At 42.6% G+C, this 139,167-nt stretch overlaps 33 protein-coding genes across 33 annotated transcripts in view; 16 read left to right on the top strand and 17 right to left on the bottom strand.

Moving 5' to 3' along the window:
- Window positions 1–3,996, bottom strand: part of EAF02_006072 (uncharacterized protein) — a gene marked incomplete at both ends in the record, with an annotated part of 5,666 nt that extends 1,670 nt beyond the window's left edge. Inside the window, one exon of the mRNA XM_038902120.1 lies at window positions 1–3,996. This exon is cut by the window's left edge and continues 1,564 nt beyond it. Within this exon, the coding sequence (XP_038758337.1) occupies window positions 1–3,996 (3,996 nt within the window).
- An 8,782-nt stretch (window positions 3,997–12,778) lies between these two features.
- EAF02_006071 (uncharacterized protein) lies at window positions 12,779–13,699 on the bottom strand (the record flags this gene model as incomplete). Its single annotated transcript, XM_038902119.1, has 2 exons — window positions 12,779–13,054; window positions 13,112–13,699. 2 exons carry the CDS (start codon window positions 13,697–13,699, stop codon window positions 12,779–12,781), a joined length of 864 nt encoding a protein of 287 aa, XP_038758336.1.
- Window positions 13,700–14,833: 1,134 nt separating this feature from the next.
- Window positions 14,834–15,649, top strand: EAF02_006070 (uncharacterized protein; the record flags this gene model as incomplete). The annotated part of the gene is made up of 2 exons (XM_038902118.1): window positions 14,834–15,089; window positions 15,138–15,649. The coding sequence occupies 2 exons, from the start codon at window positions 14,834–14,836 to the stop codon at window positions 15,647–15,649; spliced, it is 768 nt and encodes a 255-aa protein (XP_038758335.1).
- A 1,752-nt stretch (window positions 15,650–17,401) lies between these two features.
- On the top strand, window positions 17,402–18,821 carry EAF02_006069 (uncharacterized protein; the record flags this gene model as incomplete). Its single annotated transcript, XM_038902117.1, has 3 exons — window positions 17,402–18,084; window positions 18,143–18,508; window positions 18,614–18,821. 3 exons carry the CDS (start codon window positions 17,402–17,404, stop codon window positions 18,819–18,821), a joined length of 1,257 nt encoding a protein of 418 aa, XP_038758334.1.
- Window positions 18,822–20,062: 1,241 nt separating this feature from the next.
- Window positions 20,063–20,964, bottom strand: EAF02_006068 (uncharacterized protein; the record flags this gene model as incomplete). Its single annotated transcript, XM_038902116.1, has 3 exons — window positions 20,063–20,676; window positions 20,739–20,883; window positions 20,935–20,964. The coding sequence occupies 3 exons, from the start codon at window positions 20,962–20,964 to the stop codon at window positions 20,063–20,065; spliced, it is 789 nt and encodes a 262-aa protein (XP_038758333.1).
- Window positions 20,965–21,835: 871 nt separating this feature from the next.
- On the top strand, window positions 21,836–22,762 carry EAF02_006067 (uncharacterized protein; the record flags this gene model as incomplete). Its single annotated transcript, XM_038902115.1, has 3 exons — window positions 21,836–21,860; window positions 21,908–22,359; window positions 22,412–22,762. 3 exons carry the CDS (start codon window positions 21,836–21,838, stop codon window positions 22,760–22,762), a joined length of 828 nt encoding a protein of 275 aa, XP_038758332.1.
- A 57-nt stretch (window positions 22,763–22,819) lies between these two features.
- EAF02_006066 (uncharacterized protein) lies at window positions 22,820–23,731 on the bottom strand (the record flags this gene model as incomplete). The annotated part of the gene is made up of 1 exon (XM_038902114.1): window positions 22,820–23,731. One exon carries the CDS (start codon window positions 23,729–23,731, stop codon window positions 22,820–22,822), a length of 912 nt encoding a protein of 303 aa, XP_038758331.1.
- A 770-nt stretch (window positions 23,732–24,501) lies between these two features.
- On the bottom strand, window positions 24,502–25,026 carry EAF02_006065 (uncharacterized protein; the record flags this gene model as incomplete). Its single annotated transcript, XM_038902113.1, has 1 exon — window positions 24,502–25,026. The coding sequence occupies one exon, from the start codon at window positions 25,024–25,026 to the stop codon at window positions 24,502–24,504; it is 525 nt and encodes a 174-aa protein (XP_038758330.1).
- Window positions 25,027–28,962: 3,936 nt separating this feature from the next.
- On the bottom strand, window positions 28,963–29,947 carry EAF02_006064 (uncharacterized protein; the record flags this gene model as incomplete). Its single annotated transcript, XM_038902112.1, has 2 exons — window positions 28,963–29,726; window positions 29,779–29,947. 2 exons carry the CDS (start codon window positions 29,945–29,947, stop codon window positions 28,963–28,965), a joined length of 933 nt encoding a protein of 310 aa, XP_038758329.1.
- Window positions 29,948–32,362: 2,415 nt separating this feature from the next.
- On the bottom strand, window positions 32,363–33,181 carry EAF02_006063 (uncharacterized protein; the record flags this gene model as incomplete). Its single annotated transcript, XM_038902111.1, has 4 exons — window positions 32,363–32,425; window positions 32,510–32,622; window positions 32,704–32,854; window positions 32,912–33,181. The coding sequence occupies 4 exons, from the start codon at window positions 33,179–33,181 to the stop codon at window positions 32,363–32,365; spliced, it is 597 nt and encodes a 198-aa protein (XP_038758328.1).
- Window positions 33,182–34,523: 1,342 nt separating this feature from the next.
- Window positions 34,524–37,245, top strand: EAF02_006062 (uncharacterized protein). Its single transcript, XM_038902110.1, has 4 exons — window positions 34,524–35,143; window positions 35,200–36,273; window positions 36,415–36,981; window positions 37,037–37,245. Exons 1-3 carry the CDS (start codon window positions 34,981–34,983, stop codon window positions 36,873–36,875), a joined length of 1,698 nt encoding a protein of 565 aa, XP_038758327.1. The 5' UTR covers window positions 34,524–34,980; the 3' UTR covers window positions 36,876–36,981; window positions 37,037–37,245.
- Window positions 37,246–39,920: 2,675 nt separating this feature from the next.
- EAF02_006061 (uncharacterized protein) lies at window positions 39,921–41,342 on the bottom strand. The gene is made up of 3 exons (XM_038902109.1): window positions 41,185–41,342; window positions 40,708–41,069; window positions 39,921–40,635 (listed from the first exon to the last, which is right to left on the bottom strand). Exons 1-3 carry the CDS (start codon window positions 41,207–41,209, stop codon window positions 40,012–40,014), a joined length of 1,011 nt encoding a protein of 336 aa, XP_038758326.1. The 5' UTR covers window positions 41,210–41,342; the 3' UTR covers window positions 39,921–40,011.
- Window positions 41,343–43,052: 1,710 nt separating this feature from the next.
- EAF02_006060 (uncharacterized protein) lies at window positions 43,053–44,012 on the bottom strand (the record flags this gene model as incomplete). The annotated part of the gene is made up of 3 exons (XM_038902108.1): window positions 43,053–43,586; window positions 43,657–43,762; window positions 43,870–44,012. The coding sequence occupies 3 exons, from the start codon at window positions 44,010–44,012 to the stop codon at window positions 43,053–43,055; spliced, it is 783 nt and encodes a 260-aa protein (XP_038758325.1).
- Window positions 44,013–44,625: 613 nt separating this feature from the next.
- Window positions 44,626–46,187, top strand: EAF02_006059 (uncharacterized protein; the record flags this gene model as incomplete). Its single annotated transcript, XM_038902107.1, has 6 exons — window positions 44,626–44,742; window positions 44,785–44,802; window positions 44,869–44,878; window positions 44,934–44,984; window positions 45,035–46,032; window positions 46,086–46,187. The coding sequence occupies 6 exons, from the start codon at window positions 44,626–44,628 to the stop codon at window positions 46,185–46,187; spliced, it is 1,296 nt and encodes a 431-aa protein (XP_038758324.1).
- A 350-nt stretch (window positions 46,188–46,537) lies between these two features.
- On the bottom strand, window positions 46,538–47,627 carry EAF02_006058 (uncharacterized protein; the record flags this gene model as incomplete). The annotated part of the gene is made up of 2 exons (XM_038902106.1): window positions 46,538–47,428; window positions 47,484–47,627. 2 exons carry the CDS (start codon window positions 47,625–47,627, stop codon window positions 46,538–46,540), a joined length of 1,035 nt encoding a protein of 344 aa, XP_038758323.1.
- A 3,522-nt stretch (window positions 47,628–51,149) lies between these two features.
- Window positions 51,150–52,070, top strand: EAF02_006057 (uncharacterized protein; the record flags this gene model as incomplete). Its single annotated transcript, XM_038902105.1, has 2 exons — window positions 51,150–51,250; window positions 51,302–52,070. 2 exons carry the CDS (start codon window positions 51,150–51,152, stop codon window positions 52,068–52,070), a joined length of 870 nt encoding a protein of 289 aa, XP_038758322.1.
- A 509-nt stretch (window positions 52,071–52,579) lies between these two features.
- On the top strand, window positions 52,580–54,694 carry EAF02_006056 (uncharacterized protein; the record flags this gene model as incomplete). Its single annotated transcript, XM_038902104.1, has 1 exon — window positions 52,580–54,694. One exon carries the CDS (start codon window positions 52,580–52,582, stop codon window positions 54,692–54,694), a length of 2,115 nt encoding a protein of 704 aa, XP_038758321.1.
- A 1,268-nt stretch (window positions 54,695–55,962) lies between these two features.
- Window positions 55,963–57,438, top strand: EAF02_006055 (uncharacterized protein; the record flags this gene model as incomplete). The annotated part of the gene is made up of 1 exon (XM_038902103.1): window positions 55,963–57,438. One exon carries the CDS (start codon window positions 55,963–55,965, stop codon window positions 57,436–57,438), a length of 1,476 nt encoding a protein of 491 aa, XP_038758320.1.
- A 3,192-nt stretch (window positions 57,439–60,630) lies between these two features.
- On the bottom strand, window positions 60,631–62,239 carry EAF02_006054 (uncharacterized protein; the record flags this gene model as incomplete). Its single annotated transcript, XM_038902102.1, has 5 exons — window positions 60,631–60,642; window positions 60,696–61,583; window positions 61,639–61,835; window positions 61,893–62,093; window positions 62,188–62,239. The coding sequence occupies 5 exons, from the start codon at window positions 62,237–62,239 to the stop codon at window positions 60,631–60,633; spliced, it is 1,350 nt and encodes a 449-aa protein (XP_038758319.1).
- A 3,162-nt stretch (window positions 62,240–65,401) lies between these two features.
- Window positions 65,402–67,639, top strand: EAF02_006053 (uncharacterized protein; the record flags this gene model as incomplete). Its single annotated transcript, XM_038902101.1, has 1 exon — window positions 65,402–67,639. One exon carries the CDS (start codon window positions 65,402–65,404, stop codon window positions 67,637–67,639), a length of 2,238 nt encoding a protein of 745 aa, XP_038758318.1.
- Window positions 67,640–67,838: 199 nt separating this feature from the next.
- On the bottom strand, window positions 67,839–69,896 carry EAF02_006052 (uncharacterized protein; the record flags this gene model as incomplete). Its single annotated transcript, XM_038902100.1, has 1 exon — window positions 67,839–69,896. The coding sequence occupies one exon, from the start codon at window positions 69,894–69,896 to the stop codon at window positions 67,839–67,841; it is 2,058 nt and encodes a 685-aa protein (XP_038758317.1).
- A 941-nt stretch (window positions 69,897–70,837) lies between these two features.
- EAF02_006051 (uncharacterized protein) lies at window positions 70,838–75,200 on the top strand (the record flags this gene model as incomplete). Its single annotated transcript, XM_038902099.1, has 4 exons — window positions 70,838–71,149; window positions 71,215–71,284; window positions 71,339–74,680; window positions 74,737–75,200. The coding sequence occupies 4 exons, from the start codon at window positions 70,838–70,840 to the stop codon at window positions 75,198–75,200; spliced, it is 4,188 nt and encodes a 1,395-aa protein (XP_038758316.1).
- Window positions 75,201–81,439: 6,239 nt separating this feature from the next.
- EAF02_006050 (uncharacterized protein) lies at window positions 81,440–83,088 on the top strand (the record flags this gene model as incomplete). The annotated part of the gene is made up of 5 exons (XM_038902098.1): window positions 81,440–81,568; window positions 81,696–81,765; window positions 81,818–81,966; window positions 82,032–83,028; window positions 83,084–83,088. 5 exons carry the CDS (start codon window positions 81,440–81,442, stop codon window positions 83,086–83,088), a joined length of 1,350 nt encoding a protein of 449 aa, XP_038758315.1.
- Window positions 83,089–85,274: 2,186 nt separating this feature from the next.
- EAF02_006049 (uncharacterized protein) lies at window positions 85,275–86,779 on the bottom strand. Its single transcript, XM_038902097.1, has 3 exons — window positions 86,483–86,779; window positions 86,064–86,369; window positions 85,275–85,904 (listed from the first exon to the last, which is right to left on the bottom strand). The coding sequence occupies exons 1-3, from the start codon at window positions 86,699–86,701 to the stop codon at window positions 85,755–85,757; spliced, it is 675 nt and encodes a 224-aa protein (XP_038758314.1). The 5' UTR covers window positions 86,702–86,779; the 3' UTR covers window positions 85,275–85,754.
- A 327-nt stretch (window positions 86,780–87,106) lies between these two features.
- On the top strand, window positions 87,107–88,935 carry EAF02_006048 (uncharacterized protein; the record flags this gene model as incomplete). The annotated part of the gene is made up of 3 exons (XM_038902096.1): window positions 87,107–87,332; window positions 87,385–88,056; window positions 88,103–88,935. 3 exons carry the CDS (start codon window positions 87,107–87,109, stop codon window positions 88,933–88,935), a joined length of 1,731 nt encoding a protein of 576 aa, XP_038758313.1.
- A 2,388-nt stretch (window positions 88,936–91,323) lies between these two features.
- On the top strand, window positions 91,324–91,989 carry EAF02_006047 (uncharacterized protein; the record flags this gene model as incomplete). Its single annotated transcript, XM_038902095.1, has 1 exon — window positions 91,324–91,989. One exon carries the CDS (start codon window positions 91,324–91,326, stop codon window positions 91,987–91,989), a length of 666 nt encoding a protein of 221 aa, XP_038758312.1.
- Window positions 91,990–94,447: 2,458 nt separating this feature from the next.
- EAF02_006046 (uncharacterized protein) lies at window positions 94,448–98,515 on the top strand (the record flags this gene model as incomplete). Its single annotated transcript, XM_038902094.1, has 4 exons — window positions 94,448–94,484; window positions 94,547–96,868; window positions 97,042–97,720; window positions 97,762–98,515. The coding sequence occupies 4 exons, from the start codon at window positions 94,448–94,450 to the stop codon at window positions 98,513–98,515; spliced, it is 3,792 nt and encodes a 1,263-aa protein (XP_038758311.1).
- Window positions 98,516–100,460: 1,945 nt separating this feature from the next.
- Window positions 100,461–105,625, bottom strand: EAF02_006045 (uncharacterized protein). Its single transcript, XM_038902093.1, has 4 exons — window positions 105,131–105,625; window positions 103,222–105,059; window positions 102,114–103,158; window positions 100,461–102,063 (listed from the first exon to the last, which is right to left on the bottom strand). The coding sequence occupies exons 3-4, from the start codon at window positions 103,138–103,140 to the stop codon at window positions 100,829–100,831; spliced, it is 2,262 nt and encodes a 753-aa protein (XP_038758310.1). The 5' UTR covers window positions 103,141–103,158; window positions 103,222–105,059; window positions 105,131–105,625; the 3' UTR covers window positions 100,461–100,828.
- Window positions 105,626–115,465: 9,840 nt separating this feature from the next.
- EAF02_006044 (uncharacterized protein) lies at window positions 115,466–117,495 on the bottom strand. Its single transcript, XM_038902092.1, has 3 exons — window positions 117,300–117,495; window positions 117,027–117,241; window positions 115,466–116,961 (listed from the first exon to the last, which is right to left on the bottom strand). Exon 3 carries the CDS (start codon window positions 116,649–116,651, stop codon window positions 116,013–116,015), a length of 639 nt encoding a protein of 212 aa, XP_038758309.1. The 5' UTR covers window positions 116,652–116,961; window positions 117,027–117,241; window positions 117,300–117,495; the 3' UTR covers window positions 115,466–116,012.
- A 9,493-nt stretch (window positions 117,496–126,988) lies between these two features.
- On the top strand, window positions 126,989–128,008 carry EAF02_006043 (uncharacterized protein; the record flags this gene model as incomplete). Its single annotated transcript, XM_038902091.1, has 1 exon — window positions 126,989–128,008. One exon carries the CDS (start codon window positions 126,989–126,991, stop codon window positions 128,006–128,008), a length of 1,020 nt encoding a protein of 339 aa, XP_038758308.1.
- Window positions 128,009–129,573: 1,565 nt separating this feature from the next.
- Window positions 129,574–132,330, bottom strand: EAF02_006042 (uncharacterized protein; the record flags this gene model as incomplete). The annotated part of the gene is made up of 2 exons (XM_038902090.1): window positions 129,574–131,940; window positions 131,989–132,330. 2 exons carry the CDS (start codon window positions 132,328–132,330, stop codon window positions 129,574–129,576), a joined length of 2,709 nt encoding a protein of 902 aa, XP_038758307.1.
- A 245-nt stretch (window positions 132,331–132,575) lies between these two features.
- On the top strand, window positions 132,576–134,786 carry EAF02_006041 (uncharacterized protein). The gene is made up of 4 exons (XM_038902089.1): window positions 132,576–132,974; window positions 133,029–133,099; window positions 133,166–133,293; window positions 133,346–134,786. Exons 1-4 carry the CDS (start codon window positions 132,680–132,682, stop codon window positions 134,187–134,189), a joined length of 1,338 nt encoding a protein of 445 aa, XP_038758306.1. The 5' UTR covers window positions 132,576–132,679; the 3' UTR covers window positions 134,190–134,786.
- Window positions 134,787–137,110: 2,324 nt separating this feature from the next.
- On the bottom strand, window positions 137,111–138,173 carry EAF02_006040 (uncharacterized protein; the record flags this gene model as incomplete). The annotated part of the gene is made up of 2 exons (XM_038902088.1): window positions 137,111–138,111; window positions 138,164–138,173. The coding sequence occupies 2 exons, from the start codon at window positions 138,171–138,173 to the stop codon at window positions 137,111–137,113; spliced, it is 1,011 nt and encodes a 336-aa protein (XP_038758305.1).
- Between the last annotated feature and the right edge of the window lie 994 nt (window positions 138,174–139,167).

Genomic DNA, 139,167 nt, shown 5'->3' with positions numbered 1-139,167 from the left:
TGGTAGAGGTCGTGGCCCATTGATGACTTTTTGAACCGACTTTTCGGTGTTACCTTGTACTTCCGTGATAATGACATCTTCAGTATCGGCAAGCAATCTCTTCATATCCTCAAAAGAATTTCTCATCTCAGCAGCAGCTCGAACAAGAGTGACAAGAATTTCTGTATCGCGTGCGCTACGTTGAGCATCACGAACAGTGAGATGATCCATCAAAGCAACGATATCCTTGGATTGGATGCGATCAATACCGTTGCCAGTTGAACTATCATATAATGGAGATCCCATTCCTTGCGACATACCACTGAGATGTCGAGAGTGACCAGGATGGAATTGGTCACCGCTCAATGCATCTGTTGCATTTCCGAGTTCATGATCCATGAAGTCCACTCCCTTTCCTTTATTGACATGTTGTTCTGGAGTCTGACCGCCCGCAGAACGAGCATTGGGAGCTGATGAGATGTATCCCTCATCCTTGTGTAAGCCGTTTGGACTACCAGCATAGAGCTTCTCATTGTATGCTCGATTAGCATTTTGGAAACCCGCTTGATTCAAAAGTTCTCGATCAAGGCCGGTACCATTACCAAGAGCAGCAATTGGACTCGTATCTTCATATGGATTTGTAATGAGGGTATCACGCTTTCTTTCTCCAGAAGTTCTTCCCCACTCATCCTCATGCTCACCACTGACCTCTCTGCTGTGGCCAGCCAAAGCAGCAGAAACTCCTGCGCCAGTAGCGGCATCAATCAATGCAGCTTCTGCTTCATGAAGAGCAGATGCAGAGTCAGAGCTCTGTGTTCGCTTAGCTTGTGGTGGAGTAACTTGATTCGGCCAGTGATCACGACTTCCTTGTTGTGTACCGCCAATTGGCCCTTGAATGATGGATGGGTTTGTTGTAACTTCTGATGCATCATCGCCATAACCAATCTCAGGCATTGGGTCATGCATATCTGGAAGACCACTTGCAGACATCTTAGGTTGATCAGTCATTTGGCTGATCTCGCTAAGGTTGTCAATACTGTGGCGAGGAGAAGAAAGTTTCTGGCCATCTGATGTACGATCCTTGAAAGACTTCTGTAATGGCGCTCCAGTGTCTTCTTTGCGTTCCTCATACTTGAGATTATCTGCATCATTATTGTTGCTCATTCGTTCACGGGCCTTGGCCAATAGTGCTGCAGCTGCAGCTCCCAGCGCGCCAGCTCCAAGCTTCTCCTTGGTATTTGACTTGGACATCTCAACCTTTCTTCCATTCTCATCGATATCGTACTCCTTATCATACTTCGTAGGGCTCTGTGACTTGGCGGGGCTGTCGCCACGGCTTGTAAAGTTTCTTTCAGAATCATCGTCGAAAGAATCGTATGAAGCCTTGCGATTAACTTGGCTACTGCTTCCGGGGTATGAGTTAGTAGCGGTGGTGACTTCAGAAGCATTAACCAATGAAGCCACATGCGATTCGACTCCGATAGGTGTATTGACGAAATTTGGTTTCCCACCAACACCTTGAATATTCTGACCAGTTGAGACATCTCGAGTATCAAAGCTATCGTCGGTAAAGTTGGTCAATCGCTTGTTTTCAAGGCTCAATTCCGAGTCAAAATCGCGATTTCGGTCATTCTCCTGATGCTGTTCTTCCCAGTATTGAACATCCCCATCTTGGGTAAGCTCTGAATCGGACAGTCCACCGGTTCGAACTTCCGAAAAGTCATGACGATTGTGAATATTATCAGAGGACTCAAGTGACTTCATGGACTGGTTGTGCTGAGCAGTCTTTGCCAATGAGGAGTATGACGCGGTGCTCTGAGTCAATCTGGAGTCTCGCTGATCTTGAAGTGGCCCGTCTTCGTTTTCGGTATAGCCTGAGACACTCTGGATTGGACTCAGACCACGTCTTTCATGGCCGTAAGGAACGTATCTGAGTGGAGGAGGTACTTCCTGGGTGTTTTGGTAATAAGGATGTTGTGGCTCGGCCTCAAGAAGTTCTGAATCTTCATCGTCGGGGGTATCTTGTTCATTGTGATGATGAATTGCTGCCAAACCAGCACCAGCGGCAGCACCAGCAAGACCAGCTTTAACTGTATTGGAGTGACCTCCGTTGTGTTCCTCTGAAACCATTGAATCGTCGAGATCGGGATCGTAGAATTCCCGCATGGGTACTTTTCTTCCATTTTCATCCAATTCATATTCCTGTTCACGTAGCTGCTGTTCGCTGTTTTGACTGTGAAGACTGAGATTTCCACGAGAAAAGTTGGAATGCTGAGTACCCAAGCCGTGCTGCAGATTGACCGGTGTTCGATTTGGTGTTCGAGAAGCTGGCGAAGTGACGTCTTTTCGGGCAGTGACCTCTTGAACAGGCGTCACACGCTGTGAGCTAGCGGAGTGAGGTCTTTCAGACTCGGCTGATAAGATCGAGGTTCTGGTAATATCGGAGGCATTGATCGCGCTCATTAGTGGCATAGGAGGCGCCAGACTAAGACTATCTCTCTCTTCTGTAGGTGAAAGCTCACCCCCTAAGCTGTTGCCACGACTGTGATTTTTTCTCCTGCGTCGTCGTTCTTTCTTTTCATCCATCACCGATTCTTGTGATTGATGTTTCTGTAGAGCAGCTGCTGTCAAGGCACCAACCCCGGCGCCTAACGCAGCGGTTTCGAGACCTCGACTCTTCTTCTTTTTCACCTTTTCATTATGCACAACAGTTTCTTCCGATTCGCCTCGGTCGAAACTTCGTGGTGAGTCCGAATCCCTCACCTGGTCTCTTCGACTCTTCCCCGAAATCACCTCTCCATCATTAAGTGTCACCTTTGGCCCTCCTGATATGCTGGATATACCACTTCCGACGGAACTTCGACGCTCTGTACGCTTACTTGACTCTCTCTTCAATGCTGATAATTCGGGTAAGATCAGACGACGGATGGCATCTTCAACAGTCTCCAGCAACTTGGGATTGTTGATGGAAGAATTTTTGGAAGCTCCAGATCGAACGGAAAGTCTGTCAGAATTGCGACTGATTTGGGAATCTAGAAGACCCGAATCGGCGCCGGACATTAAAGATTCTTCGGCTTGGCTTCGACTTGATCTTCTTCGTGGTGACTTGATCCCTTCTGTAAGCTTCTCACCACTAACACTTCGACTTCGACTTCTTCGTTGTTTTCTTCGGTGTTCTGATCTATCACCTCGAACCTTTGACATGGCTTTTTGTGCCACAATTCGTTCTCTACTAAGACTTCGGCTTCTTCGACGCGATGGCGTTCTTGATTTCTCCGATACAGCACTAGGAGCCAGGCCGCTAGCCGCTTCAGCAACCAAAGGTTCGTCTCTTGTCAAACTTCGGCTACGTCTTCGCTCGGGAGATCTGGTATGTCCATCGAGGAAACTATCGGCAGGCATTGATGATATTTCTGAAGCATTATACAAAACACTCTTCGATCCTAACTCTGTGGGTATCAGCGGACTTCCATGTCTCATTATCTCAACTTCGATCGGTCTCCCACCACTCCTGGAAGTGACGTTGGATTCTTCAGTCATAGATCTAAAGGAGCTCATGCTGGCTTCGTCTTCTGGCGCAGATTTGTGATTTTCCTTGTTGACGTCCGATAAGGAGATGCGCTGGGTATATGATGGCCTTCGAGAACCTTTTCTGGATTCCGTAATCTGAATGTGGTCGTGAGCTGACTTGCTTCGGTGTTTCGATGATGGTGTAACTTTGACACGAACCGATGGCCTTCGACTTCTATCTTCTTTCCCACCTTCAAAATACTCAATCAACAATGAAGTTTGAGACTTGTTGTTTGATAAACTACTTAAACTATCGTGCTTCTTCTTCTTTCGGGTAGCGATGGTGACTGGAGCACCGTCATCAGGTATTGTGTATGCACTCTTCTCCGTTACTCTTGACCCAAGTTCCGTCGTCTCGTTTTCGTTCTCGGCGTCACTATCCGCAGTACTTGTTTCCGTTGGCGCAGGTAGAGGGGGAGCTCTTGATTTCCTCGATTCGACACCCATTATGATAACTCCTCACAATTCGAATAGACGAACGGAGGGATGCATCAGCGGTAAGTATGGAATGGGGGGTATCGAGTGGTTTGTGTAATGTACAAGAAATGCCGGTAAGAAAATTGGAGAAAAAAAGATGAATCGAGTTATCCTTTCGAATGCTGGTAACGAATGCTTGGTCCTCAGCCCCCAAGGATGCAGCTGAGGCTTTTCCCTTTTGCAGTTGTGACCCGAATTAAGAGGTAAAAAGAAGGGGGGAAAAAGAGAGAATGCGAAGATTGAAGCGCCCAAGAAACCAATAAACCCTCTGCGGGATATTATTGAGGCACCGAGGAGGATAATTAAGAGTTGATTTGAAGCTCTATTATTATGGAGATAATTGGGGGTTGATCTTTTCGAAATAGGCTGGATGGAAGGGAAGTTGTGCGTTGGCGATTTTTGTTTATGCAGCTTGGATTGTTTGATACGTTCTGATCCAATGAAAAATTAGTTGTCAGCGATTAAATTTGGGTATGAAGGATTTCTCTTAACCAATTGAAAGTTGAAGCTGTCACAGTCGTACTCTGGACTTTTGATGATTGATCAATTCTATCGGGATGTTTACCATGAATTGATGGGATGGATAGATGGTAGTTGTGTATGGTACAAGCTGAAGACAGATAGATTGGTAGGTATCTTCGGAAGACCAGGCCAAGGTAGGTCGTAGGTATCCTGGGATGGTTCAAATATAAGGCCAAGGGGAGAGATGTGTTTGAGATATTTTGATTGCGATTGCGATTGCGATTGCGATTGTGATTGTGATTGTGATTGTGATTGTGATTGCGAATGCGACCGAGTACGTATTGGAATTCGAGGAGTGAGGAAGAAGGGATTCCGAGGTCGAAAGTGATGGGTAGGTAAGGTGTAAGGGAAAGAGAGGCAGGAAGGGAAGGGTTACAAGAGTTACAAGAGGTACCCAAGTTTACGAGTCCATGATGATTTTTTATTCCTCCTAGGTTACCGCCTTTCTCTTCTCTCTATCGAAGGGGTACCTAGGTATATATCGAAGCTACGACCTGGAACGTATTTTTCTTGATAGAGCTTTGACATTTCTTACTAGAAGTTTGTAGTAATTCGATGAATAAATACAATTAATTGGGTAGGTATGGATCCCCGTGAATAGCCACAATACAATCACAATCATCACAATCACAATATCATAATAACTTTAGAAATTCACTCAACCCAAAGCAGTGAGAAACGGTGCCCAAAGGCATATCATTTGGCTCGTGTTGAAGCGGATGAAGCTTCTTTGATCGTCATTTTATACTTCCGTCTCTACTTAGTCGACAGTTTATTACTATACCTAGATACTCCTAGGTATTTCACTAGCTATTCCCACCAAACCATAACTCTCAATTCAACCCCTTCAATCCCTTCAATCTCTTCAAACTAAACCAAAATGATCCCAAATGAAATCTTCAAACGCTATCACAACCCTATCACAACCCTATCACAACCCTATCACAACATCAATTACCTCAAACCTTCCAATGGCATACAAGCATCATATATCGGGTTGTGACAAGACTCTCTCGCCACCTCGATACAATCCATACAGTCCATACAGTCCAATCCAGTCAGCACATCCAATGCAAGAATCCGAGGAAGTACAAAAACATAGTTTCCTACCTCAAAATATTACCCCAAACTCCCATGAAAATGAGGGGCACAATCAATAAACATATCAAATACTTCACACAGACTATCGACCCCAACCAAGTAATAAGTAGCTAGCACGGTGGTATTCCCAACCCCCAAAATTTCCCATGACAGATTCACAGCCATCGACATTATTCCAAGGCATGCACATGTTACATACTCCGTAGTCGATAGCTAGCTCCCTAATCATTTCATCGTACAGAGTACTCCATCCAAAATCAAGTTCAATTTCACGATTAACACCATCCCTCTTCTCCTAAAACAAACCTCAACCTCCATAAACCCAAGAAATCCTCCCATTCTAATTGGTTACACTCATATGTCAATCAAAGACATGGATGACGGACCGTTGACCGTTTCAAGGATGGTAGCGTTGGATGTCTAGGTATCTCATCGTAGCGGCTGATAAGTGTTCGGACTTCACTTGTCAGAATGTCAAGGAAGCAAGCTGTAAGTCTGAAAAGTCTGAATTTAGTAATTTAGTAAGGGTACAAAGTATTGGTTTCTGGGACAACGGGGTTTGTTTGTGAAGGAGTGAGGTGTGATGAATGAAATGGCTGGGAATATTAGAAGTACCGGTAACTATTGGGATTACTAGGTATGATTGATGTTTATTTAATGATATACTCCGTATACCTAGTACTATCTTTATAAACTAATAGATGTTATACTGCAATACTCGAGATATCTGAGATTAGCTAGCTAGCTAGGTAGATAGGTACCTAGTAGATAGGTAGGTATATAAAAGCAGATCAAACATTTCGCAACTGGGACAGGATGCACCATACCTATCTACGAGGTAGTATCTAGATAATTACAGTTAAGGGGTTCGTTCGTTCGTTTTCATCAATAGAGTACAAAATACCTCTTCTCATTAGATAGTTATATAATCCATCTCTCTATAAATCCATAACCACAACCACAGAATCACAAACCCAAACCCAATCAAAATTCCATGAAGCTATTCCCGTTTCCACTTTCCTTCCCCCTTTTTTCCTCCCTTCTTTCCATCCGTCCATTTACTAGTATTCATCATTCATCATACATCTCTATCTACCTACCTACCTACCCTGTATTACTGTAATTCCTATTATGAGGAGTTTATATCTCATTGCATCATATCACATCGTATCGTATCACATCGTATCGTATCACATCGTATCGTATCGTATCTTATCGCATCTCATCGCATCACATCGTATCTCATCTCATCGCATCGCATCTCATCTCATCTCATTATATCTCATCTCATATCATATAAACCACTAAAGATAGATACTAAAGATAAATAAACCACATCATCTACAAAGTACGAGTGATTTCCTCGGAGAATATATAAATTAAGATTACATTACATTACATCATTTATACAGATATCTGAAACTTTATCTTTGGTTTAGTCGATTGAGCTTTCTTTCGAGCTTTTCGTTCCTTCTTTCTTGTATTGTATTGTTTTGGGGTGAGGTGAGGGATGAGGTGTTTGGAATTGGAGATTGGAGATTGGAGATTGGAGATTGGGGGTAGTTGTGGTTATCTGGGAGTGAGTATATAAGTTAAGTATTGAGTTAGAGTTTAGGAGCACTGAGGGGATTGGGAATAGATACTCTGTAGATAGGTATTCAATGGTGGGATCTTGGATTCTGGGGAGTTTTGGATGGGATGGGGAAGTGTGATTGATGGGCTGGCTGAAGGGTAGTGATGGAAAGTAGGTACTCATATGTAAGTGTACTTGAGTAAGAAGATACCTTGGTGATGGATGGTATTATGGAATAAGAGGATTTACATGTTTCGAAGGTGTGCGCTCTTGGTTTTCTAGGTTTGTATCATGTTCTTTTGGTTTTGGATATCTCTTCTCTGTTTTAAGTGTATTCCCTGGGCTGTTTTATTACAGATATATCTTCGGATTGTCACTGTCAGAGGAGGTGTAGCGCGTTGAATTTCTTGTTTCTGAACCATGGTCAGTGGCTATAAATACACAGGAAGCTGGAGGCCATTTCAAAGTTCCTCAACCCCAAACCAAGCAAATATCATAATTGGAGTATGGCGTTCAGCACTCTTGTGATTTCTAGCTTCCAAGTTACCCTTCTATTTACGGATGGTATAGTAGCCATCGAGAAATAGTCATCATTATATTTCATACGAGGCCACGAGTAGCCTCTAGCCTGCTGTTATAAAAACACTATCATCATCGTTATTGTTGAGTCCTATCACTATCTTTTGCGTCGTCGATATAAGTGTAACGATTTCATTATGATGTTCGTTTTCGACCGCTACATAGGAATTCTACCATCATTGTGAATACCTAGGTAGAGATACTCATATTCATCATCATCGAAGTCCCCAAAATTCACACAAACAGATCCGAGACTCCAACGTCTATCCAGATGATAACTTTCACGATTCGCACAAGTGTGACATTACGCACCTGAAACGAGTTCAAGCTCTCTCATCTATGTTTGTCCCCTTTTCGATAGTCTCTCTGGGACTTTATACTATCCCCTGATCCCAAATATCGAGCATTGAAACTTGGGGATCGGGCAGGGGAAGCTCTACATATCCAGATTCAATATTCTTGTAGAAAGAAGATTACATATCAATTACAAATTAATACAATCCAATCCTTGAGTCAAGGGTTATAGGATATGTATCTCTCTTGAAAAATGACACATTGATATCATCTCCTTTAACCATCTCTTGCTTTTCATTTTGCCAATTAGGTTCCGTTTTATTTATACAAGAGATGTTGGTAATGTACACAACAAAAACGACAATACGAAGAACGATCTCGAGAATGGCGATAAACAGAAACAGTAAGTATTGCGAGAGCAATAACTCCCTCAAATCCATAACCCACAAAGCAAACGCTCATCTGAAGGTGTGATAATCATACAATTAATGCGCAGATATTGTGATATATATGACTACCACAACTCCTGTAATCCTGTATCAAGCCCCCCATACAACATGACATCTCTCTTCCATCAAAGGAAAAGGTACGTCGTTATATACTCTTCCCGAAGCCCAGAATATCCTAGTAAATCCCCTCATCTCCCAAAAACTCATCCCACAGAAAAAAATTACTCCAGCCGTTGCGAGGTAATACCAGCTCACATATCAGATGTGGAACTAGCAATCCATCCATCTCGTACCTATAAGAATCAAATCTCATCTCCGATCTGATTTCTTGACATGCGGGATGTGAAGCAAGAGACAAAGTGTGATTAGGTTGTTTTTTTCTTCTTCGATTCTACGATACCGTCGTCTCGGCGAATTTGGAAAGTGATGTGAAGATTTGAGTTGGGTTTGTGTTGTTTTCATGTTTTCACTATCTTTTCTTTCTTGTTCTAGGTGGATCGGATGACTTTGATTGTCATTTTTATCTGCAAAGTGAATTTCACTGTGAGAAATTGTAGATTGGTTGATCGATTGATCGACGATGTATGCGAATACGGGTAATTCTTGATGAGAACATATATAATGAGGCTGTGGTTGTAGTAATATTTTTCAAAGTCTATACATGCCCGCAGGTCATTTGAGGGTGTTGGTGGCTGAATACTCACTGGTCTGATAGGTTACATTTATTTGATAATTTGTTTTTATAGGGTTAAAGTTTTTGGAAGACGAGGAGATTATATATCGCTTCACTGGCTATGGTTGTGGAATAGAAAGGAATACATGTTCATCTAAATCATCAATATTCGTATCATTTTATTCATCATACACTCTCATTAATCATAACTATAAAACCACCCTCTGAATTCTCGATAATCTTCTCTCCAAATATCACAAGACAAAAAAAATGCTATCTTAGGCTCTCTCATCTCCATCCTCATCCTTCGTGTACCCTTATTCTGGGGATTGCGGGAATATGAATGGGGAATGGAGAATAATCTTGGTCATCAGGGATACGAAGCGCAAGATACTGAGCGAACAGATATAATTTTTGCTGTTGAGGGATTCGAAATTTTGATGATATATATTAGGTATATATTAATCAATACATTAACAAACAACAACACCAGCAATAAACACATCGAAAATCTCTATATAAACTCCCCTCCTCCGCACACATTAACAACTCTAGTTCCTGAACTTCGCATTAACCTAGTTGTCGAAAACCCCCTCTTGCGTGTTTAAATTGAGTATTCTGTCTTCGTACAGATTTGGCTTTATCGGTGGTTTATATATTTGTATATCTTCAAGTGCTGGAGAATGATGAATCACGGTTTTATACCTTTGTGATTAATCAGAGATGCGTGGAAGTTGGATGTGCTTATATAAGGAGTTTTATGTATAGGTATGTGGAAATGAATCGATTTTGAAATATAAAAGTACTTTGTTAGTTGGATTTTTTTAATAAAGTTATTTTGTTAGAATCCCTAAGACATCGATGACAAGGTGCTCGTGAACGTTTGTCTGTGTTATAGATATGTGAATTTATCATGGAAACCCATTTAAATTACAGATCGGCAATATCTACATGGTGTATATATTGTAGACTCACGCTCAAGACTGGACGAACTACAAAATGACAGCAAGAATCGCGATTCTCCAAACAACGACAAGTTAGACGACAGTGATGAGTCCACCAGGTTTCTTTTCGTCAAAGATGGAAGCGGAGATTGTGGGGGATGTGCAGTTTGTAGTGGGATGTATGATCATAGTATGGTGTGTGAAGTTTTCTGTGCTAAGTTTCTAGTTCGCTATGGGCGCAATGATGAGGTGTTTGTTGTTTGATGGGGTGTGGGTGCTAGGGTAGTGAAGTGATTTTTATATAGCCCTAGAATACTTTTTTGAATACCTACTAAACACTTGTTCTATCTTTCCCAGCCTGTAGATTTCTATAAGAAGACCAAAGAGTATGCTTTAACACGATAACCACAGTTCGATAGCATTGTTGCAAAAGGATGAAACGGTTTGTCAGCCGAGAAAACATATCATTCAAAGACTTCAAGCAGACGTGTTTTGAGAAGTGGAAGGAGGGGGGTGATATGGAATATGGTTGTGGAAGATTCGACATTAGACGTCGAGGATCAAGTGATGATAACTACCTAATAATAGTTGATAGCAAAATATCTAATACTCGACGAAAAGTATGTGATTAACTAAGTGGATAAGAATAATTATGTTAGATACCAAAAGATGAGATAGAGAAAAGATGGATGAGCATTCTTCGAGTGAAGGCCTCAGAGGAGATTCCTTGGGGTGGGTCTTTCATCTTGATTTATTGGCTTATTGATTGGGAGAAAATGAACTGGATGAGTGATTTATATAGGGAACATTACTTTTTTTGAGAATAGTTTCAGGGAGCGGAATGACTCAGACGATCAGTTTTGTATTATGAAGCTTTCGATTGTTATAATGTAAGGATGCAATTTTCTTTGCGAATGTGCATGTAGATAGCAGGACCTGGAAAAGTAAAGTTCTCTATCATCAATAAATAACAAATAAACACACGCGAGGAAAGCTGAGATGGGAGCAGAATAGCATGCAGTGGTACAAAACTTGAGCCCGGGATACGATCGAGTGGTTAATGACTGAATAGATTCAAAGGGTGGAGTGAAAAGCAGGATTCTATAGGTATAGAATAACGACAGCAAAATAAAGATATGTAATAGTGACTCTATATAAATAGCAGCCCCTCTCAAATAGACGACAAAAATTGAATACAGCAGTGACAATCAAATTCACAATACTAAATGATCTCCATGAGCTCTCCAGAAATTGTAAGGAAGACAACTTGTCAGCAATTCCATATATCGTATCATATGAAACATACGACTGACATCCTGTAGAACCTCGTTAGGTGGGTTTAATGTTGTTTAAAGTGAAGCGAAAAGAAGGGTCCAAAGGTGGGTTTATATACCTTCTCTAACTATGGAATGTGTATGCTGAGATACAAAGTGAGGTCAAGTAAGCACACACGAATCCAAGAGATCAAAGAACATAGCGAGTGATCTCGATTTCGCTTAAAAAGGAACGAATTGTCGTTTATATAACGACCCTTGGATACACTCACCTTTAGGTATAGTTAAAAAGACACGGGTAGAGAACCCATATGTTCGGCATGGCTGGTCACGATATTTCTAACTTCTAAGGCTCACGTGGCCAAGGAAACTGCTGCACTGCACAAATATTGGTAGCTGAAGAGGTTCGTGGAGGAATGCATTACTAGTCGAGATATCTAAATCGACAGCGCTAGAGATTCACTGAACAGTCATAAAAGTGTAGTGATGGCATGAAATCTCGAAAGCAAGAACGGTAGCAAAAACGACAAAAAGAGGGGAAACAGAGGGAAAACAGACCACATTATGAATGAAAGAATATGGTTTCTGGCTACCTTTACTTTTGAATCCACTCTTTCCCCTAGAACAGTTTTGTACGCTCTTCACTTGAGCAACTTGCCGATTTGATGTACGAGTTGATGTAAATAGATGTCGGTATATATAATAGACTGTTGATGCTGGTTTTACTTAGTTTTCGCTTAGTGATTTCTCGTTAGTTGAGTTAAACTAATTGGGTAGTCACGGGTTTGAATCGATGCTAGTTGCAGCTTTGTTCATTCGAGTTCGATATGTAAATTCACTTCATGACTTCAGAAATGGCAATAAAAAAGATAACATGCGTTCTTCACGTATGAAGGTTATGGAAAGCAATCTATCGAAGTTTGATGTTCTGGAGCTTCTATTTAGGGGCTTCATCTAAGTAGGGGCTTGGCCAATATCAGGTTTGTACCATTCACAGAGCGGGACTATCCGCGGCAAACCGAGTCTACCGAGCCAACTTCTTCCCATTTCAACCTGCCATCGAGGCCCAAATCGTTTCATAACCCAAAGAACTGAGAACGCGCTGATCTATCCAATAATGGCTAGAATCGTAAATAGCTACCCGTCTCCAATGGCTTGCAGCAAAGGTTGCGCAATCACTGATCCGACACAGCTTAAAATTGTCCGCACAAATATACTTACTGCTACATCACACGAACTTCGTTTGGGGAGAAACTCCGTGAGCCTATTTTTGCATGAGTTGAAAACTCTCAAAATGATTTATTGACGTCATGAAGGGGATATACTAATATCAGGGGGACTATCTAATGAACTCTCTTCTCCGCAGTCCACCCAAACCTTAAAAGACCAGTAGGATAAATAGCAGCAGTAAGTAGAACATTTTCTCTCATGCGATCTTCCGGTCGGAGAATAAGTTTTCCAGATCCATCTAATCGACCTGCAGCACAAACTTCTCCATGCATGATAGCATCCGACCATTTTCCTCCCACAAAACCTGCAAAAATATAGCCCAGTGAGCCCGGGATATATGTCAGCTCGACTGTTACCCCAGAGAAATTATATGGCTCCCCGAATGTCTTCTGTATGGAAATGTTCAATATGTATCAAGATCTAAAGGCTATGCTACCGATGTAGACTGTGATCGAGACGGCTGGAAATTGAAGATAGCCCAATATCTTTAGTTGATCAGTTAATAAATTTTTTAAAATGACTACCACTCTTTTTATTCTATGTTGAATGGATGGCGAAGTCGGTAAGGGAGCAAAGTTAGGTCGATGAGATGTAATTTTCCCACCAGCGAGTTCCTCGACAACCAGGGCTCGTCTTGCGAGTGTCTCAGGAAGGCAAAATAACAGCAGAATCAATATTAACTCTCCATAGATAGTCTGAAACCATTGGGTACTTCTCCAGCCCCATTTTTCCGCTACTTCTCCAGCAATAATCGGAGCTAGAAACGGCCCAAGCATAGGACTCAGGAAGAATATCCCCGTCGCACGACCGCGCTTTTTTGGCTCCCAAATATCCGCAATAGTGCCTGCACCGATAGCTAAAACAGAGGCGGCTGTGCCCCCTCCTAAAACTCTAATTACGATCAGCATTGTCATTGAAGTAGATATTGTGGTAATAGCACTCCATAATGTGAAAAATGCGAAAGATGCCAGGTATATTGTCCGGCGGCCAAATAGTCCCGAAAAGGCAGACCACCAGAGTGGAAATATCGACATCACTAGAAGATACATAACCACAGTAAGATTGGTGAGTGTTTAAAAGCATGGAAATCTTCCGATAGTTCAGTGAGTGCAACTGCGCAGAGAGTCAGCACTTTTAGCAGCATAAAATGTGGCAATCGAGTGATAGGGAAGACATAAAGACTCACGAAAGAATATAGCACTTCCTAGAGGTGCCACAGCACCTGCCACCGCAACAATGAATGTTATTAACCATTTAGTACCATTTTAATAGCTTTGTGGATGTTTGACTTCTGGTATAATAGTCAATAGCCCAAGTAGTCCTCGCCGTTTTGATCGTGGTACTACCATTGCCGTAGGGGGATGCTCCAACGCCGGGCTCAATCCTTCGCTCGGAGTAATTTCTGGACGCACAGAAGCTGGACTGGTAGACTGGTTCAAAGATTCAAACTCCTCGTTCGACTCTACATCTTGGGTAGCTGTGGTTTTTGGATCGTGAATCTCTTGAGGGAGTGCTCTGTTGACCTCTGCCTCTCCTCATCTACCATCATTCTGTTGTACACAACACAGACCAAGAACATGCAGTTAAAGTAAAGCTTCTGTTTAGAATTGTATAATGGAGACAATTTTGGTAGATATCTGAATGTGAATACAGATTTTTGTCGAGAAAAAATATGCGAGTGATGAAGAATAAACAAAAAGGAGCAGATAGAACGAGCTCAAAGGGCCAGAGAAAAAAACTTATTCCATGCGTCTGTACGTCAATGAACCGTCAGCTTCGAAGGCCTCGATGGGGACGGGGTAACTCCATGCCGCGAAGCAAATATACCGATAAGTTTGAAGCTTACGAAACTCGGAGACCCTTCCGTTGACAATTATTCTAATTTCGGAAGCTCCGATGATGTCGTCGGGCTCGAGCCCGGAAGCTATTCCAACGTTATCTACCTAGGTAATCTCAACTCGGAAGATCATCCGTCGCCCTCCAGTTTTTCCGTCTCGGTCTTCGAGTTTAGCTCAAAAGAACCGGAGGTAATGTGCTCCTTTGATATAAGAAGCACTCTTCAGTAGTCTGTAAAAAGTTTTCTTAACTCACTATAACACACCATCTCCAAATCTTCATCATATCAACTTCTCAAACTTTCTGCAATATTGTATTCATCAGTTCAAGATATGGAGAACGTTCTTATTATCGGAGCCACTGGAAACATCGGTGTCGCAGCAGTACTTGGAGCCCTGCAATCTAAGCGGCATGTGCTTGCAATGGTGAGGAATCAGGCCTCTGCAGAAAAATTATTCAAACATGTGGGAACAAAGAACGGCATCACAACAGTCGAGGCCGACATCATGTCGGAAGGAGGAGTGCAAACTGTGGTGGACCAAGTCCGGGCTGGGAAACTGCCAGGTTTTCAACACGTTTACTCTGCTGGTAAGACCATAATATGCCTGATTTGTTCTTTCCTAATTCTTAATGAAGCTGGAAGTGCATACGGTGCAACGCCTTTGACTGAACTAACCCTCAAGGAATTGCGTCAAATCATGAGTGTCAACTTTGAATCCAACTTTTGTAAGATCTCTATAGCTGTAGTAGCAGCTTTGATATACCCACTAACTTCCATAGTCGCTTATCGTGCAACCATCCCATGTCTGCTGGAGCAAAAGAAAGCAACTAGCTTCACACTCTGCACCGGAGCACAGGGTGACATTGGGGCTCGCGCGGCAACAGCTATCTCACAAGGTCCCCTCTTCTCGATGGCAAATGTGGCCTGCCGTGACAGTACTGATTCGAGCGTTCGCTTCAACGAAGTGTATCTTAATTGTCGGGTTGAAGTTGATTCATCGGCCGCTCAAACGGGAGCAATGAAATCGTCGGATTTTGCTCGTGCTTATACGGAACTGCTTTCCAGACCGGAAATCAAGAGTTCTCGCATAATTGTATCCACGCATGATGATCTGAAGGATTTGAAGCACAAGAAGAAGATTGTTTAGTGTAACCTCTAGGGGTCACTAGATCTATAAAGCATGAATTGGTTGGATGCGAGTTCTCCGACAAGTGTTGCATGTGAAAGATTTCTGTTCGAAAACAATGGGGGAAGAATGCAAATCTTGTCGTTTAGGCGTGAATTCGGGCTATCTTTGAGCCGTCTTGCTTCCGGTTGCTTTAATAAGCTTCGGATCGCTTCCGTGATTTGGTGCTGGGTACCGTGTTTTTAATACCGAGAGTTAGATACACCGCGAGATTGAAAATACTATATCCATCATAAACTTGAGATACAGCATCAAAGACACTTCACTGGACATCACACTTGACTTTTCAATTCTATAGCCTAACAAGAGCTCCAGCAGGAATTTTCGTCACGTGGGGACAGAGCGCTCCTGCTTCATTCCATCCTGTTGCCCATCACCTCCATTGTACAACTAGGCAAGCGTTCAACCGAACCGAACCTTTAACACTATTTAATCAGAATTTTCAGTGAAGATATGGATACTCGAGCACCAAAAAGGCAGAAGGTGACAACGGCTTGTGATCCCTGCCGAGGCCGGAAGGTAGCAGCAGCTCCAATGTAGATTATAGCGACATTTACTAAATTCCGTTGACAGGTCAAATGTGATGGTGTTGGTATCAACTTGGTTGATAAGTGTAAAGTACTTTAGTCTTATTATGGTTGTATTCGTTCTTAATCATTATTATCTATGGGAAGCTAGTAATTAATATAGTAGAAGTGCTAGCGCTAGTGCATACGCTAGTGCAATACAGTGCCCTCTTTAGATCACATGATCGATATCCCGACAGATGGTCATCAACCAGGTATTACCCACCAACTAAGTATTAAGTTTTCAACGTCACTTGTATGTGCTAATCATTCCATTCTCATAGTGTGCGGACCATGCGAGAAAAGGTCAAAGTTAGTTTCCTGCACTTGGGCCACGGACTTTTCACGTGCTCCAGCATCCGCAGATTATATCAGACGCCTCGAAGATCAAATCAAACTGCTGGAAGCACGTAACAGTCAAGATTGCCAGATCTCACCCAGCAATAACCAAAGTTCAAATAGTGCTTCTAGTACTTCAGAAGACTTATCAGCAGAGACCATAAGTAGTCATGGAGCTACGACTTCAGCTTCACCTGCATCTGCAACATGGCTTTCTACAGTTGCGTGGGAGGGATACCCGTCAATGAATACGCCGGAAATGAGCACCAATCAATGGCAGTCTAATTTGGCTCCCACAATCAGCCCGGGACTAGTTCCTTCATTTCAAGAGCTCTCAAAAAGCATTGATACTATCTGCACCTCTAGCATTCGTCCCATACATAGTATTGTAGTGGATCATGATCACGGGACCGATGTTATTGAGAACACTTTTGCGAAAAGTTTTATGCAAGAAGTGGAGAAATTAGTCGCAGAGAAAATCAGTGAAGCATCACCATCTGCATCAAACGTTCTTGGCTTTGGTCCTAATACTTCCCCATCCCCAGTATCATCTTATGAATCACGACAGAGGGATCCGAAACACATTTTACCAACTCGGGAGCAAGCCGATAGCCTACTCACATCATATTTTTAGAATGTTCATATTTTATATCCAATTTTGGATAAATTAGAGTTCCGAGAAGAGTATGAGAGAATTTGGAGCTGTGATAACTACAAATCTGATCAAGGGTCGTTGATTTGTCTAATCAACTCGGTATTCGCTATCAGCAGCCGCCAAACGAGAACAACAGTTTCAAACCATAAGAATATGGCTGCCATCTTTTGCAGAAGAGCACAAGGATTCCTCGACATTCAAGAGTGTTCAGTCCGTTTAGTTCAGTCATATCTTCTCTTGGCGTTATATTTTCAAAGCATGGGCGAATCTCGTATGTGCTGGTTATATGTTGGGAACGCAATACGCACAGCTCAGATGCTTGAACTTCACTTACCTGAAACAAGCGAACGAATAGCCAAAAGTCAAGCTAGAAACTCGCTTCGTAAAGCTTGGCATAGTTGTGTTCTTATGGATAGAGAAGTTTCAATGTTATATGGTCGACCATCTATGATCGATCCACAAGCTGCTACTGCTATCCCGCTCCCCTTAATTGCGGAGGATGATAATTACCAACCGAGACACAATGAAGAGAACACCATAGAAACGCGACAAACTTATATTTCTGATTTCTTTAAGTCCTGTCTAGGACTTTACGACATCTTGTACGCCGTACTCCTCGATTTACGACATAGCAAATCTGACAGAAATCTGAAGAAAGGGCGTTCCACTTCCGAGAACATCTCATCTGCTGGGACAAGCGCTGCAATTTTCAATCTACAGGAAAGACATTCAGATTGGGAACGAGACAATCCTGAACATCTCAGGATTGAGCAGCATCCCACCTACCACGATCTAAATGCTGAGTTAATCCGTCAAGCAGTAGTTCTTCACCAAAGGTATGAATACAAATACATACAAAAGTAACCTATGGGATGAGGCTAACAGCATTTCAAGACATCTCCACATTCAATTATTGTTGTTGACGCCCGTTCTTCAACAACTCATTCGCACCGAATTTCCAAATAAAGCAGAACGTATCCGTCTTGGAAGTTTACTCTCTCATCGAATCTCTCTCCAATATGCAATTGTATGTGTCAAAATCGCCCAAGAAGCTATCGATACTATACACCTTCGCGAGACTTCAGGTTCGAATGAGATCTCTCCATGGTGGTGCAATGTAATATTCTTGTACAAGTCTGCAACAGTATTGATCGCAGGAGGTCTCTGCCCTTCTATTGTGGCTGAAATATCAGAAACCGCAATACATGAAAGTTTCTCCAAAGCCACTGCAATTCTCAGACAATACACTACTTTCACCTCGTCAGTCCTCCGTCTAGTCACCATATTAGATATCCTATTCCAGATCGTGCCTCGAAAATTCTCTCGTCTGAAGAAAGCTTCTTAACGGGTTGAAGCCGAGGCCAGGCCACCTACCCCCGATGACGATAACAGCGCGGCAACATTCCAGTACTGGTATCCGATAAAACCAATCCGTCATGCCGCATCTGCTCACCAAGATACTGTGCTTCCTAGCCCCGAAAATAGTGGTTCATCTCAGATTCTCACGGATTTGGACCGGCGTTTTGACACGGTCGATTTTACATGGCTTACTAAGATGCCTTTTGATACTTGAGGAAGCCTTGGTATTCGAGTTGACAAAATAATTGTGTCGGAATCGAAAAATCATAATAGAATAATGGATGCTTAGATGCATAGCCGCTCGAAGACTGGGAGCCGACCAATCGATCTTAGATAGATGTGCCTTCTCACCAATAGTTACAAAAAGATGTTTTCATATGCCTTGAAGAAAAACAAGCTGCACAGCCGTGAAGTATTGATACCTATCCTCAATCCCAGAATAAAGATCGATGAACGTGTCTCAATTCTTTTGATAGCCTCTGCCCAAGCACATCAACATATGATCGTTGTCCACACATATTTCTTCTCAAATTTTTCATATATATATATTAGCAGTTGTTATTCCACATGATCATGTATCTCTTATATCATCTGATTTTTCTCATGCTCCGAATTACTCCTGGCACCAATGTAAGAGTTCTGGAACCTACTCACCGCACCCCATATGGTTTTGTGACAAAATCCCTACAAAAATAGCGTTTTCCCATCCAAATTAGAAAAATTAATAGCGTTTTCAATTTGAAAGATTTTATTTCGAAAACTGAATTATATATAAATCATATTATAAATTAATTAAAAAAATGAATAGTTTATTCTTTAATATTTTTGTTAAGAAATTATATAAGTTTGAAATTGAAAAAAATCGATTTTTTTTAACTTGTAACGCTTTTCCCATACAAAATAAGCGATTTTTTCGAAATTTTTATGAATTTTGTCTTTTATACCTTATAACTTTATGAATAAATTAGCTATTTTTTAAAATAATTTGAGTAAATATAAATCACTCTATAGTTTTATTAATTATTTTATACAAATATATAACAATTAAACAAGAATTTTAAAAGTTGAATAATTGATGGTTTTAGCGGGGAAAACAATATATATGCGGTAAGTAGGTTCCAGAACTCTTACAACGCACAGTATAATGGATTTCTATGGATTTTGGCATTAGCTCTCGGTGTAATATGGAGGTTTATTATACCTACCTACCTACTAGATACGCAGATCTTCTCATTCACTCGAATAATTGAGAACTTTCCGATGTATATCTGCATTGTTCAGAACTTGACTGTGCACAATAACGATGCTCAAAATTTCAACCTACCACACGAGACGAGAACACGCGGTATAGTATTTCTTCCCATCAGACGAAAATATGCTAATATTCCTAACATAGCGTGATATGTTTCAAAACGTAAAATGTAAAATGATATATTTCCCCCACCCCACAAAAATCTACAACTTACTCCCCACCAGACTCCCTCCATCCAACGGGATCGTCGCCCCATTAACATAACTCCCCGCCTTACTAGCCAAGAACAAACAAGCACCTGCGACATCCTCCTTACTTCCAATCCTCCCCAGCGGAATCCCACTCACAATCTCATTTTTGAAATTCTTGAGCGTAGCTGCCATCATTTTACTTTCGAATGGTCCACATGCAAGTACATTACTTGTGATATTTCTCTTCCCTAGATGATTCGCGAGAACTCTGCTTAATTGATGCAATCCTGCTTTACTTGCGGAATATGAAAAGGTTTCGAGAGAGGGGACGCGAATTCCATCTACGGAGCCGATATTGATGATACGTGCTGGATCTTCTGGGGTAGAAGCTGCTTCCATAAGAGGAGTAAGTGCTTGAGTAAGAGTAAAGACTCTTGTGAGATTCAGAGTCAAAACTCTCGTCCACGCCGCATCAGGGAATTCCGCATAAGGAGCTCCCCAATTACTTCCCGAGTTATTGACTAAGATATGTAATTTCGATTCTTTCTTTTGCAATTCATCGACCATGCGTTTGCAATCTTCGAGTTTGTAAAAGTCGGCTGGGATGGCGTGTGCGGATCCTTTGCCTGTGGGAAAGAAGAATTAGCTTGGTTGTGTCGCACGAATGGAGAGATGTCGAAGTGCCCACCTAGCGCATTCAATTCTGTGCAGGCTTCTTCGCAGGCTTTGGCATCGCGGGATGAGATGTAGACTTTGGCTCCGTTTGTGACGAAGCCTTCGGATATCATTCGTCCGATTCCCTTTGCGCCGCCGGTAACAAGAACGACTTTGTCCTATTGGGTTTGTGAGTTTATGGATTAGTGATGGAGAGTTTGGTCGATTACCTTGACGTTGAAGAGATTTGCGGCATCCATGATTGTTAAAAGATTATGAAGTGTTATCTTGCGAAGAATAAGGAAAGGAATGATTTGAAGTTGGTGATCAAGGAGGTCGAGAGGAACCACATCTTTTATCGTGCCGAGGTTTCGACGGAAATGACGGAAAGCTTTGGTGTGGCGTAAGGGTGGGTGTTGTTTTCTATGCTAGGTAAACTACCTAGGTACGCTTATATGGTAGCTACCTAGGTAATTATAATAGTATGGGGAATGCCCATGGAGCGAGTAATTGTGATTCTGATTTGGAGCCTGCAAAAAATCATTGTGACGACGGTTTTACGGATATTTGTGTATGGCGCCAGGGTAATGCTTTTTCTACACTATATCAGATCATACACGGTTATGTGGTGGGTTACCTGCAATACGAAGGTATGAGAGTGATTATGATTATGAATTGGAACAACTATAGGGCCTTGAAAGAGTGAGAGGGGCCATAAGGAGTTTCTTCTTCGTATTTGCACTCCCATTCCCAGACACACATGGTCTAAAACAAATGTGCGCAATACGAAACCTCAAGTAAACGGTATCTGGGGTTAAGGCTTGTCTGAGCCTCGGCTTGACTGAGAACCGGGGTAAGCTCAGCTTAGGTACCCGGGCGTGGACCTACTCATTAGCACCACAATTGCCACAGATGCCCCACCACAGTTACATAAGGTCCCCGGGGCCACGGGTAACCTTGGAAGGTCATGCGTTTTTGTTATTATCTTTTTACACAAGTTATTGAAACATCTGAACAACAGGAAAACTCATCCACGATTTACACTTCGCAATTTCTGCGTAGAAAAGACTGAAACAAGACTATATCATCAGAATCAAGTAAGGAAGAAGATTCAAAGAAAGAGTAACAAACATGGCATCAGAACTCAGTTTATCCGGTTCGTCAAGCTTCCATGAAAAATTTGAAATGGTACTAAACAATCAGAAACACGCGCTCTCCTCAAAGCCCAATTCGAAGGTCAAGATCCAGCTCAGCACGGCGAGAGATGGGATCAGCTCTGGAAAGACAATGTGATTCCATGGGACAACGAATCGCCCAATCCAGCACTGATTGACATCTTAAATGAGCGGGAAGATCTAGCTTCGAAGAAAGCTGATGGTTCGAGAAAGAAAGCCTTGGTAGCAGGATGTGGAAAGGGTTATGATGTATTGCTATTAAGTGCTATGGGTTATGATGCTTATGGGCTGGATATTTCCGAGACAGGTTTGCAGGGGGCTAAGGACACCGAAAAGGAGAAAGATGGGAAAGGTCTGTATGAACCGAAAGATGGAATCGAGAAAGGAAATGTTACGTGGATAGCCGGAGACTTCTTCAAGGATGATTTCTTGACAGTCGTCAAAGGAGAGAAAAGCTTTGATTTGATCTATGATTACACGGTATGTGATTCTTTGAGTCTATTATTGTCTAGAATACTAAATCTTGAGAAAGTTTGGTTGTGCATTACCTCCGAGTCTAAGGCCTGCATGGTCTAAACGATATCATGAGCTTCTATCTCCAGAAGGAAGACTTATCTGTCTTGAATTTCCCACTACTAAATCTCCATCGATTGGGGGACCGCCATGGGCTATGCCTCCAAGAATTTATGAAGGTCATTTGCCTCGTCCAGGTGAAGTATTGCCATATAATGAGGAGGACTGTGAGTTAGAAGTTGAGAAACTTGGCCTACCACACAAGAATGGCCTTCGACGTATTGCACACTTTCATCCCAAAAGAACCAACAGGGGTGGATATGATGCAGATGGCAAGATAAATGATTGGGTCAGTGTTTGGTCGCACTAGCTAGAGTCCCGCCTATGATTAGAATATGAACTCAAGTGCTCCTTAGTTACGGTGTTTTTATGGTGCTCTCCGAAGGGAATTATAGTGTTCGCCCAATCCGAATCCGTGTCGATAGTATGCCAGATGAATCGTCTCGGGTTTGTCTGTTCCAGGCTCAATCTTCTGGGCAGCTCCGTTCTGTAAAACACAAATCTCAACGTTATATGTCTTTGCGAGAGCAAGAAGTTCCAAATGACCACCCCATTCCGCAGTATCTCTAATCTTGTGAATATAATTCTCGAGAGGTTCGTCTAGAAAAGGAACAAAATCATCTGGGTGTCCTTCGATATATGTTGCGGCTGCTTTGCGGACCACTTTGTAGCGCTGATCGTCCTTCAATCCTTCTGCTTCGGCTCCAAGAGGTATTCCGGCTTGTGATAGTTGATCAGCTATGGCAGAGAAGAGGCAATGTCCATCTGGTCTGATTTGTTTCTCCTGTAAATTTCTCGAGGCGAATTCCTCCTGCATTCGTTTCCTCTCAACTTCTTTTTCATCGGGCATATTCGCGGCTTCTTTCTTAGCTTCCTCTACAGCAGCTTCTTGTTCTGCTGCTCTTCGTGCAAGCCTTTCTTTCTGCCGATTGCGTTTTTTGGGCTGTCCTGACTCAGATTGTGTTGTTTCCGCAATTGTGGATTTCTCCAAAGAGTCGGTAATATTGTTGACACCATTTACGTCAGTCGCATTCGCAGAAGCTTCCGAAGCTTCCTCGTCAAGCTCTGGAACATCATCGATATCCGGAACAGTATCACCATCCAACGATGCTATCTCTTGAGCTTGCCGTTCCTTCAATTGTCGTTCCAGTTCCTCACATTCGTTATTTACGCCTTTGCGAGTCTTCTTCGATGCGCCTTTCTTCTTTTGTGTTATACGTCCTTGCAGATCTTTTTGCTCCTTACGATGTCGACTTTGCATATCTTCGAAGCTCTCCATCTTTATTTCGTATTTTAATTTTTTGTGGCAGATGTTGTGTTGTGGTGGAATGAGGGGTAGATCTTAATGATTATCGAGACTGGCTCGTTGAGCCTACGAGACACACCCACCCACCACTTTTCAGCTAGGATATCAAAAAATTACGATTTGACACGGCCGGGAATAAAGTCCAGAAAGTGCTCTTATTCCCGATCGCTGTAAATTTTAACAAATTTGTCCCCAAAACGAGAGGTGTAAGCTTAAAAAGTGAACAATTTTTCAGATGTGCAACAAAACAAAGTTTGGTCAATTTCTCACGTGATGACGGATTTGATTGGTGGAAAGAGCGATGACGTAGGGCTACCATCAATTCGGTCCATTTGATCAGAAATCACCGCCAAATGAAAACAGTCCCACACAATGATTTTTGTTTATTTACCTTTGCACTGTACATTCACTTCATTATTCAAGCTACTTGCAAGGCGGGTCGTCACTTTGTTCATTTCGATATTTTGGAAGCAATTGAGGTATTGAACTGCAAGGGGATACTTGCACCAAACGTTTCCGCCCGTTTCGTACCTATACAAGTAACTCATGCTGCAGCAAGTCTTATACCACCACATCTCACCACTTTGAACCGAAGTACATGTTTAATTCTGATACTGACACCTCGGAGAGTACCTCGCCACAATAATTGCATGTAGCTTACATAGAAACAAATCCACGACTTCCAAGCTTCCACGGAACTTGATCAAACCAGACGTCTGTCACCTATCCAATCCAAAGTCATCCTACGCACTTGAAACTTCCATGAAACCTTCCGTCGCACCCTCACCGCCGATGGCAACGGCAAAAAGAGTAGCCCCTTCTGTCTTACTCACGTTTTTCCAAGCATGCCATCCCGCCCGTTGAATAACCACATCTCCCTTTTTGAAAATCTTCTTCTCTCCACTATTCACCGCGTACTCCACTTCTCCCTCCGCTACATGTACATAGTCAAGCGTACGCGTACGATGCATGAACCCCTCGGCTCCATCAGGATTAGGGTCGAGGTGCAAAAATGCGGCTGCGCTGCCACCAGCTGAGGGAAAGAAGGGTATTTTCTCTTCCTTGATGATTTCCTGGTGTGCTTTGAGGTCGGTGTCATTGGTAAGTGAGGGTGTAGAGGCTGCAGAGTAGGCGTATCTCAATGTCGTGCCGGGATGCTTCGAAGTTGTTACAAATGAGGTGGAATCAACAAAGGTGGTAGTTTTCCCATCAGGAGAATTGGTGGTAATGTAACATTTGTTATCAAAATTTGGGGTGTAAGAAGACATATTGAGCCGATCTTCCATGAACTGTTTGAATTTGAGATATCCAGAAAAAAAACTGAGATTTAATGGGATGTTATTTCGATGTCGTGGGCTTATGAGTAGACAGGTGGGAGCCGGTGGTCATATATGTACAACAATCAATGATCTGATGTAAGATCTTACTATGCTTGACCTAGTCGATAAATTTGTGAGCCTCTCAATGTAATGATTGGTGGATTTTAATGCTAAACCCGAAGATATATTGCTATTAACATTGTTGAACGCTGAGAGATTTGTACTTTCAGTATTGATTGGATTGCCGGTAATGTGTCCATTTTGCTTCGTGTTCTGGTTGTGGGGATCGTTGTCAGTCAGAAGCACACACCTGCATTACTTTGGCCAATCGACAAAGCTTTAGAGGGGTTTCGATATCCACAGCCAAAGGCATGGAGAATTAAGGAGATCAGCCTCTCGTGATTGTATGACAGCGTCTCTTGAACAGAAATAGGTTTCTAGAAAGAGCAAACAAAAATGCCATCTGAAACACGAAAAACCCAGTCAAGAGAGCCACGACAGCTTATCCGAGCCACTCAATGTTAATTCGTGACTGGTAATGAACGAACTCACTGAAGATTGACCAGTGCGGGGTAAACAATCACCACTCTTGCACTCTCATTGTTGAATCAATTCAGTGACAACCATGAATTCTTCAATCCCCCGAACGACACGGAAATCCTGAAAGAAGTAAAAACCCTCAATACTATTGGCAGAACGGTCTACACCAATGAAAGTTGTAGGCTTCGCAGGATTTCGAACAGGTAACTAATTTGTGCCTCGTGTCTCACTGTTCTGTCTCATGAATCTTTGTACACACACTCACTAGTGTATAAATTGAGGAGGTGGGCATGGGCTGTGCCCATAACAATGTGCGAAAGAAGGGAAGGTAGCTATAAGCTCAGTTGGTTGTCGAATCAGTATTCATAGCAATCCTCGGGTGCACCTTTGAAGGTTGTATTCTAGCTCGAATGAAGATATAGATGGAGTTGAGAATGATATGCGTGTCTTGCTTAATCAGCATTGAATCGTGACACCACTACAAAAGCATTTGTCAGACCTTGACCAGGTGCAAAGATTCTCTATATTTTCATCTCGATTTTCAAATCGTCACGATTAATGAGAGCTAAGGTATGACTTTAAGAGGTACGCTATGCAGTCCATAGTCAGATGTGCCAGGCATAATAACAAGTCAATGAGAGAGTGGTGGAATAGCTGCCCTTGACAGATGACTTCATTCTATCAGTGCAATGTCATATGTTTCAAAAGGTGGCAGCTCCTACACCCGATGACTGCTTCGATTGATCGGTGATAGCTGAAATATGATATATGCGTCTAATGCCTTCATAGATACCACCGGAGCTATGCTCTGACAAAGTTGTCTGTGGCACGACTTCCGGCTAATGGATCCGTCTTCGAAGCCGTCAAAAAGGTTAGAACTTGTTTAATCTCTGACAGAGAGGATCACACATAAATTTTATCTCATATGTCAACTCGTATTTTGATTTGGAACTGCTACATTGGCTCTTCCAGGATCATACCTCCGATCAACATGGTCGACTTCTATTACTTTTTTGGAAAATCTTGTTGGAGTCTGCTTGTTGGAGTCTGCTTGTTGGAGTCTGCTTGTTGGAGTCTGCTTGTTGGAGTCTGCTTGTTGGAGACTTATCCACCTATTGGTCTTTTTTCCGTTGAAGATTGGCTGCACCATCCAAAAAAGTTTATCCATTGTTATATTTTGAGTGGGCGCAGGTACTGGTACATTTTGATGTGGTCATCATAATGGCACTGCATGTTTCTTCTGCACTTTGACCCGGCTTGTAGTCCGTTTCTATCAAAATCCGAAAAACAATTTCAACAGAGGCTGGACTGCCGTCGTTTGACGGAGATCACAAAGTCAGTTGAAGTTGAACAAGTCCATAGTAGCGATTTGAATTCGATGGTGCTGAACAGTGAAGGCCACGCCATGGGGACAGAAATTAGGAGTAGCTTGGTTCATTCTTGCGAAAATCTCAAACATTAGATGATTCTAGAGAACGGTTCTAGATAATAGTGATTACGCTGTACATAATCTGTAAAGTCATCGTAGTATTCTTCGTGGAGTTGCCATGTGGGAGGAATTGAGATCTAGTTTAACATGTAGAAGGGCTTGCAAATTTCCAATTGTACAGTTTACTAATGTTCTCTAACAACTTGAGAAAAGCACATCACTACGAATTGGACTTTTGACAAGGCAGCTTATGTTACAGATCATTCTCTATTCCATCGTATTTATTATCTTATTATCCAAAACTTCTCATGACGTCATCTCATCTTCCCGTGAAAGCTTCCAACGGGTACAGTTCGCGCGGCATAGTCTCTGCTCACTTTCTTCCTACATGTATCTCTCCTTCATGCCTTAACTATTGAGATTTCTTTTTCCTCTCTAATTTAATTATCACTTGTGCGATCCCAAAGCTCACAATGGCAGCCGTAGAATTTCTCTCTAACTCTAAGACTACCACCCTCCCTTTCGGCACAAGTTACGCCTAGGTTTCCATTGCTCAAGCTGTTTCTCTCGTGTCAACCATTCTTTCTCTCCATGGCTTTCCGTCTACGTCCTATGATTGGCCTTATCAAATCCCCTAGTTCGCTTCTAAAGGTCATGGTATCATTGCAACCGACCTACTAAGCTATGGCGGTACTGATAAACCTGACACGCTAGAGCCTTGAATCTTCAAGGCCATAACTGCAGATATTGCTGAACTAACTACTCAATCATAAGAACATTGAGAAAGTTGATGCGGTAGGCCATGATTTTGGCAGCCTTTCTTATCGCAAGTGATCAATTATCATCCTACCAGATTTCTTTCAAGTACCTTTCTGGCAGCTCCATATGCACCACCAGCAACGCCCTTTGATTTGGACCTGGTAAGACAAGTAACAGAGCAAGGATTAGGTTTAGAAAGGTTTGGATATATGCGATTTTTCTTTGAAGAGGATTCTTGGGAAATGACGGATGAACATGTATGTGCAGTGCAATCTTTACTTTTGTCTTGAGTTCACGGTCTTGGGAGTTCACAATTACGGACGCTGATAAAACCAAGTCCGAAAGTTTCGTCTCCCTCATGCATAGCTCCGAGGAAGATACTGCCAAGAGATTTTACCCCCTTGGTGCCCTCCTTGCCTCTTTGAAAGAGAACCACAAAGCTCCACCCCCAACTTGGCAAACGCCCCTCTATGTCTCCACTCGTTCTCAGATATTCTCAGGTTCTAGCTTCCGTGGCCCGACAAATTGGTACTGTTGTCGTTATGGACATGGTCTAGGTATCCAGGAGAAAAAAGAGGATAAACTTGACTCCCAGATTCCTTGCCGTGCACTTTTCATTGGGCAGATTCATAAGAGCATTGTGAGGATGGAGAGTGTATCTAAGCGTATGGAGTTTTTTGCGAAAGATTTGATTACAAAGGAGGTGGATACTACGGGACGTTGGGTCCAGTTTGAAGCGAAGGATCAGATTAATGGCTTTTTGGAAGAGTTCTTTGAGGGGAGATTGATATGAGGAGGTGGCTGGAGATGATTGAAATATATACCGTTATAGAGTGAGAATTGAAAGCGAGTCTGAGAATGATTGTATCAAAAATCGAAAATCGAGATTTGTTTTATTTTTGTGTTTTGTGTTTTGTGTTTTGTGTTTTGTGTTTTGTGTGTTCTGTTGATTGTTTCTATTCTATGCCTATTTCTCCACCTTTTAACAAATGAAATTCATGATGATGCATGTTATAAATGATTGTTGTGAGGTTCTCTTTCCAATTCCCCCTCTTCCATGATCCAGTGTCTGTAATACCCAAACTCCAAAATAAATTCACCAATCCATGTCCAAAAAAAACCCCCAACTCTCTCCTCAAGTTTACCCCTTTCACTCCCTAGACCTCCATCATACCATCCCGACTCAATCCCTTTCCCTGCCAAACCTTCATTCCCGCAAAGTAAGGACGGGAAGTATCAGCTCCGTCACTGGCGTAGAAGGTTTCGAATGCAGCGATCTCACTGGGATGAATATAGTGAAAGAGCAACATCATGTTAAGCATCAATGCTCCGTCGAAGATAATCAGGAATACCTCGTTACTTCGAATGTGTCCAGTGGTACCAGTCAAGTTCTCCACCAAGCGGATCAAAGATCGAATGGCAATAAGAGCAGAAGCGATGTACATAGCCACGAGATGCCTCTTGTATGGGATACCATTACGAGGGGACTTTGGTTCCACGGTTGCAGAAAGGCGCTCTGTGGGGTTTTGCGAAATGTTGTATTGGAATTTCGCAGCTGTGAAGACGAAGACGGCAAGGAAGACTAATTGTTCGCCTAACCCCATCATGACAAGTCTGTTACCGAGTCTGATCCAACTGACGGGCAAATTAGTCATGAGACGAAAGATGGAACCGACGATGAGGATGATAACGGAGAAGCAATCGAAGAAGAGGAAGATCTTTTGGAATCTACTTAGGCAGATTGGAGATTGTGATTCGCCGCCGACGGCCTTGACGAGATGCTCATAGTACATGTAGACTGCTGCGGCCATGATGGTTGGAGATACGAGAATACAGGCGTATTGAATGCCGAAAGGAATAACTGAGAAAGTTGGTGATTCGAAATGTGAAATTAAGCGGCATGCATAACCGATTGCTTCGACTTTGATAGATGTCAGCACAGTAGCTTCACTCTGGGGTATTTAGTGACTTACGTAAACCTCCAACTGCAATGGGGATGAAGAACTTGGTCTTTGATCGCGAAATTTGATATGTGTGTAGAAGTGTTGACTGGACAAAAATCGCTGCGAACATAGCTGCAACTGCCATGCTTGGTACATAGCAGTAGTATGCACATGATTCCAAGGTCGTTGTAGTCACCATGATTGCGGTTATTATTGCGATTGAAGTATGAATCTGGGGAAGTGGAGAAAGATTTGAAAGTTACAATGAGGAATTAGATATCAGATGGATAGTATAGTATGATAAGATGTGTTGTGAAGATGTATTTCCTCGAGAGAAGACCCCTCATCTATATAGCTACACATAGAATCCATCATGATAGCAGTCGCACATTATGTTGGCATTTCGAAAAGACCGTCTTATGTCGAAACACAACAACATTTCCTGGCGTCCCATATCTAGAATCAAAATAGCACATCTTGGCACAGCAAAGGAAAATTTAAGGATATCTTGAACCAATCAAATCGCCTCGCATAACGCATAGCGAAGTGTAACAGGGGATTTCAGAGTAGTGCTTAGCTTCAACAGCCCATTGTGGGGTCTTCCAGAACCCCGAATACGTAAATGCGAAAGTTTAAATTCAATTAGCGTGTACCGCAGCGATCCTCTAAAGATTTTCTCAAGTTTCATAGGGCTTAATGGAATTCGATCGACAGCTGTCAATTTGAAACTCCGATCTATAACCTCCGACTTTCATCTTATCATAGATATATTCCTGTCGATGATCAAGTGGCTTGGTGATATTGATGAAATGAGGGGAAATAAATTTTGCAAACCTGGCAATATGTGGACAGGACGGTAAAAAGGAGTAGGTACACGGAGCTTGCCAGACTTCTGGTGCAGAGTTTCGTCAAGCATTGGTTACAAGGAGATGAGCCTGTAGTACAGAATAAATGAACAATCCTCAACGCTCCCAGATATATGGCTAGTGGATCTACCCCGTAGTCTGCCTTCAAATTTGCTTGTTAGGATTCAAGACTTTTCGCCAAAAACAGAGACCCAGTCCTAAGTCCCCACGACGATCTAAGCTGAGGGCACCCGGTGAGCTTATCTTTGCTGCGCTCCCTTTTCGTGGGCTTCTATTCTTCCGTGCCATGGCAGCAAGGACTCATCAAACACATAATTGATCCACTGCTTGTTATCAATACTTTTGTACATCTATATACGAGAACTGCGGGTGGCTTATTTTGTGGGGTCTACTTAATCTCGACGTCTCAAATGTTCGAATTCAAGACGGCCATTTGGAACTTCTTCTTCGTCTTCCCAGCCTGGGATAACCCTACAGATTTGCATGCGATTCCTCGGATCGAGAATCAAACCTTTATGTAGCAGCAGGCGCTCCTATCATATCAGAGGTGATGGCAATTCAGCACGAAACGAATGGTTATGGTTGATCTCATAATACCCTGTTGATCTTTCGCTCGATATCTGCGGTGAGATAGAAGCCTCTACCAGACAGTCTTAATAAAATGTTGCAATGGACAATGCATATTCATCAACACCTTGATTGAGAGTTGGTTGTTTCGTCCAAGTTATGGTGACCGTCAGTCAAAGCCAAGAGTTTGATGGTCAGTCAAGGCTGCATCATATAGTATTCATGAACCAATTACTCATATGTTTTAATTGGTCCCTTCAGTTTCTCGATTTGTCATGAAGTTTCAGGATTATAGGTGTGCCATTCTCATTCCAACTACAGAGCTAACAACTGATATTTTGGAAGCTGCTTAGAAAATTTGCCTCTCAAGCAAAGCGGATCGTCGCTACCTCGTCCTTCGCCTCGATTGTAGATCTGCGCCAGGGGTTTAAATCTACTCACATATACAGCGAGAAGGATTGGGATTTCACTACTTAATACGTTGCAGCAAACCCCCGAACACCAATCGAATTGTGTATCGAAAGCTTTTGCTAAAAAGGGTAGCATGAGATGGGATGTGCGGAAGAAAACAAGCCCAGCTTCAGTCTGTCTACTATCTGGCCCCTTATTTTATACGGACCCAATTTGCAGATTGTCACATCGCTTGACAATCGTAAGGTTTCTTCGGCGGATATTCATCGCTTCTTCGATGGGTTGGAGTATGTTGTCCAAGATGCCAATTTCTTTGACTGCACTTATATCCTTCACGATCGAAATTCTCTAGATCACATTCCACGTGGCGTATGCGTCAAGATGGTAGGATCCAATGCTATTGTCTTATTTCCAGTCCATAACGCGCTAGCTATCCTCGTACTAGCTAATTCCCTAGAGCTAAACATCAATTTCTGTTTGCAAAGTGTGCAACACTAGCAACGGCAGATTTCTCCATGGTTGCTAAGAATTCATGAAAACAAACTTGATAGGTTGATCTGACCGTCCTATTGGCCGAGTTTCATAACAGGAAATTTTACCTCACTTCTGCTCTCCTTCGCCAACATCTGATCGACCTGCCAGGGTGTCTGTGGCTTTCCTTCTTCAAATACTCCACCAATTGGCCTACAATTGATATAAAAATGAAACGATCCCAATTCATGCAGCAGCCTATTCCATTCTCCACTTGCGTTTTTCTTTTTCAGGCTGATTCACAATTTCATGAGAGTTCTGAATCCATGTTTTTCATAGAGACTGCGGCCGTTGTCTGATGCCTGAGATTCGCAGAGGACTCAGTATGTTCTGGGGAGCTTTCTAAGACATAACGGGAAGCAAGAGAGAATAACAAACGTCCTTACCTCGATGAATCCTTCCAATCCTAACTTATCTGCCATATTGGTGCCCCAGTCCATGAGAAGTGTGCCGATACCTTTTCCTCTGTACTTTGGATGTACTGAAGTTTGATTCAGAGCTACACAAGAATGGTTGGATTACGACAATTCCAACAAGGCGACGCAGAATAGAGAGCAAAATTATGGAGAGATCGGCTTACCTATATGAGGTCTATTCATCCATTGTTGCCGAGGTGTATAACACTGTCTCACAAACTCAATTGCGAAATTCCTACCTTCTCCTTCCGGCCACCAAGTTGCAACTATCTTGGGGAGCTCTTTGGGCCATGGCGTCTCTGTAAATATGAGCCACTAAATTTATCTAACATCAGCATAATAAGCGTATCAATGAATAGGAGGAGAAATTACCTGAGAAGCACCGATTACTGCACCATTACTCTGGTCGACCACATAAATCCAATGGCTAACACCCTCCTTGTATGCCAAATGAGTATTCCATGCTCTCTCCTTGTCGGCCAAGACAGCCGCCTCGTGATCTTGAGCTGTGGGACCATGTACTGGATGGAAAAGTTGGAAAGACGATATGTAGGGTTCGCGCCAGGCAACCCAAGCTAAACCGACAATTGCGTCTGATTCGGCGCGAGTCGTGACTTCGTGTAGTGTGTATGTTGGGGACATCTTGCATACCAGGAGATTCTGTTTTGCAAAACCAGAAATAATGAGGAAAGGCCTTGCTCTGTCCTTGGGAAACATGATTTCTGGGGGTACATATATAGTAATATGACTTTTGTCTTATGAGGCACCAACAAGATAAAAGATCACTCTGATCAATCAAGATCAGCAACCGAATCAATATTCGAACAGTGTTATCTTGTTGGGCCTATTTAGAGGTTAGTCTTGGTGCGGGGAAGACTATTTCCGGCTTACGATTATGCATGCATGTTGGTGGCCCGGTACGTAGCCTAGTACGTAGTCCATATCGCAATATGGCCCTCGAACTTCCACTCAAATCATGAGTAAATTACTAACCATCGGGACTGTTCTGCGAAATTTATAGGCTAATCATCGTTCAGAGTCTTGTGTCTCTGCATCCTGGCAAAGGCAGTATTAGACAATGCTTCGGAAAGTTCAATTGAGTTCTACTCGTGAGGGTTTATAGTCCTTCCGAAGACCTATTTTCATAACTGTGATTCTCATAGTTCTTATTAAGATTAAGAACAACTCTCACTCAGCGGATGTGATCAAGAATGCCGAAAAATATTACAAAAAACATTATGCTATCGCGCTTCAATTGATAGACCTCCGGAGAAGGGGAAGTACAGTCGCGCATCAAGATAGTAGAAAATACCATCTAGAGAATAATTACATGGCCGGTGCCATGCCAAGATCCTCTACCGCGAAAGGAAAGAGGGGCACCGCCATAAGGCTACGGTCGCAGATCTGAAATGCACGACACAACGAACCTTCGACGGGACCACAACTCTAACAATAATATCGCATCAAGCGGTGTTAGCTCATATTAGATGTATTCAATCGAAGCACATTTTGAGGGCATCAAAGCAGTGGGGTTGTCCCAATTCCAGCAAATACGGTAACCCCAACTCTTAAGCAGATCGCTGCTGACCGTTTGACTTGACCATCCAATCCAGATCGGATTTTCTTTCTGGCTCGGCAAAACGGCAAGAATTGTCTCTCCATATTGCTGTATTTCCTTGAGTCAACAATAAACTAGCGCCGAACTCTTCTTCACTTCATTCTTCACTGCGCAAGCATCAGGGCGAAAGCTCTCTACGGAGAGAAGTCAGACGTTGACTTACGGACTTACCGAGTATCTGGCTGTATTGATTGAAACGACGAGTAAAAATTCAGACCCCGCATTCTCTTGAATCATGGCTCTTCGCTGTCGTAATTCTAGTCGTTGTAGCTCCATTGATAGATTGTCGCCGCACTCACCGCTATACCCCGCCAGAAAGGTAATCCTTAGATCGGACGGCATGGATTTTCAAAACAAAAGATGAACCCCACAAAGGCATATCATTCTAGCATCATGTTTCAAGACGAACGAATCAACTAGAGTGATTCCGTTTTCGCTGCATGATTCTGGGACGTATCGCGTTTCAGACACAGCCGCACTCGACAAAACACAGAATGGCTACTCACACACCCCAGTATCACAGCTTATCATTGCCGATCTTGATATCGTACAAGCATATAATTATGCAGGGAGAGTTCTTCAAGAGGGCGCATTGTTTCGAAACTACACAGCTATCAGCCCTCTCGCTTTGCCCTACGAGCTGCATGGAACTTAGTTCAAAGTACATACATAGACGGTGGCGATTAATTACAAGTTTAGGCTCAAAATCGATGCGGGTCATCCAGCATCTCATTGTTTACTTATATAGGGCCAGCATAATGTTTATATATGGCTATTTCTCACTACAGAATACACGATTCAGATTCTGAACACGCTAGCCGCTATGAATATGTTACCATTGATGGGTAACCAGGAGAATACGTTGAACAATTGGGCTTCAAATAACCTGGGCAGGCCTCGGGATAGCTCCATGGTCTTTTTAATGAGGGAGACAGGTCTACAGCAAGAACAAATAGATCACTGGTGGACCATTCAAGAGAATACTCGTAAGCAAAATATCTTTTCATCTAGCACGGAAGAAGTTTCTCATAGTTGATTTTAGGTCCCAATATAACAATTACGTCTGGAGAAGTAGGCCTGTTTTCTGAGATTGACGCGTGTGGTTCTGAAAGCCGCAATTCCAAACGTGCACACCTCGACTTTTCAGACTCGACACCCATTTTATTGGGCAACAACATACAAGACTTCGATGCAGCTTTTTCCGGTTTTGATGATTGGTCTCCTCTCGAACAATCATGTTATGATTTGCATGGACCCTCCTCCACGGATCTGATGAATTTTCACCCCCACGGAAATTGGTGCGATCAGTCGACGGAGCATAGTCTCCTTCACTCAGATACTATGAAATCCTCCGATACCGATTCAGTATCGTCGATATCATCAGGTTATGAGAGTAAGCGCACTTCAAACAGATCATCCGGACGTACTTGGGGCACTACATCAACGCTTTTCTCAGTAGACGAAGCCCAGGAGACAGGCCCAACTAACGCACCTCAGAGTTTCCCGTATCATCAGACCACACAACCAGCAATTTTGGCTTCGATTACAGATTTTCAACACAAATTAGCTGGTGATCTCGATACAAGCGAGTTCACTACTCAACACTACAGCTTAGAATCTAGCCCTCAACCACCTACAAGCTTGAGACGCAAATCAAACACCAATCTCAATTCTAAGAAACTACCAAATGTACCTCAGAAGCTTTTGAGATATAGCTGTACTATCTGCCGGCAATCATTTGAACGTAAAGGTGCTAAGGGTGACTGGAAAAGGCACGAACAGACAAAGTGCGAGCAACAGAAACTGTGGTACTGTATGTCTGAAGAGCCCACTTTTCAAGCACATAATATTTGGTATTGCATGTTATGCAATCATGCTGATGGAAATCGCAATGAGATGATTGGCCATCTAATTAAGGAACACCGATTTCAAAATTGCTGGAGTAAACCTTTGTCTAAAAGGAGCCATCCCAGGAAGGACAAGTTAAGGGATCATTTGAAGAAACATCATGCTTTATCGGAAGGATCCAATGGTTGGGAAGCATGGCATCAAGATTTGCCGGAAAAAAAGGCTTGGGGCTGCGGCTTCTGTGGTGGTTGCTTTTTCACTTGGGATGGTAAGTCACATGTTCATCTCCATCTTCAATAGTGTTTTTCTTTCAATTCTTTTTTTAGTTCGTGTGGAATTAACATGGTTGACGATACGGATTTCAAACAATTTGGGCTCATGAAAACCGATTTTTACTAACCTCAAACAGCAAGACTTGACCATATTGCCGAGCACTACGAAAAGCAAGGTCTTGATGTATCAGAATGGTCATTGACGAATGTAATCAAAGGCTTGCTCAAACAACCTAGAGAATGGGATATATTGACTGCTTGGAACACAATCGTTGGTCACAATGAAAATTCCTGTACATGGTCAGATGATAACGCTCTGATGTTGCAGCGCAAGCTAGAGTATCGCGACGGCACACCACAGAGTCTGGCCGAAGAGGCGAGAAGATTGGCTAAAATATCTCCTCACAACTCCGTGCCGCAGACTTGGCCCCTCTATGAATCTCGTGCAATAAGACTAACACGAGATTTGTTGACTGAGCCTCCGAGAAAAAATCCTTTAAACAGGCACGGCGGCGTCTTTTATGGGGAACCTTCTTGGGCACATGTTAAGCACGCAGATTTCGGAATGCAAGGTGATAATTATGGTGGATATATTTAATGGTCGAGTAATCTAAATTAATCTGAATGATAGAGACGTACGCAGAAGCAATGGTATGTGGGAGCTGGCTATCCACATCCTAGAGTTTTTTGATTCATCAGTCGATGTTCGTATGAGAACTCTAGCGTCTTTCAGGAATTCACAACTGATAATGAGCGTAGCCTGGTGCTGAGCGCTATAGATGAATTCATCATTTGCTCAGATATTCAAGTAACCTGGACGGTAAAAGAATGGAGCCAACGGAGAGAGGTTTCGGGCTGGAGAAGACAATAATGTCGATGCGGTAATTGAAAGTCTCCCGAGTTCAGGTTTCCGGCGGGGCTGGTGGTGGTTAATATAAATTTAAAGTTCATACATCAAAGCAGACTTCAGGAAAGTTCTTAATCATAACAATAATATACTTTCTTTCATTGCTTCATCCAAGACGCAAAAATCGAATTATGTCAGTGAGTTCTTTCAATTATGGCTTCAATCAGACAGAGAGAATGAGAGAATGAGAGAATGAGAGAAGTGATGTGAGATTGTGAAAAATTGGAGAAATTCAGTATCAGCAGCTCTGTCGCATACAATTTTTATTGTCAAAATCTTGCAACACACGTCGATGATGCATTCTCCCAGGAACCTCTACTGATTTGTGATGGCCATCTGAGTAGAGCTCTACTTTCGTTCCCATCCAGGATTGAGGCAGCTCTGATATTGGTTCCTACCAACTTCATGTCCAGACCTGGAAGCGAGTGGTGAATGTTACTATCACAATATATGAGAGAGCATCACAAACAATCTGATAATGCTGGATAAAATCTGGAAAAAATACCAGAGTGTCTCCAGAACGAGAGAAAGAGAGGACTGAGATCACTGCTTTGCATTATAAACCTCTATGTTCAGCCCTCGAAGTCGGATCCTCCTGGAGAAGAATCTCGCCTAGAGAATGAACAATTGTGAAATTGGGCATGACGTAATGAGCAGATGAAGACAATCGCTTTCTAAGCCATTCCGCATGATTTTTGCTTTCACTGAGTACTAATCAAGTCAAACGTCGATACTTGAGTACACAACACGGGAAATTTGACCATAATTTCACCTTAGCGGGGTGGCATGATTTATTTATATATATTCTGTTATGAGTGTTTGGAGTGATATTGCAGATCCTACTGTATGTTTTTGAATAGAGAAGATGAGGAAACTAGATTCTGCGCGGGATACTGGTTCGTTCAGAACATGGGCTTATCGAGTTTGGAGAATTTGCGAGAAGGCTGGTCTGTTTATCAAGATACTGAAGGTTGATTTAGTGAACTCATGATTGAGACGGAAGTTTCGAAGAATGGCTGGATCAATATCCGAGTCTATGATGGAAAAGATAATGATAGGGTCTTCGTGTGTGAAAATCAAACTCTCTTTGCTGTTCCGGAAAATGGTGATGCTTGTCAACCGGAATACTGTATACGCCGTATCCAAAACCATGGGTGGTCGAGCAACGCGGTTGGTTCTTAAAACTATACAATGGCAGATGCACTAGGTTTCCAAAGTAACGGAATAGCTAATTGGATGCCAGGTGCGGCATTTCGAAAGGCATGCGATGAACATAGTCTAGCATTTTGAATGATTGAATCCCAGGATTAAAAACTTCGTGGTACTGCAATTCGGATTGCTGTAAGCCTTGCATGTGAAAGAAATGAACATTGAAAATAGGAAGTTTTGAGAAGGATGCATGCTGTCTCCATGGTGTTTGATGAGAAGGAGAATTCTATGGGGTTGGAAACATGCATTGATCCTGTGATGCATCAGCACGATTATACATCGCAGCTTGGAGCTGCTACTCAGACTTTACCTCCCAAAGTTGTATTATGAAAAAGCCATCTTTGTTGAGTTTTGTGCCCCAATCTGCTGTTCACTGGCTGGAATATTATTATCTGAACAGGTAGGTATTCATGGTTATCCAGAGAGATCAATCTAATTGCAAAGCTTTTTAATTTTGTAGAAGCAAACGCAGTACTAGCTATTCGTCTTTCATATTTGAAGAACCAAGCTGTTTTAGAACAGACTTTAATACTAACCCTTGTTGTGAGTGGAGTGTAGCTACTATGAAAAGTAGGCAAAGAAATTTGGAACAGGCCAGCTGGCTCTAGCAACAGCGAAGACAAAGTGTTTCAGTGTTTCCCTGGATATAAATATCAACTCAGTCTGTACTCGTCAAGAACAAACTTTGATTATATACCGTGTCTTTTATCCCATCAATGCCCTTACTGCTACAGTTCGCGCCACGGAACTGAATAACCGGACCCAATCTATCTGTCTATTATTATCACACTGAAAAGTATTATGACTTTCTATCTTCCACAAGGGCAAGGTATCTTGCCATACTGGCTACTCTTCGTGAGTTTTCTTTTCCGTTCTGATACCCTCAACTCTACAATCCAAGAATTTCCAAAAGCGGGAGCAATAACTCTTCCACCCCATCCATTACCCCCAGACTAACACCCACAGAACGCCATTATGAGTTTCTACAACTCCGCCCAATGTTTTCTCTCCCTCCCCGCCACCCGAAAACTATTTTTTGGCCCACATTCCACCATTCCCTCTTCCTCTTCCCCTAAAACCACCTCCCCATCTTCTCACGAAGCAACCGCCCTCTTTGCCCGCACCTTCGGCTGCTACACTCTTGTGAGCGGTATGCTCCGTTTGATAACAGCATATAATCTTTCCTCTCCTGAACTGTATTTCCTTACTTTATGGGCTTATGTGGTGATAGCAGGCTTCTGGGGAATGGAATGGTTGTATTTCGGGACTGTGGCTTTTGGACCTGCGTTATGCGCGAGTATTGTTATAGATGGAGGGGGGGTTGTTATGATGTTGTGGGGATGGGGTAAGTATTAGGGGTTGAGATTTCGAGAGCAGAGAATGTGATGTGAAGGGGAGAAAGCTTATTTTTACGACTTACGATTGTATGTGTTAACGTTTCAAGAAATGGAACTATCTACTGGTGCAAAAGTCATATCATGTGCTTATAATCAGATGAGTCTACAGGTCTATATTTGGTACACCGATGTCATCTCCACTCTCAAAACTAATAATACATAGAATATGTTTTTGATCGCCTAATAGTTAGAGCGCTAGTATACACTGCATTTCATTCCCTCTAAGAAATTGTACAGATGATCTTCCCCTTACTGGTGTTTTTCTCCATCTCCTTGTGGGCCTCAACCACCTTTTCCCAAGGGAAGACCTTGTCCACAAAAATCTTGAATGTACCATCCTCAAATTTAGGAAGGTATTCTTCCAACTTATCTCTCAATTTGCCCTGATAATCCACATCTCTACTCCTCAACGTACTTCCTTCAAATCTAACTCTCTTGAATATGAACGCACCCATATCAACACCACTTGGTAATTTCGTACCACTCATTACTCCCAAAAGCACAACTCTCGCGTCTTTTGCTGCTACATCCAGATCTCCCTGGAAATAGTTTGCTCCTACGAAATCAACAATAATATCAACACCCTTGCCATCTGTAGCGGCGGTAATTTCCTTGGCCCAATCTTGTGTTTTGTAGTTGAAGCCTGCTGTGGCTCCTAATGTGTTAACGCAGAAATCGATTTTTTCTTGTGATCCTGCTGTTACATAGATAGCTGATGCGCCGGAGTTCTTCGCGAGTTGAATACCGGCGATGGAGACGGATGATGCGCCTGCGTGCCAGAGAATGGATTTTCCTTGAGAAAATTCGCCCACGAGATACATAGCTTGAGTAGCTGTTATCCATGTCTATTTTGATTTTGTCAACTCAATCCGTGAATCATATCTAGATGGGTGTAGATGTAACGGGTATTATCATACCTCAGGTATACCAGCTGCCTCTTCCCAGCTCAGATGGTCCGGTTTCTTTAAAAGCATATGCGTGCTCACAGCAAGGTATTCCGCATATGCACCTCCATACGCCAAGCCAAAAACCTCATCTCCAACACTAAAACCCTCTTTAATATCTGTGCCTAAACTTTCAATCGTACCAGAAAATTCCACACCGAGAGTTTTGGGAGCTTGTGGTGGAACAGGATAGAGGCCTTCACGTTGGAGAAGATCCATGCGGTTAAGACCAAAAGCTTTGACTTTGACGATAGCTTCGCCCGATTGAGCGGTAGGCTTGGGAGTCGAATCATTTATGAAAAGGGCATCAGCATGGCCTTTGCCATCTTTGATATCTGAGGAGTTATGTTAGCTAATAGTGCTCTCACTGGTGCGCAATTGCGTGTAGCTGGTGGAAACGCCAAGAATAAGAGCTTCAGTTTCCAGCGCATTGAATTAAAAAGTACATACCAACTGCTCGCATAGTTTCAGGCATTGTGCGATTTAAATAACTGGGGATATATTCTGGAATGAGAACAAAATTGTCTTGGAGGAAGATCAATGCCAAGGGGCATTTTGATGTTTATATTGTGATGCGGTGGGGCCGCCCAATGACGATAGCGGGGTAGCTAAAATTCCTGCTTACAAAACATGACGAAAAGTACCCGAAATTCAGTATTTGTACCGGTAATTATTGGTGCAAAGCCTTTCGGATATTTAAGTCCGATTTGAGTTCGCGCATCCCCTTTTCTTTTTAGGTAGACAAAGACTCTAGCAGTACAAGTTCTCTCTTTGTGTGTCAAACATAAGGATCATATATATGGTTCATTGATACCTAGCATCCAAGGGTAGAAGACGGCTCATAGATGCATCCCTTGGTGGTTTCGAGAATATGTCCTCGCGTAGTACATTCTTATATCAATACCTCCATAGTATTCGCACATCATATCCTCTACAACGAGCCTCGAGATCAGAGATCCTTCAACACATCAAGTAGAGTATAGGTAGATAGTTTCTGTTCTAATTTCCATTACACCCAAACAATTTTACAATCCCCTCAAACAAACCAGCCTCATCATTTATTTGTGGTTGTAATATACCGGTATGTATCTAGGGAAAAGGGGTTAGATTAGGAGCTCCTCCGTGCGATTGATGTTGAAATTAGGTGCTCACTATTAACTATGAGTATTGACCTTGGAAGTTGGGTCGAGATGACTGTTCTTCTTCGACCAATTCGCGTATCATGATGCATTGAAACAATCGGTAGAAGCTAGTGCCTCTTGATGTGCTTGCTTGTCTACATTGAGTTTGACAAGTAAATTTTTTGCATGTAATGGTATCCAGCAAAAGGACTAGCATTCTGGAAGAATAACAAGTAGTAATGAAATCCAAAATGGGGCGGAGAATACGAGAGCGTGATATAAGATGGCCAATATGCACGACTAAGTTGTTATGAGATGCTCGAAAGTGGCAGCGTTGCCATTGTCTTCCTTAGGAAGAGGCGTAATATATTCATTGGTTTCACGCGTTTTAAGGATCACAATGAGGTATGGATGGAATTATATTTGGGTTTAAGAGAATGTGTTTTAATTATGAAATGACTGACTTACCTTTACTCGGACTCGCCTCTCCCACTAGAGAGATAGAATTTGTAGAAAAAGCGCCCTGAAAGATTCAATCGTTCGGTAAACGAGTACCAAACTGTAACTTGGCCCACTTGAACACCGTCGTTACATTGTCGGCGCTTGTGAGACAAAACTTCCTCACGAGCGGTGCATCTCTCAAACTTACGTTTTCGGTTTCGTTAAAAAAGTGTCTCCGATGTTCATACGCTTGAGTCGAGCGGCAAGCTCATTGACCTCATGGGTCTGCTGGTCTTGAATTGTTGCTTCTATATAGTTTGACATATTGGTGCAGGCGTTATTGTTGTAAAGATTTGAATGTTGTGATTTGAATGGGGAAGAAAAAAAAGATATCAAGAAGGATGAATAGAGTTTTATACTTAAATTTTGTAACATGTTCACAGCTGAGTCGGTGAGGAAAACAATGCACTGATTCTCAGTGCTAGCATACCCTTTGTTATGTATTAAAGAAACCTTCAGATGTTTTGAATTGTTCCCTATTTCCTTTGTCGTATCTATCTTTGTTAAGGGTAGACTACAGCATTAAGCTTTTCTGTCTTCAGCTATTCCATTGTTCGGGGACACCAACGAAACAATAGCCCCACTAGTTCGAGTTGAAATTTCTGACTTAGGTCCATGGAGGGTATCCAAACGTGCGAATGCTGATCACATCGCCATTAAACCTACAACTACCTCAATTGACTACCTCCCGGCTTTTCAGTCTTTTTTTGCAAATGAAGGCAAAAATTCCATAACTGTAGCCACGGCCCACTTGAGAGTCGTGGTCATATCAATGTCCAAACCTTCATCCTGGCATTTCAGACCTAGCTCACTAACCACATCTTCTTTTAATTTTCCCTCGACGTCATCACCTTCAAACATCCATTTGTGATCTTCGACATAATTTGGCCATACAATCTTATCGACGTATCCTGGTGGATCTTCCCAGAATCCCTCGAGAGTTACATAGCCACTACGAGCCTCCCTTCGACCTTTTGCCTTTTCATAACTAACACGTAGGAAAAGTTTTAGGTCGATCTGGGATTGAAGTGCGGCCAAGGATTTGGAATAGAGAAGAAACCCATCAAAGATGCAAAGACGAATGGGAGAATCTGTGTCTGATAAGATTCCATGTCCTGGCTGCCCAGGCTGAGTCCATGTCTTAACTTCAGATTTCAATGCCTCGATATCTTCATCCGACACGGGACATTCTCCTATAGAATTTTTGTCTTCTTTGGAATCGAGATTAGGCTATGAAGAGTGAGGAGTCGTTCTGCAAGATTCGCAACTATCAAAACACAGATAAGAAATAATGACTGACAGGAAATGTGCCTTCTTTGCGTATATGCTCAAGAGACTTGACCATTTCTGGTATATCCAAAGCTTCCGCGCAGTCCCAATCTACTAGATCATGCTTCTTAGGAAGTCTGGTTATTATTAGTAGGGGGTACATTGAAAAGTACTTCGTAAATCAGACACTAGGTCGCAAAACTGGAAACATATCAAAAGCTATACAGGCAAAATCCAAACTCACTCTTCTTCGGGTCTATAGAAGTCATCTTCGTGAAGAACGAAAGTATGTGGAAAGATATCACGGAGAAGTCGACTAAGTGTTGTCTTACCACTAGATGAACACCCACTAATGCCAAGTACCACTGCTTTCTTGTAATCTTTCATTGTGAGAAGTCAACGGTTCCTATGTCCAAGCTGGACTATCGTCAACTGTTGCTGTCGATCTCGAGATTGCTTCTCAAGCTGAGGCCGTTGAAGGAGGGGTTTGAATATTGGGTACCTAATCATAGTCAGCACCGTTTATTTTGTCTCGACGCTGTGACCAATTCGATAACGAATTTTTCCGATATCACATCATGTTTTTGTGGATCAATGTCTTGACTGCCTCTACATGTACAGAAGTGATCCGTGAATGCGAAATATTCCCTCAAAAGCTGTATGTAACGGTGATATAAATGCATATGAAAGTGCTGAAATATGGGCCTGAGTACATTACCGTCCATTGCCAATAAATTATATCTTCAAAATTTATTCTTATTCGTGCGCATCTTCAATTACAAGACAATCCGAACTTGTGCCAGTCCGCTCAATCCCCAGACACCCATGCACACGCCAATCGGAAGCTTGTGGGTAGTTTCTGGGGCAGCTGTTCTCAAGACGAAAGTATTTGCTTGGCCTCGCCTGTTTCTTCAAGCAACCTTGCTGTCAGATTCATTTAATTGAATTAATATTCCCTCTTTTGCCCAAACATCCTTCTTCCCAATTGTCAACCTTCAAGATGCTTTCTCCCTTCAGATTAGCCAGCAGGCACGCCATTACCCGTGGTGTTGCTTCCAGAAGTAGCATTGCCATCAGACAAGCTTCCACATGGGCAGATGTTCCTCAAGGTCCTCCAGTACGTATTTCTTGTCAATGGCACTACTTTAGACACTTTTAGGCTAATTCAACACAGGATGTAAGTTATTGAATCTTTTAATTCGATAGAGGGGTAGTTTTCTAATTGTGCGATCGTTTGTGACAGGCCATCTTAGGTATGAGTCAACAATGGGATTATTTGTTTGATCTGAAAATCTAACAACATTACAGGTATTACTGAGGCCTTCAAGGCAGATAGTTTCAAAGAGAAGATCAACTTAGGTTTGCAGCACCGAACTACTTTCAATTTAATCCCACTAACTTTATTCTAGGTGTCGGCGCATACAGAGATGATGCAGGCCAACCTTATGTCCTCCCATCCGTCCGAACCGCAGAAGACAAGGTCGTACAAGCAAAGCTCAACAAAGAATATGCGGGTATTACTGGTGTTCCAGATTTCACCAAGGCAGCTGCTGTTCTTGCATACGGTGGGGGATCGAGTGCCCTTGATCGTTTAGTCATTACACAATCCATCTCTGGAACTGGAGCTCTCCGAATTGGAGGTGCTTTCCTCCAACGATTCTACCCTGGCGCAAAGAAGATCTACATTCCAACTCCATCGTGGGCAAACCACGCTGCAGTATTCAAGGATTCGGGTCTCGAGGTTGAGAAATATAGATACTATAACAAGGACACAATCGGCCTCGATTTTGAGGGCATGATTGCAGACATCAAGGCTGCACCAAAGGGAAGCGCTTTCTTGCTCCACGCATGTGCGCACAACCCCACTGGTGTCGACCCAACTGTCGAGCAATGGAAGGAGATTAGCGATGCTGTCAAGGCTGGTGGACACTATGCTTTCTTCGACATGGCCTACCAAGGATTCGCCTCTGGTGATACCGACAAGGACGCTTTCCCCATCCGTCACTTCATTGAGCAAGGCCACAACCCATGTCTTGCCCAGTCTTTCGCCAAGAACATGGGATTGTACGGTGAGCGTGTTGGTGCATTCTCCATTGTCTGCGCCGATGCCGCCGAGAAGAAGCGTGTTGATTCACAAATCAAGATTCTTGTCCGCCCTCTTTACTCCAACCCTCCCGTTCACGGTGCCCGTATTGCTTCTACCATCCTCAACGACAAGGCTTTGAACAAGCAATGGCTTGCTGAGGTCAAGGGAATGGCTGATCGTATCATCACCATGAGAGCTTTATTGAAGAAGGAACTCGAGAACTTGGGCTCAAAGCACGACTGGTCTCACATCACTAGTCAAATTGGCATGTTCGCATACACTGGTTTGACCCCTGAGCAAATGGATAAATTGGCTACTGAAGTAAGTTTTTTTCCGGACTGATATAGTAGAAGAAGCGCTAATCATAAACTTAGCACTCTGTATATGCTACCAAGGATGGTAGAATTTCTGTTGCAGGTATCACTTCAGCAAACGTCAAGAGATTGGCTGCTGCTATCCATGCTGTCAAGCCATAGATCGGTTATATAATTTTAATCCCAAAATCTAATATAGCACGGCGTGGTGGAAATAGCGTCAAGATTCTAGAGCCTAGTCCAGAAGAATAGATAAATGTAACATATACCATTGAAAGAAATAAAAAGTCTTCCCTCCATGAATTGTTATTGAATTCAATTAAATTGATCAAAGTATTACCATTCATTGCATCGCCAATAGAAATATCGTGTCTTTCAGTTCTCTCAATGCAACACCAACTCTCCTCTGATCTTTTCAAGCCGTAAGTTCATCCATCTTTCCGTCTGATCATCAAAATCGTAAAATCATAAATCATCCAATCCTTCTCTTTCTCTATCACTGATCCACGCGATCAACTTCCCCTCAACCTCTCCACATCCCTTTTCACCTCCTGCAGCTCTTCCCTAAGTTCTCCGTATACCCTCGCAATCTCCCTCATCTGCCTCTCCTTCCTCTCATCTTCTCTTCCTACTCCATATCCCCACAAATCCCTTTCTTTCAATTTCCCCCTCTCCTTCAGCCTCTCCCTACCCCCACGCAATTCCCGCATATAATTTTGCAAAGCTTCGGTTGTCCGTTCGTCGTAGATGATTTTTTCTCCTTGTACATACTTGAGTTGCAGTTCGTGAGAAATAGTCTGGGACTGGAGGGAGAGAAGAGAGATTTTGGAAATAGTGTGTCGGGTAATGGGGCCGTGTTTTGAACGCTCGAGAAGCTGAATTATGAGGGCTGTGGCGCGGTGGTATAACGTTAGGAGCTGCGTGGTGGTGTTGGTTAAAGTTGTGCGGGCGAGAGCGAGAGAATGGGATTGCGTGAGCAGAGTGGATTGCAGAGTCAAGACGCTAGGGAGGAGATTGGGGATTTGGCGGTGCAAGAAAGAAGCGTTTGTTGTCGGGGAAAGGATTCGCGAAAGGGAGAGGGCGGTGTTGTGGAGGTTGGTGCTGAGGAGTGCGCTCAGTTGTGGAAGGTGGTTTGGGAGGGAATGGTATGTCGGTGTGGATTCTACGAGGGTAATATCGCGTTTGGAGAGAGAGCTTGAGGGAAGAGAGAGCTTTGCTGTGAGGAGAATAACTAGTTCAATGAGTTCATCTGGTAATTCGGCAGCCTTTCTTGGGGGTGCGGGTTGAGAAGTTCGCGTTCGAGGTTTCGCGGGGATAGGAGGCGGTGGTGAAAGATCCAGGGACGACAGAGAAGATACTAGGATCTGCGATTTTGCGGCTTCTATTCTAGCAGTTTTGAGTGCCTAAGAGTGTATGTTAGTAACTGTACAGACTAGTCGAGTGAGGGGGGAAAGCTACCCCAGAGACTGCATCCCGCTCTTTCTGAGCTGGATGATTTTTAGTAGAACCATTAGGATTTAAAATATTGGTTGAAAGGTTTTTGTACAACTCTGCAAACTTAGGGTTACTCTGAAGAATGGACTCTTCGACAGGAGGCAGCATGTCGCCGTTGATGTTAGAACTGGTTATTGAGTTGTGCCAGATTTGCCAACACCACACTCCAAAAGTTTTGTAGCAAATCTAGCCAAAATTAAATTTCTCAAACTTGGGAAGAGTAAAGATTTCGTTGCAGATTCCGAATCAGGGAGATTTCAGGATCTCGAAATCGATTGTCTTGGGAAATCTGGAAAAATGGCTGTTGATGTCTACGAGGGTGCGTTTTGGGCAGTTGTCAATTTATTTCGACAAGGATGATGGGGATTGCTCATTTCTGACGAGGCTAATGTGGATCTAATTGGGTTAGATCATTAACCCCCATCACCTCGCTCTTGCCCAATTTTTGGTTCTGTCATATTTGGTATCAGACGATTGCGAACTTGTCAACATCAATCATGCAAACGCTAACAAGATATTTTCTGGGCCTGAGATACACAGTTCTACTCCCAGTTCAATGCGTCAATGCAATTTACCTGCTGTTATATTCCGTTCTCAATTAGTAAATTCAAACTCTGTCAAGTTTTTCTTTGCCCCTCCTGTTTGCTTACTTCAGTCCAAATTTGATCTGAAATCAACCCAATTCGGTCCAAACTTTATTGTTCAAGCAGCTGTCCGTCCCCTTGAATTCGGTACGTTCGGAGGTTATCAATAATGAATGATTCTTTCTAGCCAAACTTTTTCAAGCCTGAGGAAATCCCATTTCCTTGCTCGTCCTTGCGTCCAAGCTTCGTGGTATGGTGTATGAAGCAATCGTCGGCTTCATGAGTAATAACGTCTAGCTCCTTCTACTCTATAGGATATCCCTATCTCGAAAGACCACTCGCTGCACGAAGTAATTACTATCGCAGGGAGTACCAAAAGTTCTGGTTGAGCTCTTTCAATTTCACTTCAACTTGCAAACAAATCAGACATGAAGCTCAGAGATTGTTTCACAGACAGAACGAGCTCAGATTCGAAAGCCTCCACCATTCAACATGGTGTGGGCCAGGATGTATTAAAGGCACTTTCGTACGAGGGTATCATGCCGGCAGTCATTCACCTGGGATTGACACTGGTTGAGTCAAATTGTATTGAATTATGATGAGTGTCCGGGTGTGGCTCTTGTTTGAAGATTGACCGGGCTTCAATCTCAGGAGTACCACACAGAAGTCATTAATATGTGGATCGAAACTACAGAGAATCATCTAGTTGATTTCGTTGAAATCAACATCCGAATGTCCGGATAGATGGCAATATCTCTGGAGAGCCCTTGTCATGCAGAGACTCATGGGTCGTCATGAACCAGACGTCAAAGAGATTGGTACAGCAAAACCTCTCTATAAGGATACCGGTTTTTGTAGTCTTTTTTAAGGATATATAGAGGTATCCTTGTATAGAGGTTCCGCTTAATCCCGATATAGTAGTAATTTTCTTCCGATTAGTCCCGATCGGGTCATTTCCGTGACATATTTTAGGTTTCAATTGAACCTATCTAAACTCTCCATATAATATTATATAATAGTTCAAATCCTGATGATCTTATTGGCCCAACAAGGATACATGTGATCCTGGGACCAAGAAATATAAGGATATCCTAATAAAGGGGTTTCAAGGATATACGCCTTTTTAAGCCCTGAAAATTTTTGGCACTGAAAATTTTTGGGACCGAAAAATATATCCTTATAAAGAGGTTATCCTTATAGGGGGGATCCTTATAGAGAGGTTTTGCTGTATGACAAGAATTTCTGACAAGGTCGGTCCCTACTTTGCGCTATTGAAAACCTTAACCAGTTGGAATTACCATGGACATTGAAATAAGTTCTAATGACTGGGATAATCTCATAGTTTTGAAGGGTTTTAATGCTTTGGAGTCCATGAATACTTCTCTGTATGGCAGCATCGTAATATTACCTAAAATGGTACTTAGGTAATCATCCCAGGAAATTGCTCCCTTAAAGCACTAGCTTTCTAACATCAACATATATCAAAATCCAAAACTGTGTCTACAAACTCAAAGGAACAGCTCGGTGTGAGTCAAGGCGAGCAATGTTCTACCTATTGAAATCTCGACTTTCTATCACATCAGGGTCTCAGCAAATCTCCTCCAAACAGAATTGATTGGGTATTTTTCATATTTTCCCTTGATGCTTCATCAACTAATTTGCTACGGAGAAGAGTTTGTCCGGGGGGAGTTTTCCCGTCATACTGTTTCACTCGTCGTGACTCAACAAATCAGGGACTCAATCAAATTAGTCTGTTTTATCCTATGAGTTGTTCTTATATGTCTCGCTATTGCTCGGATCTATAAGACGCACACATCACTTCCAGTAAATCGTACATATTTTTATATCAGGTATCTTTCTATGCTACTCTCTAGGGTTCCTCTTACTTAGTATTGAATTGCCGGTTACTGCCGAGGTAATTTATCGAATGCCATGGAATCTTCAGAAACACTTCAAAACAGGATACATGAAAAAGTCAAAGTCAAAGAGCTTTCCTTACGTGCGATCGTTCGCACGTATGGAGTTTTTTGACGCCGTAACGCCTCCACAACATGAAAATTGCACACATGATTCAAATCTTCATCTCCAGATCGATATAACAGGTCCTTGGAGGTTCAGCCGCACAGCGGATCTAAGGAAACGCCACAACGAATATGGGTTTTCGCCGGAACCTTGGAAATGTGAGAGACTCTTAGATGCCATGGACATCTTAACAACATCCAAAAGACAGTAGAATCTGCACACAGAGAACAATGTTTACGTGCATAGAAGCGGCCATAAAGTTTCTATCTTGACTTCCTTGCTTATTTCAACGACAATCATAAGCTTTTCAGGGATTATAAGGCAGCAACTTGATTTAATTAGTCGTCTCAGACGATCCCATCTTTAATGGGGAGTTTGAAGGAATGAGATGCTAGTGCAAGCCTTCTTGAACCACTTTTCTACACAAGCCTCAAATATATAAGGTTATTTTTCAGCAAAGATGGCTATACGTAGGAAAATAAACAGGCCGGAATTGACCAATGCGTAGCATCTCTCTCTACACATTGTTTTGGTGAGGGTGCACGTATCATTACACAGTGGTCAATTCCGGTCTGTTTTTTCTCCTACGTATAGGATGGGCTGCTGAACTTGCGAGTTCGGACTTTTCAAAGATCTGAATCCTTCCGACCATCAATTTCCACAAAATACTTATTGAAGTTAGTGCTTCTAGATTGATTGGCCTGTTCGTATACCATTTGGATTTCAAAACGGCGGTGGTGTTGCTGGGATTGGGGTGATCTTTTGCAGTTGATGGCTGTCTGTGCTGTACGAGTACGTGAATAATGTGGATCCCATAAGCATAGCTTGGGGTAGACTACAAATATACTTTTTTGGAGTAGAGTTTATTCATTTTATTTTCTGTATATCTATTGATGTACGCATAGTATTTAGATAGAGTTCTACGTATGTTTTTGAGGTTTGCATCTTCGATTCATCTAAACTTGTTTAGAATTTTCCTGTGACTCGTATTCTTTCCCTAGTTATATACCAACATCTGGCAAAAATGAGCTTCGATACCAAAGTTCCCCAAGGACTATTAGGTAGCGAGATCAAGAGAAAAATGGTCGCCTCTCCAAATTTAGATGAGAAGCCATCTATAGCATAGTAAGTCTCCTAGTTCTCATGATTAAAAGATCTAGACTAACATTCACAAAGTAATTCCCCAGACTACGACCCAACCCAGGCACCACCGTATCTGATGGATCCCTATTCCCAAGAAGTAGATTCCCAAGACAACATATCCATCAACCAAACACTCACCTCTACCCCCTCGTTTCCAATCACCAAACTCGTCATTCCCACCAGAACAGATTCTTTGGCCTCCGGCTTTCCTTTCCATCAACGTCTCTACGATTACCGTGTTTCTCATGATGAATGGCATCTCTTCACACACGAAATTGTCAAAGCAGCTAGTCTCACTATACAAGAGGACTGGGTAGCATGGACCGCCGGTATTTCTACCGGTGTATTGAGTACCGGAATCCTCGTCTTCGGTGGTCCTTTTGCAGGGTATTACACCGGAAGATCGGTTCATAGAAAGAAAGTAGTTGAAAAAGTCAAAGATGGATTAATGCATGAAGGGAGCTTGAGAGCTACGCTGCATAAATGGAATGATCAATCGTTTAGAGGTAAGGGTTTTCAGGCGTGGTTAGAACTACCCTCTGTTAAGGGCGAGGTCAATGGAGAGAATGATCAGGAAGAGTCGAATAAAAAGTGTAGTAAGAAGGAGAAGAACTTGAAGAAGAAGGAACAGAGAAGATTTAGGATTATAATTATCCCTAACGATGCGCCGATGGGTATGTTAATGAGTAGCCAAGAGTCGACTTGGAGTTTGGGGAATGTGCAGTCGAATCAAAGGAGTGGGATTGCGGAAGCGCCTGATACTGAACAGAGACAGCCAGCGGTCGCGGAACTTCCATCATAATGGGTGAATCTCAAGAGTTGTTTTGCTAATTTCTGGCCTTCGGGGGGTCGAAGGCGTGGTAATGTCCCATATTCACTTTTGGTGTGGTGCAAGGAGGCCGGAAAAGCAGAATCTTGCATAGTGGGTGAATTTTATGAGGTGTATTACTCATTTGTGGCTTTGAGAAGCCAGTGGTGTAATAAATTGGTTCGTTATTTACTGTAATTGTGGTACAACAAGCAATTTCATATTCGGTTTTAAAGTTATCAACTCACTCCACAATTCATCTGCATCAACCGTTAGCGCTCCTTCCCCGCGATCAACTTCTTTCCTTCTTTGGACTTGATTTACCCCCTCGAACTTTTATCCTTATATACAGTCGTTAAGACTCCACATTCGAAAATATTCCCTCTCCTCTACAACAACTTCTATACAGCAACTCTCAAGCTCCTCAACTTTGATAGCATCTTACTCTCGGATTCAAACTTCGAGTTCTTACCACCTATCTTAAACATACCACATGCGGCATCATGGCTTCCAAGAAGGATACACTCTATCCCAAAATCTCTGGTAAGCCCAAAAACTTACTTCTGGAATTCTCAAAGTACCAGAGAACCTCGAAGACTCGACGTACTGGGAGTATTCCTGTCACCGGAACAGTAAAACTTCATGGAACTCATGGAGACATTCGCATCACAGCAGACGACACTATTTATGTACAGACTCGAAACTCGGATGTTCTTACACCGGCTCTCGACAGCTTGAAATTCCTTGATTTCATCCAGCCAGCTCGAACAGAAATCCTTGCCCTGAAAAGGCAGTTCCATGCTCGTTTCATGAAGCTGAACCCCAAAGCCAAGATTAACGATGACCATCCTCTCATCATCGCTGGCGAGTGGATCGGCCCAAAGATCCAGAAAGACGTCGCATTCAGTGCATTGCCAGACCGATATTTCGTCATCATTTCCGTTTCCATCAACAACGAATGGCAGCCGGATGAACCATATTCAGACATCGAAAACGAGTCTATCAACATTGTAAACATTTCTCGGGGAGGATTTTACCACGAAACCATCGAACTGAAGAATCCGGAACCAACATTCGCAAAGATGCAAGCTCTGGCCGATGAGGTGGAGAAAGAGTGTCCTTTTGCGAAGACTTTTGGCCTCATTGGCCTTGGTGAAGGCATCGTCTGGAAACCTGCTGCGCCTCTTTGCCATGATGCAAAATATTGGCTCAAGTTAAAGGGTCCAATTTCCATGGGGATTGTAGAGGCTGGGCCGGCCGCTCGCATGCCGCAGCGAAGCAGTTTTATCGTTCCGGTGTTTGCGACTCCAACCCCCTCTCCTGCAGCAGCGAAGAGAGCTATACCAGATCGAAAGATAAGTAACGCGACATCGCAACGAAATATCGTTGGTACACCGATATATTCAGCGTCACCTTTCTCAATTGCAGCGAGTAGAGCTTCCAGCAAGCCACCGGGCATCCCACTTTCTTTAGAAGGTTTGAGTCCGAAAGAATTTTCATCGCTGCCAGCTCCGCCTTCTATTGCCTTAAGCAAAACACTTAATTGGACCGTGGGCACAACGATGCCACCCGAAGGTTCTAACTTGAGGGAATATACAATGGCATCTACATCTATACCACTGAGGATTGAGAATACTGCAGACGAAAGTTCGGGAGATTCCAGATTTGATGAAAATGGTACTTCATCGCCTTCGTTGCCTAGAAATGTCAGCGACGTGTCATCAGAACTTCAAGGCTCTAGGCCAGGGTCATTATTAGCGGAAAAGACTGAGGAGAGCGAATCGCAAAGTCCAGGAACAGTCAGAAACGTTACACGCATGCCAATAGAATCGAAGAATGTTACTTCCATTTCGCCAGAGAACGCAAGACTTCTCGAGACCCTCAAATCGGCGCCGGTAACACCTGAAATGTTCCAACAGGTCAGATCAGAGATCATGAGCCTTTTCCAAATGAGTAGCCCTGAGAAATTACCAATTGTGTCCGAGAAGGAAGTTGAGCATACGCCGGAAGTTTCCAAGTCTGATGAGAGCGTAATCTCTTCTCCTGTTGCCCCCAAAGAAACCGCTTGTGAACCATCAGACGAAGGGGACCAAGAAGAAGGCGGATGGCCTATGCCATCATTCAGGAAGAAAACCCACAAGAAACAGTCCGAGAACACTGGTCTCGTTCCTCTGATCACAGCCACCGAGGTAGTCGAAGCCATCGAATCAGAGCATGTGCAGCTGGGTCCTGTGCCATTGAACGTTGGAGATGACAATAAAGAGTCCTCTGAAACTACCAAACAGGCTTGCCCACCACTGATTCTCATGAAGATCGAGGGACCGGAGGTAATAGCGACCAGAAACTTCGCGAACGAAGTAATTTGGGAGAGAAGATTGGAGCAAGGATGGCAATATCTCATTGAGAAGGGAGAACGTACCGAGAGACAAAATGCAGAAAAGTTTTTGAATTGGTTGTGGGAAGACGTGGAGGTAGAGGAGGAAATGGAGATCGAGGAGCTTGAACTCAATGTTGCTCTCTTGAAGAAAGAGATTTTTAAAATAGGCAGAGATTGGTACTTCGAGCATTTGGCCTTCGAGGAGCAGAATGAGAACTGGGGGGTTGGAGCAGCGCGCTAAATATTAAGAAACTTGAATCTCTAGCATAATACCGGGTGGAACTTATTTATGAGCGTAATATAGAAATCTACATTCTTGCATACCTACATTCGACTTTCTGATGCTCTTTATGTCTTTTGGTAAGATTGTGCATGTATGACCACTATTACGATGTTCAAAATGTAAAAAAAGACAATTAGCACTAATGCTCGGGTTCGAGGGCCTCTTTGTGGACGATTGTCTCCCAGATAGACACTATCCACTAATCTGTGACACAATCGTTCACTAGATTAGTTTGACACTAGCCGTTGCTTAATATCATACATGTGCATACCAGGTGCATCTTCAGATGGTAACACCATCTTCAACGACCAGAGTCAAAGTCCTGCCATCAGTCTGGCATAATTATATAAGTTGGGTTTCACGATACTATCACTGATAGTGTGGTCCCTCAATTTTATCTGCCATGCAATCGAATTGATTGGAGCCAAGTAACAAATTCAGTTCCTGCTGAAGTGTGGTAGGTTGTACACGTGACTTTGAGGTCTTGAAATATTTTTGTTGCATGTCTTAAAAAGTTGCAAAGTTGCGCAGTTCATCGTTGATTTTAGCTTCAAAATTTATAAAAAATACATCGGCTGGGAATAGGAACACTTTGGGGAATTATTTCCGGAGTCCTGATGTCCGTGTTGTGAGGATAATTGGTCTGTGCTCAATATCAATTCTCCTCCTTTCCTTGAACTGTCTTCATCGGATCATTTTCGACTTTGAAATCTTCAATTGATAGATGATATGCTAAAATTACTGTTATTCGACCTCGAGGGTTGTATGTGGAATTCACGTTACAAGCGTAATCGATATAGTGTTGATTCTACTATGGAATTTTACTTGGCGTCCTCCACGACGAACGCGTTGCTACGACTATGGCACCATATATACGAAATTTTCAGCTGGCAAGTTCTTCGGTCTGAGATAAAAATACGATACAGATATGGTCGACAACCCTTGAGGAACTCAAAGAATAACGCTCGAATTCTTTATGGTTGTGGTAATTAGTGTCTACCCATGTATTGTTATTTCTCTCCTCATTAATGACTTCTGTTCCCTTTCTTTATTCCTAGCTAGGACCGCAAACGGTCTTCTTTCAATACTTGTTCGTGAACTTTCATAACCTCGTCCTTGAAAGAACTCAATCTGATACAATTTCAAGCGGAAATTAAGGACCCTGTTACTCAAGCTTCTCATATGTACGATTCGCAATAAGACATTTGTGCCAAATCCCTTCCAAGATGGCTGGTCTTCAAAATCAATTCAAGGTCGTTTCGACCACCGAGTATTTAGGCACCACAGTTGAGGTCCTCGAAGGAGATATGTTAAGATATCCGGTCGATGTGATTGTCAATGCTGCGAATGTTAGGTTGAGGAGGGGAGGTGGTATTGATGGAGCGATTCATGCCGCAGCTGGTCAAGAACTTCAAGCTGAAATGAACAAGCTATTTCCGCATCCAGGACAAGTGGGTGAAGCTTATGGAACGACCTCTTCTTTCAATATCAGATCTTGCAGATATATTATTCACGCTATTGGTCCGAATTGGAATATAGTAAACCAGCGAGACGGAAAACTTTTGTTGAACGCTTTTCGGAAGAGTCTAGACCTTGCTATGGCTAACAAGTTGAGGTCCATTGCATTTCCAGGAATCTCGATGGGCATTTTTGCAATGCCAAAAGATTTAGCAGGGTTAATGATAATGACCGCCATTAGAACATGGATCAAGGAGCACCCGGGAGAAATGGATCGCATTAGTATACTGCTACTTGGGTATTCACAAAACGATATAGTAGAGACGCAGTTGCACGAAATTACTCGATATATCCCAGACACGGGTTCTAATCTGGATAAGTTGGTACCCGCAGCTTTCAGAAAAAAGCCTCATGTTACTACAGCACCAGCACCTCTTCCAATCCCGATAACCACTGGGCTTCTACCTGACACGACAATTCCCAGCCCTTCCTCTGAAGGTTCGGGTCTAGTTGGGACTCCAGATCCTAATACTGACCAATCTCCTTCACCAGCACCTCCTCCTTCATCAACACCTCTACCTTCACCAACGCCTCCTCCTTCACCAACACCTCCTCCATTACCACCACCTGGACCTTCTCCACCTGGCCCCCCTCCACCTGGAGGCCCAGTTGTACCTCCCCCAAGACCCGAAGGCGCGCGTGCTGAGACTCCAAGCGATTCCGAAGATGAACCACCCAACTATCTCCTCAATTTCTATGAACCACTATCACGCATGTGGATGGGAAGCGATCGTTATTACGCTTTGTTAGAAGCGGGAATTGATCCCCAAACCTTCTACGAAGGAATGATCATTCCTGATCCCGAAGAAGATCCCAATGTAGATCCCCTTATTGGCGAAGAAAGAGATTTCTGGAGGGAATATAACACCGAGAGACTCCGTCGAGGAAAAGAAATTAGTCAAGCTTTAGGATTACCACTGACGGCTGCAGAAACGGCGGATGATGATGCCGGGGCCTTGAAAACTGCTAAGGAGAAAAGTATATCTGATACACAAGAACTTATGAGAACAAAAACAGCAGTTCGCGATGAAATAATTATAAATGAGGGGACAACTAATTGTACTGCTCTTACAGAACGTGGATTCCCATGTCTTTTTCGTGGCTATACTGCGATATGGCGCAAGCATAATGTCCCGGATCGGTGTACTTTACATCAGGATCTGGAGAAATTCCCGCGTGCTTGAAAGAAGAGTCAAAGTTTTAGGGCTATTGGATTTGTGGTCAGAGGATAGGTGTCTATTCATAGCTTGGATTTAGCCATTTGTTTGGATAGACGATTAGTTATCTTGGTCTCAAATCAGATGTTGTGTCGTTTCCTTTCTTACCTTCCTCAATCTCCGACAGGAGAAGATGAATTGTAATTTTAAGAATCAAGTTAGATAGTGTTTCTGCGAGGCCAAAATCTTAAATATCTGCAACAACAATTAAGATCACGAGAGCGCAGATATTATCTGGAATCCCTAAGACCCAAACCATAACATATCGAGTGATGCAGAATAGTAAGGAATACAAAAATCAAGAGCATAAATATATTTCCACGTTATTTAGTAAAGCCAACTTCTTACGTGTATGAATGACTATCCTATGGAATCCCAAAGACTATTCCCTCCAGGTGCAGTAACTTGCTATCCTGAATCTATTATGTAAGTTCATGTTAAATTGTAGATACTTAGCAGACACACACTGTAAAGTGAAGAATTCAAATAAAAACCATCATGACTACTAAGTAAGAGTTATCGAACATACTCACCGCACACCGTGATATTTTGTGACATAATCCCTGCAAAACTTATATTTTTTTATAGAAACTAAAATATTATATAATTAATTCAATTATTGATATTCAATTATAAGAACTTTATAATAAATAATTCTAATCGTTATATATATATATATATAAAAATTCTTAATTTATTTTTTAAATATTTTTGTTGAAAAGTTATATAAACTTTTAGTTAAGAAGACTTAGAATTTTTAACTTGTAATACTTTTTCTATACAAAATCAACAAATTTTTCAAACTTTTTCGAATTTTCAATTTTAACTTTTTAAAAATACTATTATAAAAATATTTAAAAATAAATAATTTTTTTTTTGAATAATTTAAATAATTCTAAATCTTTCTATAATACTATATTCAATTTTATCTTATATATTTATAAATAAACCAGAATATAAAAAGCTAAATAATCATATATTTTAGTCGGAAGAGCATTACATGTACGGTGAGTAGGTTCCAGAAACTCTTATATCAAACTCCGCATATCCCCATTTTCCTCGTAATTACCAAATCCCCAAACCCAAACTATCCATCACACATAAACCCACATACGCAGACGGAATGTCACTCTCCCTCTCTCACAGAACCATCTCCCTCCCCATCCCCTCCCACCCAAACTAAATCTCGTACCTGCAGGTACAAAGCCGCATGTACCCCACTGCAACCAACCACAACCCCCTCGCTTAAATTTCCTCGCGCAAAACCTTGGAACTCCACTCCACAATCACAACGGTAACGGCCAAGCCCACCCCACCCACCGACCAAACACCCCACTCAGCACACCCATCAAGCTCATCAAAAAATTTTCTCCCCGACGGATTCACCTGCTGCATCCGCGGACCCTTCTCCATCTTCATGCATGCATGCTCTGTGGCATCCACATGTCGTTCATTTATTTTACTTTCTAGATCTCGATCGCTCATGCGGGTTTGACACTATGACAGTCGGTCTTTGTTGAGAGGCGTATTGGGTCTTTTTGAATCCGCTGGTGGTTTTCTCTTCTCTTGTTCGCGCGTCTGTTCGTATACGTATATGTCTGTGTGACATTGTATGTCCGATATATATGCATTACAAAATCATAAGTGGGAGAGAAAGAAAAAACATCTCCGGTGTAATGCCGACGGTTTGTGAGGGAGGTTTTGGAGTTGTCGATATCGAGGAAGTTCTTGGAACTTGGAAGAAAGGGGATGTTTTCATATTCTACACTATTTTCTGTATCTCATTATGTTCTCTCTTACCACCCTTTCCTCCTTTCTTCTAACGTATTATATCTACTATGCACCTTCAAAGAAAGTTCACAATCCTCCATTCCATCATCTCCCCTAAAGTTCAAACAATATCCAAAACCCGAAAGAGAAAAAAATCTCTTCATCCCCAACAAGGGGGGAAAGAATCAAGATACTATATACGAACCACACACACACTGCACTACTCCACTCCACTCCACACAACAGCAATAACTAACTACACCAGCACTAACCCTTTCCTCCACAGTTTCCATGAACAACAAACTCCATCATGAATCATAGAAACAGACGTCCCATCCATTTCATTGTATAAGCTAAATACCTCGTTTCCCTATCCGCCCCACTCCCTACCCCCCTTTTCGAGAACCCCTACCGAAAATTCTTCTCTCCAACATCCCCTCTCCCCTTAGGCCCTAGTATTCTCAAAAGCGCACCAACGGTGACCAACTAACCAAGCATTCAACACGCCTTCAAAAACACAAAGATTCTTCTCCTTTTCTACAATATCATGGAAAAACGGAAGCGAACCATGTGATTGACATCATCTGATCTAGCATTGTATGTAGTGCAAACCTAGGTATACTTGATAAGTGACATGACCTATGACGCAATAGTATCGAAATAACATGACATGATACAAAAGTGCAACTTGACGTGACTGGGACTTTTATATTGTCTTCACGTGAACATATACTCTGTACGCAAGGCAGAACATCTAGCCAAGAGAACTTTGAATCAACATCTTTCATTCAATTGTATTATACTAGCCTACCTCCATCATGTTAAATGCCACGGCGCGCGACTGCCACATTCAACATTACCTAAATACACCGGTACAAAAGCACACATACCAACAACTCCCTTGACTTCAACCAACAAACTCCACTCCACATCGATCCACCCAACTCAACTCCATCAAACCCGTCAGAAAATGCACCAATCCTCATCCCCAGTTCCATTGTTTCTTCTCAAACCATTGAATCCATCCACACATTCGGCAGTTGCGTACTCCCAATATTCCCGCACTTCTATATGTTGAAATGCAATTCTAAATTGTTAGGTCGTCAAAGTACGACCATGAACCCGTTTAAGAGTCCCATTAATTGCCCGATCAAATCTCGTAGTCTAGCACGTGCCTCCCATACTAAACACCAAAATGCCAAACGAATCAACCGCCAAATTACGCCCGCTATAGACAGAGTAAAGCAAATAGCACAAGAAACACATAGGAAAAAACTAAAATCGAGAGACAAATAACTCGTAAAGCAATGGTACTAGTATGTACGATACCTTGATGATATGAGCCAATTTGTCTCCACTACGTTGAGCGCTCGCCATCCTCGATAGTGTCTACCGGCGGGTCTTGAGTAGTTCGTTAGCTAGAGATCTTAATGAGAGGCTTAGTTCCCAATTACCATAATCAAGAGCACAATACTCCCAATCAACAAAATAGCAGTTGTAATAAGCACAACTCCTCGGTGCACCCAACCAAGCCTTTCATTGCGACATGCCATGCAAATTAATCCACCGGCAGCCAGAGCAAATCCTAACAAGGCACCCGTGAGTGCACCCAAGTCAACTTCCGTCCTTAATTTATGTCGACCTGTTGCAAGAAGAAGTGTGGATGCAGCTTCAGATAGTATTGAAAAGAAAAAGCAAGCAATCATTGTGAATAACAAAGTTTGTTCTTGGAATCGACTCAATCGCTGATCCGCCACGCTGGGAAATGTTGCATAATGAGCAACATATCCATTCGGAAAATCCGCCGAGGAGGCATACGCTTCGTCTTCGACATCGGTTATCGAACCATTGGCTGTTCCGCTTGGACTTTGTTGAAAGTATCCCCTATCTCGATTTTCCAATAGTGGCTCACGTTCCCGATTTTTTGTTGAACCGGGAGGTATAAACCAACCCCTAACTTTTCCCATTCCTTGTTTTGTTCGTCGAATCGCACTTGCTACAACTTCTGCGCCAGGGAACGTCATTTCCGCATTAAGATCCGTATATATATAGTATGGCTCGTCCTGATCGACATCACTCCCGTTGTCGTATTCGTTCCAATATGTTTGTCGAGGCGGCGATCGCTGTAGTGTTTGTGATGGGGCACGGCCGAGACTGTCTCTCCTCGAACCCATACTAGGAGTAGACGGCCCGCTCGTCATTGGCGTAGAAGCACGGATAAGCGTGATGAGATCGTTATATTGAGAATGTAAGGAACTGAAATCTTGTCTCGTGAAGCTTTTTGGATTGCCCAATACCTCAACTTCGAATCGTTCCTTGAGTGTTCGAGATCCGGTCCATTTCTAACGACATCAAATAAGTTTTTGGATTATTGAATTCACATGTAATCGACCATACCGTATATTTCTTCAATAACTTGTAGAATGCGACACGCTGGGCTTCAACAAATCGATCCAATCTCGCAAGATCATCCCCGCAACTCTCAATCTGCATGTTATACTTGGAAAACTTGTTCATCCGCTTCCTCGTCATCTGCCCAGTGGAGCTTTCTGCACATCTTGCAAGTAATCGCAGGACAATAGTCGATAGATATTCTGTTGTTCAATTATTAGCATTGACTGGTAACAGTCTCAAATTGACCCTCTACATACGAAGTCTGCGACCAATCTCCTCACTCTTGCTCTTAACAAACAGTTCGACCCGATCGTGTTGGTTTGATAACTCTGTAAAGAATTCATTCTCGAATGCGACCAAAGAAGTATCGACATGACCCGGAATAGTGATCGATTTTCCAGAATCTCTTGTGGTATTGTGCTTTATCGAATTCTTCAATTCATCATAATCAAGGTTATCTAATCGCAGAGCGAGAAAGCTGTGTGTTAGTACAGATCTGCGGCATGATATTTTCGCTATCACACCAATAAAACGAGAATGTTTCACACTCACATGGCGCCCATTGTGGCACGGAGTCCGACTGGAATTGTTGACCGTACTTCATTCCCACAATGTACTCGTCTTGGAAAGTTACTCAAGCAATTGTTTCCCTTTTATAAGGTAATGGGATTCGAGGTGTTTAGGATTCCTTTGTTCCTGACCAACTTTCATGTGCGGGTAATAGCGGTCCTGGTGGAGAAAGTTGGAAATTCAACACGCAATAATATCCGCAATTGCAAAGGAAAGATACGAAGTACAATTATTAATGTACAGGAGAGTGGATACGAGGATCTAGACCAAAGCTGTGCAAAATCCGCTTGAAACCTGATGCGTCGGTTATCTTTGGGAAGAAAACCGAAACGAATATCGTAAAAAAAAAAACGAGAAATGATAAGCTTTATGATGTTGACAGTGCCAAGGGTCCCGGGGAAAGCTTAATGCAGTAACTGGAGCAAGCAGCGTAGGTCAAGCAAGTCCTGCTTCACAAGATATATATATATATATATTTATATATATATATGGTGTAAGTTGTATGGAAGCAGGCGAGTGAGTGTAAGTTGGAGCTGATAATTCTTTCTTTCAATAACTTTGAGACATTGATCATTTAGAATGAGCTTAAGGTACGGATCAGACGATATCTTCTAGTGTTCACTGCCACCAATACGGATAGGGCAGCAACGATAGCAAAGATAGCAGCGATAAACTAGAGTTTGAGGGCAATGGGTGACTTTTATGGTGTGAAATACTGTAATGTAGAACTGTAGAATACGAATCTTTCATGGAAAATTGTATTTAGAATCAAGAATTTGAATTTGTTAAAAATCATCAGCCGGACGTCCGCGGAGTGTTTTCCCCTGCTCAAATGAGTTTCCTCTCTTGTCCTTTCGTTATCCTTTCCTTTCCTTACTTCTCTACAAGAAGGGTGGCTCGGTGAATGTCTGATGTCTTCATATCAGCGATAGCATGCATATGCACATGGAAGGTCTACGGACTATGTACTCTATGTACCCGCAGGGTTGGTGTCAATTCTGTTCGTTGATTGGTGCGCAGATATCCAACGAATTAAACTCCAAGATGCAGCTGTGATTATTATCTCCCACTGTACGCCCCCGAGGCCCCGTATCGTTCTACATCTACCGTACCGCTGCACCGAAAGCAGGGCTCAATGGTATCCAATGCCGTGTTACTTCCTAGGTAGGTATGAATGGTGGTGTGATTGAAATGAAAGCACTACGAAGTACCGAAAAGAAATATTCCTTGCAAGTGAAGAAGAAAAATTTGTTATTATTATTTTTATTTTCACGCAACCTTGTTATCAATGACCAATGAGCTTGTCAAGTTGACAGGAAGTGTATTTTACGATTGCAATAGTTTGGCCGGTTGGTCTAGATGTTCAGCGGGAAAGTCAATCACGATACTAGAGGCATTTGATACATGAAATGTCAAGATAGACAATTGGTTTTAGATCCTGCACACCTGCAATAGCGTCGCGATCAATAGTGCACAACGAATATTACCTACCTAATGAGTACGGAGTCGGTATCTATAGATGGATCATCGTTGGATCAATGATGTTGGATGCGAATGATTGGATACGAGATAAAAGTAACTTTAGTTGGAAAATTACCGATTATCTCAGAATTCTTAGATCTCAGATCTATCCTACCGCCGTTCGTTCCTCATTATCCGGATACCTACGGAGTAGGAATTCGAACCATCAACTCTTCCCATCTCATCATAGAAACAGATCGTACAAAGTGTTATCAGATTTTACTATAGTAATTGGCTTCCCAATACTTAACAAAATCCACCCAGCATTGAAACAAGGGAGTATGGATGACATAGATTCGATGTTATTGGTAGACATTCATCCGTATATACTAGGTATGCAATGCACTTGTTTTCAATTTAGCCAGTGGCCCCGAGTCATAAGCGAGCACGCCTTTTAGGAAATATATATCTGGATTTGATGATATGCTGTTGGCTCATTTTCATTATATTGAAGTGGATTTCTTACAACAGGAAACTTGTGCGAATGCTACATGCCATCTTTAGTACAAGTTCCGCGCCCCCGGTATATCTAGGTGTCTACTCTTTCTAGATTGACCCCCAGGAAGACTCTGGCAATGTCTTCTCGTGTGCTCAATTACGAAATGTCGTCCGACTATCAAGATGCTATTTAACCGGCCGACCCCCTCATTTTCAGCAAATTCGATCGCCCCTCAATATGTTGTGATTTCACCTCGAGTCGTGAAACTAGAAAATTAGAATAAGATACCAAAGTGGGTGATAATTGGAGACGGCGACGTGACCTTCCTCTCTTACCCACAGAGGATTCGGCCACCGGTCATAAGAAGAGGAGTGGATATGAAATCACAAAACACATCAAGTCATACGGTTGACAATTCTCATGAGAAGCAACATCTAGAGGTTGTTCTTAACGCATAGAACCCCCACACCTTTCAAGATTTTGAGATTTTCACATGAAACATATTCTTTTGGTCGACATGCATGTTCAATGTTTGAAGGCTTCGTCTGAAATCCGCCGTCAATGTTGTACAATGGGTCCGTCTAGAAGCAGTAATAGTGCACGCGAGTGGGTTTCAACCCCTTCAGCGTCGTGCCATGATATTGCACTAAAATGCTAATTATGTGCTACCTGCTTTCATCAACACAACCGTTGTGTTACGGTCGTACATAGTCAGCCATTTATCGAGATGAACAATATGGATTATCCGATTTCGCATGCAACGTCAGGCACGATAAATCGGGTAACGAAGTGCGGAAGGTGTTAACTAGGAACAATATATGCAGGTTATTGTACACTTTCCAGCTGATGGAACTGCAGCAAATGGGCCAGAAATGCAGCAGAAATGGAGCAGAAATGCAAATTATGAAATGATTAACTACCGTCAAGAAGAGAGCTTCTGAGAATGCATTGAGCCTTGTAAATCAACTTTGACATTGGAATATCCACCTCTATTAATCACTTGATCGGAGAGATGTATGGGCGAGAATGATATTTCTGCTTTGGCAACATGAAGCTCAAATATATGTCGAGGAAGAAGGAAGGTCCCCCGGCCCGGCCATGTCTAGCAGATGGCAATGAAGTACTGGATGATTAACGAGGTTCACGTGACTGTTATCGGATTTGTGGAAAATACGCTAGTCTTATCGTTAAAAAAACTTCAAAAATGTCAAACAGTAAAGACTGAGGGAGCCAACGATGGAGACAGCAGGCAGTATTACCTCCTCGACGACATCAACTTCCCACACTATGACTGCCTCCCCGCCCAGCAAAGCCTCCGCCGCTAAGCTTAATCAAAACGGCACAAATGGATCAAGCTCAATTGAGGATTTAATAGCTGCGCTTGCCTCGACCAATCGTCATACTTTTATTGCGCCTTCATCGAAAATACTCAATACCAGTTCGGATTTTTCAAAGGAGACATTGGACAGCCTTGCAGGGAAAATAGGAGATGAGCAAGCTACAAGACTGAAAGAGCAGAGGAAAAAGAGAAAGAGGGGCGATAGGGATGAAGCTGAAGAAGAAGTGTTGAAGATTAGAAAAATACATACCCAAGGTTTTGAGGCTCAGCAAGTTTTCGAACAGGCCAAGAGAGTTGTTGATGCACTGAAAGGAGAGGTGGCAAGAGGTCTCGAAGAGCTCGGAATTGGCGGAGATGAGAGTGAAGAAAGTGAAGACGCTGGAGAGGAGGGGTCCGATATGATGAATTTTGATGAGGATGGATTCGCAATTGGTTCAGATGTCGAAGGCGAGGAAGGCGATGAGGACCTCCAAGAAATGGAAGAGGAATTTCACACGGACTCGGAGGACGAAAACGACGGCCAAGATGACGGGGAGGCTTTCCAAGGGTTCGGAGAGGAAGATGACGAAGAAGACGAAGAGGAGGATGAGGAGGACGAAGCTGGAGTATTTGTCGAGGATCCAAATAAACTCAACGACGGTTTCTTCTCAATCGACGAGTTCAATAAACAAACCGAATTTCTCGAAAGGCAGGATGCCTCAGCAGATCCTTATACTGGAGAAGCAAGTGACGAAGAGGATATTGACTGGGGCACCGATCCAATGTCTATGCCAATCAAATCAGATAAAGGATCCAAACGTGCGAAAGCTATGGATGTTTCGGACGGAGAGGATGACGAAGAAGAGGATGGGCCAACATTTGGCAACATGGATTTGAATGCACCTGAAGGAGATAGTGACGACGATAATGATATGGATTTGGATGAAGCTGCTGATGTAGCCGATGACAACACAAATGACATTCTCTACAAAGATTTCTTCGAACCTCCGCCAAGAAAAATCGGCAAAGGAGAACGACAAGCAAACTACCTTGAAAGACAAGCTAAAAAGGCAGCTAAAAAAGCACCTGAAGAAGATGAAGCTGCTATGGAACGAGCTATGGCTGACGTCCGACGCGATCTATTTGACGACGAAGACGACGCCAACTCGGAAGATGCACTCTCAGATCTCGACCCCGGAGACCCTAAATCTCGTCGTTCAGCCCACGAACGTCGCCAAGCCAAAATCGGCGAAGAAATCCGTCGTCTCGAAGCCGCATCCGTCGCAAAACGTGACTGGACACTAGCAGGAGAAGCAAAGGCTCTCGATCGACCCATGAACTCCCTCTTGGAAGAAGACCTCGATTTCGAACGTACCGGCAAACCCGTACCCGTCATCACAGCCGAAGTGAGCGAAAGCATCGAAGAACTCATCAAGAGACGTATTCTCGCCCAAGAATTCGACGAAGTCATTCGTCGTCGTCCTGATTCGCTAACCCCTGCCAATACCCGCCGCGGCCTCTTCGAACTCGACGATTCGAAAAACCAACAGAGTCTCGCGGAAATCTACGAGGAGGAACATATCAAAAGCACAAATCCAGATACTTACGTCAGCGCCACGGACGAAAAACTCCAGGCCCAAGAAAAAGAAGTCGAGAACCTCTGGAAGGATATCTGTGCTAAACTCGACGCTCTCAGTTCCTGGCACTACAAACCCAAACCCGCAGCACCGAGTCTCACCGTCGTGGGCGACGTCGCTACAATCAGTATGGAAGATGCTCAGCCGTCTACAGCTTCTGGTATCGCGGGAGCGGAATCGAGATTGGCGCCTCAGGAGATCTATAAGGCTGGACAGGTGGTCGAGGGCATGAAGAAAGATAATAAAGAAATTACACGAGGTGGCGCACCCGTTGCGCGAGAGGAGATGAGCAGAGAGGAGAAATTGAGGAGGAGGAGGAGGGAGAAGGAGAGGATTAAGAAGATGGGCGAGGGTGAGAAGGTGCTGAGTAAGAAGGCGAAGGAGAAGAAGGATGTGGTGGGTGAGTTGAAGAGGGGTGGTGTCAAGGTTATTGGAAAGAGAGGTGAGATGAGGGATGTAGATGGGAAGAAAATTATGGCAAATGAGGTTGTTACTGGTGGTGGTGGGTTTAAGTTGTAGATCTAAGTTAGTGTGTGTGACACATACAGCAAGTGTGTTGGGGATGTAATATTGATGACTTTGTAGTTGAATATCAGACAAATCGCGATTGTCACTAAAAACATAAGACGAACATACTGTATCGTAAAAAGTATTGCATGTGTCAGATGTGCAACTGAAATGATTTCGCTTTAAAAAGATATATATAAGTTTTCTATATCTACCGCTTCGCCATTCCATTCCCCAACTTCTCCATCTCCTCCAACTGCTTCCCTTCCAAACCCGCAGGTCTCTCAAGCTCCACATAACCTCCCATCTTCACGTCACCCCGTACTTCTCTCATAACCACATTACTATCTCCAATCACCTCTCCCCCAATATTTCTTTCCCATCCCCTCGCTTCCACACTTAATGGTCTCCACCAAGCCTCTTCCTCCCCCTGTCCACCCCTAGCATGCCACCTCCCGCCACACATTTCCCACAACCTACTCGCCGCTCTCTTATACGCAAACCTCTCATCCTCTCCTGTGAAGCTTTCCGTCCTCGCAAAATCCACTCCTCTCCTCCTCCCAATCTCATTTCCCGCTCCGGGAACTGGTCCGAAATCCGCATCTTCATCGGGGTCATACCCCGTTTTAACACTAGGAGTATCGGTATACGTAGAAACATTTGGTCGAAAGGGAGATGTTTGATCCTGGTATATTTCAGCGAGGGTTTCGGGGTATACTGCATCTTGAGGATTTTCGGATTCGGATTCGGAATCCGAGGAAGGTGACAGCTTTGTTTCGGGGAAGAATAGAGTATCAGGGCCAGTGGCGGCGCGAATTATGAGTTTACATCGAGCTTCATAAAGAGCGTCGAGGAGGGTGATAAGGCGTCTTGCTTCATTCTTTTGAAGCAGGGTTAAAATTGGCACATCATCGATGATGAATGTGTGGAAAGTGGAGGCCATAGTTATATAGTCTGCGGGACCAAAAGCACCTCCACAGAGAGTGGGAAAGTCCCAGTAGGTTATACCGTTAAGATGACGGGCGACGGGAACTGTGCGTCCGTAAACTAAGAGTGTGGTTGATTGCCATGGAATTGGATCTGGAGAGGACGGGAAAGCTGATTTTACCACTTTCTCCCACGTATCATCACTATCTGAAGCGAGAAGATACTTTTTGGGAGTATTGGCTTTTAAGATCTTCTCGGTGGTACTGTCATCATCTTTTTCATGAATACTTTGCTCATATCCAAGTCCAAGATTGCCGGGTGAAAGCTTTTCAAGTCCTGTAAACCCTTCTATCATTTCCTCTCTCATTATCTCAGACATCTTCGCTGCTTCATCGTCCACATCCTCGATTTCTCTTCGCCTCCAATCTCTTCCACCCTTTCCCATATCCCAAATTTCACACCTGGCTTTCAGAACTCCAACAAATCCCGAAAACTCATTCCCACTAGAAAACATGTCGAGTTTCTGTGGCTTAGCTAAGCCTAGCCAATTCTTCACGAGTCCTCCCCTACCAGGCACGGCATAATCCATACCACTGGCTTTTTCGAGCTCTTCTGGCATACGATTTGAGGATGCAATGAGTACACCACCTAATTGGAAGAATGGTGTCAAAAGATTGCTCAATATTTTACTCGCAGCTCGGTCTGGTAACTGAAACTCGTCAAGAAAGAGTATAGGTGACTTTTCAATCATATCCTTCGCTAGCCAAAGTAGAGAGTAGTCTTCAGAATCTAAATTTCCATGCTTGGAACGAGACTGTCTCAATTGTTCCAGACGTGAAAAGGTTTCTAGCATGAATGTATTGAAATGCCATCTCCTTTTCTTGTTGTTCGGTAGACTATCGGCTAGCATATCCAATAACATTGACTTTCCAGTCCCAACTTCACCATGAAGTAGTATACCCTGCGGAGAATCCAAATTCATTGCTGCTTCATGACTCGTAAGAACTCTGGTCATAGCAAGTGTATCTTGCCGTTCTTTCCTTCTGAAAAGATGGGCAAATAGTGGATTGTTCCTCAAAGGATGACCAGGTACTGCTACCGTCCGACCGTCTTCATTATTTTGGCCATCATTGACGGCCTGACTGATTGCTTTGAGTCGAGCTGCATATTCCGATTGAGGTTTATAATCCTTCAACCGCAGATATAGTTTTTGCAAATGTAGAGCTATGCGATGTTGAGCTGGGTCGGGGTCAATTACTTTAGTCGCCAACAGGGCACGATACAATATGAGAGGATTGGTTATGGTTAGCCCTGTAGATTGAGGGAGGTTTGTTGGTGGCATTTGGAACTTTCATGGTCGAGATGAAAGCAAATGGATGGATCTCCATGATAAAATGATGAGGGGTGGAAAATGCAAGCGTCATCGCCGGCATTAAATCGGACGTCGCTTTCTTAGCCTTGCCTCTGTGGCTGGAGTGTGGCTTTGTACCTGTACGTGCGCCTCAGCCTTGTAGCCTTGCATACCTACAATTATTTTCGCGTCCCTATTGCATGTTTCTGTTGAGATGGATCTTTGGTCAATGAATAGTATATCGTTGAATGAGATCAGATATTCGACGGTGGAGATAGCAGTCTGTCCTTGAGGACTATCTGGCAGTATTGGAAGAGGAAATTCGAAAGATAGACAGTCACAATTGGATAAGCTCAAGATGCTAATGCCGCACAAAATCAGATTCTCTGTCTGTGACGTCTGCAGGTGTCTGCAGTGGTTTGCTGACGACGTGCTTTTGTCTCACTGTCACTAGTCCATTGGGAAACAAATATATTTAAAGGCATGCGCATAAATGGTGAAGAATACTGAATTCAATTGACCCAAATGATTGTCGAATATTTATCTATTGAATCTGTTTCTCGTCCAATTCTTTCCAGAAGACATCAGAACACAGCTGGAGCTTCTCATTGCTGCTGGCCTGGCACAAATAGCAAAAAGTTACGCCTGAGCCTTGAGGTGTGGTCAGAGCTCAAGGATTAAAACGCGTGCTTCCAAGGTTTCCACCGGTCGCCTTTATTTTCTTTTGGTACCTGTAGCCGTATTCAATTGATTTTTGATTTTGGATCCATCCATATCCATGATTGATTGATTTATTTTATAAGAAGCTTTGAAAACAAAACAAACACTAACGAGCCACGATCAATCACTTTCCACGAGTTATGCCAACAACATCATCGATCTTTCTTATACTATAACCTCAATCACTTAATTCTCATCGGCATATTCAAGAAATGTTTTCGCCCACAGTCAACGCTGGCGCTCCAGCTCCAGTAAGGAGTAGCAGGAGACGTCCACGCCCTCATTCGAATGAGAATTCAATAGCACAGCCAAAAAGCAAGAGAGTTAGAAGCTCATACGATGATCAGACTTTTGCGCCAAATGGTACACCCGAAATAGAGGAAGCAAAAGTCAACAAAGTAGCTACGTTGACGAGGCGCGAAAGTCCTAAGGAGGTACCAAGTCAAAGACGAGAGATTGTTGTACGAGGAAAGAAGTCGAAAGGAACGGATAGGACTGGGAAAGGAGATGGCAGTGTAGTTCTTGTGAGTTGTTCAATCTCGCATTGTATTGCGACTTTTGGAGACTGTTGACTTACACTTTCGGGCAGACCAAAAATGATACCTATACAGTTAGCAAATTGCCAGCGCTCCCAGATCAAATTCGCGCAGATATCACAGGTAGTTACAACTCTTTCAGTGATCTATAAGTTCATCACTAAATCTATGCTATAGCTCGTCAGCACGGCGCAATATATTCAGATAGCGGTTATGCACTTGCTCTCACCCATTCCCATGCATTCGTCTGGCCCTACGCTATCAACATCCCTTCCCCCGAAACATTTACATTCGCGTTACCTTATAGCCATAAGCATATAACCGACCCTCTTCCTCTTGGTTCGCTGGTCTCGCCCTCTGCGTCATCCTCGGAGCCTGGTCTTGTCGTTGTTATACCTACTGGTAAAATCACATATTGGGAGTCTATTGCAAGCGCCGCTACACTTGATCTTATTAAATTAAAAAGCAATGGAGTCGGATCAACTATACCAGGAATGCTTTCCGGAGAAACCGTTGTGCAACTTTTGAATGCGGAAACAGCCGGATTTGTTCTGGCATTCAGTACTGGGCGATTGGCCTATCTACGAGTCAGGGATGGACATGGAAGACCCGAAGTATCTGTTCAATTCTTGAGAGGATCAAGCGGACCATTGGCAGGAGGTCTTTTTGGTAGTATTAGAAATGTACTGTCTAGTACAGCATGGCGTGGAGACATTGCCGCCGTTCGCGCAGGACCACAGGAGCATGTGGGAGATCGAAATGTGGTTGTCGCAACAGGAAAGGGGAGAATACAACTTTGGAACCTTCAAAGGGATGGGCAGAATGCTCTTCAGGGGGAAGCTGAAGGACGGGAAGCAATTGTTCTGGAAATGAAAAAGGCAGAGCCTATCCTATTCGACCTCTCGATAGAAACCTTCGAAGTTCTTGATTTCACTTTTATGCCACAAACACCAGAGGATCGCGAAAATGAAGGAGATCGCTTACTTTTGTTAACATCCCTCTCCAATCGATACACCAGTCACTACACTCTTGTTGATGTTGTACTTAGGCGGGATCAATTGATTGTAGAAGATGTTCGACTGCTTAAATCTTATACCACACCAGTCAACAAAAATGCGATTTCAAAAGCTCGAATTTATCTACCAAGTCCTGCGCTGGTAGCATATGTTGTCTTTGACCGTGCTGTCGTTGTTGTTTCAAGGGCAAAACAAGTTGAATCGCCCGACTCCCAGCTTCGCTCTGAAAATCACACACTTTCGCCATCATTCGAAGATGTGGTAGATTTCAGGGAGGACACCAATGTTGAGATTGTCGGATCCGGCATGGAAGAACCCCAAAATACTCCACATGGAATTGAGGAAGCAAAATCGTTCAAATACAAAGCAAAGAACCCAGCTGCTGTTCTTCTCGTTCGTGGTGGGGGTGTGATTCGTGTGGCAGCTACCGACGTTGATAAACTCGCATCCAACAAAGGACAGCAAGTCACTGCAAAAAGCAAGCTGGAACAAGCAGTGTTTTTTGGTACAATGGCACAAAATCCTTTAAGCTTCGCAGGAAGATCAGAATTTCAGTTCCCTCCGGAAGAAGTTGGAGCTGCAGCTCTGGAATTGAGTTTAGAGATCGTGGCATCTAGGACTCCTTTTATTCCCTCGGTGTCTGCGTCTCTCGAACAACATCTTAAGAGACGAGCAACAGCTCTCCATGATCTTGCTAAGCATCTCAAAGCTACTGGCGTAGAAATTGATAGGCTCACACGATGGAAGCTACTTTGGGATGCAGAGAGAATGTCGGCGGCAACAATTATCTGGCAGCGGTATGACGCTCTTGTTCGAGAATTACCAGACGACCAAAAGCGTGGGCTTCTCGCCGATCTCGTAGATCACATTCATGAAAATCTCAAGACTGAGCCTGTTGCTGAAAGAGGCGAAGTCGATCGCGTTCGACATTTCTTTATTCATGATGTTTTTAGATTGGAATTGGCGGTACCATGGGCATTCCAGATGCTCAAGTACGCCTGGACGAATGGCCAAGCTCCTGCTTCAGTGATGGAGACGCTCAGCCAATCCAACGATGTAATGATTAGCGCATTGGAGGGTGCGTTTGACTTTCGAATGAATAATTTGAGGCTGTATGGATTACAATCGGAAACAATTTCACATGGGGTATTAGAAGAAGGCTACGAGGGACTTCCGGAGTTTTGGACCTCGACTTTTTACATTGCAGAGAATATTCGAAAGCAAACAGACCTTGTCTCTACGCTATTTGGAGATTTCTGGAATAAACCGGTTGCAGAGGACAGCCCCGATCCTGCAACCCTCGAGAAAATTCGACTGGAGCATCCTAATCTTATCGACGTTGCCATCCGATCCAATTTGGAGAGGATACGTTGGGTATCGGCTCAAGACTCACCACAACTTCAAATGCAGGCAGAAGGACTCCAAACACTACAGTTCGATGCCACAGATAAACAGTTACAGCGCCTTGCAGATACCTTCAGTCTCCCCGATGAAGCAATGAACTTGGCGGAAAAATACGAAATTCTACAAACCTTGGCAACTGTGCTGATGTATGAGGTCGGTATTTGTGCCGATAGGCTTCGTATTCCGGGCATTGACGAAGAAGACTATGGAAATCTCAAAAAGCGAGAGCAAGACCTCCGTGATCGGATGGACAAGTCTTTTGCAAACTTCGGTGCGAGTTGGGCTGCCGCTCTATATGAATATTACATTGGCACAGGAGAAATACAACAGATGCTCAATGATTATCAAAATCAGCGAGCATTCCTCACTGCTTTTCTACGCGATAAACCAGAGTATGCTAAGATCGGTTGGATTCATGAGATCACTCGAGAGAGGGATTATGATGAGGCCGCGAGAATGCTTCTTGAACTTGGATTAGATCGAGAGCGTGATGTCTGGAGCAAAAAGGTCGAACTTAGTATCGGCAAGCTTTCACGCATGGCAGGTCGCAATTATAGTCAGGCCAACGGAATCCTGATTCCTGACGGAGGTGAATCAGAACTTGTCAGAGCAAATCAAGAGCTTGGATTGCTCAAAATTCAAGATCTGATTTACAAGTATATATATCCCACCATCAGCACAGCCATCGATGATAACGCGGAAGTCCAACTTGCTTTAGAAACTCATGGCAACAAGAGTCTGAAACAACAATTTTCTTTTATGAACCTTCTTGAAAGTAGCATCACTCATCTGGTCAAGCATGAAACAATGGATGCATTCTGTTTGGTTGATTTACTTACCCTCATGGGTGATAATTTCAGAGCCATGGAACAAGATGACTTCAGCATGAGTAGATTTTATTGGGCACTTGAAGCTATTCGTTTAGGTGTCACAAACAAGGAAGAGAAGTTGCTTATGCAGCGTGTTATTTGGAGACGATGTCTCTTAAGAGATGACTGGGCTGCGATGAATAATACAGAGGCTAAAGACGATCAATTTGTAGAAGATCAGTTAAAGACAACAGCTTTGTATTGGACACTCAAAGCCTGCTTCAAGAATCGTAAGTACCATCATTTGACATCACATTGAATTGCAAACTAATAATATTTTCAATAGGTATCTTCGAAAAGGATCTCACTATCAGGTCATTAACTCCTGAAGAAGTCCTTGGTGCATGCACAGAAGAGCTAGAGCAACGCTGGTCTCGAATTGACGCCAGTATGCGCGAACGCATGATGCAAGACTATCAAATGGAAGACGATGTATTAACACAATATATCGACACGGCTAGAATAGATAAGTGGCATCAACAAGCAGCAGAACTTGCCAAACAGGATTTTAGAGACGAAGTTGGAGCGGAAACGTCAGCTGGATCAGTCATGGATAGAGAGGCGGCTAGGACTCTAGAAGAATTGGAGAGAAGTATAGCAGATAATGAAAAGGGGAAGGCAGAAGGAATGCTCTTGTCGAAACCAAGACATAGGGCGAAGATAGGATATGATGGAAGAGGGAGTGCGAGTGGGAGTCGGAGTGGAAGTGGACGACCGGGAAGCTTTAGAAGCTCACTTAAGTTGTATTGAGGATATTGAGGAATAGAGGAGAAATGGGTGAATGATATGTTGGCGTTATTTTTGTAAGATTCCATTGACAAAGATGATGAAGATATTTATTTTATTAGGGTAGTGCAGTAGGGTTGATTTAGCACTGGTTTTTTCTTTTCACTTGTGCGAAGTGGATTGATTAATTGATTGATTAATTGATTGTGTGGAGTTTTATTGATGGGGAGGGATGGGGAGGGGAGGGAGAGGGGGAGGGAGGGGGTTTAATTCTTTTTGAGCAAAATTTAAAGTAAAATTGTATGGATGAAGAATTGGATGGTTGGATGGATGGATCGATAGATCGATGAAATAAATGGATAGCTTGATCTAACTACCTACCTACCTGACTTCGATAACAAAGTGATGCTCTAATCGTTTGATCGATTGGAAGAATTGGAATTAGAATTAGAAATGGGTTGGATTTGGATTTATATTTTATATCGTATCGTATCGTATCGTATATATGGAGTATAGATGGAGTGTGTATGGAGCATGTATCGCATCGTATCGTATCTTGGATACGGAGAGGAGTATCTATATATGTACTAGGTATGTATGACGCTTAATCATCAATCATTAATCATTAATCAATCAAGCTATGATATCGGGGATTGTATTTTAAAGTGTATATTCTGTTTGTAGTTACGAGGTTCGTACGGAAAATGGATGGAGAGATGGAGAGATAGATGACTTGAGGATGCATTATGGATCGTGAAGATTTGAATGAATGGATGGATGGATGAATGAATAATAAGTACGAAGGTACGAGTATGGTTATGTGGTTATGGAATAAGTTATATTACACCGCTTTTGTTTTGCCACTAATAGAATCATTCTGCCTAGGTACCCAAAGTGATCCTGGAGCCTGGCCTGGCTAGCGAAGGCGGTGTTGTAATGTAATTATTCCATATGATGAGGATGTATACCTTCGTAGCTGGAGGGGGGTTTCTTTTCAGGGGTGGGACTTTTTTGAAGGTGGAAAGTTGGGAGGGGAAAGTTGAGAGGGGAAAGTTGAGAGGGGAAAGTTGAGAGGGGAAAGTTGAGAGGGGGGAATTGAATTGGGTGGAGGGTGGAGGGTGGAGGGTGGTGGACTTGGTTGACTCGGGAGATTTGGGAGATTTGGGAGATTTGGGAAACTAACGGGATGGGGGGTACTTGGTGTGGAAAGGAAAGGAGATTGGGGAGAGGGGGAGAGGGGATGGGATGGGATGAGGGGAGAGGAAAGGGGAGAATAGATTTGGATGGATTTTGAGGAGTAGAGATAGATATAGATGTAGATATAGATGATGGGGATTGAGGGAGAGGTAGGTATAAGTAAATCTTTTATAGATATGAGGAATATGAGATATGAGATATGAGATGGGGATAATAAGTTGATAAGTAATGAATTATAGATTAGAGAATTTTGATATCTATGTGTATATACTCCTGTATATATGTATGTATGTATGTATGTGTATATATGAATTGGGTTTGTGTATGAGAAAGTTTGGGGAATGCGGGATGGGGATTGAGGGATGGGAGAGATGGGAAGGAAATGGGAGAAATGGAGGGATGGGGATTGAGGGAGGGAGGAGGGGGAGGGTTATCGGAGGGATGGGAGAGATGGGAGGAATGGGAGAAATGGGAGGGATGGGAGAGATGGGAGGGATGGGAGAGATGGGAGATATTGGCGAAAATGGCGAAAATGGAGATGTTGAATACAAATACGGAGATGGATGTATGGAAAGCTGCATAGAGTTATGTACAATTGTAACTGAGATGGGATGAATAGGATAGGATAGGATAGGATGAATAGGATGGTATAAAATGAAGTGTGAGGAGGTGAGGTAGACTCACTCACTCACTCACTCACTCTATCTTCTGTATACTATAATATAATTGGTTTCTATTTCCACAAATATCTATCTATCTACGGTATCTACTTAAGTTAGTATTAGTATTTATTTACAGAGGACTGGGCTAGTTATGTACGTAGGGACTTTGTTGGTAGGTATTATCGTAGGTATCTAGTACGGAATATCGTACTAGGTAGATAGATAGATCCATTGGTCTAATAATACTCGTAAAAAGGTACCGGTATCCGGCTTGGGAGGGAGTTGGTGGGATTCCACCAATGAATGGAGAGGGAGAGAGAGAGGAAGAGAGAGAGGGTTGTTAGGGATGGGATGGATGGGAGTGATTTGAATAGTGAATTCTTTACCTAACTTGAGGGTTTTATGATGTCGAATTGAGTGAGTAAGAAATGAGTAAGTAATGAAGAGATACTTACGATACCTATTTACATATACCTACCGACCTATAATTATAGAATTTCGATATTACATATTACTTATCGAATACAAACGATGAGTGAAAATCAATCAAGAAAATAACGATAATAATAACAATTACTCAAGAGTATTTAACATTTCCTTCTCTTCTCTTCTCTTCTCTCCTCTGCTTTGACTCTTTTTCTTACCTACCTCGCGACCTCGAGAAAAAGCCGGACACCCACCCCGCAAAAATAAAAGAGAATCTAGAAATAATCTTTTTCAAAATTCAATATAAATTTCTCCACATTTTATATTATTCTGAAAACTGAAGCTTTAGAATCTTTCTTTGATAAATTATTAAGGTATATAATTTCAATCAAAAAGTTGAATCTGTTGTTTTGATATTGAATTTTGATTAAGGTGTAGAATTTTGGTGGACGGCTTTTTCTCGAGGTCGCGAGCCTACCTGACCTACTAGGTACCTAGTAGGTCCTTATTATTCATCACTCAATCAATCAATCTTATCTTAGTCTCCCGAAAAGAAGAAGAAGAAGAAAAGAAAAGAGAAGAGAAGAGAAAAAAAAATATGCCCCTTTTGACATGAGTCAAAGAATAGAGAAGAGATCCGATGCGGAGACTAGGTAGGTAGGTAGGTGGTTATGAATGAGATGTGCAATGAAAAGAGTTGGATTGGATGGATGGATATATACATGTATATACTAGATAGATATGTACAAACATAAATACATTATACATCATCAGATCATTCGAGGCTATGTATATTGTACAAAGTAGGATGTATCATACACCGTATATATATGCAGCCTTGTTCTTGATATAAATATACCTACCTAGTAGATACGAGTAGGTACCGACCTATTGACACACCTACCGACATAACTTTGCCCCTTTTTATGGTTTGGAGATGGGTTGGCCGGTTGGTCGGTTGGTCGGTTGGTCGGGTAGGGTTGATAAGGTTGTGTACTCCGTATGTACCTGGCGGACGGATGACCTTGACCATTTGACCTTGTGATTTTGGATCTCTTGACCTGCATGCATGCAACCTCCAGAACAAGCTGCAGTGAGGTTTTTTTTTTAACCGTATGGTTTTGCATTACGTGGGAGATGTATTTTTAATGTTTGATTGTCGAGGTCTAATAACATTTTATTTGTTGGTTAGGTATCATGAGATACCTACTGAATATATATAGGTATGTATATATATACTCGGAGTTTATGATTATGATTCTTTTAGCAGCAAGCTTTAATGCGAAAGTTCGGACTTACTTTTGTGCTTTGAATCTTTGAATACCTAGGTAGGTACCTGTGGATGGGATGGAGTGTAGGAGGGACGTGCGGATGGAAGTATAATTAAGGATAAAAGATGTAATTATCTAGTGGGTATGTGCTTGAGTACCTACTGTATTGTATTGTATTGTATTGTATGTATGTATTAGGAGAAGAATTTGATGGTGAGATCTTTCCTGTATGTATCTTGTATGTATCTTCCAAGGTTGTATGTATGATGAAGGAGAAGCTTTGAGCATGGGCTTGTAGGTGTAGGGAAGTAAGTAAGGAAAGCTAGAATGTACCCAAAATACATTCCGAGTATCATGGTGACTAGGGAGGTATATGTTTATGTATGATATAAGGTATAAGGAGTATCTAGATCACTCATTCATTCATTCCTTTCTTTGATTGGAAATGAAACCCGGTCGGTTACTTTTGAATGGATGGATGGATGAATGTTATGATGACGGGTTTATTTTGGAATGAGATTATACTCTATTTTGTGGGAAATGATAAAAGTTTTCCTTTGCGTGAATCTAGGTATTGAATTGTCTGTTTATTTGGTGTAGGGTTTGTATGGTTGATGGTGTGGTGTGGTTGGATCTCATTTTGTTCATTTTGTTCATTTTGTTCATTCTGTTATTACATTCGGAGGTGAGTGTTGAATAGGGATACTGTACTAGGCAGTTAGTAGTTATGATATAGCTAGGTATAAGGTGTACTGGGCTGGGCTGGGGACTGGGACTGTATAGCTAGGTACCTTCCTAGGTAGCTAACTACTAGGTATAGGTAGATGGAAAGGTATACCGGTATCTGCTTTTTATTAATTAATTGTTACTTGGGAGACTTCATATTCACAATCCTCCTATCTATCGCTACGTGCGTACCTTCAGATCCAATTCATCAGTTGTACTGTTGGACCGACTTGACTTACTTATTCAATGAAACTCCCTCTGTGCTGTCGATAAATCATTGTCTCTTGATAGATACCTCGTAGGTATATTTGTATAAAATTGTACTCGAGTATAATTACAAAGTCATAGACAACCTGGAATCAACTCAAATTACGAGAGAGAATGAGAGGTGGTTGGTTTGATTTACCTACCTTTACCATCTACCTCGTACCGTATCCTCTTTTTTCTTCTTTTCTTCTTCTTCGAGTCAACAATCCATCTTCAAGTTAAGGCGGGATCGGACCTTGCTCTTGTCTTTGCTTTCTTCAATCCAATCCAGTACTCAAATTCCAAGCGGCTGGCTGGATTACTATTTCCCTTGGGCCCTTTCTTGGGAGATCGATCAATGTTGACATTAATTTATGAGAGAAATATAGATGAAATGAAAGAAAGGAAAAGTAATCATTGTTGTTTTCAAACAGCGATTGTAGCGATTGTATTCATTTTATTGGGAATTAATGAATGCCTACCCAGGTACTTGTTAAATAGATACCTAGGTAAATGAATTTAATAGTATTGTATACCAAATTATACCTGATTACACCTTCCAAATAAAGCCTTTAATAAGCTCTTTTTTCGCTTCTCATTTCATTTTATACCTATTTATTTAGATATCTATTCACCCATCTAAATACCTATCCTATTCTATCCTATATCTCTTCGATTATACAAAGTATCTAATTACTACCTAGATACCTAGTTTCCCTTCCCCTTCCTTACCTTTTTCTACCTGCCCTTCCGTTCCCTCAGTCAACTCTACCTTTCCTTATCTCTAGTCTCTTATTACATTGCATTTACATTATACGTCTATGTGTAAATCGTTCATCTATTTACATGAAATCTACATTGTACATCTACATTATACATCTACATCTACATCGATCCCCATTACAAAATCAAAATCAATGGAATAGATTAAAACCCTACATCGACGACTACATCGACAACTACATCTTATTATTCATGTGAGTACCAACCGGTGCATTCAAATCATTAATTATACACTTCCCTCTCTCTTATCCTTCATCCTCCTCCTCCTCCCCCCAAACATGTCCCTAAACTCCCTTCAGCCTAAGCCCCAAACTTTACCAACAACTTTTTGCAGTGAATCCACCCCATCCAACCCCATCCACTCAATTCCCCATCCATTCATCCATCCATCCACCGCCTTCGCAGCCTGCGACCAAAAACCCAAACCCCAAAACCTTACTACTCACCCATTCACTTAACCACTCACCTCTCACCTCTCACCTCTCACCTCTCACCTCTCACCTCTCACCTCTCACATCCCAAAACCCTTCTTTCCTAATCTCATCCATTCACAATCCCTCCCAACCCAAACCAAACCCATCCTAAAAATAATCACAAAAAATAAAAGAGAAAATATCATCTTTGGGGACAATATCTTTGGGGATTGCATTGAATGTCCCCTTTTGTGGCAGTAACAAAAAATTACTCTTCTTCAACTGGGCTAATACGATAAATCCATCCGCCTACAGTCATCGCGTTCATTTCCCACCCTTCCCCCCCCCCAAAAAGCATCGCTCTCTCTCTCTCGACCTTAATTTGTTGATCTTCAATCCTACTTCCTGGTAAAAAGGCAACAATTCATTTAGCCTATCAATTTTACTTTAACTTTCAATTCCGATCATCGAATTCCAACGGCCTATTTCTACATCCTTCAACTTCTTGAGCTCAATCGAGAGCTCCTAATACAATTACGATGGCTTCATCATCGTCTAACGTCGTCGGCGTGCATTATCGCGTAGGGAAGAAAATCGGAGAGGGCTCTTTCGGTGTCATCTTTGAGGGAACAAATTTACTCAATAATCAACAAGTGGCTATCAAATTCGTACGTTCTTCCTCATCGTCGTCGCCATCAATTTCATCCTTTCATCTGCGAAGATGCATTGATCGACATAAAAGGGGGAAAGGTGCTTCAAATGGCTTTTGTTTACTGACAATGTTATCATGAATAGGAGCCTCGAAAGAGTGACGCTCCACAATTGCGAGATGAGTATCGAACTTATAAGATTCTTGTTGGCTGCCGTGAGTACATCAATCACGATATTCTCGAGGTCGAGATACTAATTCAATGTAGCTGGTATTCCTAATGTTTATTACTTTGGTCAAGAAGGCCTTCACAACATCCTTGTCATCGATCTCCTTGGTCCATCGTTGGAGGATTTATTCGATCACTGCAATAGAAGATTCTCAACCAAGACGGTGGTTATGGTAGCAAAGCAAATGGTTCGTTTCCTTCTTCCGAACTGCAAAAGGCTGAGTAACTTCGCATGTACTAATTCCAAACACAGCTTTCAAGGGTACAAACAATTCACGAGAAGAACTTGATCTATCGGGACATCAAACCCGACAACTTCTTAATTGGCCGACCGAATACGAAAGCCGCAAATGTGATCCACGTTGTCGACTTTGGAATGGCCAAACAATACCGGGATCCCAAGACCAAGCAACACATTCCTTACCGGGAGCGAAAGTCATTGTCGGGTACTGCAAGATATATGAGTATCAACACACATCTGGGAAGGGAACAATCAAGACGAGACGATCTAGAAGCTTTGGGTCATGTTTTCATGTATTTCTTACGAGGTGGTTTACCATGGCAAGGATTGAAGGCTGCTACCAACAAGCAAAAGTACGAGAAGATTGGTGAGAAGAAGCAAACGACCGCGATCAAGGATCTTTGTGATGGTTTCCCCGAGGAGTTCAACCAATACTTGAGCTATGTGAGGAACTTGGGTTTCGAGGATACACCAGATTACGATTACTTGCGGGATCTCTTCACTCAGGCTTTGAAGAACAGTGGTGAAGTTGAAGATGGAGAGTATGATTGGATGAAGTTGAACAATGGCAAGGGATGGGAAGCTATGAAGCAACATCCATCTCAACACATGCTACACCAACCAAATGCTGTCCCAGGGGCCTCGCAAAGAGAACTACATGGAACAACTCGAGGAGGGAACACAACACCAGGTCACCTCACTGCCGCCCGTTTAAACGCCGCACAACCCCCGCCACCGTCTCCGATAAAACCAGGGATGGGCAAGTCTCGCGACCGGCAAAACGCCCCAAGTGCGTTAGCCCCGAAACGCAACAGCGGAGTGGCGGGGGGCCTTCAGGATGCATCTACACCAGCAGGCTCAACTCAAGCCCAATTCCAGAACAGCTCAAACAATCTACCTCAAAGGATGAGCGCGGCCCAACAATCACCACTGAACACCAACGGGAGAGGACCATCAGAACAGCCACAACCAACGGCAATGCAAAAGATCATGAAAGCTCTGTGCTGCGGTTAGTATGCGTCTGTATTTTCTCTGCAAAATCAAAAATTCTAACATGTGACTAGGTTGAGCACTTGTCCATAATTCATTTTTCACTTTAAAGAACTTTTTACGCCTCGACTCTTTCACTTTCCATGCCGTCTTCATATTGAATGTCGGTTATAATGAACACCTCAATTTACAAATCGTTTCAAATAAGATCATGTACCGGAGTTGCATCAGTTTGACCGCCAAGTCGTTTCTTAAAAAGCCTCATCTTTGCTTTTGTGGTTACATACACCTTTTCCACGACTTTGAAGCTGGGTTTGAAACACGAAACTACATCATAAACAAAATACCTTCGATTGGCATTTGGAATTTGGCATCTGGCATTTGGGACTTCTTCAGCGAAGCACTTTCAAGACTAATAATTGTTTTTCTTACATTTTCCCTCTCCGTCTAACACCTCTATCTCACTTACCCATCCAAAATATTATTCTTTGGCATCACATGTTCCCACTTTTCTCGTCGAATCACATCATGGCTCTCCTACGTACCAAGAAACGCTGGTCTTTAATTCAATATTCCCAAGAAAAAGAAGTTTGGAATGGGTAGTGGGGAACACTTTTTACGATGTATAGCTTTTTGACCCGTTCTCTTTATTTTTCCATCTTACTTCTTTGGAGCGAGCGGAGTGTTACGTCTTTTTTTTTTCAGTGACACTGTAGCAATGGCGAATTGGGAGTGTGGTGTGTATTCGTTTTTTTCCTGCTTGTCTGCGTGTTGTGGTGAGAGGGTTGCTACATTAGATGCATATGGGGAAGTTGATGGGGTGGACTGAGAGATGTGATGGGAGGAGATTCCTTTTCTTGTATGTTCTGATGGATGGAATGGATGGGCTGCATGTCATATCACTCTTTTCATCTTATTTCAGTGGCAACGAATGAGAGAAAAATGTGTATGTGGAAAGAAAAGTAATGGGGTCTGTTTTTTTTCTTCTCTTCTTTTTTTTCTGAACCGTGCGAAACAAAAGGGGTGGAATCTCATATCAGCATCAGGCAAATCAATCAATCAATCAATCAATCAATCGAATCAAATCAAATCACAATTAAAACAGAGAGATGGGTTAGCAGAGTAGATGGAGCAAAAATGATAATTTAATGGAAGTTGTTGATAATGGGATTTTGGATCTTTTGGTGTATAGATTTTGTAGATTTGTAGATGAAGGTGTGAATGTAATGTAATGTTGTATGTGTGTATGTGTGTATGCTATGTTATATATATATATGTGTGTGTGCTATAATGGATGGGTACTAGGTAGATAGTAAATAGATAGTAAATAGTAGATAAATAGATATTATATACTAGGTAGTCAGCTAACTAACTACCCAACCCCTTTTTCTTTTTCTTTTCCTTTTCCTTGTCTTGTCTTGTCTTGTATTATACTAGGTAGGTAGGTAGGTAGGTAGGGAGGTATAACGATATAATCTATCTATCTATTCGTGAGGTGAAGAGGTGAGGTGAAGAGGTGAGGTGAAGAGGTGAGGTGAAGAGGTGAGGTGAAGAGGTGAGGTGAAGAGGGGAGGTGAAGAGGGGAGGTGAGGTGGAGAGGTGAGGTGAGGTGAAGAGGGGAGGGTGTTTATTTTTATATATATGTATATATATATCTATGGTTTTTTGATGATGGATAGATTGATAATAGGTAGATTGATAATAAATAGATTGATAATAGGTAGATTGACTGGTAGGTAAATAATAAGGGCATAGTAAATAAATAGTAAGTGAAATATTAGATAATAAATAGATAATAAATAGATAATAAATAGATAATAAATAGATAATAAATCGATAATAAATAGATAATAAATAGATAATAAATAGATAATAAATAGATATAATAGAGATATAAATAGATATAAATAGATATAAATAGATATAAATAGATATAAATAGATATAAATAGATATAAATAGATATAAATAGATATAAATAGATATAAATAAATAGAAATAAATATATAGATATTTAGAGTTAAAGAGATATAGATACTTGAATACTTAAATAAATGAATACTTAAATAGATAAATACTTAGATCTATAGAGATATAATATAGATATCTATTTAGTAATGTAGTAATCTAGCAATCCAGTAATCTAGCGATTTAAAAATTTGAAGAATTATCAAACCTCAAGAAGATGTGATTTTTAGAGATTGATTTTCAAGGAGATAGGTAGATAAATGAGTAGATAGGTAGCTTGAGGGTAGGTATGTTCTTTGGTATTGATATTGGTATGGCTGTTAGTGTTAATGTTTCCTGACTAGTTACCTACCTACCTAGCTACATGTACGATCTTACCATGCATGCATGATCATATAAGGAAAGCTTATGACGTGTTGTGAGTTCTTTTGGGGTCTGGGGGATTATGGTTTGAGAGGAGAACAAAAAGCAGAAAGGATAGGAGAAGGAAGGAAGGAAAGTTTCATGTAATTCTTTAAATGCGTAGCAGTGCGTTGCAGCACAGTCCTCATCTCATCCCGCCTCATCTCATTTTGGGTCGAATCAAGCAACTACACTAACATACATACATAGTAGGCAACATAATGAGAGAAAATCGTCAGTCTCTTCTTCATTAATCCACTTTCTCCTCTCCATTCTCCTCTTCTCATCGCTTTCTCTGTTCCTCTCTATATTCTTCCCCCTTCTCTCCCACAAATGACAATTGATGAATCGAAACATAACCACAGAAAAAGGACATCTAAGTCAATTTCTGCTTGATGAAGAAGGATCGCAGATGCGAAAGTTGCCATGCGCAAGTGATTCCCAAAACGGCGAGTTGGATTAGTGTCCAGCGGACGACACGCGCGTTGGTAGATTCGGATTGGTCGCGGAATTCGGCTTCACGTTCCTGGGAGGGGGTCAGTTTGGGGGTTTGAAGATTGGGGATTTGGAATTGGGGGTTTGAGGTTGGAATCGGGGAAGGAGAGGATGAACTTTGGGGTTACATGGAAATGAGGAAGAGCATAGTAGATGAATGTATAAAGGACAAATAAACATCAGCACCTACCCGTTGGAAAACCTGTTCCCTTCTAATATCCTGCAATCTGCCATTCAAATCCTTAACCTTTTGCACAATATCATTGATTTTTCCCTTATCGTCACTTTCAATTTGACTCGTCTCTCCAATTGCCATATCGAGAGTCAATTTGATACCGCCATTTGAATGTAATGCGCTGAGCCAATTGCTAGAGCCAGAGGTGGAGGAGGGAGTAAAGCAGATTTTGTGGTCGCCAGAATCGGCGGCTGTGAAGGTGAAACGACCAGAAGATGAACCGGTTTGGAAGACCACTCTGTGGTCGTTATCGAAGACTTCCTAATGGGGAGAGGTTAGTAGGTTGTTGGTATACTTAGGTAGGATGTGTAGACATAGAGTATAGATGGGATTTGAGGAGATTGGGCCAAGGGGGGAGAGGAGTAAATACATACATCTACAGAAATAAAAATGTTTAATCCATCATGTTTACTCCATTGTCTTGTGTTTTCATCGTATTCCTCGGCGGTATAATGACCTACTACCAATGTATCTTTGGGTAATTCCTCGAAGAAACATTTGGGTGCTGAGCCGTCGATATAAAAGTAGAGGGATTGAACTGGGGCAAGGAGGACGGAGATAGCGGCCCCAATGAGGGGGAGAGATGTGCGCATTTTCGATTACCGGGAGTTATATGCGTATTGTGAGGGTTGAAGTAGTGAGCTTGCGAGGATGATATGATTGAGCTTGTTCGAGGCTTATTATATTCAAATGGATGATTGATCGAACACGTTCGCGACTTCTTGGACAGGGATATGTTGATTCACGTGCTGATAAGTTAGCGGTTGATAGCGGTTTAATGGTTGGGTTTTTGGGATATTTCGCGATCGCAATATTTCGTAGAAACATTGAACTATCTTTCGACAATCAATTCATCTTTTTCCCCTCTAATAATTCATCAACAGACACGTTACATTTGGATCTTCTCAAAGTGTCATTTTATTTTACGATACGATTCCAAAGAAATGACAAGATAGAAATTCCACTCACGCACCACAAAACTACGTAATTAATTCAAAATGACATCCCACGATGTTCGCGATATGCTGGATCTCCCCTCTAGCTCCTCGGCCCCTCGACCGAAAAAAGTAAAAACAGTTGTCCAAAAACCGAAGTTGGGAGGTCTGGCAAGAGAAGTTCAAAATCTGGGGGGAGATAACCCCATTGTGATTGTACCAGAAGAAGCGGTCTTCAAGAAGAAGAGATTTGGAAGTCGAAAACCGGCGACGAAATGGGAAGCGAGGAGTTTTAGAAACAGCGCGAGGAATGGGGATGGCTTGGTGCTAAAGCATTGGAGGAAGGTTGAGGGGAGGGAGAAGGAAAAGCAGAGGGAGAGGATGCGGAGGGGGATACGGAAATGGGGGAGGATGGGGAGAAGGGAAAGGAAGAGAAGAGGAAATAATTGAGGACTCGACTTTTGCAAAGTATAATGTGAAGGTACAGGTACCGACTTATACCGACGAACAATACAAAGAAATTCTGCAGAGTGAGAATTGGTCGAGAGAAGAAACGGATTATTTGATGAGAACGGTTCAGGAATATGATTTACGATGGCCGGTCATATGGGATCGATACGAATATGTACCTCAAGAAATTCCGGAAGACATCATGGAAGGAGCGATAGCTAGACGAGAAAGGACTATTGAAGACTTGAAAGTAAGATATTATACAATAGGTGCGGCTTATGATGCATTAAAGAAACCTTTACATCAAATGAATACCACGGAATTCGATTTACATCAAAAGATGTTGAATTTCGATCCTTACAAGAGACTCGGAGGAAAGATTTCCTGGAAAGGCGTTTTCACACGTACGAAGGAAGAAGCTCGAGAAGAAGAAAGTCTTATGGTGGAACTCAAACGTATTTTGGCTCGCTCGGAGAAATTCATGGAGGAACGAAGAGAACTTTACGCCAGACTCGATGCTCCTGCAAGTAGTTATAATATCAGCGCTTTCATTACTAGTCAAGGTCTACATCAACTCTGTCAACAACTTCTCACCCAGGATAATAAAAGTTAAGAAGAGAAAACCCATTCAAGAAGGTCAAACCCCTGGTGGTGCTACTCCCGTCGGTGGTAATACGCCCGGTGGATATGATGCAAGACGAGATTCCAATGTTCGAGAATCCGTCTCAGCACCATCAGGTAACGCTGGTAATGCTTCAGCAGTGGGTAATAAGAAAGGAAGCATATCGTCTATTCAAACACCTTCAGATCGCCGCAGACTCACAGAAGAAGAAGAAAAGGTTTACGGTGTCTCGCATCATGATCGTTTACAAGGAGGTCCATATTTCCGTGGTGAAAAACTTATTAGACCACTCACATCGAAGAGTGCAATTCAACAAGGTCGTATCAAAAATATGTTGGTTGAATTGGGCATTCCTGAGAAACCCATCATGGGCACGGCAGATGTCGCTCATGGTTACGATGAATTGTTCAAGAGTATTGGGATTTTGTTAGATAGTAAGAAAGTGGCTGAGAAGTTACAAACTGAAATCGATGTGTTGAAGGCGCAATTGGAGGAAAAGAAGAGGAGGAGAAGAATGAGTGGGTTATCAGCTGCTGGAGGACTGGATGGTACCGGGGATGAGAAGGAGGAGGCGAAGAATAAAATTGATGGGAATGGAGAAGGTGGAAGTGAAGTGCCAGGAGCGGCAGCTGTAGTGCAAAGTACAGAGAGTGGAGAGAATGGAGCGGAAAATGAACAGGAAGGTGGTGATGGCGCGCAGGGTAATGGTGAGAACAATGGTACTGAGAACGCCGATGCAAACACGACGGCTGCGCCTAAAAGAAGCGCGAGCGTGATGAGTACGGGGACTGATAAGAGTTCGAAGAGGCAGAAGAAATAAGATGTAGTTGTAGAGAGAGTATGAAAACTTTACATGGTTGGGTGGCTACTCTGGTGGAAGAGGAGAGCAGAGGAAGAGGAAAGGAAGACGCTTCGCTTCTCACATGTATAAATTAGTGTGGTAGTACTTTACTAGAAACTCATAAATGTTATGGTTTGCTCAAGTGCATTTTACTTCTTGTAAGTTGAGTTCAGGTGAAGTGAGATATGAAGTTTCAGAGTTGAAATGTGTATGTAAGATTACCATCTATAATTCCTTTCTTTTCTTTCTCATACTTTTCTCATGTTTTCTTCACTCTTCTCTTTTCAGAAAGTCATACATAATACTTGAATTTAGAGAGTATGACTGGGTATATCATGTACATTCATCTGATAAGTATCAGTAGCAGTACTCGCTTCATGTCTATTACCTACTCTTTGTATCTGCATCATACACCACATACCACGATCATAAAATTATTCCTTACAACACGAGTGGGGTGCTTAGTTGCTCGATTGCAAAGTTATTCAGTTGCTAAATGAAGTGATGGATGGTATAGATGATGATATTAGGTATTGGAGATTAATACTCACAGGAGTGAAGATGTGAGGGAGTATGGAAATAAAGGTGATGACTATCTAGGTAGATTGCGCCTTTGTGTGATGATTTTGATTATTTGGGGGGTTAATGTGTTGTGCTGTGTCTTGCTGGTTGTTGGGGCTGGGTATGAGGGAGGGAGTTCGGATAAGTGTAAGATAATTTGAGAAAGACGGGGATAGGAAAGTTGGAGATGGATACAGAGGGTGTGTTGTTTGATGTGATGGATTGGTGAGTGGAACAGTTGATTAAGGATGGAGAATTGTGAATAGAGAGGAGAGGAGCTTGATGGTGTATGGTAGAGATTTTAAGGGGCGATTCGACGGATAGAGATGAGGGAGCTTGTGGTTGAGGATGAGGATGTTGAGTTGGAGATTGTGATTGGAGGATTCATGGTGTATTTGCTGAAATGGAAAATCAGGTGAAGAAGTTCGTGGATTTTGTGATTGGTGTTGGGGAAGATGTGTTGTAGATTTCGGATGGCATGCTTCCTGACTAGAGGGCCACCCTTAGCATGAAGAGAGGTGTAGAAACCACATACTGCGCCCGCCATCGTCGCAATGGAATTGTGAGAATCAGAATCTGTATCGCCACACTGAGCGTCTCTGATATCGTTACAGGAAAGGATTTTGATCTCGTCCTGTATTTCCTATTAGATTGGTTATTGAAATGTCGTGGGAATTTTATGGCCAACGTCATTTATCAACATCTAAACCCCAGTAAATATAAACATATCTTCTTTTCCTGGCGTGTTGAATGTACCGCGAAATACAAAGTTAGGAATCCAGCTCTTTGTGCAGGTTTGACCGGTGCTATTCTCAATAATTAGCTCAGCAACAACTGTTCGAGCTGAAGCGAGATGAAGTGGGTAAAAAAAGGGGGGGGGGGGGGGGGCTTGAATGTATGGAGAGCAAAGATGTTGTAAGAAAAGGCGAGAGGGGTTGCTGATATATGGACTTTCTCAAGGAGTGGTTAGTTGGGTTTGAAGTAGAGCAAAGAGGGCCCTTAGAGAATGAATAGGAGAGTAGGTAACAAGATAGTAGTCCAATTCATTCCCATGTCTAGAGGTAATAGCGCTTCTTGCAACCTCAATTTCGTGTCTAATTTCAATATTAGTAAATTGGTAATTTCAATAGTAGACTAGTATCGTTGATCTAGTTGCAATTCACTATAGCAATAAAGTCGCCGTTTTCTGGAACCTATTTCGATATTCTGCGACTATAGATTCAAGACTCAAACGTCGAAATGACGTTCAAGGTTCAACCTCAATCCTAATGTTATAATATTCGTCTATCAATTGATGGAGAATAAGGGTGTGCGGTGGAGAAGGGGGGAATTTGCTGTGTATTGGGGAATCTTGATACCTTGTCCGAATCCTTCCTAGATACATTGTAGTAATAATTATTCGGACCAAGAATGTATAATAGATGGAGAGGGCTCGGAATGTTGTTTGACCGAATGTCGTTTCAATCGACCAATCAAATGTCTACCCCGATCGGCTGAAAGATGGAACAAAGCAAGGCAAGAATGCATCATCGATATCGTTATCAACCATTCTCGAGCCATTCTCTGGAAGCGACACCACATCACGAAACCCGTTTTTTAAGTCTTCAGATAAGATTTGCTTGGTCTGAAAAAACGAATTCTTCATTAACAGGATCGAATTCAGACGTGACTGCTGTGAAGGAAGGGATATTAACGTCATGCCATGCTGACACCCTTGTTTACTACCACAACAAAGCAAACCACTGCCACCAAATTGACCAAGATTAAGCAAAAAAGTTATAAAATTTCTGTTCTCCTCCTCACAAAATGTCTCTACCACGAATTCTCCTAACCCTCATCGTGAAAACAATCCGTTTCCTCGCCAATACCTTCGCGCCCATCATTCTCCGCTACATTTATCGCACACCTCCCCACCCTGCGACCTACACCCTCCGTATCCACACTACACTTCTCCCCGCCTCTCCCGGAAACCTCACTCTCCACATATACCAACCCCACGGCCATCAAATCTCAAAAACCGATCCCCTGCCATGTATTCTCAATTTTCACGGCGGAGGTTTTGTGATCGGGAATCCCACGGATGATTCGCTTTGGTGTCATACTGTCTCGACATTACAAAATTGCATTGTGATATCTGCATCATATCGATTGGCTCCCGAATATCCCTTTCCCACAGGACCTTATGATGCATGTGATGCCCTTCTTTATGTATTTTCTCATGCTGAAGAATTGGGTATTGATGCCGAAAACATTGTATTGAGCGGATTTAGTGCTGGAGGAAGTTTATGTTTTGGTATTCCTTTATTGTTGGAAGATTTGAAGGACAGAGGGGTCGTGAAGGATAGAAACTGGAATGTCAAGGGTATCATGGCATGGTATCCAGGATTCGATAGCACGATATCTCGTTCTGAAAGAAATGAGGATGAAGGATCCAAGTCTTTCATTGCCATCTTGGCTCACGAGTATTTTTGATCAGTCGTACAAACCTGAGTATTTGAATATTGATCGGAGGCATAAACTACTTTCCGCGGGAATCCAAAGCAAAGAGGTGTTGGAAAAAGGGTTACCGAGGAAAATGAGACTTGTTACTTGTGAACATGATATGCTGTGTAGGGAAGCAGAGGACTTTGTAGAGCGATTGAAGGGTTGGGGTTGGGAAGTGGATTTGGAGTGTGTAATGGGTGTGAGGCATGGATGGGATAAATTTCCGCGTGCAAAACCTGACCCGAGGGAGTTTTATGGAAGGGCTGGGGAGTGGCTGAGGAAAGAAGTTTGGGGTGGGGATGAGGAGAGTGGTTATTGAATTTCTGTGGTGGCGGCGAAGAATACGATGAGAAGTGTGTCTAATGGTTGTGCCTGACAAATCTCAAATATGCAAGTGTCTAAACTAGATATCAATCGTTCACCATAGAAGCTGTTTTGTGTGCAACTGGTTTTGTTTGTGTTGGTTCGAGAAGGATACGGAAGATGTAGCACCCACGTATTCGTAGGTCCTAAATGTCCAATTGTATTCTACCTAAAGAGCTAGCTATGTAGGAAAGTAGTAGGCCTTATATAGGCACTACTGAAAGAGCTAGTCTCTTTCGCATTCGCTTAATCCCTTTGATACAGTAGCCATTGAATTGAAGTCATTCCTTTGAAGTGAATACCCTTGTTCACACAGTTTGGCCCAGATGCTTGAAGGTTAGGTTCACCATTTAGCCGTGAATTCGACATGAGATACAGCTGTATTTAGAATATATCGTCTAATAAGTGAAGGTCTTAATTCAGTGGCTACCTCAGCTACATATGGAAGCATGCTTGACTATTCTAGCTAATCACTCCTCGTAGATTTTTCCAAACAAGGAACCTGGCCAAGAAATACCCAATACAACCTCTATTATCACGTTGTGTTCTAGTGTTACGAGGTTATTTTTTTTTTTGAAAGAAGAAACTTTATTTAAAAAGAAATTCTAGGCTTTGAACGAGAGGAGAGAGTGAAGTGGCCGGAATATTGTAATGGTGGTACCCTTGATTGGAGTACAATGAGTGCTTTGGGGAAGGAATGGCGAAGGTGAAGCGAGGGGGTTTGGACAGGTTATAGGGAAGTGACAAAATATCAGGGGATATTCTATTGACACGGCGTCATCGACCGACGTAGCCGCAGCTTGCATAAACCTCACACGACATATGCATTATGCACATGGAGTGAAGATCCCGTTTTCTCGAAATAGAATCCTTCTTTTGTCGATGGCTGGCATTAGAAACTCTTCAAATATTCCGTAATTCAGTATTTCTTCACATAACCTCGCCCCCTTTCCCCAGTTGTATCTTACTTCCCTCCAGCTTAGCATGATGCATACCTATGGAAGAGAAAAAGATGTCACGTGAGATAGCGCCTGGACACTTTCGTCAGTCAGCTAAATTCCACTACTATGATACTTCGTCCCTTCTAGTACTTCGATGACCGCATACACTGGGAATGGATCTTAAAATCTCCTAAATTCATCATACATGCGGGATTTTACTTCACAGGAGGAACACTATTTAACGATGATGAATGATGCCTAGATGGGCGATTGATGGAACGTACAAGATTTAACAGGAAATTTTCTGATGTACACTCTCCCGGAAGAATGCAATGTAACATTGAAAGAATGGTATGATCAAGACGGCCAACATTGAGGCTCTTGTTATCAGCTGCTTCGATCAAACATTGTTTGGGGGTTTGTTATGCCTGGATTCTTTCTTAATCTCCAGCCACGTAATCGGTGAGCTGATTGGGTCAACAGCCTTGATATCTTTTCCCAGGCCTTGGATTCTATTGGCATGCAACTCAGTATAATGGTGACAAGACGCTCACCACTTGAAGCAGAGAGCCTTGGTCGAGTATATCTCTACCGCAAGACGGGAACTTGCTTCCACGCTGACAGGATGTTACAGGTTCTTGTAAGTTTTTGCAGAGAAACCAAGCGGCGAAAGCTGTATCTCTAAATCGGAAAATTTTCTAGCCAGATCGATAGTAGACTGCCCTCACACCGGGTCTCTCAGTTCCATTTATTCAGGGGCGCGATATATCAGGGAATTGGGTCGAGATTAAAAAGCTGACATGCAAGTCAGTGCCACGTTCTCAAGTTGACCGGTGCTGTTTCTTGAATCCAGATGTTCAGAGGAATAATTAGCCTTCTACAAAAGTGTTATGTAGGACCTAAGGGGTAGTTAACTAGCAAACCCGTATTTATGCACTACCAGGCTGAATCTGCAGTTATTGTAGTATATCGTGTAGCCGGCCGTCTGGGCTCGAATCCTACATACATCGTATCGCAAATCTAAACAGTCTCTTAAAGATAGCGAGGACTGGAAATGGCACTTTCGATAGCATACTTGATTGTGTTCTCTTTAGTTTCAACTTCTCCTTTCAATTCGATCTACGATCCTTTCACAAACTACAATGGCCGCGTTGACGTATGAATCCTCTGATTACCGAGGTAAGTTAGCGTTGTCTCAGTTTGTATTTTGAGAACATGCTAATGAGAATGTCATGTTAAAGTACGAAGTGCAAGAAGAGAGTCCGAACCAGCTGCAATTACAGGACAGTTGCCGATAACTTCGATTGACCTTGGTGACGAAATATTGAAAGTTCTGAAAAACAACCCTATTGGATTATCTCCAGAAGGGACTTACCTTCCAGACGAGGAATATGATAGACTGTTGAGGAAAGACAGGATACAAGCTGCCCTTGGTGGTGGCCGCAAAATTTTCCCCCTAGTCGAATACATTACTAGCCGCGCAAAAAAGACATTTGCGACATTGCTGCAGGTATTTTCTAATTCTGAAGATCGTCGCGATGTCATAGCCTCCCTAATGGAGAAAGAATTCAACGACAGGCTCTTGGAATCCTGCGAACTTGGTATGTTATACTTTCAACATAGGTTGTGGAACGAGAGAACAATTGACGATTTCAAAAATAAACGGCTGTCATTTATTATCCCCACGTTTGATATCAATGTATTCAAATATGAATTCGATAAAAAGCAAATTCTTCCGTTCACGGTTCTTGACGAAGCAAATACTCCGCCAAGAAGCGGCCATTTCAGCGAAGTCGAATGTGTGAAAATGTTGACTAGTAAGCAAAATAAAGTCAACGCTCCTGACAAGACAATGAGGGTCGCTTTGAAGAAATTGAAAAAAATTGGCGACCCTGGCTATAACATCCATAAAGAATGGGAGCGTGAGGCAAGAGCTCACCAACAGCTAAATTGTTCAAGTGACAACATCATTCAAGCTTTTGCCGCCTACCGCCAAATTGCGACAAACAGACAGCTCGACGAATACTATCTTGTACTTGAATGGGCCAATGGCGAAAGCCTCTTTGACTTCTGGGAGAGAAACCCTGAGCCACAAGTGGATTGTCCCGACGTTGGTAAGGTTCGGCGAAGGATCAAAGAAGTGGCGGAGCAGCTACATGGACTAGCGGAGGCTCTCGAAGCAATGCATTCTACTAGTGCTCGCACCCCTGGAAATAGCAGAAAGAATTCCATGTCAAACTCGCCTAAACTCCCATCAGAGAATACTGCAACCTGGGAGGAGGATACTTTTGATAACGGTAGACCATATGTGGATAGCTCTTCTTTGCCTACGTTCAATTTCGACTCCGAGGAAAACAGCGACAGCAATGCAACAATACCAAGCATCTTGGTTTCTTCTGACCCTGCAAGTTTAAGAGCAGCCGAAAATTCTGACTCGCTGAATTGGCGTCATGGGGATATCAAACCGGAGAATATATTACGTTTTACCACTGGCCAAAAAGATGATGAATTAGGGGTCCTAAAGCTCGCAGATCTGGGAAGAGCTCAACAACATCAATTTGTGACAAGCATGAGACATACTAAGGAGAAGGAACTTTGGAGAACACGATGGTACGAACCACCAGACCTTGAGAAGAAGAATCATGAGGAGGCTGAAGGCAAAATTTCACGCCTATTCGATATTTGGTCCATGGGATGTGTAATTTTTGAAGCCGTATTGTGGTTGCTATATGGACACGAGTCTCATAATGTCTTCTTGCGCGCGAATGGATTTCCCACAGGAGAGAAAGGTGCGACACCATATTGGCGGAAAAGAAGAGATGGAAGCTACGAATTGACGGAAGCTCTTACAGAGTGGATAGAACATATATTAGAGCACGACTTAGAACGCGATGGTATTATCGGTGATTTGATAAGATTGACGAGAGATAGATTGCTCAAGATTAAACTGCCTCCAAACTCTGACCTCTACGCCAAAGGTTTCCGTACAAACGCAAAAGATCTAAAGGAACAGCTTAACAGTATTCTTGATCGCGCTGGAGAAAAGAATTATTTGTTCAGTGGGAGGGATCGGACAAGCATGTCTCTACCCAATCTTACCAATTCGGCCACAAATAAAACATTACAATCTACAAGTGGTTCGTTATTGTCGGCTGAAGATGCAAGGGGAGTAAATGTCCCTATTGTTAAAGGACGGAGAACTGAGATAGCTCATCGGCGTGAGTATACCAGCAACATAAAAGACCAGTGGAAGACTACTCCTGAAGATCCTTCATTTGTTGAGTCGATATTAAAGGGCCGGAAATTCGGTTGTGACGAACCCGAATTGTGTACAGACTGCAATGATATCGACATTTCGTCACTGCATACGGAAACTTCTCACAATATGAATATACTGGAGACCAAATCAATAAAAAATGAGTGCGACCTCTGCGAAGTAATCAATACGGCAGCCAAAGATCACGGCATCAAGAGTCGTGATGGTATCCAGCAGATCTCATTAGTACGATCAGGCGATGATTTCCTTCTGAAAGGAACCAAGCGAAAGTTTCTTCGCCTGATTGGTAAGTATTGAGGTCTCGCGGTTTAGTAATTCTATTTAACAAAAGTATCAGAATCAAGGCAGGATACAACAGCTCCTTTGGCTGCACCGGAGCTAGCTTCACTGACCAGTAGTCGAGACCCCTCTCCTGCGGATCTTGACTCCTTATGAAACTACCAAGGGCGTGGCTTGAAGAATGTGATGAGAATCACAAAGACATTTGTGCACCCAAGGATACTCATATCCTCCCAACAAGGCTCATCAGTGTCGCAAACCTGAAGAAACCAAAGATCGTAGCGACGGCAGATCTCTCTCAGACTATTCTTCCAGAAAGTATTCGATACATTGCACTTTCTCATAGATGGGGGGGTATGCCTTATGAAGCGATGACAACGCAAAATATTCTCGAACAACGCCAGAAGAAAATCCCGATGGACGAGCTACCACTAAGCTTTAGGAACGCCATTGCAATTACGAGCGCACTGGGCTGTACCTATCTGTGGATCGATTCTCTGTGCATCATACAAGGTCCTGATGGTGATTTTGGTGAGGAGGCAGATAAGATGCAAACAACTTTTAACGGTGCGTACTGCATTTTGGCTGCTTGCAATGCCGAGAGTGCCAAGGTTGGCTTCTTAGAAAACCGAGAATCACGATCAAAATGTGTCAAGATCGGTGATGTCTTTGTCTCACCAATCACAATCGATTTTGAGCGGGATGTCCTTCACAGCCCCCTAGCCCGGCGTGGATGGGTTTTACAGGAACGCGCGTTGGCACGCAGAACTATTTACTTTACAGACAATCAGACCTATTGGGAGTGTGGTGAGGGAATTCGTTGCGAAACATTGGTAAAGCTCAAGAAGCTAGCTAGCCTGTTCATTAACAAAGTAGACTTGACTAATGCCTTCTCATTAGCGATAAGATAGCTTTCCTCCGTGACCCCAACTTTCCCGACTACACAATCCGACCATCAAGCACCGTCGGGGATCAAATCAAGCTTTTTATTGATTTGTTCCAGAGATATACCAGGCTAGAGTTTTCTCATCCGGAGGACCGTCCTATCGCAATTGATGGACTGATGGAGCGATTCACCATCGCATTCAAGACACGAAGCTTAGCAGGGCTTTTCAAAACATTCTGGGGCCGCTTTCTGCTTTGGCGACGGGCTGACAATACAAGACCGCTGAAAAAGATTCCAACTGGCACAAATTATCGGCGGACACCACCAACTTGGTCATGGATGGCTTTTGATGGCGCAATCACGTTCATCGAGCCTGTTGGCGGTCAAGTTTCTTGGAATGATGCTGGAGTGAAACTACCATTTGCTAATCTTACCGGCTATCAAACTTCATGGCTTCGAACAAGCTGCGAGAATAATAGTGTGGCTATCCAAGCCAAAATATTTGACTTCAATATACCTGCAAATGCTAGCAGAAATGAGGCATGTATATACTATGATGACTCAACAATTGTTACAGCAAAATGTGTACTTGTTGGTACTGACAAATATCATGTCAATGATGCAAGCATGAAGAAACATTACGTTTTGATCGTCAAGCCACTCTCAGACATCCTCAGTACGACATCTTACGAACGTTGCGGCGTTGGATACATACTAGGCAAGTATATCCGCTTGGGCGAACCTTCTGTTTATGTGCCAATCGAGTAGTTTCAGTTTATATATAAACCAGGTCGAGGAGGTCTCTAGCACATGGGAGGCTACAAAATTAGAATGTTTTTTTTTTGGATATAGGGCTCTGCAGATCTTATTCAACTGTACACAGCGGCTAAATAATGTATGATGTGCCATCAAAATTTTCTTGCTATTCACATCTGGATAAACGATGCAGTGTTTGGAAATGTGATTAGATAGCAAATGATTGCAACAGCGATAATCAAACTCGCACCTAGCCTGACCGATCGTGTTCTTCAAGTGGAGTTAGCCTATGTCAAAACAGGTGAGGTTGATGGTGGAAGTATCCGGCATCTTTTTTTCTGAATATGTTGAGGGTATTAGTTCCCGCGACCGTTTCTCAAGTGTATCCCGATTGACATAGAGTCATTTGATATCTTTCTTTATTATATGTTTTATTCTCAGTGAATCTACATCACTAATTACATCTATATAAAACAAAATTCCCATTTCACATAATCGAGACCATAAGGGATTCAACGTAGCGATCTGGTTCATTTATATCTCGCAGTCGCCATCATGATTAAACACATATACACGTAATCATAACAGACGCATAAAGGATAATAAATCTAGTTTTCAAACGACTATAAGCAAAGTCCCGCTGATATGCAACTGTATCTAGCAGATACATATCTAATTCCAAAGATGACTCAATATATCTCTTGAAACACACTTATCTGTGACTACACAGCTGTTATAGAAACCGTGTATTGACCGACATGTGAATAAAGAGTGTAAATGAAATATAAAAAAATCTTCTATCCTATCATGCACCCTTATTGATCTACCTCTAAAAAAACATACCATTGAATTGCAGCGAAAAAAAAAACATCTTCCTGAAGCAACCAAGCAATCTATACAAATACTCTACTCTCCCATATTAACAACCACAGCAATACAACCCACCCCTACCTCTATACAAATACAAACACCAACCTCACATTCCAAAAATTCATCAACCAAACTCCTCTACCCTACCCATCTATCCATCTATATATCCATCCATCTATCCATTCATCTCTTTCTAATCCTAACTCTGATCTACTCATCAGGATTAAATTGCCAATACAAAACACCCCAAACAACAAAGAAATATTATATCAAAATAATATTCTTTCAATAATTATAAGTTATAAGCTATAAGTTATAATCGTAACTCATAATTTATAATCCGTAACTCATGATTTATCTGTTGAAGTACTCAAGCACTCAGCATTCAAGCACCGAAATAACTATTTATCCATATATCCATCTCAAAATCTCAAAATCTCAAAAAACGAATAATCATGCTTCTCATATCACATCACACATCATATCATATCACATCACACATCACACATCACATCACATCACATCACACATCATAAACATCAACATCACAAAATCAAGATAAATCTCCCCTATCACCTCCAACCCCCCCTTCCAACTCCCTCCCTCCCTTCCAACTTCCCAACTCCCAACTTCCCAACTCCCAACTTCCCAACTCCCAACTTCCCAACTCCCAACTTCCCAACACAAATCATCATACAAAAACCCCAAAACCCCAAAACCCCAAACAATAAATGAAATTCCTCCTTCCCACAAGTAAAACGCATCCATCCCCTCTTTCCCCTCCCCCCCTCTCATACGAACATCCCACCAACAAAATAATTAACAAACGTCAGCAGTCAAAACAGCAAAAATCAAAAGATTTCAGAGATGCAACAGTATTTTTTTCTAAAAAAAAAAAACCAAGAGTTCGAGAGAATAAAATCATAAATGCAAGTAAGTAAATTAAATAAGCTTTCATTCCCATGTCGATTCCACTTATAGCGAAAACGAAGAGAACCAACCGAGTTGATGAATACAATATACTTTTCCCATCCAATGCATTCATGCATCACACCATGCATTCTCTAACCCCTCCCTCCCTCTCTCATCCTCCTCATAATCATCCTACATGTATATCATAAAAAGTCCCCCAGCCATCTTCGATCCATGAGCCACGCAAACAATTAATCAAAAAAGCAAACAGATAAATAAATAAACAAACAAAACAAGCTAAAACATTCATCCTAGCCTGCTAGCCACTCCCTACGCCATAAGCTACCAGAGCAAGCAACCCTTTCCATTCCATTCCGTACACATCTCCATCCCGATCTAAGCCCGAACAATAGTAGCAAGAATTGAAAACTCCAAGAAAAATTCCCTAGATACAATTGAAAAGTATGAAATGAAAGATAGATCGAATATTAAAGAGGTAACCCATTAGCTCATCCTTCATAATGAGACCTTGCAGAATTTATGTTAACCTTCATGTGGCGGATAAAGACCACGAATAACTCTCGCCGGATTTCCACAAACCACTGTGTAAGGTGGAACATCTCTTGTGACAATCGAGCCCGCTCCCACTGTACTACCCTTCCCGATAGTCCTACCCGGTAAAATTGTTACGCCACCACCAATCCAACAATCCTCTTGAATGATGATTTTCCTTCCCAGATTTGGTCCTCGGGATCCAAGTCTTCTCTTCGGGTCAATGTGTAGCGTGGCGGTATAGAGATTAACATTTGGTCCAATATTGCAACGATCACCAATCTTAACCTCGCAAGTATCAAGAATTGTGCAGTTCTTTCCAATCGCAACATCTTGTCCAATGCTAATATTGTACCCGTAATCGCAAGTAAATGGAGCTTCGACGACCACATTATCGCCGACTTTACCAACAGGAGTGACAGGCGTAGCTTGGGTGGGAGAAATGACATGATCGCGTGGTTGAAGGATATCACGGAATTGACGAGCTCGTTCTTCGGGTGATACACCATTATTAGGATTTGTGCTATTGTTGAAACGCCAACAAGCTGTATTGCAACGTTCACGCTCAAGAACTAGTTCTTTATCAAATGGAAAGTAATGACGGCCAGCTAACATTTCTTCCTTTTGAGTTCTTTGTCGACTTGCAGGATGAGAAAGTGCTAGTTGTGCGGCAACCTGGGCGCTGCTATGGGGGCTATCGGGGTGAATCTGATGATTGAGTAGATTTGGAAGAGCCGAAGTAGGCTCACGAGCAGAATGCGGTGTTCCAGTATCCGGCTCTGTTCTTGGCTCTTGCCTGGAAAGATCATGGAGAGGTCCAACGCGCGGATACTCACTCTTGTAACGATCTGGATGGGCACTATTTGCACTCACAGGAGTGGGCGTTTGTTGGATTCCATAACCTGATGCAGATATTCGATTGTTCTCCGGGCTTGTGATGGAAGCACTAGGTAGGGTAGTTGCGCTTGCTTGATCGTCTGCATCTGTGATAGCTCTGCTATGAGGATCTACACGTAAGCTTTGGCCGCGATATCCAGGTAATGGTTCCCTTCGAGTTGGAATTCCAGGTTGATTTCCGTATGGTGATGGCTGCGTGTATGAAGAAGGGCTCTCGTATTCGGTTTTGGATTGTAATGGAACTGGAGTTTGTTTCATTTCGACCTTTGGATAGGAACCTCGTTGTTGATATCCAGAACAGACAAACCCACCACGGAGACAATTGTTACCTATATCAGATGTCAGTAGAATTCGACGAAACATTGTAAGATTAATTTACATTCTGGCCTGGATTCATCGCACTTCTTCTTTCGCCTTCTGCATGTCATACAGCCTGTCTTGGTTCTATTACTGAAATTTCTTTTCCGTTTTTTGAGATCTGATTGTGCAGACAATTCCCGTCTCTCTTGGCTGTATGCAGATTGTGGATCAGCATATCGATTATCATCCCCAGAAAGTGTACGACGATCGTACTCATGCTGCTGCGCATCCAGATTTTGAGATGCTCTTTGTAATACCTCTCCAATATGCTCATCGGAAGCAACTTGGGGATGCTGGGGATAATGACGACTATGCCATAAGTCATTCGAAGGTGTATCCCGAGCTGAGTCGGTTGCCGACATAAATTGTCTGTACTGTGAATCTGCGCTGTACGTCTCTCTGGAATCTAAATGAGGTTGAGATTTTGCTCGAACACTTCCATCATCTCTGATCCCATCAGATTCGGTAGTCGCCGTGGTTGGTGTCGCTTTTGTTGAATTTGGTAGGGCATGGCTGTGGTATGAATTTGCGGATGATGAACCTTGATCCATTGAACCAGATCTTTTACGTTTGTGAGAATTGTCGTCGGAATAATGATTTGAATTTTGGCTCGTATTCATTTGGCGATCAGGCAGATGAGTACGTTCTCCATTTTTTGAAGAAGACCAGTCTTGATCCTGAGTTGTTGTGATGGTCAATTTCTCATGACCTGGAGGTGAAATTCTAGGTTGTCCATTTGGCCTCTCATCGGAGCCCCTCCTTGCAACACCGTTTCCATTTACTCCAGTGCTAGTAACATTTCCATTTCCATTGGTCGTAGGCGAAGTTTCATTCTGATTTCTACCATTGACTGCTGTGAATCTAGCCGTCGGCGATTCCGCGTGTTTCTCTGTACCTTCTGGAGTCGCCATTTGAACTACTATATTTTGAGTGATTTCTATTCCTTCTTCACTGCTCGAGTTAACCACCAAAATTTCTCTAGCTAAATTCACAAGCTCCTGGGTTTCAAGAGGACTATTTTCTGTATTCATGGTGTTAGGCGCCATCCTTTAAGTTGATTTACCCTATTGCGACAATGAAGGTTTTAGAAACAAAAGAAAAAATATCTCTTCGGCGGTTAAACGTACAGTATTAAGTGTTTGATAATGGGAATATTCCAATGTGATGAGCTTTCTTGAATAAAATTCGGATGGAGATCACGTTTCTTCCTAAAATAGCAGACGCGCGCTTTCCAATTCAAATGGTAAATCTCGAAAGGTCGATTGATCCAGTTACCCTTCCATTCGTTGGTTTCCGGCTTCTTTTTTTGAGTAACTATGATTAAACTCAAATCGAAGGGTTGGAATCGTTGAGCTACTTGTTGCCGGAAAACCACTTTTCAGCAAGACCAAACTCGTGACCTTATCGACGTCGTTCCCCTTGGCCGAGCTGAGATGCGCTGAGAAATGTGGAGACCAGATGATGTGTAAAGACCAAACACCACGAAATCTTTGGATTGATGATGATTGCGATAGTTATTTTGAGGATCCTTCACTGTCTCGTCGGCATTAATTTCTTTTTGGTGCGGTGAACAGTATACGATATCGACGGGAATCGGTCAGTTTGAATTCGTGATATACTTTCAGGATTCGGAAAGGCCGATTGAATGATTACAATGGATTATTGTTGACTGAAGGATGTATTGCCCTCCTGATCAGATTGTCGCCCGAGGTGAATTCGGGTCAAATTAGTAGTAAATTCAATCAATTGGTGTGCAAATGATTGGAGTAGGTGATGCTATCTCTTTTTTCAGCCAAGGAAATGTAGAAAGAACTCGACTTCATTCACGTGTACTTTGAAGTGATTTTTCTTTCTTGTCTCTCGATGAGATGTAGTTTCCAATGAATGAGAGATTGGTCCAGCCGAATCGTGTATGATTATAATGATGATGATGATGGTGATGATGATTGATTGATTGCTGATTGATGTCTTTGCCTCATGGATGATGGATCGTGTTCCTTGAGCTTGATTGAGAATGGAGAGGTAACACCAAATGATTGTAAAGATGGTTGCTCGTCGGTAACGATGTAATTAAAACTTCGCCTTCTGCCTTTCGCCGTACAAGATCGAAGATGAGGAGACGATAGTTCGTATAGTATGGGATGTTCGTATGGTATGATTTGATTTGGATGGATGGATGGATGTATGTCGTCAATGAAAATCGTCAAGTTCCTTAAAATAGAAAAATTGAATCGGAAATAGACTTTTGGATACAAATGGCGGGATATTTTTATGGGAATAGATGACAAAAAGCGTTTCGTCTTTTCTCACGTCCTTCTTTATTTTTTTGATGAATCTTTTTGACCCAGTGGAATGGTAACGAAGGGACGCAAAGAATCAAAAGAGTTATGGCTGTTGGGGTAGTGGGAATATATTGAGCAGCGTCTGTTCTGTACTACAAATCGTCATGGGTTGATTAAAGTGGGCATTGTTAATTGTCTAGTGTCTCTTCTTTCTACCATGTTCCGCGTTTAGCTCGGTAAGATGGAAATCCTCGGCGGTTGGAGATTCAGCTTGGGTGCATGAGTGGTGAGTGGTGAGTGGTGGATGGTGGATGCGAATCGAATGCGAATGAGAGGGGGAAATAGAAGTGGGAGAGAGTGAAAAGAAAAGAGGAAGAGGGGAAGAGAAAAAGCAAAGGTGGAGGGGACAGAAAGTACGATTATATATGAAGTCGAGTAAGGTTATTTGGTGTGAAGTTTTTCAAGATGTGAGAGTTGTGAGTTATGAGTTGTGAGTCGAGAGTACCTAGGTAGGTATATCTAGGAGATGATAGCAGAGGCAATACTCGTAGATGTCACCTGAATTGCTGTAGAAGGAAGACACAGTAAATCTCTCTCTCTCTCTCTCTCTCCCTCCCTCTCTCTCTCTCTTTCTTTCTCTCCCTCGGACATTCAGCCGGTAACCTCAATTGATTCCAGATGATCTAAAAGTACCTACATTTCAATACTTCTAATCAACACCATCAGAAATTGATTGAAGAACATACATACATACATTGATTTGATTTATAAATACTTTCCTCGGCCCAAAAAATGACCCAAATTGAGGTATCATTGATATGGATTTAAATGTTGTGAATTCGAGCCTCATTCGCCGCCATTAGACACCAAACAATCTCTTTGTTGTCATCAATTCAATTCCGTTAGATTATCACCGTTCGGGCGCCAGCACTTTTGATTTCGTGCAGGATGATTGTTTGTATTTATTGATTCGAGATGTCGTTTTTGTACTTCTTGCCCACAATTGCAAACACTGATATTAATCCTCTAAGGTTAGACTACGAATACTATTGCACTCAAACATCCTATACAACCGACACAATCGACACCGAAAGTTTGGAAGCGTTGCTCGTGGTGACTTGGAAAGTTGACAAGTCGGTAGGTAGGCAGTGCTATTATCAATAGTATCCAATAATCACATTGAATGCATGAGAGATATTTCCGAATCCACCGGCTTGGGAATTTAGATATATTTAGCCTTGTTAGCAAAATGATCCAAGGACTACCTAATATCCGCTGGCACGTCGATGCATTGTTGGGGTGATTCGGAAAGATGGAAAGTTCTTCCCCCCTCCTCCCCCTTCCAATGAATCCAATGACGGTGTCGGGCTACCTAGTCTTCTTGCCCAAGACTAGGACAAAATGCTCAGTATCGGAGATGGTAAGGCTCAACACGCTCAATGATTGATTAACTTGTAAAAGATTACAAACAAAGAAAATGATGATACAAGAACTAGGACCACTTTGGGCCATTTGCTCTGGATCGGAGTGAGCTGAGCGGCTGCTCGCTTTTGCGCGACGATAAAACCCTTGTGCTGTGCTTCCTATTGGCTGCGTCTCAATCAACCTACTTCGGCGTCTATCTCGATTAGGCAAGGTTGTATTAATTTCGAGGATGCACAAACCCAGTTTGGCAACTGGTCAATGAGATTACACAATAAATACACTCACTAGGTAGGTAAACTTCGAACACGTTTCCTAATCAAGTAAACCTCTTTCATCAAATTTACATTCATCCAAGAACCCCAAGACTCACAGAGCCCCAAGAGGAACGAATCATCGAGGCTGTGTCATGATACATTCGCGTCACGTTGCGTTTTCGTCTGTAACGCAGCGATCGACGCAATATTTCTTCCTCTTTTTCATTGGCAACTCCGGTTCATCTGGTTCATATCCAAGTAATCCTTTAGCGCGTTCGCCAACGTGAGACTTTCTCAAGCCTTAATGGTCGGCCGGCCAAAAAATCGGCCTGACAGGACTTACGGTACTCGATGATAGGATTTACATTGACCCCCAAAAGAGACCCAAGGAAAACTAAAAGGTCTCCAATCACATTTCTTTACTCGACTTGCTTAGCTGGAATTGTTCTGCCGCAATGTTCAAACCTTGTCACCAAAGTCGCTAGAAATGTCATTCATTCACCCAAGCCGGGAACGCGCATAAAATCATCTTCTGGCGCACAGCACAATATAAAAAAAACGGGGGTGAGATGATCCGGATGGATTACACGAAAGAGACAAGACTTATGATATGTAGGTATGTGCCAATTCGTCGGCACGATTTGATGACTTGCTGACTTTCCCACTCTTACAAGATTATCGGGGCATGTTTTCCCCTCTCTTCCCCCTGAACTTTGTCGCCCGTACATAGTCCCCAGTCCATCCGTCGACTGCGTCTGTATGAAACAAAGGTCCGAAGGGATCATTAACAAGGATGATCGTACAGGAATAAATTGTCAGGATCATCAAGGTCCGTCCGGCGTACCAGGATTAATTGAACTCGACTCTTTCTTCACACCTGCTAGTGAAAATTGTAGCCTTAGATAATTCGATAGAGGTCGACCCAAAGTGGGAATGTTCAGGACAGGATACAATATATGAAGGAGTATAGACAGCTTCCAAGAATATCAGGTTCCTTAGAATGTCACAATAATTTGGTAATTCTTCGGTGGCACAAGAGGCACAGAACTCTAAAAAGAGTCTGGAATCTACAATGAGATTGGACCAAGTTCAAAACCAATCGAATTGGTCAGGCAGAGTTGACCCGCTTGAAGCGTTAACATGGACATCATTTTAGGTTACGTTGCCGAGCGTGCGTCTATACGAAGTAACTTTCATTTGCTTGAAGCGCTGAATAGATCCTGGGCAAGAAGGTCTCAGAAACGGCCACACTAGAGTCGATCACAGATAGCGTGCATCAATATCATGTCGTACCTTGTTCCATGGCTTTATTTCTTCAACAAGAAGGTCGAGAGAGGTGGTCGCGCCAACCAAAATATACTTTTCAATGTCAGGTGTTCGACAAAAAGAATCTCAAGGTTACTTCGACTTCTTGTTAAATGCTGGATCCATGGTTTTGTTTCCGACTCTGAGGATGAATTAAGAAGAAATCACCGCTCGTACCAAGGAAATCAAGGAAAGCCTTATCACTGCCGGTAGATACCGGTCACATACTACTGTAACCTCTTCATTGTTGGCTTTTCAACGTTGCTCGCCCAATCTGGAGTAAAAGTTTCGCCTAATTGAGAAAGGACACATCATTGTCAAATTATTGCTTCGTATTGACTAACGATTATTTACCTTCGCCCGCATGATTCCGGATATCACTATACACCAAACACAATCAAAAGAGTATTAGACGCGAACTCGACGAGATTATCAATTTGTGCGCCTTTCGATTTTGATGATACCCGACCGTAAAGTACATCAACTGGGGTTCACCGCTGTTATCCACCCGCTCGAAATTGAGCTGTTACATCAATTTGTGCCGCAGCAATGGCCAGCAGCAATCATCTCTCCGATCCGACCAAGTGCAAGCAAGATGTGGCGAGACAAGGTAAATAATCATACATACCATCGTTACTCATCTGTTGATCGCTTCTATGGTATCGGTGTACGATTAATTGTTCTCCGATGATATACGAAAGAGTGATTTCGAGGCGACCAACGACGTGGCGTGTTTCGTACCTTCTACGAAATCCTCTTGCATATTCTGGTCCACTTCTTACATCTCTACTCTACATAGCGCTAGGATGGCTGAAATTTTTTAATCTTGGGAGGGCGTGTCCTCGTGATTCACCTAAATGCGCTTCCCCGGTTGCTGCAGGTGCATACATCCAAGGCTTCAAGCGACCGGTGCCGCATTGTTTTGTTGCAACCGGACGCACGTTACAATCCTTTAGCCGCCAAGGATGGACAGGAGATTTCTAATCGTACTACTAGACCAATCGATTGCGTAAGCACCCTCTTATATAAGTCAGTACTAATATCTATGATGCCTCCATGCATTCCGAACTCGATTATCATCTTTCATCCTTTGAATGGCCTCTATAGGCCGGTGATGAAGTAGGAAACAGGAAAGAGAAATGCCAGACATTGAATTCGAAAGCATCATTGGATACTCAGACCACATCTAGTAGCATCAGAAAGCTGTGTCACCGGAGCACTTGGATGAGATGATCCACTTGCGTCTGCTAGACGGTGCTTGCCACTCTCTTTTACCGTCCAGCGTATGTTTCATTGCTGTGAACAGTGGAGTCCTGAACCGAGGTAGCACCAACTCGATATGGAAACACTCTTCCTATTGGTCAAAGTTAGACGAATAAGATCATCCGCTTGGGGGGCTAATTGAGCCGACGGTGTGCAGTGTATCATTTGGCGCGGAGAATGCGTATCCTACTGAATAAGAGCCTGGATCCTTGGCTATACAACTTTCATTTTATTACAACGCATTCTTCTCGCCTCCTTTCTATCCGTCTGACCTGCCATTGATACATGTCCCATCATCCATGAATTGAAATACCAATTAATTGTATTTTTTGGCCTTCAACTTTATTCGGTTGCCTAAATGCGCAAGACGGACGCGATGCGGGCGTTGTAGGCTTTTGCAAGCAAGCTGCAACAGGCCTGCATGTAAGAAATTAGTGTCCTGAAAACGACGGAACTTGCGAAGGCGCAAGGGCGGATGGGACAGGATAATCTTATCAAAGCACGGGCGTCGAGGCAAGAATTATCAATTGATGGACTAATAAGCCTCATGATCCATGGTGCTGTGAAAATGTGAAAGTATACTCGAGTAAGCAAGCAAGCAAGCGTCCCGACCGCGGGATCCGGGATAATCTTCGTGATGAGATATTGGGAATGGGTTTGGGGTTTCAAGGATACCTAGGTAGGTGTAGTAAATGTGATGTGACTTTAAAGTTTACATTTTTAATTTGCTGTTGAAAAAGTATGATTTATTATTCAAACACCATTCAATCCATTATCATTGATCGAAAATCAAACATTTACAAGGTTCCAAGTGAAATATTAGAAAAGCTTCTCTACGAATGAATTCAAAATTCAAAATTCAAATCATGTGTAATTTTAAGATTAGCGCTGAAAGGCCTGTCTAAGCGCCCATTTTTCTTGTTCGTGTTTTAGAAATGACTTCTAAGCGCTGGGGACATTTGATTATTTACTCTCAGCACATTGAATCATTTGTATTGCACATGTTAATACTTGCTGCAATACTTGCTGCAATAATTGCATTATTATATTTATGGCGTTGAACATGCCAATGAAAGGTAAGACCGTTGCATAGTTTGTACATTGGACTTCTTACTTTATCGTCCAATCCTTCTCGTCACACATTTGTTTGCCTCCTTTCCCCTCATTCCTTCGTTCCTTCCTGGGGGGAAACTTTGACCATCCTGCGAATACGCTTGATTTGGCGTTTGGGGTTGAGAGGTAGAGTGTGCAGGTATTGTGTATAGTGAAAGATGGTAGGAACTCTCTAAAACGGGAGTACTAGGATAACTAGGATAGATGTACAGAGACAAAGCCATAAACATTCATGAAAATCAGCCAGAACAGTGTCTCAGCATTTACATTGTACCCTCTAGATGGTTAAACCTCCGATCATTCGTTCATGAATCTTATCACCCCTTGCAAATTCATGAATTCAATTATCTTCTCTTTACCTTCTCCAGGTATTTACATTTACCTGTTTGCCGCAATAATGAATAATATCACCGTATGAAGTATCTGAACCAGTTTATCCGCTCTAGGCACTGGAAATAGTGGGCCATCTGTTTCTCTCGTTTCGTTTCTACGGAGTATCTCTGAGCACCTTATTTTTGGAAAAGGCTGGATCGTTCTACTTGTTCATTGCTTTTTTGGAAGTTTTGATCTTTCACAGATGCATGAGTCGGACGAGAGATTCAATTGGTTAGCGCTTCTTCTTTCTTTCAATAGACTTATCATTCTCGGATACGCAAGCGTCTATTTCGTGGTCATTCAACATGTCTTCCGCATTTTAGCTTCGTCATCCTTCACAAACCCTCAATAGATCTCTCGGAGATTAAGATTGAGGATTGGGATTAAACTTATCCTTACCCATTATGCATTGAGGATTATTGGAATCATTGTATGCAACTGTCCCAAAGGAAGAGAGAGATCCTTCTCCATCCAGAAACAATCCATGTACATACCAGGCCGAACACTGAAAAGGTCGAAAAAGGAAACGTACGGCGGTAGACCCATACCTCGTAGATCATCATAAACGAGAACGGGAATTCGAACATCAGAATTAGCATTAAGGATTACGATCCTAGTTGAGCAAGCAGATATAAGTGCCGAGATCTGAGGTGTTATTTGCGGGCGCGAGTAGACAGGGGAGAGAGGGAAGGAGATTTTATGCAGGTGTGTGGTGTGGCGTCTATGTATTGATATTTGCATATATTGGATCTTCGTGTATGGAGTATTTATAAATAACTGGATGGTTATACATCCTATGCTAGCAATATATCTATGTCCTATTTGTAGTACGCACACGCACGCTGCGAATCCCCAAATCCAGAGATCAAGATATCATGTATTTTCTTGATAAGCTTCTAACCAAGCTTAATTTACTCTCTTCACTCCCATGGTCATCTACTTCGTATGGTCCGCGGAATAGAGTCTCATTGAGCGGACGGTACGAGAAATGTACAATTGGGGCACTAGCTCCGGGATCGCGGTGGAGTCAAGTGACGTGACAGGTGATGTTGCGCAGGGGTGGGGGAAATGTATAGAGAGAGTATATGTAGATGAGTGGCACGGTAGATGAGGCACAGTAGATGCCAAGTACGAAGGTCGCGGGGATAAGAATAAGAATTCGGATGGGATGCGAGGGTGTGGCACAGGAGGGGTGGGAAATTGTGTTTTTCGGGTATTTCGGTGGGTACCTAAGGTATGCTTGGATGGGTAATGGGTAGATTGCCATAGATTCGATCTCACTTCTATACGATTGAGAGACACAGGTGTCATGTGGTCTTGGTTGGATATTCTACGAATTGCATGGACGGCCGGGATGCTTGGATCACTGCGATACCGTTACGCTAACAAGCGTACCACTGCATTGCATTACTTTCAAACGCGCGTGCTATATCCTAAGACCGAAACAAAATTCCGAGGCCAGGGCACTGGGAATGAGAAGCGGAAATGGACCGCCTTTTGATTGCGGTGATGATGTATGGATACGATGGCGATGATTGAGGGTGTAGGATATCTCAGATGGTAGATAATAGTATACAAGTGTGCCAGTCTTGATGGGGAAAGACTTCATGGTTACTAATTCCAGATGGGATGACATAGTAAATACTTCACCCACTCGATGATATTTCATGATCCCTATCTATCAACGTATCGACAAGTCAGAATTCAGAGTTCCCTTCACTTCCACTACACCTTCGAAATCCCAACTTCCAAATTCCAACAAGAAACCAAACCCACAAATTCCTCAACCTGACCCCTAAAATCCAAACCCTCTCCCGACAAACCCGTTACTGACCCCTCACACATTGTCGGAACCGCCGATACCATCCATACCCTCGGGAAAATATCAGCGTCAAGCACACACAACGTGCGATATCCATTCACTGCATACGGGTGCCTTGCACCCACGCCACGTCCACAAAACGTGGTAAATAAGGTAAGAAGCGTGTTTGTAATCGCCGTCTAAGTGTTGGCAATTTATTATTCTTTCCTATATCCGATATTCTTACTTGTGCAATGTTTGCACACCCGTGTATCCGAGATGATTTGTGGAAAGTATGGTGGAGCGAGATGTGCGGGTTGGGAACGTTTGTGGATGCGTGCCGTTATCGCGGGTTCGTGCAGTGGTGGTATGAAGCGTTATGTACATACATATTCTAGTCGATATATCCATACCCCGCGCCAAGTTCTTCCGCAAGCGGTAGAGCCATCCATCGTAACGGTACCGCAGCTTCGCAAGAATGTCTCTCTTGGTTGTGGGTACGTAGGTGGGTATGGATTGATATTACTAATTTTACTAACACGCCAACTAACTGTTGATATATTAATAACATGCTCATGCAAGACCCTGTAAACTAAACGTTGTCGGAGTAGGGTGGAAATACTAAATTACCAGGGTTCAATGGAATGCTGTATACGAGTTGCGAGGGCGCTATCGAGATACCGCGGTAGCCTGTCGTGTTTACATTTGAAATGAGAGGTGTTAGATGGGAGCTTGAGAATCGATGGACGAATGAGAGGTCAGAACCGGATTCTCGGGTCCCAACGGTTGGTTGTTGGAACATGGATGAGTCATGATTCAGCTGCGTTCGGTGTCCGCAAGGAGTTTAGTCTCGTGGTGAAGCGTGGAGAGGGGATATTTGGGTTTTGTTGTGCGCGGATAGGTCGGGAGGGGCTTGAGAGGGACGGAGAGTGCTTGCTTGTGTGTGTATGGATCGGCGGTTCCGAGTGAGAGATTGTTATTGTGAGGTTGGATGGTGGTGGACGGGTTAGCTTCTGGGTTGAGACTTCTGTATGTTATGTTTAGAGGGTGGTTTGTTTGATGATTGGTGGTACGTCGGACGTTAGGTTTGGGATCTTTGGATTCGAGGAACTTGTAGCTTGTGATTTGATTTGCTGTAATTTGGGCGGTTCGCTATCAAAAGGTGTAGCGCTTTCCAGAGGCGGAATACTATCTGTCTGGCCCTTTTTGGTTTTTCTTTATATCCATAAGTGGCTGGCTCTGTGTTGATATTTGTTTACCTGGTAGAGGCAGACTACTTTGACTGTGACTCCGCGACAGTTATTTCGGGAGATCAGTCGATTCATCATCTATACCAGAGCTATGAAATATGGGTACTACTACTATTCTTTATAAACACATGCATCTAACATACAGACGATATTTCCATAACCAAACACACAGAAAATTACCAAGTCACATATTCCTCTCCTTACTCGATCGTCAACCCAATGCACCCATCCAAAAGACCATGGAATACTCAATACCAAACCCTCGCAGGCTTTCTTCTCTCTTCCCTTCACCGTTCCCTCAAAGTCAACACTCTTGGCACATTTCTACTACATCCCCCACATTCCAGCTTTCCGGTTCTGGACCCCATCTATCCATAGCTCTGGTCAAGAATGGTGCTACCGACAATCTATGCGCCGGCTAAAAGCTCTGCGATGAACTCGGTAACCAATCTGTCTTTTCATCACACCACCTTCTTTCCTATTCTACTCATTTATTTTATACCCATAGCTAGCTCACCACGTGGAAGATTGAAAATCTGTTACTGTATTTATGGAAGTGTGTTGAGAGAACTGTTAGTCTCCAATATATGTTTCATTCGCACCCCCTTTAGAAATATTAGACGAGATGTTCATGTTTATATTCTTATGAGTAAGGGATCAAATTAGGGTCTAGATCATAACTCATAATTGTTGCCTAAAAGTCTATATTGGGGCGTGGCAGCGCGTAGCGAAGTTGTCATCTAGCTTGGAAGGGTGACATGTCACGAGGTGATGATATCATGGTGGGATGGGCTGGAATTGGTGGGCTTGGTATGTGTTTTGAGAATTAAAGGGAGGGGGGTGGGTACTATACAGATATAAGTGTACGGTGATTGTGAAGTGATTTAGTAAGGTTGTCAGATGATGAGGAGAGGATGGTTTCGGTAGTGGTTGTTCCCCCTTTTGACGAGTTTTCGTTTCGAGGGTGTGGAATTGTGTCTAAATTAGGATCTCTAGAGATTCAAAGGACGGATAATATTCTATTATCATAATTCTGCGGTGATGTGATTTCCTTTGATTGATGTCAATTATCACTGCCACTTACGTATGTAAGTATATACTATTATTGTCTTTACATTATCTTTAGAGATATCCACATGTTCCATTCTTTCACCCCGTTTCTTCTGTATGCTCAGCACTCGTCTTGAGATCAGCTCGCGCTCTTATTACAGTCTGGTTATTTTCCTCTCCAACCATTACGTGACTGATTCGTCATCATTACTAAGTGTCTAGAGTAGGAACGATTGCTTCAAAGGGGGTTTATAAGGATTTGGGATGAGGAAACTTACGTTGAGAAGCTGATGATAATTCTCTACATTGGTAAACGATTCAATGACTCTTTCATGTGTTTGGTGGTTAAGCTTACTTGAGTCCTTATGATTCACTTGCAAGTTTTGAATCAGCACCTGTGTGCATAGATTTCTGTGATCACAATTATGAATCGGCACTCCTTGAAAATATCAAAATCGTTAGGTTGGTACCTATCAGCTTTCAGTTGCTATGTCATATCATGTCGATATCTTGTCGAGTTCCGCAAGATATTATATCCTGTCCAATAACTAATTGTTTCATTATCTGACTCATACTTTCTATCTGTTACTGTCTCCCAAACAGTCGGCTTTACAGTTTAATGCTATTCTTGTCGCTTATTGCGGACTCACGTCATCCTCTCTTCTCGTCTCTGACAACATAGCTTCTCAAATAGCAATATTTTCTCACTTCTGATCACAATAAAATCGTATAGATACTTGATCTTTACCCCTTTCCTCTCAATTCCAATGTTATTTCTGAAAAGAGGCAAAATTCGGATCGGTAGCTGTTTTACCTCGTGAATCTACCATTTCTTGTCTTCCTGAACTTGCTGGCCATTCTTCTCTATAGGTACAGGCTTGGATTGTATGTAAATATACTTATTATCGACCAGTAAAGCGGGCAGGCGCTCAAGTAAATACGAGGTTAACGACAAGAGAGGCTTTTCACGGTCAGTACGGAGTAAATGGCACTAGAGGATAGATCCATAAGTATGATCTCTATATAGAGTATTGAACAAGATGCTCTATTTTGAGCCTAAAATATACATAAGTTTGAGAAGATAGCATATCATGGCCTTCAACGCGTCTGGGTCTGGGCCTTTTTTTAGTTTTACCTTGGATTGATACGTCACGTCTGATAAGTTGCTAAGTGCATACCACGGCAATCTTACGCTTTTACATGTTTACAAGTTGGCTTTAACAATATAATATAACGTCGTTTGATGGTACTCATTATCACTTGAACATTTCTTTTTGATTCATCTCGCTGTATAATCCCCTCGTCATATTTTTTCATAGACTTCCTGTTATCATCCCAACATTATTGTTTTACAACTCTACCAAATGCTACTGTTCCTTCTTTTCACTAAGAACTGCTAGAATATAATATTTTCCTCTTTTTCCCCCCTTGCTTTGGATATAGAATATTCAGCCCATAGACCACAGGTACAACTCACTGTACGTAACTGAAGGTGATATTCCTTGAGTTTTTGTGAAGAGTTGTACAAAAGGACTCGAAATTGACTAATCACAGCCCCGGTTTCGAAATAAATGGCGGGGTAAAAGAGAGATTATCAATGGAGAGTTCTATGAGTGAATCTGGTATTTGGGCTTGGTGTTCGATGCGAATGTTGAGTTGGGTTGTGATATGCTTGCATCCTGTAAGAGGTGGAATTATAGAAGCGAATCATGTAATTCGATTGCAACTTATCAATCGTGCTCATTTTCTCTCCCAGGAGTGGCCATCATCATTAGAAGTCGAAGTTCTGGCACAAATAAGTCATTCCAGAAACTTGACGTTCCGCTTCCTAAAGCCGAAGATAAGAGGGAGAGGCAATGATGTTGAGAAACTTCCCATGACTTGACGTTTGTATTGCCTTTTCCTTGCTCTTTCATTGCCTATTGAGACGAGTAGTTCCACCGATTTTCTGTTCAGATTGGGGAGCACTGACAAGAAGAACCTGCGTTGAACTCTGCACTCGATATTGTTAAAACTTTCAGGACTGCCTTCAACTTGTGTGAAACAAGGATGGAAAGAAGGACACCAGACCATAGAAAAACTACTTGATAAAGCTCCTAATGCTGTTGTCGTACTAGTGGTGGATGTGGATGAGAATTTATTTGCATAAACATAAATTTTCGGTAAGGTGAAATTGCAGTAACAAAACCAGGGGCTCTCGCATGGTTGCATAATGTTGCCATAGGTATTAGTATGACAAATTGACAATGTATCGTGATGGCTCAGTCCACGGGTCTTCATGATTGAAGTGTTGATGCGCGTTTCGGCGAAAATCCGAAGCTCGTCGTGTGCGCCACGAGAAAAGTTTGCAGATCCATGGGATAGATAGCTCAAGCCAGTACCGAGAGATCCCCCATCAAATCGATCATTAGAGGTTGTGTGCCGTAATTTGAGTTGCATTATGACGCGCTACGTCCACTTAAAGATAAATTGTAAAGACTCTCTTCTTGATTTTTTGGATTCATTTGACAGTCCCCATGTTTTTGCAAAAGGCAGGACTAGGAAGAAACTCGAGATTCTTCGTCGATGCAACTACTGAATTCAGCTTTAGACTCGGATATGGTAGTCCATAACTTCCTGGATATGTATCTAAGATCCCGTGGGTGCAGTAGCGAGTAACTCCGTGTCCGTCACCGATGGGATGATAGTGGTCTCGGTGGATGAGATCGTAGAATTAATAGTGGTGGTGTTCGAACTGGCTGCGACTTCACTGCTTGTATGTGAGCACAGCCTCGAAATTGTAGGATCTTCTAGAACAGAGATGTAGCTAGCTACCTTTGATTTTTGTGACTCCCTTTTGATGCACTAACTCCAACTCCAATTCCAATTACCACGCAAACCACCATGAGAAAAACGCTAACAATCATTACCACCGTCTTTCTAAGAACTCCAAAGATCCTTTTGCCTTCGATTTGAATAGGTCTAGATTTGTCGTAAACTCCTAGCCCCGCTCCGTTATGTGGGGCTTGGTTTCTAGTTGAATATGCTACCTGTCCACGCACGACTGATTAGCATTTAGTTCTTCAAACTCAAATCTTAACTACCTACTGCAGTAAATTGTGCTTCATCGGCTTCTAATGTTGTCCATGGTTGTGTCATTTTGAGCGATCTTGCTACCCCGCGATGTTGAACTTTGGAGCCGGAAAGTGCTCAATCCTTGATGTCAAAATTATATAATATAAATCAAGATACTATTGATCCAGGAACTATCGTGACGCGGATGAAGAACAACAAACGGATTACATCTTAGAAATTGTGATAAGACAACTTTATGTGCCGCAGCCCCAAAATGCCAAGTCTCTCCTGGGGTAGTACTAAAGGATCTGATGCGTCTCGGCTAATTATCTGATTGGTGAAAACTGTGATATAATCTCTTAGGCGACCAATGAGGATGATTCCTTGGAGTAATGTAAGCCAAGATTCAAACATCCTTTTTTGATGGACACCCAGAATTGTATTTTCCAATCATCGATCTTCAACAGAAACATTATGTGGTAAGAAGCAATACCAAGAAAAGACACAAGACTTTGGATTGAACAATTGTTGCCTGCCTGGTTCCGTTCAATCTACAAGTTAGCAATTAATCTTATCTTGTATTTGATCTAGATGCCACGGAAGTCTCTCATGATATGTTGTTTCATGAGGTTTATGAGTAAAGTCGATGTCGCACGAGGTATCACTACCCCTTGTCAAAACTCACCAGGATTTCAAACTACAGGATCGTCTAATTTACCCCAGATTTAGGCTCGCTTTTCATCCCGCTCTCAATTTTAGCAATTCTTCCTTGCGGTATTTCCAAAGCAATTCTTGACAATTTTGGGAGAAAAGTCGGATTGATCTACTTTAGAATCGCTGTATTTGTTTCGTGTTCACCTGTTGATCAAAAAATCTGTTGTGCCCTGAAGGAATATCGCACAAAATTTGAAGGTGTATATACAATGAAACGGTGGAAATTCAACGATATACAAGATGAGATAGGTCAGACCCAGGATATTGAAGGATAAAAAGGAATGAAAAGTGCCATTTTTGGATTATTCCAAAATCACCGACCCCAATGGTATTCGTCATCCCCTCATACTTCAGATATTCATCTACTATTGATATGAAAGAAGTCTTTACGAGGAACCTTTTAGTCATATTTTTAGGAGGCGTTGACGATTTCTCTTTCTTTGTAGCGAAGAATATAATTTCAAACTCTTTTATTAGCAGGCCAAGAGGCTTACTTAATAATCTCCAGGAAAGACCAGATCGACCACGAATCCTTGGTGAAGCAATCACTACTCAGTGATGTGAATCATCTTATTCACTTCTGGAAATCTTATTCTAGGCCAACACTGCGCTTGTTTACCCCATTATCCACACGAAGAGAATCATGCAATTCACAGACCCAAAAGTTCTTCTCTTCAAGCTGCTCTACTTAAGGCATCCCTCATTCTAAGTTCCATACCCCATGAATTATTCTTGCAGATCCGAATCGAGAAATGCAAGTGCCTGATCGGATTAAGTGGCCGGGTTCAAACTTATCATGTAAATGGACTTTCCGGGTTTGAGAGAAGGGGGTGAAGGGTGAAAGGGTATCCAAGAGGCGTAATAGACAGAGGAAAGAAGGATGAGACGATATGTAACAGCAGAGAATTATCAGACCAAATTAATATTCCTCACCTCACCTACCATTCCTGTACGACTCCCACAGCAAATTGAGCATTGAAGCCGTGAGAACATAAATAATCCATCCATACAAGGCTCAAGAGGGATGCGAAGACTCAACACCTGTACGCGGTGCATCCTACGAACCTCCAGCTCTTATTTAAGAGTCTGCAGAGCTAAGATTGAGTTGCAGATGGAATCGGAGGGATAAGGGAAAAGAAAGGCTCCTGGAGTATACTGAAGGATTATATTTCGACTTGGCAATAACAATATCTACAAAGAGATGAATACCAGCGAAGAAACACAGATACGAAGGTTATGGAAACTCTGGTTAGATTCATATCTGCCATCCATTACTATCTATATAAAGATACGATATGCAAAGTTAGTCTCTTCTTTTTAGAAGAGTCTTTTTGATATAGAGCTTGCTATCGCTCTTTTTCGCAATACAACCCTTCCTTTATACTATCAGGATTCAGTCATTCGAATTCTATGACTTTTACAATATAGAGAATGCCATCGCTTTCGAATTAATTCTATACTCTGGGCATCGATATGATACAACGTTTTTCCTTCGATTTTCGAATTTTCGAATTTTTCGAATTGATTTGTGTATGGGCAATAGGGCTTAAGGTTCGGGTCCAGTTTTGCCCCACTATTTTCAATAGTTTCGACTATACATATCTAATAAGAACTAGAGGATATCAAGCTTATAAAGGTATACAAAGGGCTAGTAAGAGATAGAGTTAAAAGAAGAGTGGTGCCTTCTATTTTCATCTCACTAGCAGAAGGACCTTTTGTTATACTGGAGGCAACTCGGGAGGGGATAGCTCTTGCCCCTTATAGAAGAAAGGGATAGCAAATTGGATTCCAATCTTGGAAGAGGATTAGATATTGGGATGCTTTAATAGGATTAGGGGTAGAGGAAGAAAAAAAAGAGAAAGGTCTCAATGAATGAAGACATTATATCTCTATTGGCATTCCGAATAGAGATCGGGCAGAGCACCCCAACATTTGTTTTTTACTCCCCCAAATTGATTATATCCATTGTAGATATCACTAGCAGTGCTAGGCCCTTAAAGCCTAGCCCGTCCTATATAGTCTTAGACTGAAGCTGGACGTTAATTCAATCAATCAATCAATCAATCTCGCTTTGTTGATTCTTTTTCTGCCGATTGATAAGTTTCTGGGGGTGTACTTCTCGCATGTAGTATCAAGTTGATACACATTCTGTATCTTATGTAGCGTTTGATTCCTGGCGAGTACGAGAACCTATATACATGACAATCTGATATTCGTGGATCTGGATTAACATTAATGCTTCGCTTGTTGAAGACAAGAACAGCTTATAATCCATCCATTCATTCACTCAGGAAACTGTTTCCATTGCCAGGGCCGCTCTTATTCTCTTATTCTCTTCTCCTTCTTGGACTCGTCCACTACTAGTATCATCTAATTCACTTCAACCCCCTCCTTTCTCGTCTCCCCTCCCCTCTCCTCCCATTCCCCATTCCCATTCTCATCCCCAGCTCCAAATCCCACCTCCCCTATAAATAAACCCGCATTAAGATCTCCAATTGATCTCTATCCATTTCGCATACCTATAATCTCATATTTTCAAGATTCTGTCTAGTTCCAACCTCACACCCAAGAAACACGAACTACAGTCTACCTATGTATCCCATGAATATTTACCGCTAAATAGCACAATACAGCGGGATTTAGCACTGTGATATTACAATCAACATCCCAAAAGCAACAACAAAAAGAAAAGAAAAATAACACAATTAAACAACCCAACAATAACAAAGAAACTCTCAAATCACTATAAACCCAAATACTAATACCCTCTCACCCTCTCCTATTCCCATTGCATACCTCCTCCCATCCCCAAACTTCTCCACCCCAAGACACTCCATCCATTATCACAACTTGACCAGCTTGTTTTTTTCTTCGGAAACCCATCATCACGAACCCAAAATATTCTCTCCATTCACTGATCCTCATCCATCTACACTTGAATATCAACAACGACTATCAAAAAATTCACCAAGCCTCCGCGATCCTTCGTCGCTCATCCATCTCCTCGTATCAACCCTCCCGTGTAAAATAGGAAGAGGAAGATTCCATAAATCCATATCCTCAACCTTCTCCTTCCCTATCATATCATATCCATATCCACAAACCCACAAACCACAAACCCAAAAATCCAATCGCGATAATCCCAATCCCTGCACCTCGCTACCCATCCCGTCCCATCGATCGATCGATTTCTATCTACCTAGATATATCATCGTGAAAATATACTCTATACTCGTACATGGAGCTAAGATATTCATTTTGAAGAGCAAGGAAAGAGAGTAAGGAGATATATATACACATCCTCACCCTTCCCTCAACCCCTCGCCCTCACCCCTCCACACAAAAACCCATCCATCCATCCATCCATCCATTCCATCCATCCATCCATCCATCCATCCATCCATACATTCCCCTCCAACAACAATCCACAAATCCACAAACTCTCTCACACACTTCCATTTTCTGCTTCCCATTTTACGAATATGAATAATAGTGAATGATATAAGTCAATTCAATTCGACACAACACAACATGACCTAACCACCTAATACTCGTACCCTCAAATGAAATCCCGCTTATACATCTTCTATTTCTATACTAATTCCAATTCCAAGGAGCTGGGATTCGAGTATTAATCTATTTATGTATGGATATGTATGTAGAAATTATTTATTGGGGTTTGAGTATGGTGGATTGGTTATGTATGGAATGGATAGGATAGGATAGGGGGTATTTGGTAGCTGATATAATGAGAGGGGGTTTTGGGGGTTGGGTTTGAGTTTGGGTTTATAGGTGAGGATGGGGTTGGGGATGAGGAGGGGAGGGGAGATAACCCAGGGATGCGAGAATATTAGCATAGATGAGAGAGACATATGAAGAGAGATAAATACTCGAATCAATTGATTGTATACCGGTACTATTAGGTGTATGATAGATTTTGATGATTTGAGCAATGAATCTCCGATATCGCATGAGTATCATTTGTCAAGTGATAGCTATTCTACATTTGTTTCTACAATTGAAGAAACATGTAAAATCCAGCGTGGAAAATTGTGGTAAAAACCAGTAAAGGAAAAGTGTGACAAAAGCATGAATCGCTGTTTCTAGAGGTGGAAAGAGAAGGGGGAAAAAAGAAGAGGTTACTCATACTACCTATCAACCGACATCAACTACCCCGACTCAAACCCGACAATGAAATTTCTAACTATGAAGTAATCCTCATCCCCATCTCCATCATCATCACACAGCGATCTACACTCAATCATTCTCAACATTCCCCAACCCGATTGTCGGGAGCAATCCGTCATCTAGGATTTAACATACGCAAGAGCCAAGAAGCGAGCATTATTAACTAAACAGTGGCAATCGCGATATCCAAAGACGACTACAACCTCGATGTTAGTGTACGGTTTATTCCATGAAGATCAACTTGTCATTCTCGAACTTTCAACGTTCAACACCTACATCATGGAAAGAAAAACCGGCATGACATAACTGATCAACATCAATACCAACACCAACACCGTTACTCTCCAAACTTCTGACGTACGCCCTCCCCACAGAGAGCTGCGAAGGAAGAATTTTTTTTTCTTTCTTCCTGGAATGATTCTTCCAGATTCCGAAGAAGATATGCACTGTCATGCAGCCTTGCAGTAGGGCTTACACTAGGGCACTGCTAGCTAGCATCCGGATATCCACAATTACCCTCATCAAGTTCCATAAGGCCGACACTTGACGGTTTGGCATTCGGTGAGCAGATTCCCAGTTTATGGGGCCCCTCGGTTGAGGAAAATCTGCAATTCTAGACCGAGTAGTTCACATGCCATGTGGTTATTGGGCTAAGTGTCGAAACGTACCCCACCACTCGAGCCGTTTCAATCGCACAATTGATAATCTAATCGATAACCTAATTGATAAGCTGCTAGTGGTTACCCGACAGGACATTGTACGGAGTAAAGTAACTACTAAACAGGCGCTACGCACTACGTGGACAGCTTGTGTGTATGCGGAAAACAAAGCTTGGATCCGAATGGTGTGCGATATTCTCGGGTCCAATGTACGATGTACTTTACTCTAGACCCCATCATCCTGTGCGAGAAAGAATTCTTACAAAGTTCGGAAACTTCCGCGTTGACAGAGACAGAGAGTCCAAACAATTCCTAATGCTTCAGCAAAAGAACCCGAGCATCTTCCACATTTGTGCAAGGTAACCTCAAAGTTGTGTCTTTTGCATCTAACTTCAAGCATATTACGTATACTCCAATCCTAAGACTACCTACTAGGTAATAGACGCCTACTTGACTTCTCACTCCAGTCCCGAGCCATGAATCTCGTAATGCTCCTGTAGATATTTTGGGAAATTGCTCGTAAAGGATGGAAAAGGTTTCGATATCACAAAAAGCTTGAAATCCAAAGTGGAAGAATAGGCGGGAAACAGAGGTGGCGGAGTTAAGCTTTCAAGGATGGAAAGGATGGATAGGGTCTTTTGATTCTGCACAGAGAGGATTTTCTCGTACCTAACATTAGCAACGGATAATATTCGGGTCTGTGCGAGCTTCGTATTGTATCACATGATTTGCGTGGAGATATTTTGAGATCGTATTGGATTGTTTGATAGAGAATGCGAAGGCACGGTTGAGATTAATGGGATTGATGTTGTGACTGTGATTTAACCGTGGATGAAAGTTTGTAAATGGAGTTTGCTTGTGCTTGATCGTGTTGTCGTGGTCGATATGTGAGTCTCGTCTCATTTTTACACGTGATATTACCATTGGCTGTTGGCCATGAAGTTTCTTTCCCGCGCGGTCTCGACCATTCGCCCACCGATGAAACCAATCGGTGTCCGTAGCAGCACGAGCGGTGTTACTTGCCGTTTTGCTGAAAGACGGCAGAGTAGCTGATAGATAGCCGGGCAGTCTTGTTGCATATTCCGGGGCACTCATTGACCAGTCGATTGAGAGAGTAGAATGCTTGACATGGATTGATCTGACGGACTCCGTAGGTAGGTCTTCGGATATTCACATGTTCCAAGTTCTGGGCATCGTAAAAAGTATTGCTTTCGTGGGCCATGGCAGAGCATGACAAGAAACACACAAGCCGTCAATTTCATTCATGTTTCTCAGCGTCGTATTTGGGAAATCAGACCAGATCAGAAGAGAAAAGGAGCTTGCAATTGAGTCTTGACGAGAGAGAAATGTTTCAAAACCCTTATCTTAAAAATCGAATTCTAATGTTCATCCATTGAAGGCTTTGAAGGAAGATAATCCTACGCAGAGGACCATTCGCAATCAAAGTAAGGTTTTACCATCCGGAAATAAAGTTATGGCTGTGTTCATCCCAATCTACCTTGATGATTATGCAAGGTACCCGATCTGAGATTATTTTTATTCTCGTGGATGATACGAGGAGTGAGAATGCTACCGACACATTGATTGATTGATTGATTGAAAGATGACGATAGCTTCAACATGAATCAAATTGTCAATCATGACGATAATCCGAGAAATGAAATTGAAGAGAAACAAGTCATCTCATCTCCCGCGTATTTTGAACCCCTGATGCGGTTTTTATCGATAATGAAAATGTTGATAACACGGACACATGTGAAATGGGGGGAAGGGTAGGTAGGTCGTTGGTGGCTTCACAACACTTTGATAGGGCTTTGAACTTTTCAAGAAAGTCATCTTCACATACCGTAAGACCCTCTCTCGGGAGATTCGGGAATTGATTGAAGTTTGGAAGAAGAACATGGCGTTATGGATTGGATGAATTGAATGAATGGGTTGAATTAGCAATTGGCATCATATCATATCATATCATATCACATTACATCCCACATTTGCGTTACCAACCACTTTACGATCCATACTGAGCACTAATGAGAAAGTTCTCGATTCGTTCCTTCATACTCTTCCGCTCTATCGGGGATGCAGATGCAGACGCGGATGCAGATGCAGGAGTGAAAAGTCTGATGGAGGATTGATTATCTCAGGTAGGCTAGAGGCTAGAGGCTAGAATAAGAGAATACAGGTAGGTACCTATGTAACTATGCATAATTAGCTTGCATGCGTGGATTATTCTTTTCGCAAACTGTACGGTACGTCTGCATAAAAAGATTGATTGATTGATGGTAAGTTTGTCAAATCTTGAGTCTTGAGTCGTGACAACTCAGCTCATGGAAACGCGTTTGCTGGCGTTTTAGCTTGAACCTGCCATGCTATGCGATGGGTAAAAAGTTCTCTTTGCTTTTTCATCATGCAGGGGAGATCACACCTAGAACATCATACATACATATACATCTCACTAAGGCACTCAGGATTCCAGGTAGAGGCTGACTACGAGATCTGATTGGATGGCACTGATGAAACGGGATATTTCGTACCTGGCTAAGCATTTTCACGACCAAATCTCTGGGTAATCTTGTTATCCTATTGGAGTAAATTTTGGACGGTTGTATCACTAACGGACCGCTCCCTCTGTACGGAGTAGGGGATTTTTCAGGGGCAATTGCCTAATCAATAAAACTTGTACCTCGCTGACTCTTGTACTCTGTCTCTAGGTACTCTACAGACTGACTGACTGACTGACTGAGCCTTGGGAAAAAGTTGGGTCCAATGCATTTTCTTCTCGTGGTAAGTGGAGTGAAAATGGAGAAGAATGAAATCATCATGGGAATCAGTATCTCGGGAATTTCCTGGTGTTAGAAATTGAGCGAATAATCTAAAACATCAACGAAAAAGAAATTGCCATTTTATATCGTGGTATGTGAGGAATATGCTGAGCCTCCCTCCATCTGGGTACATTCCTAAGGGTTGTCAGGTAGCCAGGGAGGTCATTACATGGCAAGACACTTTGAAGATTGTCAATGGTGATGTCCTTCATGCCAATAGTGTTCCATGAAACACAATGCCGATGGTATGAACCAGTCTCGAGCCGGTCTCCAGTCTCCAGTCTCCAGTCTGTCTGCATGCCAGTTCTGTCAGACTCTCCCTCCCGTGGAAGCGATTGAACTGGAACGAGTTAAACTGCGGCCTAGGTGTTGGTATTCCTAGATCCATACGTAGGCAGTAGAAAGAGAAGAGAGAAAAAAGGTAAAGAATTTGAATAAAACATTGACATTTAATTGGTTCATGATCCTTGAGAACATTACCCAGAGCAACTAGAGCAACAAAACAATACCCATACAATCCAATTTCACTGCATCGTACCTGGCAGCTTGGCTTGGGTGATGATTATTCACTTTTTTTTCATCCTAGCTTAAGTTTGAAGTCCCAGTCTCTCAGTCTCCCATACATCCCCGACCACATTGCCCAAGTGCAAAGCTCCACTTATAATTGGTCAATCACGGCTTGTATCCTTGTCGCCCCACACTTTTCCCTTCCTTCCCTCGTGTTTTCCTCTGAATCATGATCACTAACCTATTGTGGTAAGACCGCCCTTAGCATAATTTACACAACTCTAGACTTCTTCCTAATGAATAGTGAATATTATTCATCATCGGCACATCTCTTTTCTCTCGCTCACTCTTTCATACATAATCCATCAACATCACACTCACTCACTTCCTCTCATTCCTTTTGAAAGATCTCAAATCCAGAATCTGATTAGTATCTGTCAATCCTTCAGAATACTACATTACACTCCTTCTTCCCTTTCTAAAAACAACAGCCAGCCTGTTCAACTCGTCCCACTCACTGCCAGTCAGCCTGAAGCCTTCTTAAAGAATTCATCTCCCTCCACAACCACACATCACTGTCAAACAAACATCTTCTCACTCCCACATTCTTTACTTCAGCCCTACTCACCACCGAGAAATATCAGCTTTCTCACTCCTTCCTTTAAAGATCGATATCAAATCATTGAAATTGCAAGCCATTTTCACATCACACTCCCTCGAGGCTTCAGTTGAATTTCAAACTTGAGTTTTTGTTTCCAAGATTCAATCCAAAGATACCCATACCCAATAAACAATTTCTCACGAACAATAAAACAAACAAATCACCGCCAAAATGAAGTACACAACTGCTATCCTTTCTGGTCTCTTGGCCGCTACCGTTGTAGCTCAACCACACGCCCGTCATCAACATGCCGCCAGACACGAAAAGCGAGATATTAAATGGGTTACAGAACTCGAGATGGTCACCGAGACAATCGACTATACCACCACCGTCTGGGTTTCTTCTGGTGAAATAGCTGCTGCAACCAGCAGCGCGGCTCCATCTGTTACTCCTACAACTTTGGCAACCAAGCCAAAGTCATCCGCCGCTTCTTCCACTTATATTCCAAAGTCTACTGCCGCAGCCAGTAGCTCTGAAGGAGCTGTTCTCAACCAACAACCAAGTTCCTCATATGTCGCACCATATGTTGCACCATCTTCTTCCTCTGTCGTTTCCGTCGCTGCTCCATCCACCACCTCCGAAGTTGTAGTCCCAACTACTTCTTCTACCTCTATCGCACCAGTTCCAACCAGCTCCAGTGTCGCGCCGGTCGTGGTCCCAACTACCTCTAGCGTCGCGCCAGTTGTCGTCCCATCCTCAACCAGCGTCGCACCAGTCGTATCTTCAGTCTCAAGCGTTGTTGCGCCAGTCGTCTCCTCAGTCTCAAGCATTGTTGCTCCAGTTTATGTTGCATCCCCAACCAGCGCGGCTACCCCAGCATCAAGCTCTCCTGCATCAGGTTCTTCCTCTGGATCTAGCTCTGGAGTCTGCCCCCCCGGATCTCCTTGCTCTGGAGATATCACTTTCTACGAAGCCGGTCTCGGAGCTTGCGGAATCACTACTGATGGATCCAGCTTTGCAGGTGTTGCTCTTCCAGTTGGACTCATGGGTTCCCTTTCAAACAGCAACCCATACTGTGGAAAGACAATCACTATCAAGTGTACCTCTACTGGTAAGACTACCCAAGCAACCGTCATCGACAAGTGCATGGGATGTGAGGGTAACTCCATCGATCTCACCAACTTCGCCTTTGATCAACTTGCTGAAGAAGCTGTCGGCCGTACTCAAGCCACTTGGTACTTCAACGAATAAATCACCCAATCCCTATTTTCTCGACTTTCACAACTTTGATATTCTGGTTTCTCCAAATACTCAAAATTAAGTTAAGAACTCAATTCTTATTCTCCTGGATATAACTATCGCCAGTTTGATACAACAGAAAGAGTAGATCTCTTTCTCATCTGTGGCTTTTGCATCATGGCTTCTTTTTGAAAAAGATAGTCGACGAATTTCTTTGGGATATCACATCATTGGGGTGCTTTTTATTCGTGGTTGTTGGTTTGGTTCATACTTTGATTTTTGGAGAATTTTACGAGAGTTTGAGGGGAAATATCTATGCATGGAATGGTTATGAACATGGTCAAATCATCGCATTACTTGTTTGGCTTGGCGTTTTTTAAAACCCCGCCATGGGACTTTACGTTCATACGGTCTTCGAGAGGAAAAAGGAGCACATGCATTTCGCGATACCATAACCATGTTATGCAATGGAAAAGACAAAAGCTTGAGGCAAAGGAAGGTGGGTGGATGTTTCATATCGAAAAGCAAAACTTGAAAAAGGCAACATGAAAATGGAGATATATTCAGAGATAAAACAAAATGAAACCCCTTTCGGAAAGGAAATAGCTTCTTGTACATACATATTACTTTGCGATAGACTTAGTGTTTTGATTTAACACGAAATTTGCTATGAATTTTTCATACACACATATCGCTTTCTTATTAGATTTTGAATTACTTGTGATTTGATGATTTATGATTGATTGACTGACTGACGGACTGCTGATCGCAATTTCGATCATGCATGCGCATGAGGGTCTGTGATATAAGATGGATGGATAGATGAGTTAAATATACTACGAAGTATGCACTTAGGTACCTAAGTGAGTATTATTTGTGACTTTTGCGCATAGCGTATTCTGTACTTTTTTTCTTTCTTTGCGGGTGGCTGTGGTTTTTTGGGGGTGGCTGGCTGGTTGACTGACGGACTGACTTGGAAGTGTGGGAGAAGGAGGGAGAGGGAGAGGGAGAGGGAGAGGGAGAGGGAGAGGGAGAGGGAGAGGGAGAGGGAGAGGGAGAGGGAGAGGGAGAGGGAGAGGGAGAGGGAGAGGGAGATGGTGTGATGTTGATCTTGATATTGTATCTTAATCCCATCTACTCTTATTAATCCCGAAGTCCTTACCACTCAACCCTCAACACTCCTATCTTTTCCTCTCTCAAAAATTTCATACGTCATCTATATCTTAAAAGTTGAAGAGTTGAAGAGTTAGCAAGATAAAAATTACAATCGCAAGTATCACTGCACAAATCAACATTCTCCAAGTCCAAGTCCAAGTCCAAGTCCAAGTCCAAGTCCAAGTCCAAGTCCAAGTCCAAGTCCAAGTCCAAGTCCAAGTCCAAGTCCCAAGTCCAAGTCCAAGTCCAAGTCCAAGTCCAAGTACAAAACAAAACGGGTATAATTTACTAAAAACTAAGGATGCACATAATCCTCTACATCCACCCGATCCACTTGACCTCTCCATTATCATTCGCATCCTCTTCCCAATCATCCTATTCCATTAAACCCAAGGTCAAACTATCAATCTAGCATCCTATTACTACCGATTTAAACTTAATAACCCCTCAATATACCTCTTCGTATCTAACCCTAATCCCGCAGCTCCCCACCCTCCATCCGCCGTACTTCCTGTCCCTGCTCCTTGACCACCCATTCCCCACCCCGCATATCCATATCCGTAACCTCTCCCTTGTCCCGCCTCCATATAATCACTCGCCCTCCTAAGTAGAAAAACCTCTTTATCCATATTCCTTTCCTCTGCCCCTCCCTCAGCACCACCCTCATCCAAGAACGGATGTGCAGGCCCACTAACTACTGTACTCTGTGTTTGCGCTTTACTATTTGCCTTGATGCTCGCATCCATATCTTTATTCTTTCTTCCCTTATCACTTAACTCCCCCATAAAAGTTCTACTCGTTTCACTTTCCGCCGAGTTCTCGGGTATAAGTGACGGAATGTTGACTTTTGACGTCGAATTTGTTGTTGCTTCGGGAGGTGCAGGGGGAGGTGCAGGAATGCGAGTCCAAAGAATCCAATAACCTCTTGATGTTTTAGCCGTACGTTCCAATGTATTCTGATCAGTAGTCGTAGCAATATATGTATGCATGATTTGCAGATGTGTATTTAGAGCTTCGATTCGAGACCAAGGGAGACTATCCGCTTGTTCTTGTGTTTGAACTTGCTGAGGATCGGGTATATTAGGGATGTTTGAGTCGAGAGTTAAAGTTTTGGGGTCCCAGAGAAGATCATATATGGGAGCTGTTGGATTCTTCGTATTTGCAAGAGGAGAAATCGGGACTTCTGGTTTAGGAGCTCGAAAAGATGTGGATTTGAGAAGAGGTTTGATGAGAGACTTGAGTTGTTTATGAAGAGAACGGTATAAACCCTTCAAAGCTAAGGTATCTGCTCGTAATTCAAAAAGGAAAATGAATATGAATGGTTTGCTTGCATAAGCCACGATTCTTAACTTTTTCACTTTGTTTCGATCTTGACTTTCGAATGAAGCATTAGAATGGCCTGTACCTTCCGAACCGCTGGCATTTTTGAATGATGTGCCAAAGTTTGAATAATCAATACTGATATCAGCTTCCTGGCGAGCATCTTCTTCACGTTCTAATTCTACGGTTAACGTACGGAGTACAAGTCGATGGCTTTGGCCCTCGAGATCTTCGTCTTCATCGTTAGAATCCACGAGTAAAGTCATTTCACTGTCCATATCACCCATTAGACCTACTAAGTAATGTCCTTTGGAATCGTCGGACTCCTGTATGGGTGTTGATGTTCCAGTTGTACTGAAAATACCATCAATCGAAGAAACAAGGGTAGATGTGTTACTCGAGGGTCTGCTACGCTCTTCTTCTTTTGCTGCAGATCCGCCTAAAGACCAATGAGTTCCATAACCGAATTTCAAGTATTGTGCAAGCTTGTTGCCCTTCGATTCACCATCTGTGCTTTCTGTGCCTTCGGTACTTGTATGACTGGCAGGATTTCTGCGAACTTTCGGGTATGGCGGTACGGATTTGAGTCTGGGTTGATCAATTTGATCATCTTGTTCGACCACCGGTCTAGGCTCAATCGTACTGATACTTGAAGATCGACTAGGCGCAGGTCCATCGTTAGGTCCATCATGAATTGGTATCTCCTTACTGAGACTAGATGTTGGTCGGGCAGTATTCTTTGCATCTCCAACTTTTGAGTCAAGTCTTGGCCTGGGCTTAGACTGTTTTTTTGCGCGACGGATGGAAGAGGGGTTGTCAAGAACTCCATAAGCGTATGGACCCCACTTATAAAGATCCTCAACCCAATGCGAAATATCTCTAATTGATTTTCTTGACAAAGCTCCAGTACCGAGAAAAATTGCACCATCTTCTGCGGCGGGTTCATTTCCAGAACCCAACCAAGGAGCAGGTTGCTTGGGGCGATCGGTAAAGCCTTTACTGGTATCTTCTTTCGAATTCGATCGCGCTTCTCCGAATCTTGAGACTATCACGTCTACAAGCCCATCCATTTGTCCAACGAATCCTTCAAGGACTTCTCTCTCACCACTGCCCCTTTCTTCCTCTCCGACTCCAACCCCAAGTTCTCCGCATGCAGCAAGTTTTATCCCCCCATACAAATTGTTGGCAGGATTTCCATGCATAAGTACATTCCATGTCGAGATATATGTGTCCCAATATCTACCCAGAATGCTCACAAATTTGGAGCGCTTCGTTCGAACAAAGAGAGCGCTCATCGAAGCAGCATGATGGAGGAGAAAAGTCGAGTGTGCTCTCAATACGTCTGCCAGGAGCAGTATCGCAGGTTTAACTTCTCGAGAAGAATATTCGACGGTTGCTTTTTCTTCGGAAGGTTTTCCTTTGGTAGCTGGTGTCTTTGCTGTGCCCGGCAATATCGTGAGGTTGATCGACTATGCATGTTAGCACAATGAAGAAACTCAAGAATGAAAGTTACTAACAGCCAATATCCACCAGCCAGATTCTAATTCATGAAGAATAATGCGAGATTTCTCAGTCTCGATAGTGTTCACTGATCTACCCTCAGAAAAACTCCTCCCAAATTCTACCATTCCCTGAGCAAACCCAATCTGTCTCAATTGTTCATTCTTTGCCTCCTTCGCCAAAGCGCGCGCCTCTTTCGTACCCGTAAGGGAACTTCTCTTGCGCTCATTTTGCTTGATCGAGGGGTAATAATAAACAATTTGATTGTCGAGTGTATCATCGGTAGACCCTAAGGAAGGATTGTAGATGGCTAGAAAGCCTAATTGCGCGGGTACTACCTTTCGGTTTTGCTCAGACATTGCATGATTAAGGCATTCAACGAGAGAAAGACGAGGATATAAATATATTGTAGATCATTTATTGATTGAATCGCGTCGGTCAGTTCTTGAATTGGCGTGGAAGTAAATGTCCGGCTATGGGGAAGCTTAATGTTCATTAAGGTGATGTAATTCGTGGGTCAAATGCATGGCACAGAACATGCGATTTTAGGCCGGCTTACATAAAATATCAAAGAGTTGTGTGCACGTGATGCGAAAAGATCAGTATGGTGAAAGCAGCTCGAGAATCGTGATTGAAAGAAGTCGTCGGCTTGACATCGACAATGTATAGCGTAAACTGAACTTGTTCTGACCGCAATTTTCCACAATCATGAAGCTCAAAGCCAGAACATCTCTAGCTGTACTCGGACGGATTGTACACCCATCGAAGCCATTTTCCATCCATGGATTCCATTCTCGACTTTTCACAATAAACAGTACCTCAAAATCCTCGAAACTCTCAGCACCTTTGAGAATTTTGTTTTGTGGTTCTGATGAGTTTAGTTGTGAGTCTCTTCGGTCATTGGTGGCAGAGAAGAGGTCAGATCCAAAAGGAATTGCTTCTATCGATGTTCTCGTTCGACCAGGTAAGAAAACTGGAAGAGGCATGAAAGAGACCCGTGAAGGTAAGCTTCAAATTTTGTCGTCAGTTCTTCGTTATGCATGCTGATCATTGTCAGTACCGTTGAAGAAATTGGCCCAAGAATTAAACCTCCGCATACATGAGAGAGACACATTCACCGGATGGGATGTAAGTTTTAGTTTTCGGATCTGCATTTCATTCTTTAAAAACCTTGACTGATGATCGACTTTATAGCTACCGAAACCAAATGGAGAACCAATCAATCTTATCGTAGCGGTTTCATTTGGCCTCTTCGTCCCACCACGCATTCTCAACAGTGCTGAATATGGCGGAATTAATATTCATCCTTCACTTCTGCCACAGTGAATTTTTCCAACGCCACTTATATATACCTAGGCTGACCATGATATATAGATATCGAGGATCTGCTCCACTCCATCACACTATCATGAACGGAGACACAATTACTGGTGTCTCACTTCAAACTTTAGATCCACACAAATTTGATCATGGCGCCATTCTCTGTCAAGAGGGTTTTCCCATCCCACAATCTCAATCAATAAGGTATCAAGGTCTCCTGGAGTTGGTCACACCTAAGGCAGCGAGTTTGCTTGCAAAGGGTATCAGAGATCGAGTCTTCATGGACCCAAAGCCAGACCAAGGACTCAAACTTGCACACAAGATTAAACCAACTGATAGATTCATTGATTTCGAGGAGGGATTGTCTATCAATGTTGAGCGAAAGTTCCGAGCACTGGGGCGACTTTGGTGCTATACTCGTACTTGGTGGTCTGGCAAGAACAAAAAGAGGACAATATTTGAAGATTTTGAGGTTGTACCAATGCCAAAGCAATCTGGCGTGATTCCAGAACAGGTGCTTTTGACATTGCCAAAGTGGGAGTACTTTTGTACTCGGGTGTATGAGGATCCTACTCATCCAGGATCTATTATCATTCCTACGGTTGAACCAGGTGTGGGACTTCGAGTTAAACATATCCTCGTAGAAGGTCAGGTGGTGGGTTCAGCCATTGATGCTATGCATAGAGTATCAGCTTTCACCAAACATCCAGGGGACGATAAGGATTTGTTCATGGCTGTAGCATTGACAGATATGTCGGAGGATGGTAAACAATTGGTTTTGCGCGATGGCAAAGGCTCTGAGTATGCAGCGAAGCACCTGGTTATCCCCAAGGTGCTCAAGATCAACAGAGCGCGCCACATTGACCCCTCCCCCAAGAATCCAAGCCCCCTGGATTGAGATATAATTATCTAGATGTATAATAGAATAAAAATTCAAGCAAAAAATCCTGAAATCCGATGGTATGTAGTGTATCATCTCCTGCTTCAGGAGTTGGAGGTAATGATTTGACCCGCGGAAGATAGGTGGCAGGGTTGAAATGCCTTCGAAGCCTTTGGGGGATGGGGAAATGTTGATTTTGTGGCATTCGAGAATCTGGAATCATCTGGCAAACACCGAATAGGCACGAGCTCGGGAAGCATACGATATTAGAAAGCAGGGAGGAGAAAGTCCAAATAAATGGTGTAGTTCAGAGACAAACCAACACATTGCCGAGTACGAGAAGAGTGTTGTAGTCCTTGTCTGATACTCCCTAGAAACAAGACTTCTCGGTATGTAAGGCTTACGAGGAACAACGATGGCGCATCTTCTATAGTGAGGGGTGAAAGATCTCCGTTGCTGAAATCGAGGAAAGTTGCTCGATCAATACCTGACAAGCACCAAACAAATGGATCTCCAAATTGCTGGGATAGGGTGAAGCAATAGCTAAAGCATATGTGTATTGAGGACGGAGAAAAGTGTAATAATCGATGCCGAGAATAATGATCCAACTTTAGTTCATTAGGCAAAAGAGATGATTTTTCTTCCATTGTTGTAATTGAACTGTAAAATGGCCCCTCTGTCTGGCACATTTGATCCGTCTGGTGCTCCCAAAGGAGGCTACTTTTCATTGCTTAGGATAAAAAGAGCAGACCAACCAGCGCATAATGGGCGTTAAGAAGACAATGATTGCGATTGTCAAGTATAAGAGACAGAGGTTGTCGATCTATCTGGTTTCTCAGGGACAGCACAAGATCGATTGCTTAATCCGAAAGATGCATTTGATTTGCCCAAAACCGCACTAAAAACGAAGTAGTTCCCACTGCTGTAACGATGTCGAGTAATGATTGATTCGTTCTGTGCTCTTAAGGGACGAAATCGTGCTATCGTTGAGAACAAGAAAATTGATTCGATTCGCGTTTGGTAGGCGGCAGAGAGAGCATATGCTTGATATCTAGATGAAAAATTGGAGACTGCTTATCGTAAAGTAAGATCCAGAGACGAAATCGTCGAAACCGTTCGAATGGCGACGAGAAGGTGAGAGATCCGAACCAGATATCAAGAGACGAGACGCTTTACGATCACTAAGGAAATGGGAATGACCTAAGCCTTAGCTGATAGGCCTGAGGGATGCTTTATACTGGATGCAAGAAGGGAGGGAAGGATCTAGTCAATCGGTTTGATCTATTTGAAGACGAGATCCTCCCCAGGACCGGAAGTAGACGAGAAAATGGTGGAGCTCTTCTAGCGTCTTCAAGACGAGCACTTTCAAATGCTGCAGAAGGAAGTGTTAAATATAGTCCAGTAGTCTGATAGCTTCAAAGATCTTTCGTAACACTGTTGCAAAGAAAAAGCAGAGCAGAATCCATCTGGCGCTTCCGAAATGATAATAAGTCGAAATAGGAGAGAAGAGGAGAAAATATCAGAATAGCCTAGCAAATTCAAAGACGAGCCCCTTCGTAGGGCCGGAGCAAAGTGAGAGGAGAGTAGCAACCGTCTGGTACCTCTATACCATGAGCTATTAGATGGTTTCAAGAAAAATGGAATTAACTCGACCAAATTGATGAATCTTGAGGTGAGATTCGTAGCAGGTCCAAGGAGCAGCGAGAATATGGTAAAATCCGTCTGGTGCCCCCAAATCGAAATAGTCCTATGCCAAAACAAAGACAGCAACGTGATAGATTCTCTTGATATCTTCGAAAGCAGAAGTGTTTCAACGGCATCGTTAAATCCGAAATTGGTCAGAAACTGTCTCGTCAATCCAAAGCGAGAGGGCTCAGGTGCTGCTAAGGAAGAAGAAAGTATGCCGAGTTCGTCTGGTAGCTTTGAGCACGACATCGCTCCAATGGAAGGAGTAAGACGAGAAAATTTGGTGGAAATCGCCTGGTATCTCTAATGGCGATAGGGGTTCGACGGAGAAGCAAAGATAGTATCTTTTCCGTGTCTAATAGGCGCCAGGGAGGAGAAACAATCGATGCCGATAGAAGGGGAATAGAAGGCTGGTGCATGTGGTGGAACCAAGACCGGAACCATTCGAATCTTTGCGATAATGTAATGAAAGCGTAAAGAGTCGTCTAGTCTCCCGTGAGGACGATCGTGTGAATGCTAAAACGTAAAAATGTCACAAGCTGCCCTGAAGTTTTGCCAGAGCTACAGGGAGAAGATGATAGTAAATAGTTCCAGGGACTGTACATTGAAGCTTTTCGGGAGTACGATAGTACAGTAGGAATTGTCGAATGACCTTGGACCGTCTTCGGGTCTTCTCGCGAGCGGAAGAACGGTGTGGTGTGTCGATTAAAGAAATATGATTGTCTTGTCTGGAGAAAACTGGGCGATCTTGCGCGTTGTGTACCTTGCGAAGAGAATCTAATCTTTCGGAGAAAGCCCTAATCGATGATAGATAGCTCACAAGAAACGACGTCGCACGAAGAATCATCCGCAGCTTTCTCATTTAGACCTTGGACCGTCTTCTAGCCTTCTCGGGAGCAGAAGTTCGGTGAGGATTGTCGATTAAAGGAAGAGGAGGGGGAGAAGGAGGTTGGAGAGAGGAGATGCGATACTCGTATTGGCTGAATAAGACTGAGACGACCTTGCGCTTACTATGCCTTGAGAGCAGACGTCTCAAGGACTGAATACGCACGAAGAATCGCCAGTAGGTCTCTTAGTTGCCCAGAGACGAGGCTGCGATTTGACAGAAACGAAAGAGAGGCGAATGATGAGACCGTTTGGTATGATCAAGTGACGGTAAAGCGATTGCGAGGATCGAGACGGTAAACTATCAATGTGAGGAAGTAGGATAATGAGGGTTGTCTAATTGAAATCGCTCGGCTGATCGATCGATCTCATTGCTCTCGGCAGGCGTTCCCGGAAGATTCCCCTGAGCTTCTCAACATCCAACCCCATGTTTCGAATCTCTGCGTCAGTCGGTTCCTTGTAATTTTCCAAGAGGATATCGCAAAATACCCCCCAATCTCTGCCAAGTTCGATTTTCGGGTAGATCCACCCTTCCCCTCCCAAAGGATCACGAGTTGCTTGCTCAATGGCTTGCGCAGCTTCTGAAAATTGGTAGCATGCGGAGCGTAAATAGTTCCAAGTCCATCGCGTGGATACTTTGTATACATCAATTGTATGGCATGCACCATCTCATGGGCAAGGGTCCCCAGCATTTGACTTATAACTTCGTGGCAGTGCCGTCCAGGGTATAAAGTGACTAAGTCCAAGATGTATATGGTTACACGGTTGATTCTGCCGTCGAAAATGCCTTTGGCGAGACCTAAATTGAGACCCAAGCCATTATCCAAAATCGACTCAACCTCCCTGGCTCGAACATCATCAGAGACCAAATGAAGGTCGAAGATAATCTTGATCTCGTCGTCAGCGGATTCTTCCACGACAGAGCTTTTGACCATTCCTCCGAAGAACAATTGATTATAGATCCTCGTATAAGTTGCAAGGACAAATTTGGTGTCTTGGATGGTAAGGACAGTTTCGGTGTCTTGGATGGAGGCGATAAGTTGGTACAATTGTAACGATTGGTCGCAAACAGGGTGATATTCGATGTTTTGTGACCTGCGTACACAGTGTAAGATCATTTCAGAGACGTCAGCCCAGCTGTGAGATACTGGCTTCATGATAAAAGGATCACCAGGATTCTCAGGATAGAAAATCAGTTCCGTGGGAATAGGTGATGGCAAGCCGCGGTTGCCAGTGTCCAGCTGCGGGTACTTCTCGTCCCATGACCCAGAAGAGGTTGTGGACCATTGGATACTGTCGGGATATCGATCATGTGATCTAAAGAGGGCACCGTATTGCACTAGCGTATGCACTAGCGCTAGCACTTCTACTATATTAATTACTAGCTTCCCATAGATAACAATAATCAAGACGAATAATACAATCAATCATATTGATAAGACTGAAGTACTTTACACTTTAATCAACACCAAGTTGATACCAACAGATACTCATTGCTGATAACTGTATGATAGACCACCTGTATTATTTGAAGTTTATATGAAAGTTATGAGAGAGATGGTACTGTTTGAAGAAGAAACAGGTAATTGTGGTGTGGTTTGGGAGTTGTGCGTGCAAGATGGATTGATTTTGAGAATTGTCTATCAATTGTGCGTGTATCTTCAAGCTTAATTGAAAAAGGCTGGCGAGAAATTGCTCTAACTCTATGGAAAACTCTTCAAACTACAAACTGAGTACCTTCACGACTGAAACTCACTTCTCAGCTCTCAATCGGGTCAAGTTTGACATGGGTCTTCCATCAGCCTTCCCAAATCAGGCTGTTTTAATGCTGCCTTGCCTTAGCTTCGTTGTGTCAAGATTACAGCCTCTTTATTCTGATTGAAATCTTCGAGGAAAAGTTGATTATTGGCTTTATTAGTTCATTTTAGGGTTCAAATGGATAATTGCAAAGATGAACTGTATATTGCTATTGGACTCGCGTAAATCAGGGGTCAAAACAACAATCCTGACTTTTCAGCACTTAATTTTTAATCTCGCTACGAACTCCTGAGTACTCTGATCAACTTTTTGTAACAATAAATCAACATTCTTTGTTTTTTTTTTTTTAAAAAAAAAAAGACACAGTAATATACATAATTTCTTAGGGATTACCCCAAAATGTATTGTTGTTAGACAGACTTGAGGTATAGAAGTCAGCCCTTCTTGGATCAAATCTTACTCTTACGATAGGGCATCTCTTAGTATATTTGAAAATGTCTCATTGAATGAGCCACTATCAAAGGTTCAAATAATGATATGTTTTCTACAGTTGATTGCGTCTTCTCTCTTTGTATGGATACACAATATACCAGTAAACGTGTTGCGCCTGGCTGGGAATAAAATGAGAACATGTCATCAACATAGTGAATTTGGGGGGGGGAACTTC

This window comes from Botrytis sinoallii (assembly GCF_014898435.1).
Source record: "Botrytis sinoallii strain Bc 23 chromosome Unknown BSIN_009, whole genome shotgun sequence".
Classification (NCBI taxonomy): Eukaryota; Fungi; Ascomycota; class Leotiomycetes; order Helotiales; family Sclerotiniaceae; genus Botrytis; species Botrytis sinoallii.
Note: the sequence above shows the minus strand (reverse complement) of the source record. Positions and strands in the feature narration are given on the sequence as shown.

What these genes read in the sequence shown, in the direction of transcription:
- EAF02_006062 (XM_038902110.1), top strand. Translation starts at nt 34,981, where the DNA reads ATGAATATGTTACCATTGATGGGTAACCAGGAGAATACGTTGAACAAT. An exon ending in GACCATTCAAGAGAATACTC is followed by an intron (nt 35,144 to 35,199) that starts GTAAGCAAAATA and finishes AGTTGATTTTAG; the next exon opens with GTCCCAATATAACAATTACG. An exon ending in TTGCTTTTTCACTTGGGATG is followed by an intron (nt 36,274 to 36,414) that starts GTAAGTCACATG and finishes AACCTCAAACAG; the next exon opens with CAAGACTTGACCATATTGCC.
- EAF02_006061 (XM_038902109.1), bottom strand. Translation starts at nt 41,209, where the DNA reads ATGCCTGAAACTATGCGAGCAGTTG. An exon ending in TGAAACTATGCGAGCAGTTG is followed by an intron (nt 41,070 to 41,184) that starts GTATGTACTTTT and finishes ATAACTCCTCAG; the next exon opens with ATATCAAAGATGGCAAAGGC. An exon ending in AGGCAGCTGGTATACCTGAG is followed by an intron (nt 40,636 to 40,707) that starts GTATGATAATAC and finishes AAATCAAAATAG; the next exon opens with ACATGGATAACAGCTACTCA.
- EAF02_006049 (XM_038902097.1), bottom strand. Translation starts at nt 86,701, where the DNA reads ATGCGCACATCTCTCCCCCTCATTGGGGCCGCTATCTCCGTCCTCCTT. An exon ending in ACATTTTTATTTCTGTAGAT is followed by an intron (nt 86,370 to 86,482) that starts GTATGTATTTAC and finishes TCTCCCCATTAG; the next exon opens with GAAGTCTTCGATAACGACCA. An exon ending in GGGAACAGGTTTTCCAACGG is followed by an intron (nt 85,905 to 86,063) that starts GTAGGTGCTGAT and finishes ACCCCCTCCCAG; the next exon opens with GAACGTGAAGCCGAATTCCG.
- EAF02_006045 (XM_038902093.1), bottom strand. Translation starts at nt 103,140, where the DNA reads ATGGCGCCTAACACCATGAATACAGAAAATAGTCCTCTTGAAACCCAG. An exon ending in CGATGAATCCAGGCCAGAAT is followed by an intron (nt 102,064 to 102,113) that starts GTAAATTAATCT and finishes CATCTGATATAG; the next exon opens with GTAACAATTGTCTCCGTGGT.
- EAF02_006044 (XM_038902092.1), bottom strand. Translation starts at nt 116,651, where the DNA reads ATGCAACTCAAATTACGGCACACAACCTCTAATGATCGATTTGATGGG.
- EAF02_006041 (XM_038902089.1), top strand. Translation starts at nt 132,680, where the DNA reads ATGAAGCTCAAAGCCAGAACATCTCTAGCTGTACTCGGACGGATTGTA. An exon ending in CATGAAAGAGACCCGTGAAG is followed by an intron (nt 132,975 to 133,028) that starts GTAAGCTTCAAA and finishes GATCATTGTCAG; the next exon opens with TACCGTTGAAGAAATTGGCC. An exon ending in ACACATTCACCGGATGGGAT is followed by an intron (nt 133,100 to 133,165) that starts GTAAGTTTTAGT and finishes TCGACTTTATAG; the next exon opens with CTACCGAAACCAAATGGAGA.